This window comes from Ovis canadensis, chromosome 18, assembly GCF_042477335.2.
Source record: "Ovis canadensis isolate MfBH-ARS-UI-01 breed Bighorn chromosome 18, ARS-UI_OviCan_v2, whole genome shotgun sequence".
Lineage (NCBI taxonomy): Eukaryota > Metazoa > Chordata > Mammalia > Artiodactyla > Bovidae > Ovis > Ovis canadensis.
Genome location: NC_091262.1, coordinates 81,147,032 through 81,254,720, shown reverse-complemented (window position 1 = coordinate 81,254,720; position 107,689 = coordinate 81,147,032). Strand labels below are relative to the sequence as shown.

The window sequence follows — 107,689 nt, the reverse complement described above, 5'->3', positions numbered from 1 at the left end:
TTTGCACATTTTTTTCTGATAATCCCTTCATGCCCCACTCCCCTGCTGGGGCGGGACATTTTAGCTAAGCTTTGGGCCACCATTCACCTACCTCTCTCATTTTCCCAATCTCTCCCCTTGCCCCTACTCTTCCTTTGCTCCCCTGAGGCTCCAATTGTCAACCCTACCATCTGGGACACTGAAATTCCTCTGGTAGCAACCCATCACACCCCCATCCTGATTAAACTACGTGATCCTTCCCACTTCCCAAGCTGCCCTCAATTCCCCATCTCTCAGACTCACCTATGCGGTCTTAAACCAATCATAGACCGTCTCTTAGGCCAGGGCCTCCTAGTCCCCACGGCCTCGCTCTGCAGTACCCTCATTCTCCTGGTACAGAAAGCTGCTGGCAGCTACCAACTGGTCCAGGACCTTCGACTGATAAACAAGGCCATGATCCCTGCCCATCTGATTGTCCCCAATCCCTATACCTTACTTTCTGACATCCCTAGCAAGATGACTCACTTTACTGTCGTAGACCTCAAAGGTGCCTTTTTCACTATTCCCTTACACCCAGACTGCCAATTCCTCTTTGCTTTTACATGGACCGACCCAGAAACCCGACAGTCCTCCCAGCTAACATGGACAGTCCTCCCTCAAGGGTTTAGAGACAGCCTCCATTTTTTTTTTTTTTTTTTTGGCCAGGCTCTGGCCTGGGATCTGGCTATGTGCCCTTTGGCCCCTAGTGTCCTCTTACAGTATGTGGATGGCCTTCTGCTCAGCGGCCCCTCACAAGCTCTCTCTCAGACACATATCACTCTTCTCAACTTCCTCAGCTCTAAAGGACACCGAGCATCTCAACAAAAAGCCCAACTCACCCAGACCTCTGTAACTTACCTAGGTCTAAAGATTACCCCAACAACTAAAGCTCTAACTACTGGCAGACTCAGCCTTCTCTAAGACCTCTGCCCCTCTTCTACTGGGGAACGAATCTTGTCCTTTTGGGGGTTAACAGGATTCTTCTGGCACTGGGTCCCCAACTATGCTTCACTGGCTAAACCCCTCTACACAGCTGCAAAAGACACCCCTACTGGACCGCTCTCTTCAGAAACAGAGGTCCAAAAGTTTTTCTACAACCTCCGCTCAGCTTTGCTGTCCCCTTCCCCACTCTTTCTGCCCAATCCCAACCTCCCCTATCACCTGTATACTGATGAAAATGGGGGCCTAGCCTTTGGAGCCCTCACACAGCCTGCGGGCCCTGAAATGCTGCCAGTGGCATTTATCTCCAAACAGACCCCACCGCCTGGGGATGGTTCCCCTGCCTACGCGCCCTGGCAGCAGCAGCTTCTCTATACGCAGATGCAAAAAAGCTAATTCTAGATCAACCCCTAACTATATTCTCACCACACCGCCTGGCTGACCTCCTGGCTTCCAAATTCCTGTCAGACCTTAGCGACTCTCGGCTCCAGCAGTTCACCATTACTAAGACACCCCTGCCTCACACCAGTGAGTGACACGCCCTGTCCAATGCTTGACTGGCCTCATCCGTTGTGGCTGTTGCCAATCACAACTTTGGCTATACTCTTCGCCACTGGACTGTGTCACGGCCCCCGTAGGACTGGCCGCCCACACTCCGACTTTCACTGGCCCTTACTTACCTTATCATCTGTTCACTACTCCTGGGGTGCTATTCCTTTGGAACGGCCTGACCTGGCCATATGTCTCTAGCCTGCCTTGAGGACTTTATCTTGACCCTTCTACAAGACCTCTGATTGGCTACCCCGATTATTGACTGTGACTCTTTCATCCAGGCAGTTTCTGATCTGCACTTACAGGAGACCTTCCTCCTTTTCACAAAAGCTCAAATTGATTTTTTCTCCTTTATCACTCTCCTCCTAATATCATAGCTAAACATGCTCTTGTCACTATTCCTCCTGGCCGAGATAACACGGATGGGACAACCTACACCCAGCCCCCGGGGCTACACCAAATGAGACCACTAAAAAACTGGGTTCACAGCCTACACTTATGTCCACCGAGACTGCTATGTCTCACCTGCCCAGCCATGCTCCCATGGGGGTAAATGGTATTGGACGGCCAAGAGCCTTGGGACTGCCAAATCAAACTCAGCCTCTAACTGCTATAAAGCTAGAGACAAAGACCTCTGTTTCACCATACAATCCCACTGCTAAATGACAGACGGAAAGGGGGACCAAGATCAAAGACAAAAACAAATCCAACATAAGCTCCAACAGGACTTAATAAAGTTGACAGCTGAAGCCTCTAATCCACAGCATGAGCCCAATAAACTCCTACCCTGGGCTGTGCATACAGCAAGGTGAAAAATGCAGAGTCGACTCAACATCCATCTGTATTAACTTTTATCGATATCAGGTTCCTTCCTGCAAGAGTCTTATTTTTTCTACATTATCTTCTGGCCCGGAGGCCTGTTGATATTTTATGACCCCTTTTTGATAAAGGTTGGTCAGCCAGAACAATAATTTTCCCTTGAAGTGTTTCTTCTTAAATTCCTAGCCTGCATCACCCTTAAAGTACAGAGTTACATTTTTATGGAGCAAAGATTCAGTGGGTTACAGCAAAGAAAGAACTTATTAACTCAAAGTCTAATGTTGCTAATGCTAAAGCTGCTGCTTGTTTTTTCTACATCCCGACTATATGCACTCCCAGGAACACGATGGATAAGGGATGTGAGAACTTGGCAGCAAGCATTGGCTCAACAATGTTGCACGAGTCTGGATAATCCTGCCAAGTAAGCTAGAATGCTAACGGGGGTTTGAAACACTCTTTTCATGCCCAGGAGATTTATCAACTAGAGCCCTAAATTAACTCTTTCCAGAGAAAGGTGGTCAGCAACAGCCCCCTGTTAATGTCTGAAGAGTTGGTGTAAGGCATAAAATAGTAAGACAGACAGATTCTGCTTTTGGGGTAGATGCTCGAGCAGGTCCAGGGGGTCCGTCGAGTCCTGAGGCCTTGCTTATCAGGACTCTTCCTGCATGACCTTGTCATGGGTGGGATCTCCCGTGCTGGCTCCTGGCATCTCCCCCTTTTTAGAGTGGCCACAGCAGCATAGCTAAAAATAGTAGACAAAATGTTTTTTCCTAAAATAAAGTTAGAGAATGTATGGAAAAAAATCACTTGCTACTCCTGCAGCAGCAAAATCTTATCGGGAGTGTTCCATGGGCTCTGTCTTCCCTTGAGACCCTGACTGTTCCTCGCCCAACTGATCCCCAAAAAATAGATAGAGGCCCAAAATCTCACTCAAAATGCCACTGAAGTAACCTGGCCAATGGGGCCCTTGACCACCGAGGTACTGTACCTCCCAGCCAACACCTCTTGTGTTCTGGCCAATGACACCTCATTAACCACAGTGGTTTGTGATGGCTCAAGATGAGACCCCCTATCCCCAAACCCTCCAATATGCGGAAAACCCAGGATATTCTTTCTCTGCAATCAAACCACCTTATTACAATGCTTCCCGCCCAACTGGACTCAGCCTTACACCCCAATCTTCCTTCCTCCCTACCTGACCGTTCTGACACCCCAGGCAATGGAGGACCAAGCCCAGTCAACCTGCCGCCAGAGGGCACTAGCTGCAGCTCCCCTGCTCCTGGGGGGAGGTTTATTCAAGGCCTTAGGATTGGGGGCGGGAGGACTGGGATCAGCCACACACTTCTACTATAAGCTGTCCACAGACATCAGTCAAGACCTGGCCAAGGTGGCAGATTCCCTGATGGCATTACAAACCCCGATAACCTCTCTGGCAGCAGTGGCTCTCCTAAATCAAAGGGCCCTAGACCTGCTAACGGCTGAAAAAGGGGGAACCTGTCAGTTCCTAAGGGAAGACTGTTGCTTTTTTTTTTTCATTAATGCCTCGGGGCTAGTTCAGAACAAGGTCCGAGAGCTGAGAGAGAGCATCAGACTTGGACAGGCCGAGTCAGACGGTTGCGATTTCTCGGGATGGTGGAAGTCTTCTTGGGCAAGATGGCTTCTCCCACTTCTCGGACCCCTCGCAGCCTTCTCATCCTGTTGATAAGACCTTGTGGTTTTCAGATCATCCTCCGGAGGTTCAGGGAGCTGACCCAGACGGCTACTGGACAGATGTTGATGGTAGCCGCATACTCCAAGCTCCCGTCCAGAGACCCTGAGGCCCCCTAAAGGTCACTGGGATCCAGCCACAACTGTCAGCCCCAGTGACGCCCCAGTTCAGCAGGAAGTAGCCAGAAGCGATAATGGCGCCCCTTATCCTATCAAAAGGGTCAGAATGTAAGGCCGGACCCCAGGGGCCACAATGGGCCTCCCCTCCTCTCCCTCCCGCTGGCGGGGGAAGTCCCTAATGGAGGGAGCCCCCCAGATCCCGGGGACCAATGACAGCACACCTCGCCAGCTAAAGCCGCCCCACCCCAGCCATGTAGAAGGACTTGTCAGCCCGCGACGCCTTGGCCTGGCGACCTATCCGAACCCCCGTCCATCTAACCTGACCATCCCTCGCAACGAACGTATAAAAACCAGCCCCAACACGGTCCAGGCGCAGACTTCCTCGACCTGCCTCGTGCGGGTCCGGGAACCCCGCCCAGGAGCACTTCGCCATTAAAAAGCCTGTTACACACTCTTTTCGAGGTCCTGGTCGTCCTTACCTAACACTTTGCCAAGGAGGCCCCGGCGTCTCCACCTCCTTACTGAAGGCCGCTGTCACAGGCTTCAAGCCGCCGTCCCAGCGGTGAATGTTGACTGTGTCCTTGCCAGGCACTGAACTGGAGTCCCGGTTCAGTGACTCCGTGTGAGTCACTCATTTCTATCCATCTGTAAATGTCCCCTGCCCCTCCCCTGACAGTCTCATTACCCTCAAGCTCTGTTCCCAGAGTCCTCTTCCTGCAGTTCGGGTGCCTCAGCCCCTTTGGTCAGGAAGCAATTTGCTCCCAGAGACGACATTTCCCTGCTGGGCTGCTTTCAGAGCTGACCCTGTTTATCTGGGTTTCCCTGGTGGCTCAGACGGTAAAGAAACTGCCTCCAGTGCAGGAGACACAGGTTCAATCCGTGGGTCAGGAAGATCCCCTGGAGAAGGGCATGGTGACCCGCTCCAGTGTTCTTGCCTGGAGGATTCCGTGGGCAGAGGAGCCTGGAGGGCTACAGCCCATGGGGTCACACAGAGTGGGACACGTCTGTGCGTGGGTGCACGCGTACACTAGGTTTGTCCAGTTGATCTGCTTGGAGGTAACGAGGCACGACAGGGACAGGCCTGTAGAGAGACCTGTGACCTCCCTTTCCTTAGAGTATTTGCTCTAGAAGTCTTGTCATTGTACACCCTTTCTCTGCCCCCTTGAAATGTCTGAAGCTTAGTCACGTTGAGGAAGACGCTCAGGTTATCTCGGCCACCGGGTGCCAGGGCAGGGGGTGGGCGGCCATCCAAGCTCGGCTCCTGGGGACCAGGGAGCCACCCGTGCGAGGATGAGCTGCCCGCAGGGGAACCTGCAAACATCACATTGGCCAGGATTCTGTTCCTCAGCAATTTCACCTACTGGTTTTAGCATTCTTCACATCTTTGGTAGACCACTGTACTCAGGACTGTCCCCAGGGGATGGTCAGTGGTGAGGTGAAGTTCTCCCAGCAGGGCTGGAGGGGAGAGGGAGAGGTCTGTGGTAAGGATATGCTGATTCCTGGGCGGTGGTGAATGGCTGGCTGTTGGTCTGGGATAAGAAAGGGGCGAGACTGGAAGACTAGTGATGAGGTCTGGGGAAGAGGCATATGAGTGTGAGGGGGCTGGGCACAAAGCAGGTAGATCTTTTGCCACCTGAGCCCACCCGAGACCCCTCCCCTCTTTTAAGGAAGTACTTGACCACGTGGTAGACAAGATGGCTTGTCCAGTAGATGACAGGGGCCTGCTTCCTCAGCCACACCAGGGTTTACACAGGGGGCCATGACCAGGGACAATGAGGGCCAGGCTGGAGGCTGGGTGGGGGCTTCCTCTCCTTGAGACTCAGCTCACTGATGACCCCTCTAAAGGCCGCCCTGTCATCATAAGAGCTGTTGGTCCTCAGTGTGACACCGTCCCTACAGAAGACAAGCCCCTCACTTGGCCAGTTGATTACATGAGACCTCTTCGAAGCAGGAGATGGAGAAATGCTTCCTCAACAGGGCAATGCCTACTCTGGTTATAGACTTTCTATGTGCCCACAGTTGCTCTGCCAGGTTACCTGATGTCTGGTTGGTCTTTCGTAGCATCACCTCTGAGCCAGAAGAGCTATGACAGCGGGCTGTGACTGCAGGCTCTTCTGTTCTGATGCAGATCATGTCGCTGAAGCAGCCGGGCAGAGAGATCAGGATTCCCTTCAGCTAAGACGCGGGCTGGGGACGTCACCTTGCGGGGCTGAGGCTCTGTCCCCCAGTGTGTGGAGTATGCCCTGAACCGATGGCCCATATATGATACTACATCCAAGTAGCTAGAGGCACTGTGGGGAGGTGGGAACAGCTGCTCTCATCACTCCTGGAAACCCAAGGGAAGCACTTTTTCTTCTGGTCCCTGAACATTTAGGTCCCATTACATTGTTATCCAGGGGATGAAGTCTTGCCCCAGGAACAGTGTTCCTGTGAACTTAAACCTGTGAACCCCATCTGGTCACGTTGAGCTCTGTATTCTGATGGACCGGCAAACAAAGGAGTTACTTTCCTGGTGGGGGTAATCGGCCCTGGTTATCCTGAGAAGTGGCGGTGCTGCTATTCAGTGACGACAGAGAGGAACATATCTGAACCCAGGGCATTCTCTGGGGCGTCTCTGGGTGCTTATATCCTAAGGGAAAATGGAGAATGGCTAACTGTAGCAACCATCTTAACAAGAGAAAGGCGACTCCGACTCCTCAAGTCTGACAGTCCTGGTCACCCTACCAAGCGAGCGACCTGAGCCAATAGAAATGAACGTTGAGGGAGAGGAAAATCCCGCGAGAGGCGGAGGAGGAAGACGACTCTCAGCTGCATCTCTAGTCCAGGTGCTCCAGTGACTCGGCCTCACCCCTGATTTTTGTGCAGTTAGGCCCTTCTGGAGATTGAAAGAAACTGAAGAAACAGACTTCAAATGTGCCGTGAGAGGGTCTGAGTGGTGCAAGAGGCTGACCGTACATAGCTGACACCTCTGATGCCCTGTGTCCCACACCATCAGCCCCCTCTGTACAGAAATCCAAGTCTATGCCCCAATCAGTAACACTGAAGAAGCTGAAATTCAACGGTTCGATGAAGACCTACAAGACCTTTTAGAACTAACACCAAAAAAGATGTCCTTTTCATTATAGAGGACTGGAATGCAAAAGTAGGAAGTCAAGAAACACCTGGAGTAACAGGCAAATTTAGCCTTGGAATGCGGAATGAAGCAGGGCAAAGACTAATAGAGTTTTGCAAAGAAAATGCACTGGTCATAGGAAACACCCTCTTCCAACAGCACAAGAGAAGACTCTACACGTGGACATCACTAGATGGTCAACACCGAAATCAGACTGATTATATTCTTTGCAGCCAAAGATGGAGAAGCTCTATACTGTCAGCAAAAACAAGACCAGGAGCTGACTGTGGCTCAGATCATGAACTCCTTATTGCCAAATTCAGACTTAAATTCAAGAAAGTAGGGAAAACCACTAGACCATTCAGGCATGACCTCAATCAAATCCCTTCTGATTATACAGTGGAAGTGAGAAATAGATTTAAGGGCCTAAATCTGTTAGATAGAATGCCTGATGAACTATGGAATGAGGTTCGTGACATTGTACAGGAGACAGGGATCAAGACCATCCCCATGGAAAAGAAATGCAAAAAAGCAAAATGGCTGTCTGGGGAGGCCTTACGAATAGCTGTGAAAAGAAGAGAGGCGAAAAGCAAAGGAGAAAAGGAAAGATATAAGCATCTGAATGCAGAGTTCCAAAGAATAGCAAGAAGAGACAAGGAAGCCTTCCTCAGCGATCAATGCAAAGAAATAGAGGAAAACAACAGAATGGGAAAGACTGGACATCTCTTCAAGAAAATTAGAGATACCAAGGGAACATTTCATGCAAAGATGGGCTCGATAAAGGACAGAAATGATATGGACCTAACAGAAGCAGAAGATATTAAGAAGAGGTGGCAAGAATACATGGAAGAACTGTACAAAAAAGATCTTCATGACCCGGATAATCACAATGGTGTGATCACTCATCGAGAGCCAGACATCCTGGAATGTGAAGTCCAGTGGGCCTTAGAAAGCATCACTACGAACAAAGCTAGTGGAGATGATGGAATTCCAGTTGAGCTATTTCAAATCCTGAAAGATGATGCTGTGAAAGTGATGCACTCAATATGCCAGCAAATGTGGAAAACTCAGCAGTGGCCACAGGACTGGAAAAGGTCAGTTTTCATTCCAATCCCAAAGAAAGGTAATGCCAAAGAATGTTCAAACTATCACACAATTGCACTCATCTCACATGCTAGTAAAGTAATGCTCAAAATTCTCCCAGCCAGTCTTCAGCAATATGTAAACCATGAACTTCCTGATGTTCAAGCTGGTTTTAGAAAAGGAAGAGGAACTAGAGATCAAATTGCCAACATCCACTGGATCATGGAAAAAGCAAGAGAGTTCCAGAAGAACATCTATTTCTGCTTTATTGACTATGCCAAAGCCTTTGACTGTGTGGATCACAATAAACTGTGCAAAATTCTGAGAGAGATGGGAATACCAGACCACCTGACCTGCCTCTTGAGAAATCTGTATGCAGGTCAGGAAGCAACAGTTAGAACTGGACATGGAACAACAGACTAGTTCCAAATAGGAAAAGGAGTACGTCAAGGCTGTATATTGTCACTCTGCTTATTTAACTTCTATGCAGAGTACATCATGAGAAACGCTGGACTGGAAGACGCACAAGCTGGAATGACGATTGCTGGGAGAAATATCAATAACCTCAGATATGCAGATGACACCACCCTTATGGCAGAAAGTGAAGAGGAACTAAAAAGCCTCTTGATGAAAGTGAAAGAGAAGAGTGAAAAAGTTGGCTTAAAGCTCAACATTCAGAAAACGAAGATCATGGTGTCTGGTCCCATCACTTCATGGGAAATAGATGAGGAAACAGTTGAAACAGTGTCAGACTTTATATTTGGGGGCTCCAAAATCACTGCAGATGGTGACTGCAGCCATGAAATTAAAATACGCTTACTCCTTGGAAGAAAAGTTATGACCAGCCTAGACAGCATATTCAAAAGCAGAGACATTACTTTGCCGACAAAGGTCCGTCTAGTCAAGGCTATGGTTTTTCCAGTAGTCATGTATGGATGTGAGAGTTGGACTGTGAAGAAGGCTGAGAGCTGAAGAATTGATGCTTTTGAACTATGGTGTTGGAGAAGACTCTTGAGAGTCCCTTGGACTGCAAGGAGATCCAACCAGTCCATTCTGAAGATCAGCCCTGGGATTTCTTTGGAAGGAATGATGCTAAAGCTGAAGCTTCAGTACTTTGGCCACCTCATGCGAAGAGTTGACTCATTGGAAAAGACTCTGCTGCTGGGAAGGATGGGGGCAGGAGGAGAAGGGGACGACAGAGGATGAGATGGCTGGATGGCATCACCGACTCAACGGACGTGAGTCTGAGTGAACTCCGGGAGTTGGTGATGGACAGGGAGGCCTGGCGTGCTGGGATTCATGGGGTTGCAAAGAGTCAGACACGACTGAGCAACTGAACTGAACTGAACTGAATCAATCTGTTAAGTTCACTGATTACAAAATAAATGTCTGTACAAAACTCTTAGATTAACACTTTGTGCCCAGGACCTTATAAGAGAATTTTTATAGGGAAAGGTCTGATTCACAATATTGGCTAAAACCATGAAAAGCCTAGTAACAAGTTTGAACAGAATTGTTTAAGACCTATATGACAGCAACTCAGTAGAGAATGCTTTAAACTAAAAATCAAGGAGGAGGACCAGAATTCACAGGTAGAGTGAAAGGGGCTGCCTGCGGTGGTGAGGGTGGCAGGGGCAGAGACCTGACTTTTTAATTATGAGCTTAGAACTGTTCTTTGATTTTTTTGAACAATAGTTGCCTTGCTGTCCTGGTAAAAATATAAATTTAAACTTAAAAATTTCACAGGACACAACAAATTTGGTGAGGAGTTTCAAGATAATTTTGAAACCTTGGAATACATTTTTAAAAGTATTCAAATGTCCTTGAGAAATTTTGTGCTAAGTTACAGTCACACCAATCGTGGGTGCATGTCTTAATTCCCAACAATTTTTTCATGTAACCCTGGGAGTGAGTGTCATCTAAGGAGTGAGGCACCTAGGGCACCAATTTCATGTGCAGGCTTGGTTTGCGTGATCCTGAGATGAGCACCTCTTTAAATTTTGTGTCCTGGTGCTTCACTGTTTGATCCTGGTCCTACCCGTGATTGTGTCCCTGGGCAACTGCAAAGATTACTGCCACCATGAAGACTTGTAAGAAGCAGGAATGGGAATGCCTATTACGTTCCCACACACCTGACTAGCCAGCTTAGCCTGTGCAGATGTTGGATGGATCTGGGAGAAGGACTCTGGACTGTGAGAAATGGAATCAGGCGGTGACTCCACTTGTACCTGCTGTCCCAGATGTAGCAGGTTTACTGGGGCAAATCACAACGGCCCTGGCACTCGGCATGTGACTATTAGACTCGTCATTGTCTTCTTCTCTGTACTGATTATCAGGGACCATCAGAAACAGTTTGCTTTTACCTGGCAGGACCAGCAGTATACCTTAACAATGTTGCCTCTAAACTCTGTAAATTCTCCTGCTCTCTGCCACAGTATATTCCACAGAGATCTCTACTATCTTTCTTACTATTTGTAACCGGTGCTTTTTCAAAAGCTGAGGAAAACTTTTAATTTGCATATGAGTCACCTAGGAATTCTTCCTTTATGAATTCTAATCCAGAAAGTCTAAGGCAGGCATTCTGCATTTCTAAAAATGTTCAGGGGAATGCCATGTTGCCAATCTTTTGTCTACTCTTGATAGTATCAAGGTCTTAACACACTGACTTTTTAAAATACAGTCACACAAAAACACAAAAATTTTGTTTTAATCTATGCTTAGCTTACTTTTTGCAGAAAGAAATTCTTTTTTACATTGTGGTAATATATGCATAACATAAAACTTCCTGTTTTAACCGATTTTAAGTATACAGTTTAGGAGCACTGAGTACATTTATGCTGTTATGCAACCATCACCACCAACTATCTTGAGAATTTTTTTCTTCTTGCAAAACTGAAACTCAGTTCCCATTAAATAATAACTCCCCATTCCCTCCTCATCCTAGCCCCTCACAACCACTATTGTATTTTTCATCTCTATGAATTGATCTTATTCAACTGATCATTACAACTGGTCGACCCATTGATGACATCATGCTGATTAGATCTGATAAACAGGAAATAGGAAGGACTTCAGATACATTAATAAGATACATGTGAACTATAGGATGCGTGATAACCACTCCCCCACCAAAAAAATTTAGGGGCCTGTGATTTTAAATTTCTGGGAGTTATTTGGTATGGAGAGTTTTAAAACATCCCCTCTAAGATGAAAGGGAAATTGCGGCATGTTTTACCAGCTACCATGAAAAAAGGGCTTCCCTTTTGGCTCACCTAGTAAAGAATCTGCCTGCAATGTGGACCACTGGGTTTGATCCCTGGGCTGGCAAGATCCCCTGGAGAAGGGAAAGGCCACCCAGTCCAGTATTCTGGCCTAGAGAATTCCATGGACTGTATAGTCCATGCTGTTGCAAAGAGTTGAACACGACTGAATGACGTTCACTTTCATGAAAAAAAAAAGAGGCAAATTCTTGGTAGGTCTTTTTAGACTTTGGAAGCAACACATCTTGGTGTGCTGTGAGATGACCCATCTGCAGAGTTCCCTGTTGGTAGACAGTTTCAAGCAGAGACCAGAGCCCACACTCAGAGCTCAGCCTGGGGTGGCCTGTCCCGACCTCCCCTGGGTGCTAGCCACGATCAGTGGGTCCATCCCACCCGCATTTCATCCCAAAGGGCCTTCCCTCTGGCTCTAGCCGCTGATGTCCAGGCTTCTCCAGCTGGACCCCAGACTCCGTCCGCCCACTATCATCCGTCCTCCGGCCGTCCCACCCCCCAGCTGTCTGGAATGAGTTCACCAAGGTTCCCCTTTGCCTCCCAGGGACTCTGCCCTTCTCTAAATCCTGGGCCAGGATGGGGTGTGGAGGAGAGCTGGGCCAGCTGTGATCACAGCTGGGCCCTTCAAGGTCAGTTCCAGGAATACAAGAGCCAGTTCCCGCTGGGCCCGAAACACAGAGCTGAAATGTCGCTGTCCCCCTCTTCTGTAAAGGACTGTGGGGGAAGTCAGACAGGTTCGTGATCACCACCTCCAGGTGAGGAAACTGAAGGGTGGAGTGAGGGGCCTTGGCCCACAGCAGACCCTCCCAAAGGTCACGCTCACAGTGAGTGGTGGGCAGGAGGCGCTTGGGGACAGAGTCTGCCAGACCCCAAGAGGCTGAGAAAGCCTTTCCCAAGAGAAATCACTCCACAGTCACTTTTGAAATCAGCTTTATATTAAGCTATGAAAACCAAGAGTTTGTTCTTAAAAAAACATACAAAAGCATACTATCAAAAAATAATAATAACCTCAAACCTGCAAACTTCTACAAATGTACAAAGGCCTTCCTGAACCATTTACACGGGCCAATTTCTGGCCACAGTACCTGGAAAAAGGGGGACAAGTCCAGGAGAGCCGGCTACAAACCCAGTCACAGAGGGGCGTTCCCGCAGGCACAGGCGGGGTGGGTCACGCCTGCATCTCAACTGCCCCAGGCAGAGGAGGGTGAGTGAACCTTTGCTTTCCTGGGGAGGATAAGGCATTTCACAGGGTGAAGGCTGTGGTGGGCAAAATAATGTCCACCCCATAAAGATGCTCACATCCTAATCCCTGGGCCGCTGACTATGTTAGTTTCCACAGCAGAGGAATTGAGGCTGTCAGGTGGAATTAATAATCAGCTGATCTTAACATCAGAAGAGGATCCTGGAGTGCCTGGGTAGGTCAAAGGTCATTGTCTGGTGGGTTAAAGGTCACCACCAGGGGCGAGTAGGAGAGCAGTGCTGAGATGCAAAAGGGATTTGACAGGCCGTTGCTGGTTTTGGAAATGGAAGGGGCCCACAAACCAAGAAACTTGGGAGGCTGGCCTCTAAAAACGAAAAAGCAAGGAACTTCCTCGCCAGAGTTTCCAGAGGAACCGCCTGGCTCAGCCCACCAGACCCACGTCAGATTGCTGACCTTCACAACTGAAAACAAGTTCTTGTTTTAGGCTCCCAAGCTGTGGAAGTTTGTTAGATTGGCAACAGGGAACTGAACCAGAGGCCAAGGGGTCAGAGGTCAAGATGGTCCTGCCCTGACCTCAGCCTGACCTCCAGGGACGACCCACAGATGCATCCCTGGGTCGGCCCCTTGTCGGGGGAGGCAGAGCCCGAGAAAACCCAGCAGGTCCTGGCCATCCCAGGCCCATCCTCAGGGGACACCGAGGGGAATGAGAGGGGTCGGGGGCTTGGACACTGGCTTTGCCCCACTTGCCCTGTCATCCCACAGGCCCTTTTCCAGTCCCCCCCCACCTTCCCAGACAGGAGCTCATCTTCCCCTTTCTCCTCCAGCTCTTCCTTCTGCTGTACTCACAGGCTGAGGCCAGCTCGACGCAACCCTGGACCAGAGCAGGCAGGAGGGGTGAGGCTCGGGCCTGCTCAGGAGCTGGGGAGGCCGGAGACCCAGCCTGAGCAGGGCGGTCCTCAGGCAGGTGTGGCAGGACCTCGCGGACAGGCGGTGATCCCGGAGCTGGGTCCCCGAGCCACACACCCTCCTGACCCCTCCTTCAGGGCATGCAAGCTCCACTCTCATCCACAGAGGTTCCCCTCACGGCTCCTGCCCCACAGGAGGGGGGTCAACACATCATGGCTTGTCCAGTTCCAGCGGCCCAGGGGCCCACACCTCGGCCAGGCCTGGGCAGAAGCAGCAGCAGAACTCAGGACTCCCAGAGGGGCTGCCTGGGGCTGTGACGCTGGTGCTGGTCTGATGGCCCCCAAACGGAGTGGTATCCCATGCTCGCCAGGCGCTCCTAAGGAGGTCAGGCCGCAGAAAAAGCTAACCAACCTTTATAAGCGAAAATAGAGCCTTGGAGGGCTCGTGCGGCCCCGTGTTGATGTCTAGAATGCTCCGGATGCTCTTGGCGTCACTGCTGGACAGGTTCCCTTTGATGGCCAGGATGGCACTCAGGTGGCCCTTGCTGGTAAAGACAGGGTCCCGTCAGTCTGGCCCGCTCACCAACACCCCTGCTCATACCCCTTCCCAGCTCCCCAGACTCCTGGCTGGAGCCACAGGGCCCAGCAGCCAACCCCCTGCCCACGAGTGTGCCCTGCTCTGCTTAACCCACTGCGCTTGGGCGGCACGGGCCACAGTGCCTCCAACGGTGCCAAGCTCCTGCCCGGTCCAGCCTTTGCACTGGCTGTTCCTCCCAGAATGCTCGTCCCCAGGTCCTTCCTTCTCATCCCTTAGCACGTAGCTAACATGTTACCTCCCCGTCAAGAAGCCACCTGCCAGTGCAGGAGACACGGGTTCGACCCCGGATCTGGGAATATCCCAAATACCACCAAGCAGCTAAGCCCATGGACCAGAGCTATTGAGGCTGTGCTCATGAGCCCTCAAGCCCGCGCTCCGCAATGAGAGAAGTTACTACCATGAGAAGCCCGGGCACTGCAACTCGAGAGCAGTCCCCACTTGCTGCAACTAGAGAAAAGCTCACGCAGCAGCAAACACCCAGCACAGCCAAAAGTAAACAGTAAAACTTAGAACAAGCCACCTCCCCAGAGAGGATTTTCCAGCTCTAAAGTCAGCACCTCCCACCACTCACAACCTTGGTTAAACAATCTTTAAAACTTGCTAATAGTACTCCTTCGCCGGATGACCTCATCATTGCTAACCCTCATCTGACTGTCAGAAGGCCTGGTGTGCCTTGTACCTCCTTGCATCCTGGTGCCTAAACAGAGCCGGTAGCTAGTAGGAGACCACTTGATAACTGTTCATGGGCTGGGTGGATACAAGGATCCGTGAATGGATAGATGATAGGGGGGCAGGTGGATGACTAGATGGGTGGATGGATGGATAGATGGAAGGACGGACAGATGGGTAGATGAGTGCCTGACCAGATGGCTGGATAGCTAGATGGGCGTCCAGATGGGTAAGCAGGGGCCTGTATGATGGGTAGATGGACGGGTGAGTCTGTAACTGGATGGGTGGCTGAACAGGTGGACCAGATCAGCCAGCAGCTGGACCAGGCTATGCTGGGACAGGCCGACCACACCAGAGGCCTCAACCCACAGAGACCGCTGCCCTGGCTCACCAGATCCTCAGGCAGTCAGGGATTGAGCCTCCACTCTAGAACAGAGGCCCCAGGACACATCTCAAGCCTCGGAGGACCCCTAGGCTGACCGGCGGACCCCAGCTTCACTACGGACGTGCCACGGCCTCCAGCAGGTCCCTGGTCCCTCTGGTCTCGGATCCCTCTCTGAAGGAAAGGCTCATGCGGTATGGAGCCAGATGCCTGGCTTTGTTATCTCGGCTCTACGACTGACCAGCCACGTTACCCTGGACACATTCCTCACACCCCCCAGGTCCCATCTGGACGATGGAGGTGAAGAATGTCAGCTCTAGCAGGCGGCAGCGAGGACCGAGTGAACAGCCGCTGTAAAGATCTGGGCACAGTGGCCAGTATCTATCTGCGCTCTGTCCATCCTCAGGGAGTCACTCTGCACCCCCCTCAAGGCTCCAACTGCAGCGGGGAACCACGGGACCACGCTGCCTTCCCCGGGTCCTGGAGGCCCCAGCTCTCACCTGAAGTCAGGGTACAAGGCGGCGTACGTGGCCACCTCGATCTTGATGGCACTGGGGTCTTGCAGGCGAATGATCTCGGCAAGCGTGGGGAGGGCGTGGTGCAGCCAGGTAGCCCGGGAGCCCTGCGGGCACAGGCTTGTTGAGAGAGGCTGGCCCTGCCCGGAAGCGCGCCCGGGGGCCCAGAGAGGCTCAGGTCAGACCTCATCAGGTTTGGAGAGGCCCAGAGGGGCGGTCCTAACCCGTGAAGAGCTTGGAGCAGGAGGGCAGCCCACCGCCACGGGAGGGTGGGGGGTGGGCAGGGGCTTACGCTCTGGGTGCAGAACTGCTGGATGTGCTGGGCGTTGGCCTGGACGAGCCCCGCCAGCTGCTGCTGCTGCTCCGCTGTCTTGAGGACCAGGCGCCGCTTGCAGAGGCGGGTGACGTACTCCTTCACCAGGTGCAGGTGGACCGCCTCCAGCAGCTCCTGGGTGGGCGAGCGGGCAGGGCCATGGGAACCCACCACCTCCCTGAAGGCCAGGTCCAGGGAGGGGCGGACGCCAGAGCGAAAAAGCGCATCCGGGTGTGCCCACACACACGCCTGCCTGCGTGTCCCCCCACCAGCAGCCCAGCACCCCCTCACCTCTCGGAAGCAGTCCTGCAGCTCTGAGAACTCAGGCATCCTCTCGGCCACGGCAGAGATGATTTCCTCCAGGATCTGCTGGGGGGCAGCCCAGCGGGTCTGCGTGAACCTCTTGAACAGCGGCTGCAAGAGAGGGTCAGGCTGTGTGGCCACACCCGGCAGAGGAAGGGCCTGCCCAGTAGACACGCACGCACAGACACACACGGGGCCGGGACAGGGGTCAGGTTATATTAAAGACTCCTCGGGCACTCCAGCAGGAAGTGGAGGCCGGGTTTGCGTCCCCTTCTCCAAGGCTGACCAGCCAGGACTGCCATCTGCCTGCCCTGAGGCCTTCTCCACCATCTCCCTCCTTAAATAAATAAATTCCTGCATAAACACAGCCCTGTGCTTGGCTGGGCCTATGATGATGATGACCCTGCCAAGTCATCCAGGGTCACCGCCTGGCCACCCGCAGCCGCAGGGCACTGGGGTGAAGGGGGGCTCCCCTGGATGGCAGGCAGGAGTGCCCCCTCTCCCTCCCCTAGGACCCCCGCCTCCTCCTGGGGTACAGGCACTAAGGGTCTTTGGGGATGCCCTGGCCCCCGCAGATGTGGCGGGAGCCGCCAGAGGCTCTGAGTGTCCTGGCTGGGAGGCAGGGTCTGGCAGGAGGGTCTGGGGGCGTCAGGGGAAACTACAGGCAAGCTTGAGGACTAGGTGGAGTCCTCAAACAGGGAGGGGCTCTGAGGCTTCTTGTTCGCACCCCAGGGCAATCCCGAGGCTGAAGGAGGGGGTGACTTCAACATCACGGGGGCCACCAGCCTCCTTGTATCTGCCCAATGCTGACTTCCTCCAGCCAGGTCTTCATTTCTGCTGCCCAATGCCCCACCCCACCCTCCCAGGCCCTCCCTCAGCCCCCCATCACTAGACTCAGCATGTGCCACCGACCCCTCCTCCCCAGGCCCTCCCCAGCAACCCCACCACTAGACTCAGCACGTGCTGCTGACCACCCCCTAGGCCCTCTCCCAGTGAACCCAGCACTAGACTTAGCAAATGCCGCGGGGCAGGAGGCTGGACTACCTTCAGGTCCCCAAACAGGTTCTGGAGCAGAGTATCAAAGCCGTGGCTTTTTAGCTCATTCAGGGGCCTCAGCAGGGAGCTCCGGAGGTCTGGTGGTGTCTGCCACCTCTGCTCCACAGACGTTCTGGAAGCACAGGAGGCAGGGAGGTCATGCCAGCCCCGCCCAGCCTGCAGCCCTAAATCCAGACAGCCCGGGAGCCCCAGGCGAATCTCCCTAAACCATCGCTCTAGAACCCTCCCTGGCTCCTCTGTCCCAGCAGAAGCAAGACCAAGGCACTCCATCCAGGCTCCCTAGGCGGGACCCAGCCTTCCCACCTAACACCCGCCTAACACCACATCCTGTTCTAACTGAGGACAAGTGGCTCAGCCTCTCCATAGCTCAGGGTGCTCACGGTTCAATGGACACAGTCAGTGTATCTACTTAACAAGGTTGCTGACAGGATAAATGAAACCCTGTGTGAGAGCGCCTGACCCGCCAGCACTAGACAAATGCTTGCTGTTGCCCTGTAAGCCCGGGCATTTCCTCTCTACCTTGCTCATTTTAATTCAGCATCGCTGCTTAGGCTGCTCCTCCTCCCCCATCCCAGGAACCTGCCCCCAGTCCGCCCCTCTGCACCCCCACCCCCTCCCGCCCTCCCCACCACCCGCCGGCGTCCCCCCGCCCCCTCACCAACACAGGCAGGCAGCCACAGTGACTCCCCCCACTGCCCAGCGCACTTACCGGAAAGGGAGGCAGTTGTTGATGTTAGCTATGACATTGGCCCTGTAATTTCGCAGCTGTCTGCATCGCTCCAGAAACTCATCAAAGGCGCGCTGGTAGCTGGTGGAAGGGAAAGGGCACACGTAGGAGCAGCAGAAACACTGGGACAAGGGAAGCCTCGCCGCCGCCCGGCCAGCCTCCCGCTCCACACAAGGGCCCCCAGGACACAAGCATCCCGGAACTAGCTTCACAAGCTCAGCCCGGCGCGGCCAGGGCCCCTGCAGAGCTCCTGGAGAGGGCGCTACAGAGCCCCCAGGCCCCTCTAGAGCTGCAGGCAGAAGGGGGGAGGCGGTTACCCAAGAGAACTCGGGCGCGGACTGGGGGCATCACCTGAAGGGGGGCCAGGGCCTCAGTCCCTTGCAGGGCATCTTTGCAGTTGGAGGCTGCTCTTCCCAGGGCTTTGCTGAGCGGGGTCGGGGGCGGGTGGGGGTCAGATGACCCGAGGCTCTCAGCGCCCAGGTGGGTGGTACAAGGGGGACAAGGACTCCCGCTCATAATAACAGACACCCTAGTGGCCGGGAGGGGGCGCTGGTCTAGCTAACATCCCCACCTGGGGCCCAAGGGAGGGACTGGAACTCTGAGAAAGGGGGCGGCAGGGACCCCTCAGCCCCCAGCCCTGCTCTGGGCATGTATGCTCATCACCCACCTCCTGAGGAACCTGGCCAGCTCTTCCAACAGCAAGGGCTTTATCTGCGTGCCCAGGTCCAGAGTGATGCTCTCGGCCTTGTCCTGGCCCTGGGAAATGATCTGCAGGGGTGGGGGTGGGGGGTGAAACTGAGCAGAAGCCCACCTGCTCTAGGGCTGGGGCAGGGGTGGTCATGGGTAAGACATGGAGCAAGGGGGTGTGTGCTCAGTGGCAGGCGCGTCTGCCCACAGGGATGAGGCCAGTGCGGGCAGGGCAGTGGGCGCTACCTGGATGATGTCGATGGCCAGCTCACTGTGGCAGCGGTCGTCCAGCCTCTGTGGGGCCTCATCCTTGGTCCAGCGCTCCGACTCCAGCTCCAGAGCTCGGGCTGTCAGCTCCCTTATGCTGGCCTGGAGGGGAGGAAGGGCCCTCTCAGGGTAGGGCGAAATCCACGGGGGCGTCCTTGCCAGGCTCCCTGCTCGCCCCCCTCAGCCCCGCCCGGCACTGGCCCTGGACTCACCACCTCGTTGGAGAGGAACGTGGCCTCTAGCTGCCGGATCTGGGTCTGAGGCAGGAGGGTCCCCAGTCTGACTCCCTGCAGCTCGGGCGACAGCTTGGGGCTGTTGAGGATGTCGCTGTGGGCAGAGCGGCTGGCGTGAGGAAAACCAGAGCTGTCCCCCTGTCCTGGCCAGAGCCCTGCACAGCTCAGTTGCCTTCCCTCCAGTGCCTCCCACCCCTGCCTCTCCATCTCAGTTCGATCCAGGCCCCGAACCCCGGATCACCATGCCTCCGTTCACTCTCTCCTGCGTCCACTCTTACTCCAGGTTATGCTCCCGAAACCCATCAGCCTCGAGCCACCCGGCCAGAGGCACCCCACGGCCCAGCCCCCATCTCCTGCCTGGCACACCGAAGGACCCTCCTCCCGGGCTCCCTGCCTTGCCTCCAGCAGTCCCCCCTCCCCCTGCTGCAGCAGAACCACATTTCCAGTCTGCTGGCCCTGCTCCGAGGGCTCCCCCTCCCCTTCTCACCCTCTGTCTCCTTCCCACCATCCCCCACCGTGCTCCCACTGCATCCCACCAGCCCTGCCCTGCCTTCCCCTCAGACAGGCTCTGCTGCCCCCAGAGGAGGGCCAGTCCCAGCAGGAACGGCTGTCTGCCCTTCCCCGACCTCATCCTGGATGGAGGCATATCCACCCATCCTTGTGGCGCTTCCACTGGGTCCCAGAGCCCCCTGGGGACTGCCCAGCCCTGGCACTTCCTTAGGGCCTTTGTCTGCCCGGAGGCTCAAGAATAGCCCTTTCTGCCACCCGCATCCCTCGGCCCACCAGCCTGGATGCACTGTGTCCCTTTGCTCCCCAGACTTCTGGCCACACGGACCTCCACGGAGCCACCCTGGTCTCCTCCTCTCAGGGCTCAGCGTCAGGCTGCACTGACCCCACGGGGCCCCGGGTTAAAGCCCCAGAGGTCACCGGGACAGGAAGGTGGAGCGGCAGACGGGACAGGCCCGGCACTTCCTGGTGAGTCAGGACCAACAAGAAGGAACCCGCTCGGCTGGTGGGACTCTCTGGCATCCCCTGCCCCGGGCCAGCTTCCCTGCTCTCCTTGACTCCTTACTCATCACCCCCACCTGGTCCTCATCGGGCCCCTGCTGGAGGCTGACCCACCAGCACCAACCGAGACCACTAACGTCCCTGAGAGCCTCAGACATCGCTCACACGGTCTACACCTCCAGGCTTCCTGCAGGCTTTATGCTACAAGCGGGGCCAGCCCCGAGCCGATCCACATTGCAGGTTGTCTCTCCCCACCCAGGTTGATCAAATGAGGGACATGCTTGTTGCAGGAAAATAAGGGAAAAAACAGGTGTCATGCTGTTTTTTTCCTCCAGTTCTTTACCTGTTCCTGATCTGCCGTCTGTAACTAAGTTTCTTTATCAAAAGATTAAACCTCATTTGAGAATTACATGCTGCACCTATAGTCCCCTCAAAACATTCTATATCCAGGGCTCACCTTCACAGCACCCTCTCTGCAAACCACTTCTTCGAGTTTTTCTCTCCTCTGCATTATAGAAAGAAAGTCTCACTACAGTCCACAAAAGACAATGGACCCAACAGCTGGGCCAGCAGACTGCCAGACCCAAATTACTGGGCTACCCAACGCCAGCCTGCTGACTATTTTTGAAACAGCTGAGGAAAAGCACACAGGATCCTTACGCCTCTGTTCATCTCCAACCACACACTGCGAGCCCCCAGCTATAGGATCCCCTAGGTTCCTCATGGAGCCAAGGACACAGTTCTGGAGGCAGGAGCCTGCTGTGTTCTTGCCTATGTCTCCGGATTTTCTTATCCAGCTTCGGTGGGCAGAGAAAGCCAAGATACTGGCAGCAACATGCTCAGGGATGCATGGGGTCTGGGTGCATCAGGGGATGCCCGGATCTGAATCCAGTTGGTACTGGGGATTCTCCATGGCAGCACCAGGCGCCTCCCAAACTGAGAGCTCCAGGCCTCGGTGGCCAGAACTCAGCTCTGCCACTGGGGGACACCCTGCACAGTGGGGATTTCCCCAACAGGCCCAATGCTCCCCATCCTGCCTGGGAGTGCTCCCTCGGCCTGCTTTGAACCACACTGCTCCCAGAAGGCCTCCCAGCTCAGCCTTGGGCCATGCAGGGCTGCTCCCTTTACAGGGAACACCACCCCGCCTCTCCCTCTCCCGGCCTGTCCTCGCTCCCCTCTGCCTCACTCCCTTACTTCTGTTAGACTGTCAGTGGCCCCAGAGCAGAGCCCCTGCCTCCTGCGGCATGCAGGCCAGGTCAGGGCCCCTGCTCCTGGCCACAGCCCTTCCTGACTCTTGATCAGAGGCGGCTTCACCCCCTAACTCAGACTGGAAACTCAGGAATGAAAGATGAGGTCCTTGCCCCCATTCTCTGTGCCTCAGTTTCCCCAACTGTGGGATGCAGCTAAGGCCGGAGAGACTAAGGATTCCCGGGGCAAAGCCCCTGGAGGCCCTGCCCCTTTGATTCTAGACCCGCCTGGGCCGTTTTCCCAGCGGACTCCCTGCACTTGGTGACACCCAGGCCCTGCCCGCCTGGGGAACGCCTGCCTGGCACCCCGCGCCCGAGCTCACTTGGGGTAGAGGTTCTGCACCCAGAGCAGCAGCATGTAGGTGTCTCGCGGGCACAGCTCGAACTGCGTCAGGGCCGCCAGCTGGGCCGCGAATTCCGCGTGGTAGCTCTCGGCGTAGGCGGCCACCACGCGGAAGTCGGCGGGGGAGAGCGGCTTGAGGCGCTCCACCACGGCCTCCAGGTCCTCCTTCATGGTGCGGCCCATGTGCAGGAAGGCGCGCTCGGCCTCCGTGCGGCCCTCGGCGTCCGCGGCCGGCCGCCGGCTCAGGCGCTCCGCGGCCGCCTGCGCCACGCCGTCCCGCCACAGCTGCAGCCAGCCTCGGGGCCGCGTGGCCGCCAGCCCCGGGCTCCCCGGGGGCCCGGCCGCCGCCGCCGCCGCCGCGCGGTCCTGGCGCTCCTGCTCGGCCAGCACGGCCAGCGCCTGGCGCAGCCGCTCGGGCGCCGCTTCCAGCGGCCGGCGCAGCAGCCCTAGCACCTGGTCGCGCAGCAGCGCATACAGCGCCTCCACCTTGCTCTGGCGCCGCACCAGCTCCTCCTCGCTCGCGAGGCCCGCCGCCGCGGCCTCCTGCAGCTCCAGCTCCAGCGCCAGCAGCGGCCCCGCCGCCTCCAGCCGCCCGCGCTCCAGGTCGGCCTTGAGCTCCTCCACTGCGGCCAGAACACGGCGTTAGCGCGGCCTGGGGTTCTGAGACCCGCTCCCCGCCCCGGTCACCTCCCAGGGGCCGAGACCCCCAAAACATGCGGGGTGTCCCAGCCCGGGCAGGGGACACCAGGCTCAGATCCTGAGATCAGAGGGCAGCAGATGAAAGCAGGGACGGGAGGCCCTTCGACGCCCACGTGCCCTGCCCCCTCTGTCCCGGCTGAGCCGGGCCTCCACTCCAATGAGCCTCCATCCTGCCCAGACCCTGCCTGCCTGGGGAGGAGGCTCCCGCCTACCTGTGGGCAGCTGGGCAGGCGGCCGCGGACTGGACTCAGGCTCACCCTCAGTCTCTGCTAAGCTGGGCTGACCTTTCTTCTTCCTCCCTTTGGTGAAGACGCTGAACATGGTGGCCAGGCCTTTCGACTTCTTCTTCTTCTTGCCGGCCTCTTCTTCATCCCTGTCCGCGGCCATCTCAACCTCCAGGGATGGCACTAGGTCCTCGGAGGAGGCCTCCGACATGGAGGCCTCAGACTCTGCCTCTGAGGTAGAGGGCAACTTCTGGGCACTTCTGGGGAAGTCAGGGGCCCTGGACACAGGCTGCTGGCCTGGGAGTCCTTGGAATAAGGTCAGCATCTTCAGCATCACCCCGACTCAGGCCTGCAGGTTGACCAGCGGAGGGAATGAGAGGCTCAGTGGTTGCGGGGGACTGGCCCCTGGCGCCCCAGCCCAGGCGTGCGGCCAGGTTGATCTGTTTTCACCTGTATGACCGCCAGGGCTCTGGCTGTCTCCTGGCCCAGATGGGTACCAGCAACTCAACCTTCCCCCTGGACGCGACTTCCGCAGAACCCGCAGGCCCTCCCTGAAGCTCCAGACAGAAGGGGACTTCGTTTTGGCAAATCCTTCCTTGTCAGCCCATCCTCTGGGCAGGGAGGGGGACCACAGGCTCACTGGGACTCTGGGGGAGGGGGCAGAGCTCGGCTGCTGGCCCATTGCACAGAGCGAGAACCGAGGTCCAGAACAGTCACAGGGCGCTAGAGGCTGGGCAGAGGCAGGAATCCCACCCCAGCCCCATCCTCTGATCTGCTCAGTTCTCCTTTTGACTCGTGTGGCTTGGGGTCCCAGAGGAACGCGGTGAGCAGAAACAGGGCTGCTCCCGCTGGGATTACGAGGCAGGCAGGGCCAGACACCGATTATGACCCTGGGGCTCAGGTCTACAGAAACCACAGTGCCCCCTCAAGCCCTTTCCCAGGTCGGAGGGACAAGCGCAGGCCTGTCTGAGGTCACACAGCAGCTCAGACAGGAAACTCCAGCTTCCCAGCTCCACCGCACCCTGCCTGTTCCCCAACTTGGGTGACGACACCATCGCAGAAGCTTCCATTTCCTGGGCCCTTCCTGAGTGCCCATCCCATCACTTCCCCACTGCCTTCCAGGAGGGGTGCTATTTTCCTCATCTCAAGTAACTAGCTCAGAGAGGTTTAAAACGCCCCCATGGTCAACAGCCTGGAACTCAGCTCACCAGGCACTGGGCACCGCCACCATCCAGAGAGGCAGCACCCGCCCTGGTGCCTTGACCGTGGGGGAAGCCAGGCCCGGACGGGTGGAGGGGAACGCGGCTGACCCTAAGGAAGGGAACGGGGCAGGGCTGGGAAAGGGGAGCAGAGGGGAAGGGGCCTCCTTGGTACCTGGGGTGACCCATAACAGGGCCTGCCCCACCACCCAAGAGTAAATATACCAAGTTGTGACTCATACAGCACGGCTTCAACTCGCCCTGCAGCAGCCCTGCGAGGCACACAGGGTGATCCACCCCTGCAGAAAGGGAAACTGAGGTGGCAGGAGGTGGGGTAGGGGGTGGGATTAGGCCTGTCAGACTTTCCACATCCCCTGCTGCCTTCCCACCCGCCCAGCCACCTCCACCCATCCTCCCAGGAACGCTTCCCAAAGCCCCAAGCTTGACCAGAGCCACTCAGTGGCCAGGAAGCCGGGCTTTCTCTCCTCCCACAGCCTCACCAGATACTGGGGGCAGAGTCCTACACTGCTGGGTCTCAGCTGCCAGCCGGTGCCATTTGGACTGCGAGTTCCCCTCCAGAACCAAGCTGAGGGTCCTCCTGGGAGCCCCAAAGCCAGGGTCCCCAGGTGCAAGGCCACTAGGCACTTCTGCCCTGCCCATCCCTTCCCCCAGCATCCCTCCCAGTCCATGTCGCTTTCATGCCAGGCACCCACAGGAGCTGGTCCGGCTGGTTGGCAAGGGCCACTCAGCCTCACCCTGGGCCCAGGCCCCACCTCTCCCCGCACACACAGCCCCTCCCCCCGCTGCCAGGGGAGGAGCAGGGCCCTCCTGGGTGGCTGCGGACCCACCGGCCTCACTTCTGCCTCACTGCCCCGCCTCCTCCGTCCCTAGGCCAGCCAGGCTCCCGCCAGCCTCCAGACCTGGTTCCTGCAGGTCCCTGCAGGGCATCACCACCTCCTCCTCGCCTCTGGGGCACAAAATCTCCTCCCGCGCCAAGGTCCGCAGCAGCCCCTTTGGCCCCCGCCCAGGCCTTCACTCTGAGGCCGCTGGTGCAGCAGAGAGACCACTGTGGGCTTGGCTGTACCATCCACTAGGGTGTAGACCAGACACCACCCTGCCTTCACAGACCTCAGTCTTCCCATCTGTGCAATGGGGAGGAGAAGCTCTCCTCACAGTGCTGCTGAAAGGAGGCTGTGAGGGGAGCACACAGCCGCATATGCTGGCCCCTGGCCAGGCCTCAGTAAGGGTCTGAGTCTTGTGTCCCAGGGTCTGTCAGGCTAACCCTGGTGGCCGGACACAGCATAAGAGGGCAGGAGAGGCATTCCTTTCAGCCGAGGCCAGTGGCTGGGCACACTCAGACAGGAAGGGGTATGCTCCGAGTCACACCGTGTGGCCACAGCCTGGGGCACCTCCCTGGTCCGCCCAGCTCCCCCAGTTTCTATGCGGGCACACACTCTCACTCTCCTCCCCCGGGTCAGGGCTGAGGTCCAGGCCAGCCTCCCTGGTCCCTGCACGTGAGGACATTCAAGCTCGGCAGGTGAAGTGACTCGGCCTCTGTCATACAGCCAGGCGCCCCCACCCCGCCCTGGGCCACCCCCGCCCCTCCGACTGCAAAGGAAGGGACACTAGGGCCCCTTCCCACAGCCCCCTCCTCCCGGCTTTCCCAGGACAGAGCCCTCCACCGGGAGCATCTAACTCGACCCTCTGCACCCTGACGCAGCAGCTGAGCCCTAAGGCTTCAGTTTCCCTAGAAGGGCGGGCTGAGGAAGACCTGGGGTTCTCCGCGCGGGGTTCCCTCCATCGCGCCAGCCGCTCCCTACCGGGATTGGGCCGGAGACGCGAGTCGCGTCGGGGCGGGTGGGCAGCCGCGCGGAGAGTTTGGGGCGGACGCACCGGACGCACCGCGAGCGCAGGTCACTTACTGTGTCCGGGCCGAGCCTGTCGCCTCAGAGCCGGGCGCCGCCTGAAATAGACGCAGGCTCCACCCCCGTCGGGCCGGCCTGCCCCGCCCGCCGTCCCCGCGGAAAACCCCCGGGCGGAGGCCAAAGCCCAGAGAGTGTGATGGGGGGCTGCCCGGGTCCCCGCGCCCGGGGCCGCGCGTGCGCCCCCTGAGCGAGGCGAAGCCTGCCAAGCTGGGGTGTCCGGGAAGGGCTCACTCTCTCCCACCAGCCTGGGCGGGGTGTCGGGGCTGGCTGTCGCCAAGCCTGAGTGGGGCCCCAGACCCGCACCCCCCAGCGGACAGTATGGGTTCGGTGCTGACCCATTGTCCGACAACAGCTGCTGATTGGCTGACTGGAAGGGGCTCTGCACTCAGAACCACTTTCAAGCGTCACAGAGCCAGCACCTCGGGCAGCTCAGAGGACCTCCTAGCAACCCAGCTCACCCCCAGCTGTGGGGAGTCCGCTTCCTCCCGCGGGGTACTGGGGACTGTCCCACCTGACTCTGAGGCTGACCGCTCGGAGGGTCACCCCTTCCAGAAATAGTGTTCACACCCTGAGGGTCACTGTGGCCACACATATCCTTGGGGAGGGGGCTCCCTAAGGGACCGGGTGCTGGCCAGCCTTTGACAGAGCACCCGCGCTGGTGCCTGGCATACACTCTCATTGCCCAGGCTTCCTTAAAAAGGGGAAATGGCTCACAAAAGTGAGTGACTTGCCCGAGGTCACACAGGCAGTAAATGGGGGTCCGAACCCACACCCAGGCCTGCAGGACTCCCACTGAAGCGCTTTCCCTTTCTGGGACCCAAGCTGGGTCAGACCATGCTCCTAAAGGCACCAGCTGGGGGTCCCAACAGCTCAGGCTTGAGTCTCACTCAGCCTGGCTTCCTCCTCACTTGGTATGGCCTTCAGCAGGTCACATTGCTTTCTGGGCCTCAGTTTCCCATCTGAGGCCTGTTTCTCTGGGTCAGTCAAGGGGCCGGAGGGGAGCTGGGGAAGAGGACCTCTTCCTTGTTTCACATCCTAGAAATTCCTGCCCTCTGAAAACGACCTTGCAGCTCAGGAATTTCCCGTCTGGGCACTGACTTCCTTTTTGCTCCTTAACAGAGCTTCTGCTCCTCCCTCCCTTTTGTGTGCCCCCATCCCCCCTCCCCTCTGGTTCCCTGCTCCCCCTGGAAACTGGGCTCAAAGCTCTGCAGCCTGGGAGGCACGGCCAAGTGGGCAAGGCAGGGGGGAGATGGGAGTGCCCCTTGGAACTGAGAACTTCCTCTTCCTCCTTGGGAAAGGCGGCCGGGGGCCAGTTTGGGGCTTGGACATCGATCCTGTCCCTGGACAGTGTAGGAGGGGGTTGGGGGGGGTTGTTGTGGGAAGAGGGGGCTTCAGGAGGCTGGAGTAAGCCAGACTCTAGCCCCTTCTCGCCTGTGGCCTCAGGGGCGACATTTTTTAGATCTGAAACAACAGTCACAGGGGGTCATTCCAGCTGCTCCCAGTGCGTTGAGGGGAAGACTGAAGGACTGCCCGCAACCACAGCAAGTCCATCCAGCCAGAGAGGGTAATGAGGCCACGACCCAAGGGGTCCTGGCCCACTGCCTCCGTGGCTGTCTGCCGTGGCCTCATTGGGCAATCCCCAGTCCTCCCTGCCAGCCTCCTTTTCTAACCCCAGATTGGGAAATCGCTGGAGAATCCAAAGTGCTCTGGGTCACGGACGAGGGGACAGCGTCAGGCTCACAGACCCACCACCCCCTCAGAGCTCCAGACCCTGATGGGCAGGGGCAGGAAGAACACGCCCGGGCAGGCTAGGCACCCCCTTACCCAGCTGCCATGATGCCCTCACTCCCTCCCTGGGGCCTCACCCGAGCTCCAGGCTGCAACCAGGGCATGGGAGACACTGCCTCGCCCTCCTGTGGCAGTCACTTCCCCTTTCCCTGAGTTCTGGCATGAGGGTCAAGGGTCACGTCCTGTGAAGCCCCCAGCTCAAGGGCAACCCTCTAACAATAGGGCTGCGTGGAGAGCCAAGGGGTGTGACCGTCAGTGGGGCCCAGGGGGCAGGAGCTATTCTTACTCCCTCTTGACAGATGAGGAAACAGTCCTCAGGAGACCAGACACTTCCAGAAGGAGCCAAAGGCCAGCCAAGAATTCCACCCTCAGCAGGAAATGAGCATCAGATGGGAGTTGGGAGTGTCCCTGGTCAGCTGCTGTTCCATTACCCTCCTCCCCAGGGGGCTGGGGCTCAGGCTGCAGGCCGGTTCCACCTGGCAGGAGGCCAGCAGGCAGGGGTGGACTGGCAGCAGACCCCCCCAAGTCCAGCCCAGACGTCAAGTGCCCCTACACCTGGCCCAGAGCTATGGTCCGCTCTTTGCATGCAACCCAGGACTTGGGAGGCCCCGGACACCACATGCCTTCCGTCTGCTTGGAAATGACAGGTGACTTTTCTTACTGTTGTAGAATCCACGTTACCTAATGCCCCATTTGGACCATTGTAAGTTCACAGTGCAGTGGCAGTGAGTCACACGCTGTTAGGCAGCCGTCACCACCATCCAGCTCCAGGGCTCTTTTCACTTTGCAACACTGAAACGCCACACTCATTAAACACGACCTCCCCTTTCTCAGCCTCCCTCCAGCCTGGCATCCGTCAGTCTACTTCCCATCTCTCTAAACCTGACCACTCAAAGTAGCTCATACAAGTGGAATCCAACGGACAGCGTTTGTCCTTTCGTGGCCGGCTTACATAACTTCGCATAAGATCCTCAAGGGTCATCCGTGCTGCGGCATGTGTCAGAATGTCCTTCCTTTTAAAGCTTGAATAGCGTTTCACTGTTTATCTTTTCATCTGTCCCCAGACACCTGGGTTGCTGCCACCTCTTGGCTGTTGTGAATAATGCTGCTGTGAGCCTGGGAACTCAACCAGCCGTGCCAGACCCTGCTTGGGGTTCTTTTGATTAGACAGCTGACTTGTGTCCCCCTCCACAGGCATCAGGCTCTTTCCTAAGTGCTTTGTATGCGTTAACTGGTTGCATCAGACAATCTGATGAAATGGGTGCTCCTTAATTATCTCCTTTCCACAGACGAAGAAATCAAGGCACAGATAGGTCCAGTCACGTGACGTTCATTGGTGGAGCTGCGAGCCCGCACTAAACATATTGTTGTGATTCGGTCGTTCATGCGTCTTCCACGGTTTGCAACCCCACGGCAACCCTGCAGCACACCAGGCTTCCCTGTCCTTCACTATCCTGGAATTTGCTCCAACTCATGTCCATTGAGTCAATAAAGCCATCCAACCATCTCATCCTGTCACCCTTTTCTGCCCTCCATCTTTCTCAGCATCAGGGTCTTTTCCAATGAGTGTGCTGCTGCTTAGCCCCCTAATGTCGATCAGAGCTTCCCAGGTGGCTCAGGGGTAAAGAACCCACCTGCTAATGCAGGAGACTCAGGAGACATGGATTCGCTCCCTGAGTCAGGACAATCCTCTGGAGGAGGAAATGACAACCCACTCCAGGATTCTTGCCTGGAGAATCCCGTGGACAGAGAAGCCTGGCGGGCTCCAGTCCATTGGGTTACAAAGAGTCAGATAGGGCTGAGTACGCGCGCACACACAGATCAACTGAAATACAGCTTGATGCATTTAAGTCAGATGCAAGGAAGGACTGTCTGCCGGGCAAGGAAGCTCAGATGCAGAAATGGAAGGCTTTTTTTTTTTTTTTTCTGCCCTCTACTCCTTTTTCATCTTTGAAAAAAAGAAGTATTTCCCAATCTGTTTCATGACCTCGTGTGGTCGGTTAATTTGAGTCTCCGCCCTCAGCCTGCGCGGCAGCAGGAGGGGCTGACAGGGGCCAGAGAATATAACGCGGGTGGTGTGTGCTGATCGTCCTCCCTCGATTCCCCCTCCCGCAGCTCCCAGGGCGAGGGGGAGGGGAAGGCAGAAGGGCGCGCATCCTGCCACAGGGCTCGGCAGGTGCAAGAAAGCCCGGTGCGTGCGGGATGGGACTGGAACACACCGGGCCTGTGGGTCGCTGGGTCTGGCCGCCCCTGGACCACCGGGCGGGAGGGCAGGGCCGAGGGCGGGGCTCCTACACGGCCCCGCCCACTTCCCTTCCGGCGATGACTTTGCGCTTCCCAGGCCCCAGCTCCGCTGGCGCGCTGCTTCTCTCCTGGACCCTTGCTGGGGCCTCTAGTTTCTTGGGGCTGTCCCCGCTCGCTCCCGAAGTGCACTGGGCAGAGCCATGGGATCCTCTGTTGACAGGTGAGGAAACCGAGCCTTGGACGCAACAAGTGGACGCAAAAAGCGGAGGCCTTGAGGCTGGGATCTCTGCTGCCACCCAGCCTCCCCCAAAGGGGAAGTCACTTGCTCAGGGTCATTGGCAGCTGCACCTGACCTTGGCCCGAGTCTCCTGACCACCCGAGGACCACGGGATGGTCAGGTCAGCTGACCAGGAGCCACCCTCCCAGGACCGCCCCTCCCAGGAGAGCCCCCATCGGGGCAGGTGCATGCAGACAGGCAGTGTCCTCCCAGGTCCCCTCGAAGCTGTCTGCTTGTTAACAGCCCACCCTTCCTCCAGAGAGGAAGCCAGGCCCTGCACTCCTTTCTGTGTTTGCCTGATGGGGAAAATGAGGCCTGAGGAGAAAGAGCTGGAGGTGCTAGAGGTGGGTGGGGCCACATGGGACAAAGCAGGGCCCGCTGGGCATAAGGACCCCAATCCCAGTGGCCTGCTAAGGATGGCACCACCTCCAGGGCACCAGGGAATCTCCACACTGGCCCCAGTGGCCTGGGCTCTTTCCTAAAAGGCCCTGGCTTTCCACAGCAGTTTTTGGCGGTGATGCAAATTGACCTACTTCAGACCCGGGGCTGCCCGGGCTCTTCTCCTCCACGGCACAGTTTCCGGGAAAACAGCCTTGCTCCACAAACAGTCCCACCAGGGACAGAGCGGGTCATGTGGCAGGCGCTCTGGGAATCCCAGTGCTGCGCAGGGCGGCCAAGGCCGAGGGCGGAGGGAACCTGCCCCAAACCACCACCGGGCCTTCCCCTTCCTCCAGTCTGGGTGCTAGAACACCTCTCATCAGGGAGCTCTGCCCTTTCCTCTTTGGAGAGGGGGGCACGATGGTGGGGGCTCAGGCACGGAGACCATTTGGGCCCTGGGGCATCCCACCACCTCCATCTATGGTTCCTGATTTTGGCTGAACTGAGCAGTTTGTGGGGGCTCAGTTCCCCTGAGGAGGGATGGAACCCAAGCCCTTGGCAGTGAAAGTGCAGAGTCTTAACCACTGGACCGCCGGGAAGTCCCCCATCTGGGGCTTCAGACACATTGCTTCACCCCTTTGGCCTCAATCCTTTCTAGAAACAGAGCAGACACTCACTTAGGGGGCTGCCAGACAGGGCTTCAAGGAACGGGTGCATCTAAATAGCAATAACTGCCATCCTGAGGGAGTGCAGACAGGCAGGCTGGGCCTTGTCCCACACATTTGCACTTTCTCCCGTAATGCTCCCCACATTATACCAGGAGCTGGGGCCCAGAGAGGTGGAGTAAGCTGCCCAACGTCACACAGCTAGCAAGGTGCAGAGCTGGGCTCCCAGCCCAGAGGGGTCTGAATCCACAGCCTAATCCTTTTTTAAAAAAATTTAAATACAGTTGATTTACAATTGATCTGCAATCAACTAATCTATATTAATTTTGATCGCCCTGCCCAGTACAAGGGCACAGGCCAGCCACCCAGCGCTCCACACTGGGAGACGGCTGGGGAAGCACCATCTAGTTCAGGGCTGCCTAGTCCCAGCTCCTCCCCCCGGGCCAATGGATGGTGGGCAGACATTGACCTTGGTGGGAGGGGGACCCTCTGACCTGCTGGAGGTCCCTAAAGGACTCTGAGGTAGTAAAGGAGGAGGTGAGAGATGGGACAGCTGGCCCTGGGGACCCCCTCCCCCCCTGGGGCAGCTATGGGGGCTCTGTGAGGACTGCATCCTGGCCGCCGAGGGGGCCGCCCACGTGTCCAGGGGCCCCATGAAGTCCAGGAAGGAAGGGGCCAGGGTCAGCAGACCAGGGAGGAGGACAGAGAGGCTGCACAGGCACGGAGGTGGCAGGCCGACTGCCCCCCCTTGCGCCCCAGCTGCAGGGTCTCTGGCCGATCCCACCTACCCTTGACCTCCACTCCTGCTGGGCACAGCCTCCCAGCATCTCCTGTGTCACAGAGGAGGGGACCCAGCCTCAGAGAGGACTGGGCCGGCTCACCTGCTGCAGGAGACAGCAGCTGAGACCCGAACACCCTTGAGCAGGGCTGGCCCCAGGCTGGGCGGAGGGCCACAGAGGGAACACACCCAGGTGGAGTGAGGGGGACACCAGGTCCCTCCTGTCGCCCAGGCTGTCTTGGGTCAGCAGATTGGTTTCCTGTCCTTGAAGCTGAGCGTCCTGCCTTGGGCAGGCTGGCCCCCGCACCCTCTCACCCCCAGCCTCATCAAGGAGCCACAGGCTCAGGGCCAGAGACAACCCTCCACCCACAAAGGAGCCCCAGGAAATGTGGGCAATGGTGAAGCCAAGCTGAGCCCAAGGGGGAAGAGCAGGGGGCCGCGCAGGGGGAAGGTAGTGGCCAGGCTAGGTGGGGCCTGGGACCCACGCTCTGGGGGCACGCAGGATGTCCTGCTGCACAGAGGAACAGACACTGGGCAAGCCCCCCCCTCCCACCATCCCTGGGCACTGACAGGGGCTGGCACATTGCAGGAACACACACATCTGTGAACACACACACACATGCACACACGCTTCCTTATCACCCAGACAACCTGGTCCTCAAGTCCGGAAGCAGCTCGGAGAGCCAGCCCTCTCCCCCCAGTGCTTGGCCTGGACAATAGAATGGCCAGGGAAACACTCGGCTCTTCGTGAGGCCTCCTGGGACCTGGTGGTGGGCAGGGTCCTGAGCACAGCCTCCCAGCCCGGGACAGGATGGCCAATAGCCAGGGCCCTGCACCCGAGCCAGCCGGGGTGCCCTGGCCTCGGTCCTGCCTGCAGTCCCCGGCCTCCCTGGCTGCACCCCTCATAGGAGCTGCCGTCTAGCCTCCTATTCACCCCAACTCAGCCTTGGGAAGCGGACCCCAGCCCCTCACGCTCTGCTGGCCTCACAGGAACACAGCCGGGGCACACAGAGCCACCTCGGCATGGAGGGTCCTGCCAGGAAAACCCTGCCTTTCTGGCTCTGGGCCTGGGTCTCCGCCTACAGCCTTCCCGCTGCCACTCACAGGCTGCTTAGCCCCCGCTTCCCCCGCCTCCCCGGGGGTGTTCCCCACTCACGGGCCCCACCCACCTCAGGACTCACTGACAGAGCCCCCTAGCCCTGCACCCAGGGTCTTTTCTGCTTCTTCGTGCCAGGCCCATGGGAACATGGGCTCACGGGTCCCAGACCTGGCTTTATGGCAGGCCCTTGCTTCACTCCTCCTGGCCTGGGAGGCACAGGCAGCACCCCCATTTCGCAGCTGGAAAACACAGGTGCAGAGAGCTGACGAAACCTGCCTACAGCCTCTGACTGGAAAGCAAGTGGCAGAACAAGGACTACGCCTGGCTCAGAAACCAGCCCGGGACCCTCTGCCTGCAGCCCAGGGGCTCAGGCAGGGCCAGGCCCGTTGGTCAGGGCCGGGGCCGGGGCTGCAGGAGGGGTCTCCTTGAGGGGCCGGGAACGCAAAGCTGTCTGGGGTGGCAGGGGCTCCCCGTGGAGAAGCTGGCCAGGACCAGACCAGGGCAAGCCTTCCTGTAGCACGGCCCCTACGCGACCTCTGCTGGCCACCGGGCTGACTCGTGGGGTCAGGCTGGCCTGTCAGTCTCCTGCCGCTCCCGAGGGAAAGAGGTGCCCCTTGGATACCTGCCCGCCCCCCAGCGGCTATAGGACCTCAGGCCACCCGTGCTGGGGCCTGGGGTGAAGCAGCGCAGATCCCCATCCTGTGCTGGCCTCAGTTTCCCCAATGAGACTAGGGCTACCTGCCAGCGTCAGCACTCACACGCCCCGCCCCCACCCCACAACTGTTCCCAGGGCCTGGAACACCAACCTCTCCTCTTCCTCCTTCTGGCCCTGCCTCTGGCCAGGCTGTGCCTGGCACTTGCTCCTGATCCCCCAGGAAACCAGCAGGGGGTGCAGCTTCCATCAGCTCCTCCCTGTCAATCTCCCATCTCAGCACCCCGCTTTCTTGGAGAGCCCCAGGTTGCCAATGCAAACGGGGTTTCCTAGCAGCCTTGCTTGCAGGCTAGAGCCAAATTTCAGTGCCACGGGTTCGAGAGAGAAAGATGAAGAGGGAGGTTTGTAGGGGTCAGGCTTGAGTATGCTCCTTGCAGCCTCATGTCTAGAGCCAGGACTGGCAGGGTCCACCCCTCCACACACTCACTCCAGGCTGACACTTGCCCTGTGGTAGCACACAACTTTCGCTGCTGGGAAGTCCCTCGCACATCTAACCCAAACACCTCAAGCTGTAGAACAAGCTTTGGCCTTTCCTTATCTGCCAGGGTGCAGGCTGTGGGGCAATGCTCACTTGGCACGTGAGGCCAGGGGCCTCAGGGAAACCAGGGTCAAAGTTTGCTTTGCTCTGTAACCACGGCGGTGGGCTTTCCCAGTTCAGACTTGCCTCAGTCTCCCTGTTGGTACAGTGGGCAGGAAAAGGCAGTCAGCACAGAACCTCTGGCCAGCCCCTGGGTGCGTGGGGAGACAGACCTTCTGTCTGCAGTCAACTTGGCCCCGCCTCTCCTTAGACAGATACCATTTTATTTCATGTTTATATTAAAAATAAATACTCTGTTCTTCATTTTCACATTGGGGTGGTGCCGGACAGTTAGGAACGGAGGCCTTCCCGGGTGGGCAGTACCAAAGGGAACTTCTGCACCAAACCCTCCTCCAAATGCCTGGAATGCCTCTCAGGCTTGCTGGCATGCCTGGCATGACCTCCCCTGGCCATCAGGAGGAGGAGGAGGATGGACGGTCCCCCATGGGGGGCTTCAGGCCTGGGGCTGCGCTGGGGCTGCCTCCCAGTCCCCGGCTTGGGGCTCGGTCCCTAGGGGCAGGTGGCCGCCTCTCCGTCCCCCGGGGCCGCCCCCTTTCAGGCCAGCAGCGCTAGATGCAGGTGACCAGCACGTCCATGCAGGTGCCCAACTTGATCTCCTGGAGGAGCACGCGGCCCCCGGCGGCCCCGGAGCCCCCGGCCTTGGCGGCAGCCCTCAGCACAGCCTGGGCGTGGCGCAGGAAGTGCTGGTTCCGACGGCGGCCCAGTCGGCGCAGTGCCAGGATGGCCAGCACGTGGTCCCGCCTGCAGAGACACGCGGGCCCCCGCTGCAGACGCGACAGCTCCAGTGACACCCCGGACCCCAGGGCGAGGGGGACCCCAGGGCTCGGACTGGAAGCACTAGGGCACCCAGCATTCCTGGGGGTGCCTGGGTCTTGAAGGGTGCAAAGCCCGGCGGAGACGGGAAGAGGCAAGCCTGATGGGAACGGCCTCTGAGCCCCAGGCAGAGGTTCCGGAAACCTAGTGGACTTAGGGAGGCAGCAGGGCGCCGCGATACCCCGATGCCAGGAGCGGGGCAGGCACGGGAGTCAGAGCCTCTTCCCCTGAGAACCGTGCTGGGGAGCCCCGGCCCCCAGCAAGCAGAAAGGCACGTGGGGTGGGAGACTTGGCCCAGTGTGCCGCCCCTCCCGCCCCGAGCACCCCAAAGAGCTGGAAGCACTGTCTCCCGCAGCCAGGGAGGGCCGGCCAGCCTGCGCAGGAAAACCCCAAGGGGCCAAAAGGGGAACCTTCTGCCTATTCGCAGTTACTCTGAATCAAGGCCAAACAGATGCAGAGGGCTGGGATCAGAGGATTCTCTGGTGGGGCGGAGCGGGGCAGGGGACCAGGAAGAGGCTAGGCCTGGGCTTTCTGTAGCCTCCCCATCCTGGAATCTCCAAGGCCATGGAGAGATTCAGCTGGGATTTCCACGTGCTGATGACTCAGCACCCCCCCCAACACACACCCTAGGATCAAAGCCTTCTTCCTGCTGGCAGGTCTCGGGGCTTCCAGAAAGGGCTTTCTCCTGGAGCTGGGGGCCTGTGCCTCCCCCTAAGACTCGCTGGAGGAGGGGCTCTGGCTCCCTTCAGACTCCAGGGACCACAAGACTGAATGAGGACGGTGAGATTAGAACACCGGGGAAGGGCAGAGACTATCCCACCAAGTCCCCCACAGCCTGAGGGTCCGGGGCCCGCAGGTCGCGCTGCTGGCACCTGTGCACGGAGGCCGGTGCTAGTCCGAGCCCCGCCCCGAGGCCCCTCCCCGTCTGCCGTCCCCAGAACCAGCTCCGGGGTAGGAACCTGATGTCCGGGTAGCTTCTGATGAGCGTCTCCAGGTGCCGCCTGATGTCGCCTTTGTAAGTCTTGCCCAGTATGTCAGCCACGTATGGGATAGCTTGGCCCAGCCACGTGGCCTGGGAGCCCTGCGGAGACGCGGCGCGGTGGGCTACCCCCGCCCCCGCCTGCACCCCCTCGGTGAGTGTCCGGTTTAGCCCTCCTGCAGCCACCACTGTGGCCCCACAGGGACTGCCTCCCGCCCCCGCGGAAGGGGACGCCCCCGGCTCAGGGTTCCTCTTCCCTCCCCACCACAGGGCGCAGAGGAGGCTTTTCCTGTCTGCTCAGGCGGGTGAGCCCAGGCCCCGCGGGGAAGTCCAGCCTGGCATCAGACGGGGAGTCGGGGACCAGCGGCCCAGATGAGGGGTGTCTGTGTGGGGAGGATATGCCTGAGCTCGCTCTACTGGGGGTGGGGTGGAGGAGAGGTCCCACACAGTCCCCGCCCCTCAGACAGGGCTGCGACCCTCATCCCTTCCCTACACCCCCCACAAAGTACATGCAAATCAATGCAATAATATGCAACGTGTCTCCCCACCTGGCCCGGCCCCAGCACTTGGAGAGTGCCTCGAATCCTTTGCCAAAGCCCATACACCGGGGGGTCTCTAACAGCGGGGAGCTGAAATCAGACTGAGGGGTGCGCTGTTGGAGGGTCCTCGGGCTGGAGAACCCCCAAGAAGGCCAGCGCCCCAGGGCAGTCGGGTGATGCTCCTACCAAGCCCTGGAAGGTGCTGCTGATGGCCTGCACCTCGAGGCCCATCTTCTGGGAGCCGCTCCGGCGGTCCACACCCCGGAGCCGCTCGCGGGGTCGCAGCGGCTGCGCCAGGTACTCGCGGACAACATAGCGGTGCACCTGCTGCAGAGTCTCCTGGGGGTAGAGGTCAAGGTCACCGGGAGGAGTCCTGGGCACGCCCCCACCAGCGCCTGCCCCCACCCCCGGATACCTGGGCCAGGGGTGGGGCCATGTGCTCGAGGAGGCCCGAGAAGGCCACCACCTTGTCCATGAGGGGCTGCAGCAGGTCCTGGGTCAGCCAGGCCTTGGTGCACAGGGCCCTGAACAGCAGCTGGGGGCAGAGCGGTGGGAGTTTGCTGAGGGCTGACCCCCAGCACCCACTAGACCCTCCCCTGGGCACCCAGGGCATTGCTCTGGACAGGGGCGATTCAGGACAAAGGGCGAGCTGGCATCAGGAAGAAAGTCTGGGGAGCTGACCCCCTTCTCTACGGTACCTTCGGGACAGCCCCTCTCCTTGCTCTAGACCTTTCCCTGATGAGAAAACTCTGAGACTGCCTCCTCCAGGCCGGCAGGCCCCGTGGGCATGGTTGGAGTTTGAGCCTCTAGCCAGCCCTTGCCTTGGGAGTCCTGGCAGCGCTTTGAGGGGCTGGATGAGGCACCATTCCCTGGATGCACCCGCCTTGTGGAGAGGGTCCTCAGAGAGTCTCAGAGTTCGTCTCTGAGAGGAGAGTGAAAGGGTTAGTCGCTTAGTCGTGTCCGACTCTTTGTGTCCGCATGGACTGTACCTCCGTCCATGGGATTCTCCAGGCAAGTGTACTAGACTGGGTTGCCATTCCCTTCTCCAGGGGATCCTCCTCACCCAGGGGTGGAACCTGGGTGTCCTGCAGTTATAGGCGGATTCTTCACCAGCTGAGCCACCAGAGAAGCCCAGGGCATGAAGGAAGAAGGGAATTGTTCCCAACTGTTCTTGCTCAGCTGGGAACCTGTCTGGGTTCCCTGCCTGCCCCCGAAACACCACCCCAACACGCCCCTATGGTAAATGAGTGCTGTGACTTGGGCCCCCGGGCTCCAGGACACAGGGTGCACCTGCTGGGCAAGGAAAGTGGGGAGAGAAGGGCCCACCCCCTCACCTGCACAGCGCCCTGCAAGCCCTGGAGCAGCTGCTTCTGAAAGGCTCGGGCGGCAGCCCCCAGGGCTTTCTCCAGCCCTCCAAAGCTTTCTGGGAACTTGGCCAGAAGGTGAGTCCTGGGGAGGGGGAGGGGTAGGGGCCAGGATTGGGGAAAGTGGGCAAGGGCTCACGGCCTGGCATACAGTCGTGAAGGCTGGGTGCCACCCCAGCTCCAATCACTCAGACTATAGTGTGAAGGGCAGCCCCCTGGGGCGCCACAGTGGAAAAGCCCTGGGAACGGTCACGTGAGGGGGCGGCAGTGCGCCCGGGAGCCAAGCACGGAGGGGTGGGCCAGGGGAGTGTCGAGGTCCCACCGCATGGCAGGGCCCCTGTGGCAGGGCTGAGCCAGACCTCATCCCTCCTGGCGACAGAACAGTGCAGCACAGCCCCTCCTGGCACAGAGGCCCTCCTCAGACGCTCGGGAGAGTCTCTCAGTCGAGCCCGACTCTGTGACCCCATGGACTGCAGCTCGCCAGGCTCCTCCATCCATGGGATTTTCCTGGCCAGAGTACTGGAGTGGGTTGCCATTTCCTTCTCCAGAAAGGCAGGGACACAGAAAGGCAGGCTAAATTTCTACCAGGGCTTGACCAGAGATGGCCTACACCAGAGTCCCCTGTGCCCAGGACCAGCCTGGCACAGTCTAGGGACAGAAGAGTGTTAGTGAGCCAGCGCCTTATCACGGTCGTGCTTTGGGTTCCCAGATCCAACAAGTACTGCCTGCGTGACTGTCGACCAGCAGCAATGCCTTTCTGAGCCCCCACACTGCATTCCCGTCTGTCTGTGGGGACATCACACCATCAGCAGTAGCTGATGCGTCTTCAGTTGGGGGACACTATGGCTTGGCCTGGGGCTGAAGGCTCTGGCAGCCCACAGGGGAGGGCCACTGTCCCCTGGAGGTAGAGGAACCCAGGCTCCGGCACCAGCAAGGCCCTGGGGTTTGGGGAAGGGGCGGGGGGAGTGTCAGGGCAGGCTTCCAAGAAGAGAGAGGGTCCTTCAAAGTAAGAAGGCTGAGCGGGATGAAGGGAACCCTCGGTGGCAGGGATGAGCTGGGCAAGGATGCTTGGAACCTTGGCCTCTGCTCAGCCTTGAAGCTCCCCGCGTCCCTGCGAGGGCCTCAGCTCTGCGGGGCCAAGAGAGGACCCCACGGAGTGGGGACGGGGCGGGGCCGAGCACGGAGACGGAGTCCCCTCCGGAGGCCTCCGGGCAAGGCCACCAAGCGGCCGCAGGGGCGCTGTCTGCGTCGTGGTTCCCAGGGCTCGCGCGCCCCCTGCCGGTCGCGCCTGGCACCGCGGAACAAACCCACCTGAGCTCCTCGCAGGCATTGATGCTGGCGCACACGTGAGGCTCGCTCACCGCCCCGGACTCCAGAAAAGCCTTTTCGAACCTGGGGGGCGGGGTACGCAGGGGCCTTGGAGATTCTCCCCGGCTGCTGAAACCCCGAGCCCGCCCTCCAGGCTTCTCCCTCCCAGTTGTCTGGAATCTCGGATTCCAAGGTAACGGGATGGGTGGGTCCTCCCCAGGGACAACCAGCGTCCACACCCTGGCTACCCCGCCCACCACATCCCGGCCCAGGATTCGTCGGCACCTGTGCAGGAAGAGCCCCAGCGCCCGCGCGCAGATCCCCAACATGGTGGCCTCCAGTTCTGCGGAGATGGCGCCGGCCGCCTTCACGTGCTCCGCCACGAGCTGCGAGCGAACACGTCTGAGTACTGGATGCCTATGGCCCCAGCGCCCACCTCGTGGCGCAGGGACGTCTCCACACTCCCCGCTCTGCCTCCAAGTGTCGGCTCCGACTTCCAGGGGCCCCGATTTCCAGAGGGTCAGCCCTCCCAGCTCCGCACATCCACAGGGTCCCTCCCCCAAGCCCGCTCAGCTGGGAGCCGTGGCCTGGCTCTCCCAGCCTGGTCATGAGACCCGAGGACTTCTGCCCGCGCCCCACGTGGGGCCTCAGGCTCCCGTTCGATGGGGAGAGGCGGTTGTGACTGTGCCTTATAAGAGAGTCTCCACCGCCAGAGGCTCAAACCCACGGCCTTCCCTCCGGCGCACCATGCAGACGTCGAAGGACAGCGGCGTGTGCAGAGGCCCCGCAGCTCTTCGGGGGCCTCCGCAGCCGCCCAGCGACTCTGCTCCAGCTGCAGGATGCCATCGAAGCAGCTCGCGATCTTGGTCTGTGCGGTCCAGGGAAGGGGCAGCGGTGAGACCCTCCCAGGAGGGAGACCCCCTACCTCCAAGCCCTAGGGCACGCCCTTGGCGACAGGGCACCCCTGTCGGGGCACAGGCCCAGGCCCGAGGCCGCAGAGCTGAGAGGCTCGGACCGTGTGCACTGCGCCTCCTTACCCCGCTGGCATTGACCACCCTCTACCTGGACCCCGCCCACTTCGCCCGGCCCCGCTCCGGACTCACCTCCAGGAAGCTGGTGTAGTCGTCTTCCAGTCGGGCCCAGACGTCCGGTGCCAGGAGTGGGGGCAGCGGCTCCGAGGGCAGAGCCTGGTCCTGGGAGCCCAGGAAATCAGGACTGGAAGGCAGGGCGGGGCCTGAAGGTCTGGGCGGGACTCTGATGTGGCCGCGGCTGTCCCCACTGCCCTCTGCCTTGGCTCAAAGCCTAATGCCATCGCTGTGAGGCCCGGAATCTGGGCTTCCATTCACATGCCCAGCACCCCAGCCCGCCCTCCGGGATTCCGTGCCAAATGCCCATCCACTCGGTTTCCCACCTCAGGATTTCCTGGCTAAGCAGTCGGCAGAGCGTGCCCCGAAAGCATAAAGGCAGTCCGGATGGACCTCGCCCAGCTTGCTTCGGGAGTGACCTCCACCCTCTCGCTCGGGGTTCACCCAAATTGAGCTCTAAACGCCCCCAGGACCTTGCAGTTCAGGGTCCAGCTAGGATCCAGCCCACACCGGGGCGGGCGCCTGTCTGCAGCCACGCAGAATATTAAGGAGCCCAGCACTTTGGCGCCCCTCCAACTGCCCCCCTACCTGGGGAGCTGGGGAGCGCTCAGGGGCACGGGGGACTCACCCCATCACGTTCTGCAGAGCCCTGCAGAGCCGAGGTGTCCATCCAAAGCAAGACTGGGGGTGAAAGCCAGCCCTCAAGAGCGCGGTGAGCCGCGGTTGTGTCCAGCCTGGAGGGGGCGCCCTTGGCCAGTTCGCTAAAGGCCCCGCGTGGACTAGGGGGTACTCCCTGGGCTCGCCGCCATGGAAGCAACCCCGCCCATAGCTCTTTCCAGCTTCTGAACCGAGAGGGAGAGCACCAGGGTCTGGGAGGGGGAGGAGAGAATATCAGAGGGCTCCCGGATCTGGGATCTTGGGTGCCTAACAGCCAGCACTCTCCCGGGGAGGAAAAGGAGGAGAAAGGTGCCCTGTGCCCTTCAGAGCAGGTTCCGGAAGGCCTTGCGGGCGGGCAGTGCCAGCCCCTCCTCGCCCTCGCCCCACCCCCCGGCCGCCGGCCCGGGCCTCACCTGCTGTAGACGTTGGCGGCCCAGTCCAGCAGCACGTAGAGCTGCTCGCAGCCGCGGGCGTCGTGCGCGAGCTCCTGGAGGCGCCCGGCCACCGCGCCGTGGAAGGCACGCAGGTAGGCCTCCCACGCCGGGAAGCCGGCGGCCGCGTAAGCGGGGTGCACCTCCCGCTGCACCTTCTGCAGGTCGCGGCGAACCAAAGCGCCGAGCTCGGCCAGGAGCCGCGCCAAACGGGGGCAGCGTCAGCTGCCCCTGGGCCTCCCTGGCGCCCTCCTGCCGCAGGGCTTCCTCCCAGTACTGGCGCTTCTGCTCAAAGCGGAGCTCAACGGCCCCCGAGGAGGACGTCCACCCCTTTCCCTGGATGTCCCAGCACTGGACGGGGGTGGGGTCAGGCTGCAAGGGGCTGGCCCAGGCCACCGGGGGCTTATCGAGGCCTTGCAGCCCACAGGGAAGGCTGTGGGAGGGGCCTTGGTTCTATATTTAACCAGGGGCTGGAGGCTCCTAAATCCAATTCTCACCCATCGATCTTCTCCCCACTCCCCCTCCTAGAGGACTGGGAGGGGGTCTCCAGGGCGTGGGGGCTTGGGCGCAGGGCCCTCAACACCCCCAGGCTCCCTCAGGTTCTGCTCACTCCCCACCCCCTTTCAGCCCCTCCTGCTGTTGGGGAAAAAGAAGAGAAACTTCTTGGCCTGCTGGGACCTCCCACCCTCCCCACTGTGTAAAGACAAGTTCAAGGTGGTGGGGGGCCAGCAAGTTCTCACTTCAGCCCAGGGAACTAGGGCCCAAAGGTGGGCAGGACCTGCTGAAGTCACTGACCAACCAGAGGCTGAGCCACCCCCCCTTTCCCCGGCCACCCCTGTAGGGAACAAGGTATAAAGAAGGTTGAGAAGTGCTTGCAAACGAGACTCTCAACCAGGGCTGAACATTCTTGCAAACGAGATGTTCAGCTAAGAATCCTGTTTGTTCCCATGGGAAAAGAACATTGCTTGCACACAAGGATGTTTCTCTGATTCCTTGAAAGGAACAGACCCTGGGACAAAACGGATTCTAAGTTGATAAGGAAGTTCCCCAAAACAAAGTCTTAGCTGCAGTAAATAAGTCAAGGTAAAGGTTATCTCGCCCTGCGCCTGCGCACCGTATAGTCTCTGAATCGTAGTGCTTGGCAGCTTGCCCTGTAGGGGGTTGTGCCAGGGATATAAAATAAAGCAGCTGTAGGAAGCAAGTGTTAAATGTAAAGATTCAAACCACTCTGCAGTGTTGGTGTTCCATTCCGTCGCCAGCACACCCCCCTTTCCCCGGCCACCCCACCACGGGGACAAAGGCCAGGTTGGAGCCAGCACCTGACCCTTGGGTGATATTGGGCCCGAGCGGCCTCTCTGCAGGCCTCAGTGTGCCTGGGGTGATTGACACCAGGATGGGCAGGGCCCAGCCCCTAACTCACCCCCCTCCCCACACCTGCCAACAAGATGTCCCTCCAGGGGACAGACATGCAGGGGGTTGCCGAGGCCTATCTTCCTCTCCCGGAGGCAGCTCAGCAGCTGGAAGGAGGCTGTCCCGAGGGAGGGGCCGGCCCAGGTGCTCGATGCAAGCCTTATCAGCCCTGCCCTGGCCACAGGTCGTGGTTCCCCCAGGTGCCAGGACTCAGGGACCATGCCCTCAGGTCAGCCCCGGCACAGCAGGGAGCATTGTGCCAGCGGCCCTCTGACCCCGCCGCCCCCCACCTCCCACAGTGCCCCACAGGGCCCAGCAGGGGCAGGAGTGGTGATGAAGGAGCCATTTAAGCGGGGCCCAGCCTGCCCTGCTCTGGACTCTGTCTCCAGGGAGTGTGGGGGTAGGACAAGCCAGCCTACCTTGGTTGGCAAGAGCTCACACCTAGTAAGCACCTACTGTATGCTCGGTCCATGCCTGGCACTGTCAGATCCCCATGACAACAAAGTGACAGGGTGTCATTCTCCCCACTTTATAGATAAGGAAACAGGCTCAGAGAGGGGCAGGGTCTTGCCTTAAGCCACACAGCTCAGGGGTGGGGAGTCAGGACCAGCCCAGGTCTGGCTAGGAACCTGGGAGCAGAGGCTGAACCCTGTCTCCCTGTACCAGCAGCCCAGCGTTGCTGCCCAGGGAACCCTTTCTTCTGGCAGAGGGTCTGAAGATGGGCAGGCTGCCAGATGCCAGGAGTGGCTTCAGACTTGAAGTTCTCCAGGAAGCCTAGGGGAAAAATCTGGGGGAAAAGGGGCAGCTGGCAGCTGGGTCTCATGGGAGGTAACAGAGGCAGACACTTGAAACCCAGCCACCCTGCCTGACCACCTCGTCCCAAAGCCCATCGAGGCCCCCTGGTGTTCCCTCTGCCCGTGCTCCCTGAATCCTGCTTCAGCAGCTTCCCAAGTCATTCTTGACCTTCAGGAGGCACCAGTCAATCAGGTCACTCTCCTGCTTTAAACCCTTCCGTGGCTCCCCACAGCCTGGCATTAGAAGCCGCCCTCGCCCCCCATCAAGGTCTGAACTTCCTCCAGCCTCACGCCCGGGCCTCCTGGGCCTGCACCCAGCCCGGCTCCCGGCTTCTGCTCAGGCAGCTCCTCCTCCCAGCCTCTCCCTCTGCTCCCCAGCGCTGACCTGGATTTCAGAAGCTGGGGTGCAGTCGCCTCCACCTCCCAGCAGTCCGTGGGCTGCGCTGTGCCGCCTGCCTGCTCATCAGGCCTAGACTGGCTCCCTGGAGATGGGGCCTCCTCACTGGCCTGGGAACCTCTGTCCATCCACCCCTCCTTACTGCCCAGAGGCAGCCTGCGGTGGCAGTGAGCCTTCAGTGTGAGGATCACCCCTGCCTGTGCGGGCCCTCTCGGGTATCAGGCTGGTGTCTTCTGGGCTGCAGAGTCCCTGCTGACTCTGCCATGGCCCCGTCCCAGGCCTGCCTCCCCAGCCATGGGGCCTCTTCCTGGCTCTCTCTCTCTCTGTTCTGTTGCCCTGAGTGTTCAGAGGCCCTGGCCCCTGCACCTTGGCCTCAGCTGAGCTTCAGGAGCCAGGAGATGCAGGCCTGGGCTGCGCCCTGAGGCCCATGTTCTCCAGGTCAGGGTATCGCGCCCACTGCAGGGCCAGTAACAGGGGTGGGAACACCACCCAGAAGCCATGCTTACTGGAAGCTCCCACCTGAGGCCACCCTATCTGTGACCAAGTCACGTCTGGGCTCCCCTCACCACTGGGTATCTCCACCCTAGCTTCTACCCGCTTTCCCCAGGCCTGCCCTCCTATAGCAGCTCTTCCCAGGTATCCCATCGCAGTCCCAATCTTTCCACCTCCCCAGGGCCTGGACCATCACCCCATCCTTCAAAGCTCCAAAGTAGCCACCTGGGGCAGAGGACTGCGTCTCCCTCGTACCTCCCACCGGTCATCCCCCCATTGCCTGGTCACAGGTCCTACCTGTACTCTTTCCTAGACCCCCTGGATTCCATCTCCTTAGAGGGGTCGGGGGTCTTGCCAAAATATAACCCTCCCTTAAAGCCCTTCTCTGCGGGTAAGATTCTTCTGAAATAAGGAAGAAGACAAGCATGTGTGTTCTCAGCATTCAACATTTGCCTAGAAGATCTAATTAAGTCAACAAGGCAAGAAAAATGAATAAGAGGTATAAATATTGGGAAGGACCTGATAAAAATGTCAGTATTTGGAGGGGATGGATTACCTGCTTAGAAATAGCTTTCTTAAACTCCAGAAAAGCCTATTTTTAAAAAGTTTTCCCTACTTTCTTCATTTGAAGTCTGGATTTGGCAATAAGGAGTTCATTATCTGAGCCACAGTCAGCTCCTGGTTTTGTTTTTGTTGACTGTATAGAGGTTCTCCATCTTTGGCTGCAAAGAATATAATCAATCTGATTTCAGTGTTGACCATCTGGTGATGTCCATGTGTAGAGTATTCTCTTGTGTTGTTGGAAGAGGGTGTTTGCTATGACCAGTGCATTTTCTTGGCAAAACTCTATTAGTCTTTGCCCTGCTTCATTCCGCATTCCAAGGCCAAATTTGCCTGTTACTCCAGGTGTTTCTTGACTTCCTACTTTTGCATTCCAGTCCCCTAGAATGAAAAGGACATCTTTTTTAGGTGTTAGTTCTAAAAGGTCATGTAGGTCTTCATAGAACTGTTCAACTTCAGCTTCTTCAGCGTTACTGGTCTCGGCATAGACTTGGATTACCATGATATTGAATGGTTTGCCTTGGAAACGAACAGAGATCATTCTGTCGTTTTTGAGATTGCATCCTAGTACTGCATTTCAGACTCTTTTGTTGACCATGATGGCTACTCCATTTCTTCTGAGGGATTCCTGCCTGCAGTGGTAGATATAATGGTCATCTGAGTTAAATTCACCCATTCCAGTCCATTTTAGTTCGCTGATTCCTAGAATGTCGACGTTCACCCTTGCCATCTCTTGTTTGACCACTTCCAATTTGCCTTGATTCATGGACCTGACATTCCAGGTTCCTATGCAATATTGCTCTTTACAACATCAGACCTTGCTTCTATCACCAGTCACATCCACAGCTGGGTATTGTTTTTGCTTTGGCTCCATCCCTTCATTCTTTCTGGAGTTATTTCTCCACCGATCTCCAGTAGCATACTGGGCACCTACTGACCTGGGGAGTTCCTCTTTTGGTATCCTATCATTTTGTCTTTTCATGCTATTCATGGGGTTCTCAAAGCAAGAATACTGAAGTGGTTTGCCATTCCCTTCTCCAGTGGACCACATTCTGTCAGACCTCTCCACCATGACCCACCCGTCTTGGGTTGCCCGGCGGCCATGGCTTAGTTTCATTGAGTTAGACAAGGCTGTGGTCCTAGCGTGATTAGATTGACTAGTTTTCTGTGAGTATGGTTTCAGCGTGTCTGCCCTCTGATGCCCTCTTGCAACACCTACCATCTTACTTGGGTTTCTCTTACCTTGGGTGTGGTGTATCTCTTCACGGCTGCTCCAGCAAAGCGCAGCCGCTGCTCCTTACTTTGGATGAGGGGTATCTCCTCAATGCCACCCTTCCTGACCTTCAACGTGGGATAGCTCCTCTAGGCCCTCCTGCACTGGTGCAGCCACTGCTCCTTGGACGTTTGGTTGTTCCTCCCAACCACTGTCCCTGGCATTGGGCGCAGGGTGGCTCCTCTTGGCCGTCGCCCTTCGGGCATGGGATCCTCCCGGCTTTTACCCCTGACCTTGTACATGGGGTAGCTCCTCTCCGCCACGCTTCGTGCACCGGCCGCAGCCGCCTGCGCTAGGTGTCATTAAAGGAAAAGAAATAGAAACAGTAGAAGTAACAGCATCAGTTCAGTCACTCAGTCGTGTCCGAATCTTTGCAACCCCATGAATCACAGCACGCCAGGCCTCCCTGTCCATCACCAACTCCCGGAGTTCACTCAGATTCACGTCCATCGAGTCAGCACTTAGGTCACCAAAGTGAGCTGACAACCTACATCCAGACTTAACAGCGCTGGGAAGTCCCTCCTTAACAGCAATCTATAGTCCCAGCTGGGAGAGGGTCCTGGGTGGTGTGCCCACCCCACGGGTGAAACTTCCAGTCGCCATGGTGGGGGCTCCTGCTTATATTCTCAGGCCACAAATGGATATCATCATCAGTTTGCAGGGCAAAAATGCAGCTCTGGTGTTTTCTTTAACTTTTACAATGCTCTTTGTTTTACCTAGTGAGTCATAGGCCTTCTTAGACCCCGGGGGCTGGCCAGGCCCTCAGGAACTGAAGAGATTCTGAGACCCGCTTCCTTTCTCACCTAAAGTGCCTCTTGGCTTGCTGGTAACAAGCGGCGTGCTTGCAGATGGACATGCAGTCCAGGCAGGGTCCAGGCAAGGTCTGAAGTGGGTAGAGGCCTGCTTCCCTACATGGTTGTTTTTGTTTTTTTTTTTTTTTTTTACTATTTATTTGTTTATTCTTACTTTTAAATTTGTTTTGCTTCATCGAGTCTTAGTCACAGCATGTGGGGTGTAGTTCCCAGACCAGGGATCAAACCCAGGCAACCTGCATTGGGAGCGCAGAGTCTTAGCCACTGGACCATGAGGGAAGTTCCTCTCCTGCTGAGATCCAGCCCTTGCAGGATCCAGGGGTACCCTCAGGATGAACAGTGTCGGTGAATGAATGAATGAATGAATGAATGAGAGAGGAAAGAATACAAGCTGATATTCCTTGTTTTACACAGAAAGGCAATAAAGCCCCAGACAAGGGACTTGCTCTGTTCACGGAGGCCACAGGTACCCTCTCGCCAGAGTGAAGACGCAGAGCGCCTTCTAGCGGGAAAGAAGATGCAGAGTGCCTTCTCGATTGGGTCTTCGAAGCCCAGGCAGGAAAGTGAATGCAGAGAGCCTCTATGCTCCAAGGGATCAGCCTGAAGAAGAGGGAGGGAGAGAGAGAGAAAGAATGACATGGGGTGACCAAGCTTCAGTGAGCAAGGCCCATAACTTTATTTTCAAAAGGAACTTTTATACCTTGACTTGTACATAGAGGGAAATGAAAGATGCAAAGTCATGCAGAGTCAGCCCAAACATTACATCTGTTTTGTCTTTATCAAAACCGGGATTTTTTTCTGCATACCTTTCCCATAAACAATGTTGTATACATTATCTTCTGGCCTTGGAGGCCTGTGAACATTTTATGGCCCTCTTTTGATAAAGGCTGCCCAACCAGAAAACTTACTTTTCCTTGAAATGTTTTTTCTTTTTATTTCTAATCTATTTTAGCCTCAGAAAGTATTAAACAGAGTTACATTCTCACGGAGTAAAGGTGCAGTGAGTTACAACAAAGAAAGAACCAATTAGCTCAAAGGTCCGATGTGGTTAATTCCAAGGTTACTGCTTGTTTTTCTTAAATTCCAACTACATTAACTGTTGCACTCCCAAGTGCACAGTGGATAAGAGATATGGGATCTTAGCAGTAAGCATTGGCTCAACACTGAGATCCTACACCAGCACTATTCTAAAAGCTTTTAACTCTTTGAAAGGCTCTATATTTTTAGAATGTTTAGCTTCCCATGCCTCTCACAGTTGGGAGGCTGTGAACAATCACATGCATAGCTGCAAGAGTCTGGATAAACCTGTCAGGCAAGCTATAAAGCCATCAGCAGGGTTTGATTTGAAATACTCCTTTCATATCCAGGAGACTTATTCGCAAGAGCCCTAAATTGATTTTCTCCAGAAAAAAGGTGGTCGGGGATAGCCCCCTGTTAATGTCAGAAGAGTTGATGAAAGGCACACAATAGACAGATTCTGGTTTGGGGGTAGATGCTTGAGCAGATCCAGGGGGGGCCCTCCAGTCCTGATCTACCTTGCCTATCAGGTCTCCTCCGCGTGACCTTGTCATGGGTGGGATGTCCTGTGCTGGCTCCCAGCATCCTCCCTCTTCTGAAGCCTAAACAAGACTTACCTCCATTTTAATTTCCCTAACAGTTTGTCATTACATAGATTTTGCCCTTCCTCTGCACAGAATTCTTGGAGAGAAGTTAAAAAGTAAACGTGCTAACAATTTGCTAACACAGCCTTAAAATAAAATTCATTCAGACAAATGTAAAACACTTTATTTGTGCTCAGTTTACTGACGCAAGTGTCTCCTGAGACTAAAAATTACAAAACTGGCAGACAGAGCTCAGTTCTTGGGTCTGGGTACACAATTAATACCCAAGCAATGCAGGAGCCTTCTCCAGGCATTCCTACAGAGATCATAACTGTATCTGGAGCGATACAGGAAGGGCCACAGCTGCAGTTCAGGGCTGCAAACAAGCTTTCAAATATGCGGAACTTCAGTGAAAACATGAACTAGAACTCTCAGAGCATGCTCTGCATATTATCTCATCTATGCAGCCGTGTCCTACGGTGCCTCCTCCACCAGGAAGCAAAGTGTCAAAGCATGAGTATGCCAGACAGGGAGGAAGTTTGCAGAGAAGTAACCACTAGTTTGAGGCTCAATTAGTCTCCCTTTTTATTCTCTTTGTGTGTTAGTCCCTCAGTCGTGTCCAACTCTCTGCAACACCATGGACAGTAGCTGGCCAGGCTTCTCTGTCCATGAGATTCCCCAGGCAAGAATACTGGAGTAGGTTGTCATTCTCTTATCCAGGGGATATTCCCAACCCAGGGATCGAACCTGGGTCTCCAGTATTGCAGGTAGATTCTTTACCACCTGAGCCACTAGGTTAAAGGCATTAATCTGGTAATTCTGAGCTCAAAAATTTACTCATTACAAATACAGAATGTGATTAAGAAAATCATTTATATTTTTAAACACTATCCCTTGCATTTGGGCCATTATGATAATCTGAGAAAGCTAACAGGCTGATTGATAGGGACCAGATTTCACACTGGTGGGAACAAATGAGCACCCCTGTTCTCTGCCCATGATCTTGGAGGCCAAGGCATTGGCACAGGCCAGCCCTCTACCCAGCCAGTACCAAGGCCCCCATCTGGGGACATTCGAGGTGGCAAGGACCTCACTGTAGCTTCCAGTGCAGGCTAGTCTCCACTGGATCTGAGTGCACACCTGGTCCACCTGGGCCTCGCTCTCTGCTGTGACCTCCAGGCCTCAGCAGTGGCCCTAGCAGGCCAGTGTGTGCCCTGCAGTCAGCCCCTCAACTCCCCTGCTGAGGCCTCCACTATCACCCACTGTGCTTGCCAAGGTCCACTGGCCCTCCAAGGCATGAAGGGCTCATGGAACTCTATACTCTGTTAAACTACCATTCAAAAATGAAAATATTTTCAGAGAAACAAAAATGGAAAGTGTCAGTAACAGACTGACTGAAGCGTGCACTTCAGGAAAACGAGACTGGACCCGGAATGAAGATTTAAGAAGAATGATGACCAAAACAGATGAGGCAAGACTCAAAGAAGTCAGTGGAGGAGTGAGTCTGGATGACTCATTATTTCAGCCTAATAGACAACAGCATATGCAGATGACACCACCCCAATTGCAGAAAGTGAAAGGGAACTAAAGAACCTCTTGATGAGGGTAAAAGAGGAGAGTGAAAAAGCTGGCTTAAAACTCAACATTCAAAAACCTAAGATCGTGGCATCCAGTCCCATCACCTCATAGCAAATAGATAATGGAAACAGTGGCAGACTTTGTTTTCTTGGGCTCCAAAATCACTGCAGACTGTAGCTACAGCCATGAAACGAAGAAGCTTGCTCCTTGTAAGGAAAGCTATGACAAACCTAGACAGCACATTAAAAAGCAGAGACATCACTTTGCCGACAATGTTTAATCTAGTCAAAGCTATGGTTTTTCCAGTAGTCATGTATGGATGTGAGAGTTGGACCATAAAGAAAGCTGAGTGCCCAAGAATTGCTGCTTCTGAACTGTGGTGCTGGAGAAGACTCTTGAGAGTCCCTGTGAGAGCAAGGAGATCAAACCAGTCAATCAATCCTAAGGGCAATCAACCCTGAATGTTCTTTGGAAGGACTGATGCTGAAGCTGAAGCTCCAAATACTTTGGCCACCTGATGCAGGCTCCAATACTTTGGCCACCTTTTCCAGCTGACTCTTTGGAAAAGACCCTGATGCTAGGAAAGATTGAGAAGAGGATAAGGGGGCAACAGAAGATGAGAAGGTTGGATGGCATCATTGACTCAGTGGACATGAGTCTGAGCAAACTCTGGGAGACAGTGAAGGACACGGAAGCTGGCATGCTGCAGTCCATGGGGTGGCAGAGAGTTGGACATGACTTAGTGACTGAACAACAACAAAGAGAAATGGATTTTAAAATGATTGCCTTCATGAAACAAAAACAAGATGTTATAAAAAGGAATACTAGGGACAAAAACACTTAGAAATGAAAGATATGATGATGGCAGAAATAAAACTGCAATGTAAGGCCTAGAAGATAAAGTTGAAGATCTCTCCCAGGAAAATAAGGATAAAAGGTCAATAACTAGAAAAAAGTAGGAGAAAGGAAATTAACAGAAAACTCCAGAAGATCCAACATGTGAATAACAGGCGACCAAAAAGGCTAGAATAAAGAAATCAGAGCTCATAAAGAAATAATACAGGAAAGCTTTGGAGAGCTGAAGGACCCAAGTGCACCCCCCCAGAAAGACCCCCAAGGAACACTAAGGATGAACAAATTTCACTAAGGCGTGGGGATCACAATGGTCTCAGGCTCCCCCTGGTAACAAGAGCCAGCAGACATCCGAGTCAGGCCTTCAAAGTTCTGCAGGAAAATGACTTTTAACCTAGAATTCAATACCCAGGTAAACTGCCATTCAAACACAAAGGAAGAAAAGGCATCTTCAGGCAGTTTAGTTTAGTTTAGTTTAGTTCTCAAAAAAGTTTCTCTCTGATGGACTGTTTCCAGGGAAGCCACCAGAGCATAAGACATTCAGTTCAGTTCAGTTTAGTTCAGTTCAGTCGCTCAGTCTTGTCCGACTCTTTGCGACCCCATGAATTACAGCATGGGGGAATTTGCTTTAGGATCAGCAAAGTCCTAAAGCAAATTCTGTCAGAATTCCCTGTCCATCACCAACTCCCGGAGTTCACACAATCCCACGTCCATCCTCTGTCGTCCCCTTTTCCTCCTAACATAAGACATGGGGTCCCGGAATTCCCATTCAACAGAGGAGAGGCACAGAAAGAAGTCCCATGAGGAATGAAGAGAAACCCCAGGATGGCAGCGAAGCAGCAGGCCGAGAGAAGACACAGCCTCAAGTGGAACAGGGAGATGCAAGGCTCTACAAGGGCTGAGTCATTGCAGACGGTGACTGCAGTCAGGAAATTAAAGACACTTGCTCCTTAGAAGAAAAGCTATGACAAACCTAGACAGCATTTGAAAAAGCAGAGCCCTTTTGCTGACAAAGGTCCGTCTAGTCAAAGCTATGGTTTTTCCAGTAGTCATGTATGCGTGTAAGAGTTGGACCATAAAGAAGGCTGAGCACTGAAGAATGATGCTTTGGATCTGTGGTGTTGGAGAAGACTCTTGAGGGTCTGTTGGACTGCAAGGTGATCCTAAAGCAAATCAGTCCTGAATGTTCATTGGAAGGACTGAAGCTGAAGCTGAAGCCCAATACTATGGCTACCTGATGTGATGAGTTGACTCATTGGAAAAGACCCTGATGTTGGGAAAGATTGAAGGCAGGAGGAGAAGGGGACCACAGAGGATGAGATGGTTGGATGGCATCATGGAGTCAATGGACAGGAGTTTGAGCAAACTCTGGGAGATGGTGAAGGACAGGGAAGCCTGGCGTGCTGCAGACCATGGGGTCACAAAGAGTTGGACACAGTTTAGCGACTGAACAACAACAAAGATATGGGGGAAAGACGTGAGCTTCCATGCTCTCTCCCAGACCCCTGGGCAGCTTTGGGAGTGGTCTCAAAGGTCCAGTGCCTCAGGATTGCATGGATCACTGGTGACGTGGAGCTGTAGCCCGTGGCTTTGCTCTCTTAGGTTAGCTGGTCCTCCCCAGAGTTGGAGAAACATTTTCTATAGCGTAGTTTTAACCTTATTTCACTCTACTCGAGAATGTAATAGTTCCTTAGTCATTTTATGAATTCCACATCTAAGTGGTTTCCAATATTTTGCCTTCTTTAGCAGTTTAAAATAACTGCCGTGTTTTTATCAGGAGTCCATGAGCATTCCAGGGACTAATTCCTCAAAGATGATGTGATATGTGTGATATATGTATATATCATATCTTCTTTGGAATCTAAAAAAAAAGTGATACAAATGAACTTATTTGCAAAACATAAGTAGACCCACACACATAGAAAACAGACTTATGGTTACCAAAGTGGAAAGGTGCACGGGAGGGATAAATTAGGAGCTTAGGATTAGCAGACACACACTACTGTATATATAAAACAGATCAACAACAAGGTCCTGCCATACAGCTCAGGGATCTATATTCAACATTTTGCAATAACCTATAATGGAAAGGAATCTAAATATATATTAAATCTATACATCTGAATATCTATATATGCGAATCACTGCTGTACACCTGAAAATAACACAACTTTGTAGATGAACTATACTCAATGAAAACCAGCTTCGTTAATTAAATAAAAGAGGTCACCAGGTAGACCAAGGCTGACTGAAGCCTTGTTTTCCAGTGATTTGATGAATAACAGTTCTGAGTTGACTTTTAGGATCTGCACCAGATGTCCCCACAAAGCAAGGTGGGAGTGATGGGAGCTTTTAAAAGAGGAGACGTCCCAGCTGTTGGTGGTGGCTGGCGTTTTTCTCCCTGTTGTCAGCCCCAAGCACTTAGCAATTCCTTCTGCTGGGGTCTCGCATGCTGGAGGCTATTCCAGAGGAAACAGGGTCTTCAGCTGAACAAGCTGTGCTTCAGTCCTTAACAGCATCCAACGACGGGACAGTTTGTAAGGAAAGCCATACCCTACAGATGTTAAGTTAGATTTTATTAGTAAGCAGAAGCATGATGTATATATAAGATGCATCGAAATCCTAAATGTCCAGCTGGAAACAGTTTTATGAAGTCAGCTCCTCCTGTAATCAGGACCCCAGAAGCCCATATCAGGACTGCTCACACCTCTGCTGGATCTTCAGCTTGAGCTTTTAAGACAAGGCACGTGGCTTCAACTTGAATCACAAGCCGACTAGAAGGCTGGCCCTGGGTGCGAGTTACAGAGGAGACTTTCTAAGCATTCAGGGCTCAGGCCAGGACAAATGTCTTCCATGCCACCCTGAGATGGAGCTCTCCGCCTCAGCCCACCCTCCCACCGAGAGTCCAGTCCTTCCTGGTTGGAGTCTCAGTGCTAACCTCGCCCAGGTCCCTCCCGGCCTGCTTTCCCATCTCTCGTGGCCATTGCAATGGAAAAGTTTTGGTGCCCTGGACGAGCAAACAGCCCCAGGGCCTGTGGCATCAGTGCTACCCAGCACGCTGGTTGTCAGAGTCTTTTTCATTTTTGGCCAATGGACTTTTCTCTTTAATGGGATCCCAATTAAGGATTAAAGGACTTTTGTTACAGTTCATCCAAAATTTCTAAATTTTTCCTCAGGAGACTTCTTAGGGACCCCATTCCCCTGGACTCTGGGGTGGCCTGTGGCACGGGTCTTGCAGTGGCACCTGTATGCTGTGTCTGGATGATGGCCGTTCGGCAGAGGAGCCTGGGGGTGGGGGGCCTGTGCATGGCCACTGAAGCCCCCCAGCCCCAAACCTGCCCTTTCTCTGCAAATGCCAGCAGCCCAGAGTCCACGCTCCACTGCTTGTGAGTCTGCAGAATTTCACGAATGCACTTAAAGCCTTGTCCGCTGATTGCGCTAGCACAGCCCCAGCTGGATGAGATCTGGAGACCCTCCCCCACAATTCCCCAGCAAGCCAGGAGCCCAGGTTTCAGGCCTTGGGAACACAGGAGTCAACAAGGTCTTTGGATGAAGCTGTAGTTGGAGAAGCTCACAGCAGCGCAGGAGGCAGGCCCAAGGGAGCAGCCTGTGAGGAGGCCTGTTTCGAGACCTGGCATCAGGGACTTATCCTCCTAGGCCACGTGAGTCGTCAGAATCCCCAGGGCAGGGCCAGGGTGCAAACTGGCCTCAGCCTCACCTGCAGGCTCTTCCGACTCAGTGGCTGGCTAGACCTAGTTCTGGGCTCTGGAGGAGCCCCTGGGCTTCTGGAACACGGCCCAGCACTGGGCCCCCACAGCAACGAGCAGCCCCAGGGTGTTTCCAGGGGCAGAGGGTGAACACAAAACCACTGAGTCATTTCTTCAGGTCCCCCATACTCCTGGCACCCAGGGGGAAGGCAGAGAGCCTGACTTTAGGCAGAAGTTGCCATTGCAAATCTCCAGGCAGTGGCCACACACCTGTGCCATTGCCAAGTGGTGGAATTCAGTTGGTGGTGAACTGCAGAGTTCCACCTCTTAGTGTCTGGTATGTTGGGTTTTTTTTAGCTCTCAAAACTTGAAAAACTGGTTGGAAAGAAAACTTTTCACTGTCTCATCTTCCTTTTGAAGCAGAAGTTATCAGTAATTTCTGCCAGTTACGAGTTGAACAGAGTCAATTCAAATTTTAAAGGACAGGTCCCCAATACCTTTAAAAATTGCACCAAAGACAAAGAAAATTAGGGAAAAACCTGACCAAGGAGGTGGAAGACTTATATGCTGAGAACTCTAATCTATTAATAAAGGAAACAGAAGATGATTCAAAGAATGGAAAGATAGCCCATGCTCTTGGATTGGAAGAATGAATATAGTTAAAATGGCCATGCTACCCAAAACAATATATAGATTTATTGTGATTCTTATCAAATTACCCATGACAGTTTTTACAGAACTAATAGAAATAATCCTAGAATCTATATGGAATCATAAAAGACCCAGAATTGCCAAAGCAATCCTGACGAAAAAGAACAAAGTAGGAGGCATAACTCTTCTAGACTTCAGAGGATACTACAAAGCTACAGTAATCAAAATGGCATGGTATTGGCACAAAAGCAGACATAAGGATAAATGGAAGAGAATATAGGGCCCAGAAATAAATCCAGACACTTCTGATCAATTGATCTTCAACTAGGGAGGCAAAAATATACAATGCAGAAAGACTGTCCCTTTAGCAGGTGGTTCTGGGAAAGTTGGACAGTTGCATAAAAACCAATGAAGTTAGAATACTCCCTCATAGTATACAAAAAATAAAATGGCTTAAAGACTTAAACATGAGGCAAAACACCATAAAAGTCCTAGAAAACAACATAGGCAAAACTTTCTCTGACATAAATTGTAAAATGTTTTCTTAGGTCAGTCTTAAAACCAATAGAAAAGCAAAAATAAACAAATGGAACCTAAGAAATTTGCAAGCTTTTGCACAGCAGAGGAAACCATACACAAAACAAAAAGACAGTCTACAGACTGGGAGAAAATATTTGAAAATGACGGAACCAACAAGGGCTTAATTTCCAAAATACAGAAACAGCTCATACAACTCAACAATGACAAAACCCAAAGAATCCAATTGAAAAATGGGCAGAACAAAATAAACATTTCCGCACAGAAGACATACAGATGTTCAACATTGCTAGCTATTAGAGAAAAGCAAATCAAAACTACAATGAAGTAGCTTCTCACTCCAGTTAAATTGGCCACCATTAAAAAGTCTACAAATGACAGATGGTAGGGAGAAAAGGGTGGAGAAAGGGGAACCCTTGTACAAAAACTCAGCAGTGGCCACAGGACTGGCAAAGGCCAGTTTTAAGATGGTAGGCGCTGAGAGAGGGCATCAGAGGGCAGACAGACTGAAACCGGGTGGGCAAAATATTGGAGCTTCAGCTTCAGCATCAGTCCTTCCCGGGAATATTCAGGGCTGATTCCCTTTAGGATTGATTGGGTTGATCTGCTCACTGTCCAAGGGACTCTCAAGAGTCTTCTCCTACACACACGCACGTGGTGTGTGTATCTGAATCACCTTCCTGTATAGCAGAAATTAACACAACGTTGTAAGTGACCTTGAATTTAAAAAAAATATGATAGGCTCCCAGACTGTATTTAAAAACAGGCTGTCTTCTCTGGTGATGCGGTAGTTAAGAATTCACCTGCCAATGTGGGCCACACAGGTTCCATCCCTGTTCTGGGAAGATCCCCCACACCTCGGAACAATTAAGCCCGTGCACCACAACTCCCGAGCCCACTCTCTAGAATCCACGAGCCTCACGACTGATCCCACAGCCACTGCAGCCCGAGTGCCCAGAGCCCCTGCTCTGCAACAAGAGAACCACTGCGATGAGAAGCCTGAGCACTGCAGCTGGAGAGGAGCCGCCGCAACTCGAGAAAGCCCGGCCGGCAACGGAGATCCAGAGGCGCCAAATGAAAAAATCAGTAAAGCCAGCAAAGAAATCTTTCAGAGAAAAACAGGCAAGAGGACATCTGGTCTTATTTAAGATGGAAGAGCAAGGACCAGGTTTATCCTCTGACCTAATCAACTGAAAACCTCAGCAAAGCTAGCGGACAACAGCTTTTAAGACACTGGGCATCAGGCCGTGAAGACAACAGACAACTAGGGAGTGCGCCCTCTGCTGTGCACGCGAGCACCAGCTGGAGTATTTCCAGGACAAGAAGCAAGGCCGAGACCCGGTGTCTCCTGAGTGGAGTCCAGGACTAGATGCAAGCCCAGGACCCGGCGTCTCCAGAGCGGAGTCCAGGAACCACGCGCCGGAGCCCACAGGGCGGAGTGCTGAAGAGGAGAGAGACACAGAGAGTTCTGGAGGCCTGCAGAGGCTGCCCTGCAGTGTCGGCTGAGCCCCAGTGAGCACGAGCCGGGTCAGGATGGGGTGGGGGGCCGGTGATCTACCCGAGGCTGGGAGAGAACCACCATGAGGACAGGAAACAGCAGCAGCTGGCGCTCACACAAGGTGGAGGGTAGTCGTTTGTACCATCAGCCAGGGTAGGCATGTCTCAGCTCAGGAGCAGGGAAATTACCCTGGACCAAATGCTTCTTGGACCCCACCTGTGAAAAGTGAAAATGTTAGTCACTCAGTCAGGTCCGACTCTTTGCGGCCCCTGGCCTGTAGCCTGAGAGGCTCCTCTGTCCATGGGATTTCCCAGGCAAGAATACTGGAGTGGGGTGCCGTTCCCTTCTCCAGGGGATCTTCCTGACTCAATGATTGAATCGGTGGCTCCTGCATTGCAGGTGGATTCTTTACCATCAGAGCCACCAGGGAAGCCCTGGACCCCACCTAACAGAGCTTAAATGCAAATCCCAAAAGGATAGGACTGTTTCCAAGTAACTCAACTGCAACCAGAACAAATACCAAGAATATTTGCAGGATGTAGAAATATCCAGCACCAAACGGTAAAATTCACACGGTCTGATTTCCCATCAGAAAGTATCAGGCATGCAAGAAATAGGAAAATAGAAGCACAAGGAGGACAAAAAGCAGCCATCAAGATGGACCCATAAATAATACAGTTGAAAGAATTAGTCGGTAAGGATGTTGTCACACAAAACTCAGTTGTCAAAGATATACGCCCCCCAACCACCAGTGTTCACTGCAGCGTTATTTACAACACTCAGGACACGGGCGCGGGAGGCGAAGGGGAAGCCAGAGGCTGAAATGGCTGGATGGCAGCACTGACGCCATGGACATGAGTTTGAGCAAGCTCTGGGAGATACTGAAGCACAGGGAAGCCTGGCGTGCTGCGGTCCACGGGGTCCCAAAGAGTTGAACACAACTTAGTGACCGAACACCAAGAAAATTAAACAATGAAACAATTTAAACACTGAAAAAACCCAAAAAGTTGACAACAATAAGAGCCTACTGTAAAGCACAGGGAACTCTATTCAGTGCTCAGTGGTGACCTAGAAGGGAAGGGAATCCAAAACACAGGGAATATCTGTGTATCTGTGGCCGAGTTCACTTTGCTGTACAGGAGACATTGATGTAGCTATGTCAAGCAACTGTATACTCTTTTGAAAAAACCCAATGGTCTGCACTCCTGTATAAAAGGTAGAAATTGTGGAATTGGTTTAGAAAAACAAGACCCAACACTATGCTACCTACAAGAAACCCAGTTTAAATGTAAAGACACAGCAGCTTAAAAATAAGAGGAGGGAGAGAGATACGCCACATCAAATCAAAAGACAACCGGTGTGACTCTTACAACATTGGGCAAGATAGATTTCAGAGAAAAGAATATTATCAGAGACAGAGGACAAAGGAGTCTATTAAAGAATGATGATTCTGGGCATACATGCACCTGTCAGCGAGCTGCAAAATATCCCATAATGAAGCCAAAACTGATGGAGCTACTGAGAGAGAGAGATGAACTCACACTTAGAGCAGGACGTCCCAGCACCCCTCTTTCAATACAGGGACACAGAAATCGGGAAGGAAATAGAAGACACGACTAACACTATCAACAAAGTTGACATTCATAGAACATTCCTACCAACAACAGCAGAATACACCTTATTGGCAAAGGCACACAGAACATTTGCCAGGAGAGATCTATTTTGGGCCATAAAACAAGTGTCAAAAAATTTTAAAGTCATGCAAATATTTAAGTCATACAAAGTATGTTTTCTAACCAGAGTGGAATTAAATTAATAAGCAATAACAGGAAGATTTCTAGAAAAAACAATCCTCAAATATTTGGTAATGAAAGTCATGCTTCTGGGACTTTCCTGGCGGTCCAGGGAATTCTGAGTAACTAGTAAACATACGCTATAATGTTACCCTAGGTGCCACCGTGATCAGAATTCTGCTTGTAAACAGGATACAGTGTTCCCAGCATAAATAAGGCATAAGGACTGACCCATCTTGAGGCAGTGGGCAGCCTGGGAGAAGGACACACACAGACAGACCTCCAGCACTGGGTGCTGCTGGGACCTCAAACGAAGCTTTTAAAATGACACCTATTCCCTTTGATATCTGGGAAGGTGTCCTGGGAAGGTGTGCCTTGAGCAGGGAAAGGGGCACGTTCAAACCTCCCTCGACGGCTCCAGCCTGTCAACTACAAAGTGGCATTTGCCAAGGCGGGTCAGTCGGCGGCAGAGAATCCACCTGCAACGCAGCAGAGCTGGGTTCCATCCCTGGTCAGAAAGATGCCCCGGGAAGTAAAAAACCGACTCCAGTATTCTTGCCTGGAGAATCCCATGGACAGAGGATCCTGGCAGGCTAAAGTCTGTGGGGTCACAAAGAGTTGCATGCAACTTGGCAACTAAACCGCCACCGTCGGCCTCTCCAAGGATTAAGTCATGCCCTGCTGAACCTGCTGACCTTCAACACCCCCTGAAGGCGTTCAGGGTGCAGAGCGGAAATGTGCGCCCTCTGCTGGGGTGGGGGGAACTGCCGGGACAGGTCTTCACATAGATATTTTCCGGAGCCGATTTTACGAGCCCAGTTCTTGTATCTCCCCGTATCTGGAAAAGCACTAAAGTCCCCCATGGTGACCCCTGTTCCACGTGACATGCAAGGCTTCACGAGACCAGCGGAGACTTTCCGGGAAAATATGCGCACCCTGGCGTGTATCCCCCCTCACCAGAATCACATGGATCCTGACCGTCCCCCTTTCTCTTTGGAGCAGTCCCTCGGAGCTCTCTGAGGGGCTGGCTCCCAGGCTGCAGCCCTCATTTTGCCCCAGATAAAACTTCACTCGCAACTTTCAAGCTGTGTGTTTCTTAGTGACAAGCGCTAGGGGCTCCTACTGCTCTGGGCACGATGGGCCCAGGGCAAGCGTATGTCCGGCACCGGGGAAATGGCCCATCAGCCTCTCAGGAGCGGGTGCAGGCCCGTGCTCCAGAGCCCCCTGGAGCTGGCATTGTGGTGGCATTTCCTCCAGAACTGAGCAGCAGGACAAGCTCTGGACGCCCCTGTCCTCAAAGTCAGGACCTGCCCCCTCCCCCAGCCCTCAGGAGGACTGCTTACTGTATACGCTGGGCAGAGAGCCCCAGGGCCCTTGCTCAAAGGCCACGGATATGCGTGTACCTGCCGCCTTTGGACCTGAGAACTGTCCTACATCCGGAGCTTGCGAGGGACCGTGATTTTTCCACGGACGAGCCAGTTACCATCAGCCTTCTGCTTGCCGGCTCCGGAAGCTGTTAGTGTCCAAAATGCCACCTCATCGCGCACACGACCCTCTCCTGGCCATCACTGAGGGCCCCACTGTGCCCTGACTGCCGCTGCGGCTGGCTCTTCATCTCAGCAATCATGTCCATCCTGGCTCCAACGGTGAACCCGGGGCAGCCTCTCCTGCCAGGCGTGGTCTGCAGACGGCAGCCATCCCCCAGGCTCTAACAGGTGCCGAAGCCCGTCCAGTTCACTGCCTGACACAGAGCCTTCTCCAGGACACCGGGTCTGGTGGAAGCTCTCCAGCCTCACCTTGCAGCCCATCCCGCAGGGCCTTCAGCTCCGCTCCCTCAGTCCTCTGCCAAGGAGGCCCCGGCGTCTCCACCTCCTTACTGAAGGCTGCTGTCACAGGCTTCAAGCCGCCGTCCCAGCGGTGAATGTTGCCTGCGTCCTTGCCAGGCACTGAACTGGAGTCCCGGTTCAGTGACTCCATGTGAGTCATTCATTTCTGTCCATCTGTAAATGTCCCCTGCCCCACCCCTGACAGTCTCATTACCCTCAAGCTCCGTTCCCAGAGTCCTCTTCCTGTAGTTCGGGTGCCTTGGCCCCTTTGGTCAGGAAGCAATTTGCTCCCAGAGACGACGTTTCCCTGCTGGGCTGCTTTCAGAGCTGACCCTGTTTATCTGGGTTTCCCTGGTGGCTCAGACGGTAAAGAACCTGCCTCCAGTGCAGGAGACACAGGTTCGATCCCTGGATCGGGAAGATCCCCTGGAGAAGGGCATGGTGACCCGCTCCAGTGTTCTTGCCTGGAGGATTCCGTGGGCAGAGGAGCCTGGAGGGCTACAGCCCATGGGGTCGCACAGAGTGGGACACGACTGCGCGTGGGTGCACCCATACACTAGATTTGTCCAGTTGATCTGCTTGGAGGTAACGAGGCACGACCGGGACAGGCCTGTAGAGAGACCTGTGACCTCCCTTTCCTTAGAGTATTTGCTCTAGAAGTCTTGTCATTGTACACCCTTTCTCTGCCCCCTTGAAATGTCTGAAGCTTAGTCACGTTGAGGAAGATGCTCAGGTTATCTCGGCCACCGGGTGCCAGGGCAGGGGGTGGGCGGCCATCCAAGCTCGGCTCCTGGGGACCAGGGAGCCACCCGTGCGAGGATGAGCTGCCCGCAGGGGAACCTGCAAACATCACATTGGCCAGGATTCTGTTCCTCAGCAATTTCACCTACTGGTTTTAGCATTCTTCACATCTTTGGTAGACCACTGTACTCAGGACTGTCCCCAGGGGACGGTCAGTGGTGAGGTGAAGTTCTCCCAGCAGGGCTGGAGGGGAGAGGGAGAGGTCTGTGGTAAGGATATGCTGATTCCTGGGCGGTGGTGAATGGCTGGCTGTTGGTCTGGGATAAGAAAGGGGCGAGACTGGAAGACTAGTGATGAGGAGGTCTGGGGAAGAGGCATATGAGTGTGAGGGGGCTGGGCGCAAAGCAGGTAGATCTTTTGCCACCCGAGCCCACCCGAGACCCCTCCCCTCTTTTAAGGAAGTACTTGACCACGTGGTAGACAAGATGGCTTGTCCAGTAGATGACAGGGGCCTGCTTCCTCAGCCACACCAGGGTTTACACAGGGGGCCATGACCAGGGACAATGGGGGCCAGGCTGGAGGCTGGGTGGGGGCTTCCTCTCCCTGAGACTCAGCTCACTGATGACCCCTCCAAAGGCCGCCGTGTCATCATAAGAGCTGTGGGCCCTCAGTGTGACACCGTCCCTACAGAAGACAAGCCCCTCACTTGGCCAGTTGATTACATGAGACCTCTTCGAAGCAGGAGATGGAGAAATGCTTCCTCAACAGGGCAATGCCTACTCTGGATATAGACTTTCTCTGTGCCCACAGCTGCTCTGCCAGGTTACCTGATGTCTGGTTGGTCTTTCGTAGCATCACCTCCGAGCCAGAAGAGCTGTGACAGCGGGCTGTGACTGCAGGCTCCTCTGTTCTGACGCAGATCATGTCGCTGAAGCAGCCGGGCAGAGAGATCAGGATTCCCTTCAGCTAAGACGCGAGCTGGGGACGTCACCCTGCGGGGCTGAGGCTCTGTCCCCCAGCGTGCGGGGAACGCCCTGAACCGATGGCCCATATATACTACATCCAAGTAGCTAGAGGCACTGTGGGGAGGTGGGAACAGCCGCTCTCATCACTCCCGGAAACCCAAGGGAAGCACTTTTTCTTCTGGTCCCCGAACGTTTAGATCCCATTACATTGTTATCCAGGGGATGAAGTCTTGCCCCAGGAACAGTGTTCCTGTGAACTTAAACCTGTGAACCCCATCTGGTCACGTTGAGCTCTGTATTCTGATGGACCGGCAAACAAAGGAGTTACTTTCCTGGTGGGGGTAGTCGGCCCTGGTTATCCTGAGAAGTGGCGGTGCTGCTATTCAGTGACGACAGAGAGGAACATATCCGAACCCAGGGCTTTCTCTGGGGCGTCTCTGGGTGCTTATATCCTAAGGGAAAATGGAGAATGGCTAACTGTAGCAACCATCTTAACAAGAGAAAGGCGACTCCGACTCCTCAAGTCTGACAGTCCTGGTCACCCTACCAAGCGAGCGACCTGAGCCAATAGAAATGAACGTTGAGGGAGAGGAAAATCCCGCGAGAGGCGGAGGAGGAAGACGACTCTCAGCTGCATCTCTAGTCCAGGTGCTCCAGTGACTCGGCCTCACCCCTGATTTTTGTGCAGTTAGGCCCTTCTGGAGATTGAAAGAATCTGAAGAAAAAGACTTCAAATGTGCCGTGAGAGGGTCTGAGTGGTGCAAGAGGTGGACCGTACGTAGCTGTCACCTCGGATGCCCTGTGTCCCACACCATCAGCCCCCTCTGTCTGCAGCTGGAAGTGTAACAGGCAGTTCCATGCAACCTCGGGTTGATAGCATCCCAAGTCAAGTGGGCACCATGCAACTTATCCACTTCTTAAAGCAATGCTGTGCGTGCTAAGTCGCCTCAGCCGTATCCGACTCTCTGCAGCCCCCCGGACTATAGCCCTCCAGGCTCCTCTGTCCATGGGATTCTCCAGGTAAGACTACGGAGTGGGTTGCCATGCCCTTCTCCAGGGCATCTTCCTGACCCAGGGATAGAACCCGCGTCTCCTGTGGCTCCTGCCTTGCAGGCGGATTCTTTACTACTGAGCTAGAGGGGAAGTCTTTTTTAAAAGCACTTTATTTTATTTTTGGCCATGCCCTGCGGCATGTGTGGTCTTAGTTCCCCAACCAGGGATCAAACCTGTGCCCCCTGCACTGGAAGTGCAGAGTCCCAACCACCTGGGGCACCAGGAAGTCCTGCAGGAGTTGCTGTTGAGTTTTTTTCTTTTTTTTTTTTAATGACCTCAAAGTCTTTCATGCTCCTCTTTTCAAAAAGTGGCATCTCTCTGTTCCTTGTTTTCAGGTTTGGACATGTGACTTGCTTTGGCCGAAGGTAATGTTAGCCAACATATCACCAATAAAGGCCTGAAAACTCCTTGTTTGTTGTGATTTATCTTTTCAATAATTTTGTAACCTATGGTGTATAGGTTGCTGAAGCTGAAACTCCAATACTTTGGCCCCTGATGTGAAGAACGAACTCAAGGGAAAAGACCCTGATGCTGGGAAAGACTGAAGGCAGGAGGAGAAGGGGACGAGAGGATGAGATGGTTGGATGGCATCACTGGCTCGATAGATGTGAGTTTGAGTAACCTCCGGGAGTTGGTGATGAACAGGGAAGCCTGGCGTGCTGCTATCCATGGGGTCGCAAAGAGTTGGACACGACTGAGTGACTGAACTGATGGTTTATAGTCCAATATGGTCGGAAGAGTCAAATAAAAGCATCATCACCAAAAACTTAAAAGATGCGTGGATGGTGGTCTCTCCAAAACATTCATTTGATTCACCTGTCTGGCATGTACAGGACGCGTAGCCTAGATGAATCACGGCTGATGCTGATGGGCTAATGTGAACTTAGGTGTAGTTCCAATTGTAGCTGATGTGCTGGGCATGGTTAGTTTTTAGCTGAAGCAGACTGACCAACCCTCTGGAATGTGATATGCAGCTGTTGATTCAGTGAGTAGTTTAGTCTCAATACTTATGCAGACAGAGAAGCAAAAGCAACTCAACTCTATGCACCAAGGAGAGCAATACCCCTCCTCATCTCGCCTCAGCTCCGAGTTATTAATAACTCTGCTGCCCTCTGTCCATGGTCAGGAGAGCTCTAATCCTCTTGATATTGTGCATGATGTCATGCTAGTTCCTGGAGGAGGAAATGGCAACCCATTCCAGTATTCTTGCCTGGAAAATCCCATGGACAGAGGAGCCTGGCAGGCTACAGTCCATGGGGTCACAAAGAGTTGGACACAACTCAGCAACTGAGCGTGCACGCATATGCTAATTCACTAGTACGTTGATGACACTGTGCTAATGGGATCTGTTAAAGAGGAAGACGCAGCTACTTTGGATATTCTAGTGGGTCTTCGATGTGCCAGATAAGGGAAAGTAAAGATTACTCCGTGGACTGGCACAGCAGCAAGTTGGTCAGGTCCAGGGGTCTGAGCATGCCGAAACGCCCTCTAAGGGAAGAGAAGGGGTGGAAAGAGTGCTGCCTCTTGTGTCTCTACCGCCGCGGAAGAGGTGCAGCTGGGTCAGGGGCTCTTGGTATATTGGAGGCTGCAGATAGTGGTGTCACAAAACTGCATCATTAAACGTTGTTGTGTCTGTCCCAGGCTGTTAACGGGGTGCTCTTGGCTGGGAGTACCTGAGGCACTGGCTGCGGCTGTCACAGTGAACACCACAGGCTTCCGCCACCAGGACCAGTACTGTGACTGGGCTGGCCTCGAGTTTCTCATTACGATTGCAGACACACGTCAGCAAAAACCCCTCAGGGAACTTTGAGGAACGAGCTTTATTACTCACAGGTCCTGGAGGGTGCACAGCACACTGAGGACCACACAGGTTGTGGGAGAGAAAGAGAGAGAGAATGTGGGGGCTTGCCCTTGTCGTGGTCCAAGGATGGAGTCTGGGGTTGCATGGGTCACTCGTCATTGAAGCACGAGAGCAGGAGTTAGGGTTTAGTTTTCCTCCACGTTGTCAGTTTTCTAGGTTTCCCACGGTGTTCCGAAAGGGGAGCTTCTTGAGTGTGGGAGCCACAGAGTTCTTTCCGAGTCACAATCACAGCAAACGGCCTCTCCAAAGCCCCTAGTGCTCCCCCCTTTACAGTGAGTGAGCGGAGTGAGTGGACCCCAACGCCCAGCCCCAACCAAGGCCCCCTCGGCGCCAGCCTGCCGCTTCGGGGGGGCTCGCTTGACTCCCCACTCCCGGCCAACCCTGCCTTGAGCTCTTTCTTTCCCTAACCCGAGCCCTTCCCCGGTCCTAGGCTGTTTCCCTTCGCGCACTGCCCCTCCCCACTCTGCGCACATGCGTGTGCCCCCTCCAAAAGCCCCCGCCCCCCAGTGAGTACCCCCGTGGCCACAGCGGGACTGCCCCACCCCAAACCCGCTGCATCACCCCACGCCATCTGCCCCGCACTTGAACCTGGACTGTTTATTAACTTGCTCCCTGTTCCTTGCGGGCCTCCAGGGATGTGAGCCCTTCAGGGAGAGCCTGGACCCGCCCTCCCCACTGCCCCCCTGCAGGGACGGGGTGAGGTTGGAGGGTCCCATCCACGCTTGTCACACCGCTGACCATGGCCTCCCTCCCAGCTCACAGGAGCCTGGATGGGGCCGGGAGGACCAGCCCTCTGTCCCCTCTGCCCAGCGACCCACTCCTCGCCTCTGGGGCGAATCTTTCCCTTAAAGGAATTTTCCTTCTGTGACCAGGAAGTTACTGATGCAGAGCCCTTGGTGGAGGGGCCTGAGCTGGTGACCCCGCGGGACCTTAACGGCTCTCCCCCTCCTACAGGGACAGCATGGATGGCGCCCCCCACAGCGCCAGCACGGAGTCCACCTGGCCCGCTCCCCGACCCCAGGGCCCCGCCTCTGACTGCATCTGTTCTCCTTGGACCCTGGCCCACCCTGCTGCAGGGAGGCTGGCGGGGGGGGGGGGGGGTGCATCTCAGCACCCTCTGCATTTTGGGGCCCAAATCCATTCTCTTTGGTCCATGAATATCTGCCTGGATGAGAAAATTTCCATCTGGTCCTCAGCTTCCATGAGCTCCCCCTTCACTCCTGCCCCCTCCTCCCATGCTCCACACGGGGAACTCGGCAGAAACCCACCGGCCATCCCCATACTCCAAGGCTCCAACCTGCCCAGGGCCCACACTCGGAGCTCAGCCTGGGGTGGCCTGTCCCTACCCCTCCTCTGGGTGCTCCCCACGATCAGTGGGTCCATCCTACCCGAATCTCATCCCAAACGGCCTTCCCTCAGGCTCCAGCCGCTGATGTCCAGGCCTTTCCAGCTGGACCCCAGACTCCGCCTACTGTCGGCTTAGTCATCCCTCCCCCGCCCCGACCCCTACACACCTCCAGCTCTCTGGAATGAGTTCACCAAGGTTCCCCTTTGCCTCCCAGGGACTCTACCCTTCTCCAAATTCTGGGCCAGGATGGGGGTGTGGTGGAGAGCTGGGGCCACAGCTGGATCCTTCGAGGTCAGTTCCAGGAATACCAGAGCCAGTTGCCACTGGGCCCGACACACAGAGCTGAAATGTCACCTTCCCCCTCTTCTGTAAAGGACTGTGGGGGAAGTCAGACAGGTTCGTGATCACCACCTCCAGGTGAGGAAACTGAAGGGTGGAGTGAGGGGCCTTGGCCCACAGCAGACCCTCCCAAACGTCACCCTCACAGTGAGTGGTGGGCAGGAGGCGCTTGGGGACAGAGTCTGCCAGACCCCAAGAGGCTGAGAAAGCCTCTCCCAAGAGAAACCACTCCACAGCCACTTTTGAAATCAGCTTTATATTAAGCTATAAAAACCAAGAGTTTGTTCTTAAAAAAACATACAAAAGCATACTATCAAAAAATAATAATAACCTCAAACCTGCAAACTTCTACAAATGTACAAAGGCCTTTGTGAACCATTTACACAGGCCAATTTCTGGCCACAGTACCTGGAAAGAGGAGGACAAGTCCAGGAGAGCCGGCTACAAACTCAGTCACAGAGGGGCGTTCCCGCAGGCACAGGCCGGGTGGGTCACGCCTGCGTCTCAACTGCCCCAGGCCGAGGAGGGTGAGTGAACCTCTGCTTTCCTGGGGAGGATAAGGCACTCCACAGGGCAGGGGATGGGTGAAGGCTGTGGTAGGCAAAATAATGTCCAGCCCACAAAGATGCTCATATCCTAATCCTTGGGCCTCTGACTGTTAGTTTCCAAGGCAGAGGAAATAAGGTTGTCAGGTGGAATTAATAATTAGCTGACCTCAACATCAGAAGACAATCCTGGAGTGCCTGGGTAGGTCAAAGGTCATTGTCTGGTGGGTTAAAGGTCACCACCAGAGGCCTTAAACCGGAAGAGAGAGTTAGGAGGGGAGTGCTGAGATGCAAAAAGGATTTGAGAGGCCGTTGCAGGTTTTGGAAATGGAAGGGGGCCACCAGCCAAAAAATATGGGAGGCTGGCCTCTAAAAACTGGAAAAAGCAAGGAACTTCGCCGCCAGAGCTTCCAGAGGAACCGTCTGGCTCAGCCCACCAGACCCACGTCAGACTGCTGACCTCCAGAACTGAAAGCAAGTTCTCGTTTTAGGCTCCCAGGCTGTGGAAGTTTGTTAGATTGGCAACAGGGAACTGACCCAGAGGCCAAGGGGTCAGAGGTCAAGATGGCCCTGCTCCGACCTCAGCCTGACCTCCAGGGACGACCCACAGATGCATCCCTGGGTCGGCCCCTTGTCGAGGGAGGCAGAGCCCAAGAAAACCCAGCAGGTCCTGGCCCTCCCAGGCCAATCCTCAGGGGACACCGAGGGGTATGAGAGAGGGGTCAGGGCCTCGGACACTGGCTTTGCCCCACTTGCCCTGTCCTCCCAGAGGCCCTTTTCCAGTCCCCCCCGCCTTCCCAGACAGGAGCTCATCTTCCCCTTTCTCCTCCTCCAGCTCTTCCTTCTGCTCCATTCACAGGCTGAGGCGGCTCGACGCAGCCCTGGACCAGAGCAGGCAGGAGGGGTGAGGCTCGGGCCTGCTCAGGAGCTGGGGAGGCTGGAGACCCAGCCTGAGCAGGGCGGTCCTCAGGCAGGTGGGGCAGGATCTCGTGGACAGGCAGTGATCCCGGAGCTGGGTCCCAGAGCCACACACCCTCCTGACCCCTCCTTCAGGGCATGCAAGCTCCACTCTCATTCACAGAGCTTCCCCCAACGGCTCCTGCCCCACAGGAGGGGTCATCAGGACACAGCTGTTCCAGTTCCAGTGGCTCAGGGGCCCACTCCTCGGCCAGGCCTGGGCAGCAGCAGCAGCAGAACGCACGACACCCAGAGGGGCTGCATGGGGCTCTAACGCTGGTGCCTGTCTGACGGCCCCCAAACGGAGTGGTGTCCCGTGCTCGCCAGGTGCTCCTAAGGAGGTCAGTCCATGGGAAAAGATAATCAACCTTTATAAGCGAAAATAGAGCCTTGGAGGGCTCGTGTGCCCCCGTGTTGATGTCTAGAATGCTCCGGATGCTCTTGGCGTCGCTGCTGGACAGGTTCCCTTTGATGGCCAGGATGGCACTCAGGTGGCCCTTGCTGGTAAAGACAGGGTCCCGTCAGTCTGGCCCGCTCACCAACACCCCTGCTCACACCCCTTCCCAGCTCCCCAGACTCCTGGCCGGAGCCACAGGGCCCAGCAGCCAACCCCTGCCCACGAGGGCGCCTCGTTCTGCTTAGACCACTGTGCTCGGACAGCACCTGCCGCAGTGGCGCCAGAGGGTGCCAAGCTCCTGCCCAGTCCGGCCTTTGCACTGGCTGTTCCTCCCAGAATGCTCGTCCCCAGGCCCTTGAGGTAACCAGCTCCTTCTCACCCCTTAGCAATTAGCTAACATGTTACCTCCCCGTCAAGAAGCCGCCTGCCAGTGCAGGAGACATGGGTTCCACCCCTGATCTGGGAATATCCCAAATACCACCGAGCAGCTAAGCCCATGGACCAGAGCTATTGAGCCTGTGCTCATGAGCCCTCAAGCTCTCAAGCCCCCGCTCCGCAATGAGAGAAGTTACTACCATGAGAAGCCCGGGCACTGCAACTTGAGAGCAGTCCCCACTTGCTGCAACTAGAGAAAAGCTCACGCAGCAGCAAACACCCAGCACAGCCAAAAGTAAACAGTAAAATTTAGAACAAGTCACCTCCCCAGAGAGGATTTTCCAGCTCTAAAGTCAGCACCTCCCGCCATTCACAACCTTGGTTAAACAATCTTTAAAACTTGCTAATAGTACTCCTTTGCCGGATGACCTCATCATTGCTAACCCTCATCTGACTGTCTGTCAGAAGGCCTGGTGTGCCTTGTACCTCCTTGCATCCTGGTGCCTAAACAGAGCCGGTAGCTAGTAGGAGACCACTTGATAACTGTTGGCAGGCTGGGTGGATACAAGGATCCGTGAATGGATAGATGGATAGGGGGGCAGGTGGATGACTAGATGGGTGGATGGATGGATAGATGGAAGGACAGACAGATGGGTAGATGAGTGCCTGACCAGATGGCTGGATAGCTAGATGGGCATCCAGATGGGTAAGCAAGGGCCTGTATGATGGGTAGATGGACGGGTGAGTCTGTAACTGGATGGGCGGCTGAACAGGTGGACCAGATCAGCCAGCAGCTGGACCAGGCTATGCTGGGACAGGCCGACCACACCAGAGGCCTCAACCCACAGAGACCGCTGCCCTGGCTCACCAGATCCTCAGACAGTCAGGGACTGAGTCTCCACTCTAGAACAGAGGCCCCAGGACACATCTCAAGCCTCGGAGGACCCCTAGGCTGACCGGCAGACTGCAGCTTCACTACGGACATGCCACGGCCTCCAGCAGGTCTCTGGTCCCTCTGGTCTTGGATCCCCCTCTGAAGGAAAGGCTCATGCGGTGTGGAGCTGGATGCCTGGCTTTGATGTCTCGGCTCTACGACTGACCAGAGCGTTACCCTGGAAACATTCCTCACATCCCCCAGGTCTCATCTGGACGACGGGGATGAAGAGTGTGAGCCCCAGCAGGCGGCAGCGAAGACCGAGTGAACAGCCGCTGTAACGATCTGGGCACAGTGGCCAGTAATCTTCTGCGCTCTGTCCACCCTCAGGGATTCACTCTGCACCCCCCTCAAGGCTCCGACCGCAGCGGGGAACCACAGGACCACGCTGCCTTCCCTGGGTCCTGGAGGCCCCGGCTCTCACCTGAAGTCAGGGTACAAGGCGGCGTACGTGGCCACCTCGATCTTGATGGCACTGGGGTCTTGCAGGCGAATGATCTCGGCAAGCGTGGGGAGGGCGTGGTGCAGCCAGGTGGCTCGGGAGCCCTGCGGGCACAGGCTTGTTGAGAGAGGCTGGCCTTGCCCGGAAGCGCGCCCGGGGGCCCAGAGAGGCTCAGGTCAGACCTCATCAGGTTTGGAGAGGCCCAGAGGGGCTGTTCTAGCCTGTGAAGAGCTTGGAGCAGGAGGGCAGCCCACCGCCATGGGAGGGTTGGGGGGGTGGATGGGGGCTTACGCTCTGGGTGCAGAACTGCTGGATGTGCTGGGCGTTGGCCTGGATGAGCCTTGCGAGCTGCTGCTGCTGCTCCGCCGTCTTGAGGACCAGGCACCGCTTGCAGAGGCGGGTGATGTACTCCTTCACCAGGTGCAGGTGGACCGCCTCCAGCAGCTCCTGGGTGGGCGAGCGGGCAGGGCCATGGGAACCCACCACCTCCCTGAAGGCCGGGGTCCAGGGAGGGGCGGATGCCAGAGCGAAAAAGCGCATCCGGGTGTGCCCACACACACGCCTGCCTGCGTGTCCTCCCACCTGCAGCCCAGCACCCCCTCACCTCTCGGAAGCAGTCCTGCAGCTCTGAGAACTCAGGCATCCTCTCGGCCACGGCGGAGATGATTTCCTCCAGGGTCTGCTTGGTGGCAGCCCAGCGGGTCTGCGTGAACCTCTTGAACAGCGGCTGCGAGAGAGGGTCAGGCTGTGTGGCCACACCCGGCAGAGGAAGGGCCTGCCCAGTAGACTCGCACGCACAGACACACACGGGGCCGGGACAGGGGTCGGTTATATTAAAGACTCCCCGGGCGCTCCAGCAGGAAGTGGAGGCCAGGTCTTCTTGCATCTGTAAGGCCGACCCACAGGGACTGCCATCTGCCTGCCCTGAGGCCTTCTCCACCACCTCCCTCCTTAAATAAATAAATTCCTGCATAAACACAGCCCAGTGCTTGGCTGGGCCTATGATGATGATGACCCTGCCAAGTCATCCAGGGTCACCGCCTGGCCTTTCGCAGCTGTGGGGCACTGGGGTGAAGGGGGCCTCCACCGGAGCGGGGCAGGCAGGGAGTGCCCCCTCTCCCTCCCCTAGGAACCCCGCTTCCTCCTGCGGTACAGGCACTAGGGTCTCTGGCAATGCCCTGGCCCCTGCAGATGTGGTGGGAGCCGCCAGAGGCTCTGAGTGTCCTGGCTGGGAGGCAGGGTCCTGCAGGAGGACCTAGGGCCATCAGGGGAAACTACAGGCAAACTTGAGGACTAGGTGGAGTCCAAACAGGGAGGGGCACTGAGGCTTCTCGTCCGCACCCCAGGGCCCTAAGCGGCCCTCTGAGGCCAAGCCCGAGGATGAAGAGGGGAGTCAAGTCAAGGGCAAGTCATGTCCCCATCACGGGGGCCAACAGCCTCCCTGCAGCTGCCCCATGCCGAGCCTCCTCGAGCCAGGTCTTCGTTACTGCCAACCACCCCTGACCCAACACTTCCTGGCCCTCCCCCATTGCCCCCAGCATTAGACTCAACACGTGCCAGGGGGCAGGAGGCTGGACTACCTTCAGGTCCCTAAACAGGCTCTGGAGCAGGGTATCAAAGCCTCGGCCCTTTAGCTCATTCAGGGGGCTCAGCAGGGAGCTCTGGAGATCAGGTGGTGTCTGCCACCTCTGCTCCACAGACGTCCTGGAAGCACAGGAGGCAGGGAGGTCACGACAGCCACGCCCAGCCTGCAGCCCTCAACCAAGAGATCCCAGGAGCCCCAGGAAAATCTCCCTAAACCATCGCTCTAGAACCTTCCCTGGCTCCCCTGTCTCAGTGGGAGCAAGGACCAAGGCACTCCATCCAGGCTCCCAGGTGGGACCCAGCCTTCCCACCTAACACCCGCCTAACACCACATCCTGTTCTAACTGAGGACAAGTGGCTCAGCCTCTCCATAGTCAGGGTGCTCACGGTTCAATGGACACAGTCAGTGTATCTACTTAACAAGGTTGCTGACAGGATAAATGAAACCCTGTGCGAGAGCGCCTGACCCGCCAGCACTAGACAAATGCTTGCTGTTGCCCTGTAAGCCCGGGCATTTCCTCTCCACCCTGCTCATTTTAATTCAGCATCCCTGCTTAGGCTGCTCCTCCTCCCCCATCCCAGGCACCTCCCCCCGGCCCGGCCCTCCCCACCCGCCGGCTTCCTGGCCCCTTCCCCCCACCCCCCCCCCCCCCCCCGCCGCCGCCCCCAACCAACACAGGCAGGCAGCCACAGTGACTCCCCCCACTGCCCAGCGCCCTTACCGGAAAGGGAGGCAGTTGTTGATGTTAGCGATGACATTGGCCCTGTAATTTCGCAGCTGTCTGCATCGCTCCAGAAACTCATCAAAGGCGCGCTGGTAGCTGGTGGAAGGGAAAGGGCACACGTAGGAGCAGCACAAACACTGGGACAAGGGCAGCCTCGCCGCTGCCCGGCCAGCCTCCCGCTCCACACGCGGGCCCCCGCGGCACATTGCGGGCGCAGTAGGCATCCCGGAACTGGCTTCACACCTTCAGCCCGGCGGGGCCAGGGCCCCTGCAGAACTCCTGGAGAGGGCGCTGCAGAGCTCCAGGCCCCTCTAGAGCTGCAGGCAGAAGTGGGCAGGCGGGCAGCCAAGAGAACTCGGGGCGCTGACCGGGGGCATCACCTGAAGGGGGGCCAGGGCCTCGGTCCCTTGGGGGGCATCTTTGCAGTTGGAGGCTGCACTTCCGGGGCTTTGCTGAGCGGGGTTGGGGGGGGGTGTCATATGACCTGAGGCTCTCAGTGCCCTGGTGGGTGGTGCAGGGGGACAAGGACTCCTGCTCATAATAACAGACACCCTAGTGGCCAGGAGAGGGCGCTGGTCTAGCTAAGACCCCCACCTGGGGCCCAAGGGAGGGGCTGGGGCTCTGAGAGAGGGGGTGGCAGGGACCCCTCAGCCCCTAGCCCCACGCTGGGGATGCATGCCCATCACTTACCTCCTGAGGAACCTGGCCAGCTCTTCCAACAGCAAAGGCTTTATCTGCGTGCCCAGGTCCAGGGTGATGTTCTCGGCCTTGGCCTGTGTCTGGGAGATGATCTGCAGGGGTCGGGGTCGGGGGTGAAACTGAGCAGAAGCCCACCTGCTCTAGGGCTGGGGCAGGGGTGGGCACTGGTAAGACATGGAGCAAGGGGGTGTGTGCTCAGTGGTACGCACAACTGCACACACGGATGAGGCCAGTGCGGGCAGGGCAGCAGGTGCTACCTGGATGATGTCGATGGCCAGCTCACTGTGGCAGCAGCCGTCCAGCCTCTGTGGGGCCTCATCCTTGGTCCAGCGCTCCAACTCCAGCTCCAGAGCTCGGGCCATCAGCTCCCTCACACTGGCCTGGCGGGGAGGATGGGCCCACTCAGGGTAGCGCAAAGCCCACGGGGGCATCCCTGCCAGGCTCCCTGCCCACCCATACTGTCTGCCCGCGCCCCCTCAGCCCCGCTCAGCACCGGCCCTGGACTCACCACCTCGCTGGAGAGGAACGTGTCCTCTAGCAGTCGGATCTGGGTCTTGGGCAGGAGGGTCCCCAGTCTGACTCCCTGCAGCTCAGGCGACAGCTTGGGGCTATTGAGGATGTCGCTGTGGGCAGAGGGGCTGGCGTGAGGAAAACCAGCGCCGTGCCACCCCCACCCCGGCCAGAGCCCTGCACAGGTTCAGTTGCCTTCCCTCCAGTGCCTCCCACCCCTGCCTCTCCATCTCAGTTAGATCCAGGCCCCGAACCCCGGATCACCCTGCCTCCGTTCACTCTCTCCCGCATCCACTCTTACTCCAGGTTATGCTCCCGAAACCCATCAGCCTCGAGCCTCCCGGCCAGAGGCACCCCGTGGCCCAGCCCCCATCTCCTGCCTGGCACACCGAAGGACCCTCCTCCCGGGCTCCCTGCCTTGCCTCCAGCAGTCCCCCCTCCCCCTGCTGCAGCAGAACCACATTTCCAGTCTGCTGGCCCTGCTCCGAGGGCTCCCCCTCCCCTTCTCACCCTCTGTCTCCTTCCCACCATCCCCCACCGTGCTCCCACTGCATCCCACCAGCCCTGCCCTGCCTTCCCCTCAGACAGGCTCTGCTGCCCCCAGAGGAGGGCCAGTCCCAGCAGGAGGGGCTGTCTTCCCCTCCCTGACCTCACCCTGGACGGAGGCATATCCACCCATCCTTGTGGCGCTTCCACTGGGTCCCAGAGCCCCCAGGGGACTGCCCAGCCCTGGCACTTCCTTAGGGCCTTTGTCTGCCCGGAGGCTCAAGAATAGCCTTTTCTGCCCCCCGCCACCACCCCCTCTCCACCCAGGCTGGATGCGCTGTGTCCCTTTGCTCCCCAGACTTCTGGCGACACAGGCCTCCACGGACCCACCCTGGTCTCCCCCTCTCAGGGCTCAGCATCAGGCTGCACTGACCCCAGGGGGCCCCAGGTTAAAGCCCCAGAGGTCACCGGGACAGGAAGGTGGAGGGGCAGAGGGGACAGGCCCGGCACTTCCTGGTGAGTCAGGACCAACAAGAAGGAACCCGCTCTGGTATCCCCTGCCCTGGGCCAGCTTCCCTGCCCTCCTTGACTCCTCACCCACCACCCTCACCTGGTCCCTCCTTGGGCCCCTGCTGGAGGCTGATCCACCAGCACCAACCGAGACCACTGACATCCCTGAGAGCCTCAGACATCGCTCACACGGTCTACATCTCCAGGCTTCCTGCAGGCTTTATGCTACAGGCCGGGGCCAGCCCCTACCAGAACCCCTGAATCGATCCACACTGCAGTTTAAGTCTCTCCCCACCCAGCTTGTACGAATGACAGACATGCTCGTTGCAGTAAAATAAGGGAAAAAAGAAGAAAAAAGAGGTGTCGTGCTGTTTTTTTCCTCCAGTTCTTTACCTGTTCCTGATCTGCCATCTGTAACTAAGTTTCTTTATCAAAAGATTAAACCTCATTTGAGAATTACATGCTGCACCTATAGTCCCCTCAAAACATGCTGTATCCGGGGCTCAACTTCACAGCACCCTCTCTGCAAACCACTTCTTCGAGTTTTTCTCTCCTCTGCATTATAGAAAGAACGTCTCACTACAGCCCACAAAAGACAACGGACCCAACGACTGGGCTAGCAGACTACCAGACCCAAATTACCGGGCTACCCAATGCCAGCCTGATGATTGTTTCTGAAAAAGCGTGAGGAGAAGCACGCAGGATCCTTACGCCTCTGTTCATCTCCAACCACACACTGCGAGCCCCCAGCTATAGGATCCCCTAGGTTCCTCATGGAGCCAGGGACAGAGTTCTGGAGGCAGGAGCCTGCTGTGTTCTTGCCTCTGTCTCCGGATTTTCTTATGCAGCTTCGGTGGGCAGAGAAAGCCAAGATACTGGCAGCAACATGCTCAGGGATGCATGGGGTCTGGGTATATCAGGGGATGCCCGGATCTGAATCCAGTTGGTACCGGGGATTCTCCACGGCACCAACAGGCATCGTCCAAACTGGGAGCTCCAGGCCTCGGTGGCCAGAACTCAGCTCTGCCACTGGGGGACACCCTGCACAGTGGGGATTTCCCCAACAGGCCCAGTGCTCCCCATCCCGCCTGGGAGTGCTCCCTCGGCCTGCTTTGAACCACACTGCTCCCAGAAGGCCTCCCAGCTCAGCCTTGGGCCATGCAGGGCTGCTCCCTTTGCTGGGAACACCACCCCGCCTCTCCCTCTCCCGGCCTGTCCTTCCCAACCCCACCCCCCGCTAAATCCCTTACTTCTGTTAGACTGTCAGCGGCCCCGGACCAGGGCCAATGCCTCCTGCGGCAGGTAGAATCCTGAACCTTCTCCTCCGAGCTCGCTTCCTGGGCTGACTTAGGCAAGGTCAGGGCTCCTGCTCCTGGCCACAGCCCTTCCTGACTCTTGATCACAGGCGGCTTCACCCCCTAACCCAGACTGGAGACTCAGGAAAGAAAGATGAGGTCCTAGCCCCCATTCTCTGTGCCTCAGTTTCCCCAACTGTGGGATGCAGCTAAGGCCAGAGAGACTAAGGATTCCCGGGGCAAAGCAGACCCAGCGGAGGCCCTGCCCCTTTGATTCCAGGCCCGCCTGGGCCGTTCTCCCAGCGGACTCCCTGCACTTGGTGACACCCAGGCCCTGCCCGCCTGGGGAACGCCTGCCTGGCACCCCGCGCCCGAGCTCACTTGGGGTAGAGGTTCTGCACCCAGAGCAGCAGCATGGAGGTGTCTCGCGGGCACAGCTCCAACTGCGTCAGGGCCGCCAGCTGGGCCGCGAATTCCGCGTGGTAGCTCTCGGCGTAGGCGGCCACCACGCGGAAGTCGGCGGGGGAGAGCGGCTTGAGGCGCTCCACCACGGCCTCCAGGTCCTCCTTCATGGTGCGGCCCATGTGCAGGAAGGCGCGCTCGGCCTCCGTGCGGCCCTCGGCGTCCGCGGCCGGCCGCCGGCTCAGGCGCTCCGCGGCCGCCTGCGCCACGCCGTCCCGCCACAGCTGCAGCCAGCCTCGGGGCCGCGTGGCCGCCAGCCCCGGGCTCCCCGGGGGCCCCGCCGCCGCCGCCGCCGCGCGGTCCTGGCGCTCCTGCTCGGCCAGCACGGCCAGCGCCTGGCGCAGCCGCTCGGGCGCCGCTTCCAGCGGCCGGCGCAGCAGCCCTAGCACCTGGTCGCGCAGCAGCGCGTACAGCGCCTCCACCTCGCTCTGGCGCCGCACCAGCTCCTCCTCGCTCGCGAGGCCCGCCGCCGCGGCCTCCTGCAGCTCCAGCTCCAGCGCCAGCAGCGGCCCCGCCGCCTCCAGCCGCCCGCGCTCCAGGTCGGCCTTGAGCTCCTCCACTGCGGCCAGAACACGGCGTTAGCGCGGCCTGGGGTTCTGAGACCCGCTCCCCGCCCGGGTCACCTCCCAGGGGCCGAGACCCCCAAAACATGCAGGGTGTCCCAGCCCGGGCAGGGGACACCAGGCTCAGATCCTGAGCTCAGGGGGCAGCAGATGAAAGCAGGAACGGGAGGCCCTTCGACGCCCACTTGCCCTGCCCCCTCTGTCCGGGCTGATTGGGGCATCCACTCCAGTGAGCCCCCATCCTACATAGATCCTGCCCGCCTGGGGAAGGGGCTCCCGCCTACCTGTGGGCAGCTGGGCAGGCGGCCGCGGACTGGACTCAGGCTCACCCTCAGTCTCTGCTAAGCTGGGCTGACCCTTCTTCTTCCTCCCTTTGGTGAAGAAGTTGGTGACCCGGTCTTTCCAATTCTGCTTCTTCCTGCCGGCCTCTTTGTTCCTGTCTGGGGCCACCTCCCCGGGGACCCTGAGGGTGGGGGCAGAGCTCGGCTGCTGGTCCATTGCACAGAGTGAGAACCGAGGTCCAGAACAGTCACAGGGCGCTAGGGGCTAGGCTGAGGCAGGAATCCGCCCCAGCCCCATCCTCCGTTCTGCTCGGCTCTTCTCTCGACTCCTGAGGCTTGGGGTCCCAGAGGAACGCGATGAGCAGAAACAGGGCTACTCCCACTGGGACCACGAGGCAGGCAAGGCCAGACACCAATTATGACCTTGGGGGGCTCAGGTCTACAGAAACCACAGTGCCCCCTCAAGCCCTTCCCAGGTTGGAGGGACAAGTGGCCCAAGGAGGCACAAGCCTATCTGAGGTCACACAGCAGCTCAGACAGGAAACTTGAGCTTTGAAGCTCCACCGCACACTTCCTGCTCCCCAAGTGGGGTGAGGCCAGCACCACAGAAGCTTCCATTTCCTGGGCCCTTCCTGAGTGCCCATCCCATCACTTCCGCACTGCCTTCCAGGAGGGGTGTTATTTTCCTCATCTCACGTAACTAGCTCAGAGAGGCTTAAAACACCCCCGTGGTCAACAGTTTGGAACTCAGCTCACCAGTCACTGGGCACCACCACCATCCAGAGAGGCAGCACCCGCCCGGGCGCCTTGACAGTGGGGGAAGCCAGGTGAGGACCGGTGGAGGGGAACGCGGCTGACCCTAAGGAAGGGAGCGGGGCAGGGCTGGGAAAGGGGAGCAGAGGGGAACGGGCCTCCTTGGTAACTGGGGTGACCCATAACAGGGCCTGCCCCACCACCCAAGAGTAGATACACCAAGTCGTGACTCACACAGCACGGCTTCAACTCGCCCCTGCAGCAGCCCTGCAAGGCACACAGGGTGATCCACCCCTGCAGAAAGGGAAACTGAGGCGGCAGGAGGTGGGGTAGGGGGTGGGATTAGGCCACTAAGACTTTCCACAGCAGTTTTTGGCAGCAGTTTCTGGCAGCAGTTTTTGGTGGTGATGCAAGATGAACTGCTTCAGACCCGGGACTTTCCCGACCTGGAAACCCGGGCTCTTCTCCTCCACAGCACAGTTTCCCGGAAAACAGCCTTGTTCCACATACAGTCCCATCAGGGACAGAGCGGGTCATGTGGAAAGAATTGTGGGAATTCCAGGGCTGTGCAGGGCCGGCCAAGGCCGAGGGCGGAGGGAACCTGCCCCAAACCAGTACCGGGCCTTCCCCTTCCTCCAGTCTGGGTGCTGGAACACCTTCTCATCCAGGGAGCTCTGCCCTCTGCACTTTGGAGAAGGAGGGCACGATGGTGGGGGCTCGGGCACGGAGACCACTTGGGCCCTGGGGCATCCCACCACCTCCATCTATGGTTCCTGTTTTTGGCTGAACTGAGCAGCTTGTGCAGGCTCAGTTCCCCTGAGGAGGGATGGAACCCGAGCCCTTGGCAGTGAAAGTGCAGAGTCCTAACCACTGGACTGCCGGGAAGTCCCCCATCTGGGGCTTTAGACACATTGCTTCACCCCTTTGGCCTCAATCCTTTCTAGAAACAGAGCAGACACTCACTTAGGGGGCTGCCAGACAGGGCTTCAAGGAGCGGGTGCATCTAAATAGCAATAACTGCCATCCTGAAGGGGTGCAGACAGGCAGGCTGGGCCTCGTCCTGCACATTTGCACTTTCTCCCGTAATGCTCCCCACATTAGACCAGGAGCTGGGGCCCAGAGAGGTGGAGTAAGCTGCCCAACGTCACACAGCTAGCAAGGTGCAGAGCTGGGCTCCCAGCCCAGAGGTGTCTGAATCCAGAGCCTAATCCTTTTTAAAAAAAATTTTTAATACAGTTAATTTACAATTGATCTGCAATCAACTAATCTATATTAATTTTGATCGCCCTGCCCAGTACAAGGGCACAGGCCAGCCATCCAGCGCTCTAACTGGGAGATGGCTGGGGAAGCACCATCTAGTCCAGGGCTGCCTAGTCCCAGCTCCTCCCCCCGGGCCAATGGACGGTGGGCAGACATTGACCTCGGTGGGAGGGGGACCCTCTGACCTGCTGGAGGTCCCTAAAGGACTCTGAGGTAGTAAAGGAGGAGGTGAGAGATGGGACAGCGTGGCCCTGGGGACCCTGCAGCCCCCTCTCCCCTGGGGCAGCGATGGAGGCTCTGTGAGGACTGCATCCCGGCCGCCGAGGGGGCCGCCCACGTGTCCAGGGGCCCCATGAAGTCCAGGAAGGAAGGGGCCAGGGTCAGCAGACCAGGGAAGAGGAGGGAGAGGATGCGCAGGCACGGAGGTGGCAGGCTGGCTGCCCCTCCCGGCGCCCCAGCTGCAGGGTCTCTGGCAGATCCCACCTATCCCTGAGCTCCGCTCCTGCTGGGCACAGCCTCCCAGCATCTCCTGTGTCACAGAGGAGGGGACCCAGCCTCAGAGAGGACCGCGCCGGCTCACCTGCTGCAGGAGACAGCAGCTGAGACCTGAACACCATTGAGCAGGGCTGGCCCCAGGCTGGGCGGAGGGCCACAGAGGGAACACACCCAGGTGGAGTGAGGGGGACACCAGGTCCCTCCTGTCGCCCAGGCTGTCTTGGGTCAGCAAATTGGGTTTCCTGTCCTTGAAGCAGAGCGTCCTGCCTTGGGCAGGCTGGCCCCGGCACCCTCTCACCCCCAGCCTCAACAAGGAGCCACAGGCTCAGGGCCAGAGACAACCCTCCACCAACAAAGGAGCCCCAGGAAATGTGGGCAATGGTGAAGCCAAGCTGAGCCCAAGGGGGAAGAGCAGGGGGCTGCGCAGGGGGAAGTGGGTGGCCAGGCTAGGTGGGGCCTGGGACCCGTGCTCTGGGGGCACGCAGGATGTCCTGCTGCACAGAGGAACAGACACTGGGCAAGCCCCCCCCTCCCACCATCCCTGGGCACTGACAGGGGCTGGCACATTCCAGAAACACACACATACATGAACACACACACACATGCACACACGCTTCCTTATCAGCCAGACAACCTGGTCCTCAAGTCTGGAAGCAGCTCGGAGAGCCAGCCCTCTCCCCCCAGTGCTTAGCCCGGACAATAGAATGGCCAGGGAAACACTCGGCTCTTCGTGAGGCCTCCTGGGACCTGGTGGTGGGCAGGGTCCTGAGCACAGCCCCCCAGCCCGGGACAGGATGGCCAATGGCCAGGGCCCTGGACCCGAGCCAGCTGGTGTGCCCTGGCCCCGGTCCTGCCTGCAGTCCCTGGCCTCCCTGGCTGCACCCCTCATAGGAGCTGCCGTCTAGCCTCCTATTGACCCCAACTCAGCCTTGGGAAGCGGACCCCAGCCCCTCACGCTCTGCTGGGCTCACAGGAACACAGCCGGGGCACACAGAGCCACCTGGGCATGGAGGGTCCTGCCAGGAAAACCCTGCCTTTCTGGCTCTGGGCCTGGGTCTCCGCCTACAGCCTTCCCGCTGCCACTCACAGGCTGCTTAGCCCCCGCTTCCCCCGCCTCCCCATAGGGGTGTTCCCCACTCACGGCCCCGCCCACCTCAGGACTCACTGACAGAGCCCCCTAGCCCTGCACCCAGGGTCTTTTCTGCTTCTTTGTGCCAGGCCCATGGGAACATGGGATCACGGGGCCCCAGACCTGGCTTTATGGCAGGCCCTTGCTTCACTCCTCCTGGCCTGGGAGGCACAGGCAGCACCCCCATTTCGCAGCTGGAAAACACAGGTGCAGAGAGCTGACGAAACCTGCCTACAGCCTCTGACTGGAGAGCAAGTGGCAGAACTACGCCTGGCTCAGAAACCAGCCCGGGACCCTCTGCCTGCAGCCCAGGGGCTCAGGCAGCGCCAGGCCTGTCAGTCAGAGCCGGGGCCGGGGCTGCAGGAGGGGTCTCCTTGAGGGGCCGGGAACGCAAAGCTGTCTGGGGTGGCAGGGGCTCCCTGTGGAGAAGCTGGCCAGGACCAGACCAGGGCAAGGCTTCCTGTAGCACAACCCCTAGGTGACCTCTGCCAGCCACCGGGCTAACTCGTGGGGTCAGGCTGGCTTGTCAGTCCCCTGCTGCTCCTGAGGGAAAGAGGTGCCCCTTGTATACCTGCCCACCCCGCCGCTGGCTGTAGGACCTCAGGCCACCCGTGCTGGGGCCTGGTGTGAGGCAGCACAGACCCCCATCCCGTGCTGGCCTCAGTTTCCCCAATGAGACTAGGGCTGCCGGCCAGAGTCAGCACTCACACGCCCCTTCCCCCCATCCCTTGTTCGTGGGGCCAGAACCCCAACCTCTCCTTTTCCTCGTTCTGGCCCTGCTCCCGGCCAGGCTGTGCCTGGCACTTGCTCCTGACCCCCCAGGAAACCAGCAGGGGGAGGGTGGGGGAGAGGCAGCTGGTGGGGCCTCCATCAGCGCCTCCCTGTCAATCTCCCATCTCAGCACTCCCTTTCTTGGAGAGCCCCAGGTTGCCAATACAAACGGGGTTTCCTAGCAGCCTTGCTTGCAGGCTGGAGCCAAATTTCAGTGCCACGGGTTCGAGAGAGAAAGATGAAGAGGGAGGTTTGCAGGGGTCAGGCCTGAGTATGCTCCTTGCAGCCTCAGGTCCACAGCCAGGACTGGCAGGGTCCACCCCTCCACACACTCACTCCAGGCTGACACTTGCCCTGTGGCAGCACACAACTTTCACTGCTGGGAAGTCCCTCGCACATCTAACCCAAATACCTCAAGCTGTAGAACAAGCTTTGGCCTTTCCTTATCTGCCAGGGTGCAGGATTGCTTAGAACATGACAGAGCAGTGCCCACCCCTGTGGGACGAGGCTCACTGGGCACGTGAGGCCAGGGGCCTCGGGAAACCAGGGTTGAAGTTTGTTTTGCTCTGTAACCACGGCAGTGGGCTTTCCCAGTTCAGACTTGCCTCAGTCTCCCTGTTGGTACAGTGGGCAGGAAAAGGCAGTCAGCACAGAACCTCTGGCCGGCCCCTGGGTGTGTGGGGACACGGACCTTCTGTCTACAGTCAACTTGGCCCCGCCTCTCCTTAGACAGATACCATTTTATTTCATGTTTAGTTTAAAAATAAATACTCTGTTCTTCATTTTCACATTGGGGGTGGTGCGGGACAGTTATACAGGAGGCCTTCCCGGGTGGGCAGTACCAAAGGGAACTTCTGCACCAAACCCTCCTCCAAATGCCTGGAATGCCTCTCAGGCTTGCTGGCATGCCTGGCATGACCTCCCCTGGCCATCAGGAGGAGGAGGATGGACGGTCCCCCACGGGGGGCTTCAGGCCTGGGGCTGCGCTGGGGCTGCCTCCCAGTCCCCGGCTTGGGGCTCGGTCCCTAGGGGCAGGTGGCCGCCCCTCCGTCCCCCGGGGCCGCCCCCTTTCAGGCCAGCAGCGCTAGATGCAGGTGACCAGCACGTCCACGCCGGTGCCCAACTCGATCTCCTCGAAGAGCACGCGGCCCCCGGCGGCCCCGGAGCCCCCGGCCTTGGCGGCAGCCCTCAGCACAGCCTGGGCGTGGCGCAGGAAGTGCTGGTTCCGACGGCGGCCCAGTCGGCGCAGTGCCAGGATGGCCAGCACGTGGTCCCGCCTGCAGAGACACGCGGGCCCCCGCTGCAGACGCGACAGCTCCAGTGACACCCCGGACCCCAGGGCGAGGGGGACCCCGCGGCTCAGACTGGAAGCGCTAGGGCACCCAGCATTCCTGGGGGTGCCTGGGTCTTGAAGGGTGCAAAGCCCGGCGGAGACGGGAAGAGGCAAGCCTGATGGGAATGGCCTCTGAGCCCCAGGCCGAGGTTCCGGAAACCTAGTGGACCTAGGGAGGCAGCAGGGCGCCGCCATGCCCTGATGCCAGGAGTGTGGCAGGCAGGGGAGTCAGAGCCTCTTCCCCTGAGAACCCTGCTGGGGAGCCCCGGCACAGCGGCAAGCAGAGAGGCACGTGGGGTGGGAAGCTTGGCCCAGTGTGCTGCCCCTCCCGCCCCGAGCACCCCAAAGAGCTGGAAGCACTGTCTCCCGCAGCCAGGGAGGGCCGGCCAGCCTGCGCAGGAAAACCCCGAGGGGCCAAAAGGGAAACCTTCTGCCTATTCGCAGTTACTCTGAATCAAGGCCAAACAGATGCAGAGGGCTGGGATCAGAGGATTCTCTGGTGGGGCGGAGCGGGGCAGGGGACCAGGAAGAGGCTAGGCCTGGGCTTTCTGTCGCCTCCCCATCCTGGAATCTCCAAGGCCTGAGGAGATTCAGCTGGGATTTCCCGGTGCGTGATGACTCACCACCCCCCAACACACACCCTAGGATCAAAGCCTTCTTCCTGCTGGCAGGTCTCGGGGCTTCCAGAAAGGGCTTTCTCCCGGAGCTGGGGGCCTGTGCCTCCCCCTAAGACTCGCTGGAGGAAGGGCTCTGGCTCCCTTCAGACTCCAGGGACCACAAGACTGAATGAGGACGGTGAGATTAGAACACCAGGGAAGGGCAGCGACGATCCCACCAAGGCCCCCACAGCCTGAGGGTCCGGGGCCCACAGGTCGCGCTGCTGGCACCTGTGCACGGAGGCCGGTGCTAGTCCGAGCCCCGCCCCGAGGCCCCCTCCCTGTCTCCCGTCCCAGAACCAGCTCCGGGGTAGGAACCTGATGTCAGGGTAGCTTCTGATGAGCGTCTCCAGGTGCCGCCTGATGTCGTCTTTGTAAGTCTCACCCAGTATGTCAGCCACGCATGGGATAGCTTGGCCCAGCCATGTGGCCTGGGAGCCCTGCAGAGACGCAGCGCGGTGGGCCACCCCCACCCCTGACTGCAGCCCCTCGGTGAGTGCCCGGTTTAGCCCTCCTGCAGCCACCACTGTGGCCCCACCGGGACTGCCTCCCGCCGCGCGGAAGGGGTCGCGCCCTGGCTCAGGGTTCCTCTTCCCTCCCCACCACACAGCACAGAAGAGGCTTTCTGTGTCTACTCAGGCAGGTGAGCCCAGGCCCCGCGGGGAAGGCCTGCCTGGCATCAGACGGGGAGTCGGGGACCAGCGGCCCAGATCAGGGGTGTCTGTGTGGGGAGGATATGCCTGAGCTCTCTTTGCTGGGGGTGGGGTGGAGGAGAGGTCCCACACAGTCCCCGCCCATCAGACGGGGCTGCGACCCTCATCCCTCCCCTACATCCCCCACAAAGTACATGCAAATCAACGCAAACATATGCTGCGTGTCCTCCCCACCTGGCCCGGCCCCAGCACTTGGAGAGTGCCTCGAATCCTTTGCCAAAGCCCGCCCACCGGGGGTCTCTTACAGGGGGCGAGCTGAAATCAGACTGAGCGGGGCGCTTTTGGAGGGTTCGTGGGCTGGAGAACCCCCAAGAAGGCCAGCGCCCGGGGGCAGTCGGGTGATGCTCCTACCAAGCACTGGAAGGTATTGCCGATGGCCTGCGCCTCGAGGACCATCTTCTGGGAGCCGTTCCGGCGGTCCACACCCCGGAGCCGCTCGCGGGGTCGCAGCGCCTGCGCCAGGTACTCGCGGACAACGTAGCGGTGCACCTGCTGCAAAGTCTCCTGGGGGTAGAGGTCAGGGTCACCGGGAGGAGCCCAGGGCATGTGCCCACCAGCGCCTGCCCCCACCCCCGGATACCTGGGCCAGGGGTGGGGCCATGTGCTCGAGGAGGCCCGAGAAGGCCACCACCTTGTCCATGAGGGGCTGCAGCAGGTCCTGGGTCAGCCAGGCCTTGGTGCACAGGACCCTGAAGAGCGGCTAGGGGCAGAGCGGTGGGCAGTCGGCCGAGGGCTGACCCCCAGCACCCACTAGAGCCTCCCCTGGGGTCCGGGCGTCCTCCCCTCATGGCTCCGGACAGGGGCGATTCAGGACAAAGGGCGAGCTGGCATCAGGAAGAAAGTCTGGGGAGCTGACCCCCTTCTCTACGGTACCTTGGAGACAGCCCCTCTCCTGGCTCTAGACCTTTCCCTGATGAGAAATCTCTGAGACTGCCTCCTCCAGGCCGGCAGGCCCCGTGGGCATGGTTGGAGTTTGAGCCTCTAGCCAGCCCTTGCCTCGGGAGTCCTGGCGGCGCTTTGAGGGGCTGGATGAGGCGCCATTCCCTAGATGCACCCGCTCTGTGGAGAGGGTCCTCAGAGAGTCTCAGAGTTGTCTCTGAGAGGAGAGTGAAAGGGTTAGTCGCTTAGTCGTGTCCGACTCTTTGTGACCGCATGGACTGTACCTCCGTCCATGGGATTCTCCAGGCAAGTGTACTAGACTGGGTTGCCATTCCCTTCTCCAGGGGATCCTCCTCACCCAGGGGTGGAACCTGGGTGTCCTGCAGTTATAGGCGGATTCTTCACCAGCTGAGCCACCAGAGAAGCCCAGGGCGTGAAGGAAGAAGGCAATTGTTCCCAACTGTTCTTGCTCAGCTGGGAACCTGTCTGGGTTCCCTGCCTGCCCCTGAAACACCACCCCAACACGCCCCTACGGTAAATGAGTGCTGTGACTTGGGCCCCCGGGATCCAGGACACAGGGTGCACCTGCTGGGCAAGGAAAGTGGGGAGAGAAGGGCCCACCCCCTCACCTGCACAGCGCCCTGCAAGCCCTGGAGCAGCCGCTTCTGAAAGGTTCGGGCGGCAGCCCCCAGGGCCTTCTCCAGCTCTCCAAAGCTTTCTGGGAACTTGGCCAGAAGATGAGTCCTGGGCAGGGGGAGGGGCCAGGATTGGGGAAAGTGGGCAAGGGCTCACGGCCTGGCATACAGTCGTGAAGGCTGGGTGCCACCCCAGCTCCAATCACTCAGACTATAGTGTGAAGGGCAGCCCCCTGGGGCGGCACAGTGAGAAGCCCTGGGAATGGTCACGTGAGGGGGCGGCAGTGCGCCCGGGAGCCGAGCACGGAGGGGTGGGCCAGGGGAGTGTCGAGGTCCCACCGCATGGCAGGGCCCCTGTGGCAGGGCTGAGCCAGACCTCATCCCTCCTGGCGACAGAACAGTGCAGCACAGCCCCTCCTGGCACAGAGGCCCTCCTCAGACGCTCGGGATAGTCGCTCAGTCGAGTCTGACTCTGTGACCCCATGGACTGCAGCCCGCCAGGCTCCTCTGTCCATGGGATTCTCCAGGCCAGAATACTGGAGTGGGTTTCCATTCCCTTCTCCAGAGGATCTTCCCAACCCGGGGATTGAACCCAGGTCTTCTACATTGCAGGTGGATTCTTTATCCTCTGAGCTCCCAGGGAAGCCCTCTGAGCCTCATAACTGCCTCTCCAAATATCACAATGTCCCCATTTCACCATTGAGGAGACAGGGCTAGGCTCTCCCAGTTTGCAGCCCAGGGACACAGAAAGTGAAGTCTCTCAGTTGAGTCCAACTCTGTGACCCCATGGACTGTAGCTCGCCAGGCTCCTCCATCCATGGGATTTTCCTGACAAGAGTACTGGAGTGGGTTGCCATTTCCTTCTCCAGAAAGGCAGGGACACAGAAAGGCAGGCTAAATTTCTATCAGGGCTTGACCAGAGATGGCCTACACCAGAGTCCCCTGTGCCCAGGACCAGCCTGGCACAGTCTAGGGACAGAAGAGTGTTAGCGAGCCAGCGCTTTACCACGGTCGTGCTTTGGGTTCCCAGATCCAACAAGTACTGCCTGCGTGACTGTCGACCAGCAGCAATGCCTTTCTGAGCCCCTACACTGCATTCCCGTCTGTCCTTGGGGACGTCAGGCCATCAGCAGTAGCTGATGCGTCTTCAGTTGGGGGACACTATGGCTTGGCCTGGGGCTGAAGGCTCTGGCAGCCCACAGGGGAGGGCCACTGTCCCCTGGAGGTAGAGGAACCCAGGCTCCGGCACCAGCAAGGCCCTGAGGGTTGGGGTCGGGAGGGAGGCAGGCTTCCAAGAAGAGACAGGGTCCCTAAAAGTAAGAAGGCTGAGTGGGATGAGGGAGGAGAGATGGAGCCCTGGGTGGCAGGGATGAGCTGGGCAAGGGTGGTTGGAACCTCGGCCTCTGCTCAGCCCTGAAGCTCCCTGCGTCCCTCCCAGGGCCTCAGCTCTGCGGGGCCAAGAGAGGACCCCATGGCGGGGACAGGGGCGGGGCCGAGCACAGAGAGAGGGTCCCCTTCAGAAGGCCTCTGGGGATGGCCGCTTTGGGGCCGCAGGGCCAGCGTCTGCGTGGCGGTTCCCAGGGCTCGCGCGCCCCCTGCCGGTCCCGCCTGGCACCGCGGGACAAACCCACCTGAGCTCCTCGCAGGCATTGATGCTGGCGCACAGGTTAGGCTCGGTCACCGCCCCGGACTCCAGAAAAGCCTTTTCGAACCTGGGGGGCGGGGTACGCAGGGGCCTTGGAGACTCTCCCTGGCTGCTAAGACCCCGAGTCCGCCCTCCAGGTTTCTCCCTCCCAGTTGTCCAGAATCTCGTATTCCGAGGTAACGGGATGAATGGGTCCCCCCAGGGACAACCAGCTTCCACACCCTGGCCACCCCGCCCACCACATCCCGGCCCAGGATTCGCCCGCACCTGTGCAGGAAGAGCCCCAGCGCCCGCGCGCAGATCCCCAACGTGGTGGCCTCCAGTTCTCTGGAGATGGCGCCGGCCGCCTTCACGTGCTCCGCGACAAGCTGCGAGCGAGCGCCTCTGAGCCCTCTGTCCCGATGGCCCCAGCGACCAATCGTGGCGCAGGGACGTCTCCACCCTCCCCGCTCTGCCTCCCAGTCTCGGCTCCGACTTCCAGGGGCCCCGATTTCCAGGGGGTCAGCCCTCCCAGCTCCGCACATCCACAGGGTCCATCCCCCTACCCCGCTCAGCTGGGAGCTGTGGCCTCGCTCTCCCAGCCTGGTCATGAGACCCGAGGACTTCTGCCCGCTCCCCACGTGGGGCCTCAGGCTCCCGTTCGATGGGGAGAGGCTGTTGTGACTGTGTCTTATAAGAGAGTCTCCACCGCCAGAGGCCCAAACCCACGGCCTTCCCTCCGGCGCACCATGCAGACGTCGAAGGACAGCGGCGTGTGGTAGAGGCCCTGCAGCTCTTCGGGGGCCTCCGCAGCCGCCCAGCGACTCTGCTCCAGCTGCAGGATGCCATCGAAGCAGCTCGCGATCTTGGTCTGTGCGGGCCAGGGAAGGGGCCGCGGTGAGACCCTCCCAGGAGGGAGACCCCCTACCTCCAAGCCCTAGGGCACGCCCTTGGCGACAAGGGCACCCCTGCTGGGGCACAGGCCCATGCCCAAGGCCGCAGAGCCGAGAGGCTCTGACCCTGGGCACTGCGCCTCCTTACCCCGCTGGCATTGACCACCCTCTACCTGGACCCCGCCCACTTCGCCCGGCCCCGCTCCGGACTCACCTCCAGGAAGCTGGTGTAGTCGTCTTCCAGTCGGGCCCAGACGTCCGGTGCCAGGAGTGGGGGCAGCGGCTCCGAGGGCAGAGCCTGGTCCTGGGAGCCCAGGAAATCAGGACTGGAAGGCAGGGCGGGGCCTGAAGGTCTGGGCGGGACTCTGATGTGGCCGCGGCTGTCCCCACTGCCCTCTGCCTTGGCTCAAAGCCTAATGCCATCGCTGTGAGGCCCGGAATCTGGGCTTCCATTCACATGCCCAGCACCCCAGCCCGCCCTCCGGGATTCCGTGCCAAATGCCCATCCACTCGGTTTCCCACCTCAGGATTTCCTGGCTAAGCAGTCGGCAGAGCGTGCCCCGAAAGCATAAAGGCAGTCCGGATGGACCTCGACCAGCTTGCTTCGGGAGTGACCTCCACCCTCTCGCTCGGGGTTCACCCAAATTGAGCTCTAAACGCCCCCAGGACCTTGCAGTTCAGGGTCCAGCTAGGATCCAGCCCACACCGGGGCGGGCGCCTGTCTGCAGCCACGCAGAATATTAAGGAGCCCAGCACTTTGGCGCCCCTCCAACTGCCCGCCTGCCTGGGGAGCTGGGGAGCTGGGGAGCGCTCAGGGGCACGGGGGACCCACCCCATCACGTTCTGCAGAGCCCTGCAGAGCCGAGGTGTCCATCCAAAGCAAGACTGGGGGTGAAAGCCAGCCCTCAAGAGCGCGGTGAGCCGTGGTTGTGTCCAGCCTGGAGGGGGCGCCCTTGGCCAGTTCACTCAAAGGCCCCGTGTGGACTAGGGGGGACTCCCTGGGCTCGCCGCCTCGGAAGCAACCCCGCCAATAGCGCTCCAGCTTCGGGAACCCGAAAGGGAGAGCACCAGGGTCTGGGAGGGGGAGGAGAGGATGTCAAAGGGCTCCCGGATCTCGGATCTTGGGTGCCTAACAGCCAGCACTCTCCCGGGGAGGAAAAGGAGGAGAAAGGTGCCCTGTGCCCTTCAGAGCAGGTTCCCGAAGGCCTTGCGGGCGGGCAGTGCCAGCCCCTCCTCGCCCTCGCCCCACCCCCCGGCCGCCGGCCCGGGCCTCACCTGCTGTAGACGTTGGCGGCCCAGTCCAGCAGCACGTAGAGCTGCTCGCAGCCGCGGGCGTCGTGCGCGAGCTCCTGGAGGCGCCCGGCCACCGCGCCGTGGAAGGCACGCAGGTAGGCCTCCCACGCCGGGAAGCCGGCGGCCGCGTAAGCGGGGTGCACCTCCCGCTGCACCTTCTGCAGGTCGCGGCGAACCAAAGCGCCGAGCTCGGCCAGGAGCCGCGCCAAGTCGGGAGCAGCGTCGGCCGCCCCCGGGGCCTCCCCCGCGCCCGCCTGCCGCACGCGCTCCTCTGCGCTCCGCCGCACGGCGTCCTCCCAGTACTGGCGCCAGCGGCGCGGCGTGCGCAGAAAGTCGCCGTCTGCGGGGGGCTCCGGGTGGGCCTCCTCTTCCGCGCGCACCACTCGGGCCAGCTCCGCGAGCGCGGCCGCGTCCACGCCATCCGGGCCCAGCGTCTCGCGCACGATGGCGCCGATCTCCGCGGCCAGCCCGTCGTAGTGCAGGCACACGTCCATGGCGCGCCGCGCAAAGCCCGTGGGGTCCTGCTGGAAGGCGCACGAGGCTTTCTCGGTCACTAGCCCCGTCTCCAGGTGCCGCAGCCGCTCGAAGGCGGCTAGGAGTTGCCGCTCGGAGATGAGGTCTGCCACGGACGTGCCTTTTGCAAGGTCGGGCGAGAAGAGGGCCAGTGAAGGGGGCGCTCCAGGTAAGCTGGTCGGCCCCGACCCTACACCCCGGGCTGGCTGCCTGGCCCCAGAGCGCTACGGAAGGCCTGCACCAGGAGCAAGGGACCCGACTGCTCTAGGTCCTTCGGAATTGCCTTTGAAGAGGCAGATCCCAGGTCCCAAGCCTCGTTCAGATCATGCCTGGGATGGGTCCTGCCTCCCCTTGCCTTCAGCCCCTACATCGGCCGCTGCTCCCTGCATGGAGCTGGACCTGGTGGCCTCCAGTGCAGTCCTGACTCAGGTCCAGTGGGGCCAGAGCTCAGTCTGGGCGTGCCCTTGGATGCCCAGGTTCCTGCCCGCGGTGTCCAGCTTCAGCCTTTCTTGTTCCCCGCTATTCCCCGCTCTGGGCCAGCCTCCACCCCCAGGAGCCCTCCACTTTCTCCTGCACGCCCTCTTCAGGGCTCATCTCCTGGGTGGCCCCCTAATCTCGCCTAGAGGTGGTCTTGGCTCCCAGGCACCCTCCGTGATCCTGTGATCTGACTGGGCCAGTGCCTTGTCCACCAGTCCGGTTTGGCCAGGAGCCAGGCTGTGGAAGCCCGTGGAGTTCTGGGGCCCTGCAGATCTGGGTTCAAATCTCATTTTTCCACTTCCCAGCTGTGAGACGTGAGGCAAGTCACTTAACCTCTCTGAGCCCCACTTTTCTCAGCTGCCCTTGTTGAAACGCTGGAAGAATTTTACCGTGCAGTTGTGCCGGGGAAGGGGTTTGGGGTGGCTGGGGAGGGTAACCCATCAAGAAGCCTGGGCCCCGCCCCCTCCCCACCCCACCCCCTCCCCCCGCCTTGGTTTCCTCCCCTGCTCAGTGGGGGCGGGGCAGCCCTCACCTTTGACTTCCTCAGGCCCCGCCCCCGTGGACAACCGCCGGCCAACATCTTCCTTGGCCTTGGAGGACCCCTTCCTGCCGCAGGCTGGCCCTGGCTCCGAGGTCACCCCGGTCTGGTCCACGGCAGGGCAGTTGTCTGGAGTGCGCCGCAAAGACCCGAACAGGAAGCGGCCGCTGAGCCTGAGCAGCCCTGCGTCTCCCTGGGAGGCTCGAACCGAGGCCCGCTGGCTCGCCCTCGAGAGGGCCCGCCGCAAGGTGCCCAGGCCAGGCCTGAAGCCCTCGTGCTGGGCGCCGGGCGCGTCCTCGCTGCTCGCCCGCCGGGCGCCCTGGGCTGGGGTGTGGGGCTCCACCGGCTCCTGGGGGCGGTGCAGCTCCAGCCCAGAGGCCTGTGTCTGTGGCAACGGCATCTTGGCAGCAGCGGAGCTGAGGGTGAAAGGGAAGCTCAGGAACTCGGGGTGGGGTGGTGGTGGGGCGACCAGTCCCCGGGAGCAGACACCAAAACCCCATGAGATCCGCAGGGGGCGTGTGGGGGCCCAGGCGCTGGTCGGGGAAGCTTCCCACCACCACCAGAGGTGACCCCAAAGCTGTCAAAAGGAACTGTTGCCAGGCAGCTCCCGTGGCCTGAGCCGTCCTTATGCCAGGATGCAGCTGCTTCTGCAGACACGGACAGATACTTCTATCAGGAAGCCTCCCCTGGCACCATGTTCCATGACGGTCTCCCCTGAGTACCCACCCGCGCTGGGTCTGCCAAGCCAGACCCTCCCACCAGAGCTGGAGAGGGAAACGAAGGTGCAGATCCCAGGGCTTAGCCCAGCCCGCAGCCCACAGTCCCCAGAGTGGGCTCAGCAACCACGGCCAGAGCTTCCTGAACCTCGAGTCCTGAGGCCTAGCGTGTCTACCCCCTCCACAGCGCCTTCACTGCCCCCTCACCCCTCAGCTCACCCCCTTTCAGCCATCACACTCACTGCTTCTGCTCAAAGCGGAGCTCAACAGCCCCCTGTGGAAGACGGCCACCCCTTTCCCTGGATGTCCCAGCACTGGACGGGGGTGGGGTCAGGTTGGAGGGGGCTGGCCCAGGCCACCCAGGGCTTATCGAGGCCTTGCAGCCTGCAGGGAAGGCTGTGGGAGGGGCCTTGGTTCTATATTTAACCAGGGGCTGAAGGCTCCTAACTCTGATTCTCACCCATGATCTCCTCCCCACTGGCCCCCGTAGAGGACGGGGAGGGGGTCTCCAGGGCATGGAGGCCTGAGCACAGGGCCCTCACCACCTCCAGGCTCCCCCAGTCTCTGCTCATCCCCACCCCCTTTCAGCCTCGCCTGGCTGTTGGGGAAAAAGAAGAGAAACTTCTTGGCCTGCTGGGACCTCCCACACACCGCACTGTGTAAAGACAATTTGAAGTTGGTGGGGGCCAGCAAGTTTTCACTTCAGCCCAAGGAACTAGGGCCCAAAAGAGGGCAGGACCGGCTGAAGTCACTGACCAACCAGAGGCTGAGCTACCCCCCATCCCCCAGCAACCCCCCACCACGGGGACAAAGGCCAGGCTGGAGCCAGCACCTGTCCCCTGGGTGATATTGGGCCGGAGCGGCCTCTCTGCAGGCCTCAGTGTGCCTGGGGTGATTGACACCAGGATGGGCAGGGCCCAGCCCCTAACCCACCCCCTTCCCCGCACCTGCCAGCAAGATGTCCGTCTAGGGGCAGACATGCAGGGGGTTGCTGAGGCCTACCTTCCTCTCCCAGAGGCAGCTGAGCAGCTGGAAGGAGGCTGTCCCGAGGGAGGGGCCGGCCCAGGTGCTTCATGGGAGCCTTATCAGCCCCGCCCTGGCCACAGGTCATGGTTCCCCCAGGTGCCAGGACTCAGGGACCATGCCCTCAGGTCAGCCCCAACACAGCAGGGAGCATCGTGCCAGCGGCCATCTGACCCTGCCGCTCCCCAGCCCCCGCAGTGCCCCCCGGTGCCCAGCAGGGGCAGGAGTGGGGAAGGAGCCATTCCAGCGGGGCCCAGCCTGCCCTGCTCTGGACTCTGTCTCCAGGGAGTGTGGGGGTAGGACAAGCCAGCCTACCTTGGTTGGCAAGAGCTCACACCTAGTAAGCACCTACTGTATGCTCAGTCCAATGCCTGGCACTGTCAGATCCCCATGACAACAAAGTGACAGGGTGTCATTCTCCCCACTTTATAGATAAGGAAACAGGCTCAGAGAGGGGCAGGGTCTTGCCTTAAGCCACACAGCTCAGGGATAGGGAGTCAGGACCAGCCCAGGTCTGGCTAGGAACCTGGGAGCAGAGGCTGAACCCTGTCTCCCTGTACCAGCAGCCCAGCGTTGCTGCCCAGGGAACCCTTTCTTCTGGCAGAGGGTCTGAAGATGGGCAGGCTGCCAGATGCCAGGAGTGGCATCAGACTTGAAGTTCTCCAGGAAGCCTAGGGGAAAATTCTGGGGGAAGAGGGGCAGCTGGCGGCTGGGTCTCACGGGAGGTAACAGAGGCAGACGCTTGAAACCCAGCCACCCTGCCTGACCACCTCGTCCCAAAGCCCATCGAGGCCCCCTGGTGTTCCCTCTGCCCGCTGCCCCCTGAATCCTGCTTCAGCAGCTTCCCAAGTCATTCTTGACCTTCAGGAGGCACCAATCAATCAGGTCACTCTCCTGCTTTAAACCCTTCCGTGGCTCCCCACAGCCTGGCATTAGAAGCCGCCCTCGCCCCCCATCAAGGTCTGAACTTCCTCCAGCCTCACGCCCGGGCCTCCTGGGCCTGCACCCAGCCCGGCTCCCGGCTTCTGCTCAGGCAGCTCCTCCTCCCAGCCTCTCCCTCTGCTCCCCAGCGCTGACCTGGATTTCAGAAGCTGGGGTGCAGTCGCCTCCACCTCCCAGCAGTCCGTGGGCTGTGCTGTGCCACCTGCCTGCTCATCAGGCCTGGACTGGCTCCCTGGAGATGGGGCCTCCTCACTGGCCTGGGAACCTCTGTCCATCCACCCCTCCTTACTGCCCAGAGGCAGCCTGCGGGGGCAGTGAGCCTTCAGTGTGAGGATCACCCCTGCCTGTGCGGGCCCTCTCGGGTATCAGGCTGGTGTCTTCTGGGCTGCAGAGTCCCTGCTGACTCTGCCATGGCCCCGTCCCAGGCCTGCCTCCCCAGCCATGGGGCCTCTTCCTGGCTCTCTCTCTCTCTGTTCTGTTGCCCTGAGTGTTCAGAGGCCCTGGCCCCTGCACCTTGGCCTCAGCTGAGCTTCAGGAGCCAGGAGATGCAGGCCTGGGCTGTGCCCTGAGGCCCATGTTCTCCAGGTCAGGGTATCGCGCCCACTGCAGGGCCAGTAACAGGGGTGGGAACACCACCCAGAAGCCATGCTTACTGGAAGCTCCCACCTGAGGCCACCCTATCTGTGACCAAGTCACGTCTGGGCTCCCCTCACCACTGGGTATCTCCACCCTAGCTTCTACCCGCTTTTCCCAGGCTTGCCCTCCTATAGCAGCTCTTCCCAGGTATCCCATCGCAGTCCCAATCTTTCCACCTCCCCAGGGCCTGGGCCATCACCCCATCCTTCAAAGCTCCAAAGTAGCCACCTGGGGCAGAGGACTGCGTCTCCCTCGTACCTCCCACCGGTCATCCCCCCATTGCCTGGTCACAGGTCCTACCTGTACTCCTTCCTAGACCCCCTGGAATCCATCTCCTTAGAGGGGTCGGGGGTCTTGCCAAAATATAACCCTCCCTTAAAGCCCTTCTCTGCGGGTAAGATTCTTCTGAAATAAGGAAGAAGACAAGCATGTGTGCTCTCAGCATTCAACATTTGCCTGGAAGATCTAATTAAGTCAACAAGGCAAGAAAAATGAATAAGAGGTATCAATATTGGGAAAGACCTGATAAAAATGTCAGTATTTGGAGGGGATGGATTACCTGCTTAGAAATAGCTTTCTTAAACTCCAGAAAAGCCTATTTTTAAAAGGTTATTAACCGGACATGGAACAATGGACTGATTCAAAATTGGGAAAGGAGTACGTCAAGGCTGTATATTGTCACCCTGCTTATTTAATGTCTAAGCAGAGTCCATCGTGTGAAATGCTGGGCTGGATGAAGCACAACTGGAATCAAGACTGTCGGGAGAAATATCAATAAACTCAGCTACGCAGATGACATCACCCTTATGGCAGAAAGTGAAGAGGAACTAAAGAGTGTCTTGATGAAGGTGAAAGAGAGTGGAAAAACTGGCTTAAAATTCAGCCTTCAAAAAACGAAGGTCAAGCCATCCAGTTCCATCACTCCATGGCAAATAGACAGGGAGAATGGAAACAGCGACAGACTATTTTCTTGGGCTCCAAAATCACTGCAGATGGTGACTGTAGCCGTGAAATTAAAAAACGCTTGGTCCTTGGAAGAAAGGCTATGACAAAGCTAGACAGCATATTAAAACGCAGAGACGTTATTTGCTGACAAATGTCTGTAGACTCAAACCTATGACTTTCTCAGTAGTCATGTATGGATGTGAGAGTTGGACCACAAAAAAGGCTGAGTGGCGAAGAATCGATGCTTTTGAACTGTGGTGTTGGAGAAGACTCTTGAGTCCCTTGGACTGTAAGGAGATCAAAACCAGTCAATCCTAAAGGAAATCAATCCTGAATAACTATTGGAAGGATTGATGCTGAAGGCGAAGCTCCAATACTTTGGCCACCTGATGCAAAGAGTTAAAAAAGACCCTGGTGCTGGGAAAGACTGAAGGCAGGAGGAGAAGGGCATGACAGAGGATGAGATAGTTGGATGGCATTGCCGACTCAACGGACATAAATCTGAGCAAACCCCAGGCGATGGTGAAGGACGGGGAGGCCTGGCGTGTTGCATCCATGGGGTCGCAGAGTCGGACACGACTGAGCGACTGAACAACAACAACAAAAAGGCACTTAAAGCCTCCCTTCTTGAGGCTTCCTGGTGGCTCAGTGGGAAAGAATCCACCTGCCAATGCAAGAGAGGTGGGTTCGATCCCTGACCCGGCAAGATCCCATCTGCTGCGGGGCAACTAAGCCCTTGCACCCCAACTATCGAGCCTGTGCTCCAGAGCCCTGAACTGCAGCTACTGAAGCCCGCGTGCCTAGACCCTGTGCTCCACAGCAAAAGAAACCACTGAAATGAGAGAGGCCTGCCCTCCACAACAGAGCGCAGCCCACACTGGCCAGAGCTAGAGAAAAGCCCCGCAGCAATGAAGACCCAGCATAGCCAAAAATAAATAAATACCAATTTTAAAAAGGCTTCCCTTAATTCAGCAACAAAATATAACACTTGTCCCCACCCCGCGCTGCCGTCACCCTCAGGAGAAACACACCCTCCTGCTCAGCGCGGCATTCAAGGAAGCACCTGGCCCCTGCAGGTTCCTCTCCTACCCTCTCTCTCTCACTCACTCGCTCACCCACTCTGGTCACTCGGATGCACTCACGTGTCCTCCACACCTTGTACAGACTGTTCTCTCTGCCAACAGTGACCTCACTCTCACCTTCTCCAGCTCCTTCACGGCTCAGCACAGGCGGCTCCTCCTGCAAGAAGCCTTCCCTGACCACCTGAGCCCCAGACCACAGTCAAGACCTCCTGCTCCACGCCTGGTTCCTGACCTGTGCATGACTTCTCCCATGACTGAGGGGCACTTCCAGAGTCTGGGGTATCTTCCCCTTGACCAGGAGCCCCCCAAGCAGGGAGTGGGCCTGACCCAGCGTCCAACCATGGCAGGTGCCAAGGAAAACAGATAAGCAGTTTCATGTAGGCGCATCAGCCCATGGGTGTGCAGCCACTTTTGTGACTGTGGTGTCCCCTGGTGTGTGTGTGCCTCAGAGGGTCTGTGAGTGGCTCTGTCCATGAGTCTCCATCTGTCTGCATGTCTTCATGTCCCTGTCTGTCTGCTTCCTATCTGTGTGTGTGTGTGTGGTCATTGTGACTTGAGCTGGCATACTGCTCTGGGCTCTAAGCTGAAGCCGATAGCCTGGAAGGCCACTGGCAGAACCGGAATTGTCCTCAAGCCCTCGAATCCCCGCCTCCTGCCCACAACACCCCAGAGGCCCTCCTCCTCTACCTGCGTGGACATACCTGCCGGGTGAGTAGACGCTGGGCCCCAGGCAGAGCAGGGCCACCAGGGGAAGCCGGCGGGGCCGGGCCCTCAGAGCAGGACCCGGGCGATGAGGCCCCTGAAGCAACCAGAGGGATTGAGCCACGGCTGGGGCTTTCCAGCTGCAGTCAAGCGGGCCGGCCCCAGCCCCACCCCAAGCCCCACCCTCCACCAGGAGCCCTGCTTTCACTTTGAGATGGCCTCCCCCCGCCCCCCCGCCCTGCTCAGAGGCAATCACGCCAACCTTTGATCCTGCAGCAGTGTGGAGCCCAGCCCAGGCTCAGGTCAGGGGCCTTGGTGGCTGTCGGCTTAAAAAGTACTCACAGCCTAAAAGTTGAGAGTTGCATTCCATTTGGTGGGCAGTTTTAGGACTTCAAGCCTGGGAAGCAGCACCTCAAGTACTCTGAGAGAACTGCTCTGAGAAGGGGAGCAGGGGACTGGTTATATTGAAGTTTTGCAATGAAAGGTAGTCTTGTTAAAGAAAACCAGATATCCCAAGTCACGAACTTCGGCACTTTTCTGTGTGGGAAGAAGCAAGAGGCTGTCACTGAAATCATTGCTTTCATTGGACCTCAGCTGTCAGGGCCGGTCATCTGCTCTTCACATCCTGAGCTTCCTTCCTTTTCTCAGGCCTCACTGTCGGGGGTGGCTGTAGTCTGATGGTTGCTAGATAGCAGGTATTCTTGTGTCCCCTTAGGGCTCACAGGTTCACACTGGAGGGCTGCAATTGCGGTCAACTGTGACACCCTTGTTTACTGATACGACAGGAAATATTCCATTGCTCCTTCCCAGGTGGCTCAGTGGTAAAGTTGCCAATGCAGGTGACCCGGGTTCGATCCCTGGGTCTGAAAGATCCCCTGGAGAAGGAAATGGCAACTCGCTCCAGCATTCTTGCCTGGGAAACCCCATGGACAGAGGAGGCTGGCAGGCTATAGTCCCTGAGGTTGCAAAAGGGTTGGACACAGCTTAGCGACTAAACAACAATTTCTCAGGGTGAAGGAGAGGATGAGGGGTAGCACTCTGGGGTCTGTAGGGAGCTGGCCTTGCTGGGGACGGCTGGGACAGCCCGTCCCTCGTGGTCAGACTGAGGCTCAAAGGAGCAGGAGCCAACCGGCTGGAAGTGGGCACCCAGCCCACGGTGTCCAAGCCCAGAAGGACCCTTCCCTCCAGGGCAGAGTCGCCAGCACCAGCCCTGTGCCCTGCCAAGCTCATCGTGAGAGCCCCTGTGCCCTGCCTGGTGCTAAGAGCCCTGAGGGCAGACATGGGGGACCGAGAGCAGGGAGGGACACGGAGACAACACAAGGAACATTGTAAGCCACGCTTCAGCAGCTGGGAGGAGGACAGATCGGCTCGCACTCAGGGACGGGGATGGATGGCAGGGGTCAGCCCTGAGGGACGGCGCAGAGGTGGGCCTGAGGCTGATCAGCCACGAGTACGCAGCCTAGTTCCCCACGGTGACTCCAGCCAAAGACACTTAGTGGGACGGGTCACTGAAACTTCCCAGAAGAGGCAGGCCCCACACCTTCCTGGGGGGATTCCGCTGCTGGCGTCCTAGGGAAAAAAAACTTAGGGAAAATCCAGGGAGGACAGATCCAGGCCTGTTCACTCGGGCTGGAGCCACAGGGCCATGGCGCAGAGCAGCGGAGGTGCTCCAGATAGCATCCTGGAGAGAGCAGACGCAAGCCTGTGGACCATCCCAAGCCTGCCAACGCAGACATTCATTTTCTCGAAGTTCTGGGGGCTGCAAGGTTCCAGATCAAGGTGCTGGCAGGGCTGGCTTCTCCCGAGGCCTCTCTCCTGGGCTGCGGACGGCCATCTTCTCCCTGTGTCTTCACATGGTTATCATCTGTGGGTCTGTGTCCTGACCGCCCCTTCCCATAAGGCCATGTTGGACTAGGACCCACTAAAATGGGCTTGTTTTAACTTGTTGTGGTTGTTCAGTCCCTAAGTCGGGTCCAACTCTCTGGGACCCCGTGGCTCTTTAAAGACCCATCTCCAAATACAAACCCACTCTGAGGTCCTGGGAGTTAAAACTTCAACAGAAGGAAGTTTGCAGGACAAAGTCCAGCCCACAGTAGACTGGAAGGCACCCACGGTGCTGCGGCGCCTTGCTGTCGTCTGCAGACAGACCATGCTGTACCTGGAGCAGCAACCTCCTCCAGGAAGCCCTCTAGTTTCCTCTTGAGTCATTAGATCCTAGAGCCCTGGGTTCCCCTCTGTGAGGTAATCAGAGTCCCAGCTCAAGCCTGTGAGGCACCAGCTACTTGGGTGAACCGTCCGCCAGCTCAGGCTAGCCTGCCTGCCGGCTTCCTGTCCCATGCATCTCTCCAACGGTAGGAAGCTAACAGATCAGAGGGCCAAGCACAACTCTTGACAGAAGGAGGGGTCCTCGAGGAGACCAACCAGGGCTCTTTGGTGGGAGCCCTGGGACTTTGTGGGGTAGCTGGTCCCCACCCATGCTGCACTGGGTCACCAGCTCGGAAAGGCACAGGAACCTGCTACATGGCAGGCAAGTCCAGGTCTCTGCCTCTGAAGACTGGGTCTTCCCATGGGGCCACGCGTGGGCACTGGAAGGTCCTCAGTCCACCCCTCCTGTTCTCCAGCTCAACGAGGCTCATCTGGGTGCTGGAACCTCCCGTTGTGGGTCACCTCCACTTCAGAGCCCAGGATGGGGGAGTTTCTCCCAGAGCTCCCAGCTCCCAGCTGCACCCCACCCCTGCCCAAACCTGTGCCCACTTTTCAGCACGAGGCTGGGATGTTTCTTTTGTCCTATTTCTAGGTGGTTTTCCCCAACTTTCTCAGTAAAATCCTGTCAGCAAAGTCCCAGCCTTGTCTCAGAGGAGCCCTGGGCACAGGGCTGGTCTGGCCTGAGCCAGGAGAAGGCTGGGCCGAGGGGCAGTTGGAAAGGGGCACACAGCTGGGGACCCAACGAGAAGAACAGACCCTGCTGCCTCATGCTGGACTGCACCCCCTTCAGAGAGGCAACCCTGCGTCTGCCTCAGGTAGTTGTTGTTGTTCAGTTGCTAAGCCCTTTCTGACTCTTTTGCGACCGACCCCATGGACTGTAGCCCACCAGACTCCTCTGTCCATGGGGATTCTCCAAGGCAAGAATACTGGAGTCAGTTGCCACGCCTTCTCCCAGGGGATCTTCCTAACACAGGGACGAACCCAGGTCTCCCGCGTGGCAGGCAGATTCTTTACCGGCTGGGCCACCAGGGAAGCCCAAGAATACTGGAGCGGGTGGCCTATCCCTTCTCCAGGGGATCTTCCCCACCCAGGACTCGAACTGGGGTCTCCTGCATTGCAGGCGGATTCACCAGCTGAGCTACCAGGGAAGCACCCAGCCTCAGGTTATTTCTCCATAAAACGAGGTTGCTGTTGGGATCCAGTAGGTTCACCTCGGCAGAGCACCTGGCGCCCAGAACTGGAAGGGGAGGGACAAGGACCACACCACCAGAGGCCTGCCCGCGCCCTAGAGGCTCCTGGGGAGGAGCCAGGCTACCGCACGCTGAATATAGGGGCCCAAAGTGCCTGAATTCCAGCTTCACTGCTGCGGGGCCCAGGACAGAGCTTTGCCTGGGAACAGGACACAGAAGCTCCGGTCTCTGCCCCTCACCGGCTATTGGCCTGCACGAGGGACAGTGTCTGTCTCCAAGCCTGGATCTCTCAAGCCGGACGCTGCGTTGCTTAGGTGTCCCTGGCCCGGCCTGCTGGTGGGCGGGGCCATGAAGACGGGGCGGGGCGTCCGGTGGGCGGGGTATACTCCTGGCACCGCCCCCTGCACCTATCTCTGCTTCTCGCGGGTCGGTCGCCTTGCGTGTGGACTCAGCCCGCTCTGGTCGCTACAGGGCAGGCCCATAGGGTAAGGCTACTCTGCCCCGCCCCACCGGGCTTCCTCCCTGGGGCTGACTCCCCCGTTCCCCTGCTCCCGGGGCACGACGGGGTCCCGAGACCCCCAGTTGAGGCGGCGTCTCTTCCCCAGATCTGCCTTGATCGGTGGTGAGCTCGAGGGTGGCGTTGTGGGCACTCTGGCGCTTAGGTCCCAGGCGCACCGGGAATTCTGCCTCAGCCCGGCTCTTTATCAGCCGCGGGACCTCTAGAAAGTCGCTGTGACACCCTGCCCAGGAGGGGCGAGAATGAAATCTCAGCACCATCCCCCGCCACACACACACATTCCGCACCCGGAAACCCCTGCCTGGGAAGGACTCCCGGCTTGCTCGAGCCCTGGACCCAAATCCCCCGTGTCCGCAAGCCCTGGCAAGGCTTTCTGTGAAATGTCTGTCCCCTGCCCCCTTGTGGAGGCGACAGGAAGGGCCGGAGGAGGACGGGAGGGACCTTGAAGGACAGCCCAATCCCCCCAATCCCCCACCCTAAGAGGAGCCAGCCTGGGCCCTGTATACTGGCCACAGGTTTAAAATTAAAGCTGGCTGCCAGGCAAACTTCTGCACCTCCGCCTTCCACCTCTCCTGCATTTGGGGGGTGGGCTATTTTTAGAAGGCAGGCGGGTTGGAAAGTGCTTTATTCATCCTGGAGGTTAGCGAGGCCTGCAGGAGAGAACAGAGGGGCCTGTGTCTCCCTCTGCCTCCTCCATGCTGACTCTGACCTTGCACCACCCACTGGGCCTGTGGATTTACTGAGCTAACATTTACTCAGGGCTCGCCTTGCCCGGCCCTGAGCTTCCTCAGGCCTGGATCAGGCCTGGGGTGATGGGAGAGAGGGTGGCACACCTGGACAGTGAACCCAGGCAGTGATCAGGTTTCCGCGCCCCAGGTCCACCCTGACCAGTCAGCAGAGCCAAGAAGCCATGTCGCTGGACCCCTTGGAGGGATAGGCCCCTCACGTGGCTCAGGAAGAGGTGCTACCCAGTCTCCTGCATGGACTGTCTATCTGGCTGGGTGGGTGGCTTCCCAACTTCAGGAGTCCTGTGCCAGTTGAGGCCAGCACTAGCCTCGGGCACCTCAGTTTCCCCATCTGTACAATGGGACTATGCAAGATTCAAGCTGGGACAGGGCACCCCACCCAGGTACCATTCCTGTGTCCTACTGCACTCAGAGTCGGTAAGGGGTGACAGGAGGAGTCCTGCCCTCAGGGGCCAGCCAGGACTGGAGGCCCCAAGCAGAGGTGGGGAGGCCACCTGGAGGACGCTGGTCTCAGCCTCAGCTGAAGTGGGGCAGAGGGTCTCGGCAGGGCGCCACAGGAGCAGACACGACAGCTGCACCAGCCACCCCCACGTCCAGTGTGGGACAGCCAGTGGTCACTCTGGTCTGGCAGCCTGAGCTCTGAGCAGAAACCCTCGCCTGGAAGGTCACTGGCAGGACCCAAATTGTCCTCAGCCCCTGGAGTCCCCACCCAGTGTGCCCAGTGACCGCCAGGAAGAGCCTTTATTTGTGCTTCCCTCCAGAGAAGTAGGAGGGGTGTGATCCAAACCCTGGGCTGCGGCTGGGAGGGGGCGGGGGAGGGCGGTACTGGTGGACCTGGTGAGGCAGGAGGGGTGGTGGTCAGCTGTGCCCACTGGGTGCCCGGGCAGGCCCAGGCCTCTCAAAGCGTCAGCCCAGCCCCTCCGAGGCAGAGGCCCCCTCTCAGCTGTCAGAGCCCGGGGACAGCAGGATCCGGCCGGTCCTTGTCCTACGGCCGGGAGCAGGGGGCCTGGCCCGTGGAGCTGGCATGCTTGCCGTCAGGAGCCTCCCCCGGTGATTCTCCTGGCGGACGTGGTGAGGGGGCTGAGGAAACACGCAGGCCTCTGTGTCGGCGGGACACGCATTTCTGACAGGTCTGCCAGGAGAGGTGTGAGGGTGGGCAGGCCACAAGCTCCCCGCCGGTGAGGGGGCGGGGGGTCACTGGGTGCACTGTTCCCGGTGCAAGGGTGGGCAAGGCCAGGCTCCAGGAGCAGGAGAACCTTGGCCCCCGGCAAGGCCACCAGTTCGAGGGTGGCCGACTGGGCGGAGACCCAGGGTCCTCCCCAGAGCCCAGGTCTCAGTGGTTACCCAAGGGGCAGGCCCCGGGCAGACCTGTCGGAGGTTGAGGGGACTTTCGGGAGAGGTGGCAGACAAGGTCCTCTGGGCCCAAGCTCTGGGAGCGGCGGACCACAGGGGCTGCAGGGCTGGGCCAGGGGCCGATGGCGGAGGAGAAGAGGGCAGGCAGGGAAGAGCAGCCCCATCTGAGGCCAAATCCCCCAGGACTGACCCCTCGGGGGCTCAGGGGACAAAGCCGCCCAGGGCACGGCTCACCCCTCGAGCACCCTTCCTGGGGGCCTGGCCAGCTGTTTCTCCTACGCAGCAGACTGGCTCCTGGCTGAGCCCTCTCCTGCCCACACATCCTCCTCCTAGAAACTTCCCTGGCCCTGGCAGCCCTTCGGCCTTTAACCAGGGCACCCACACCAGGACAGAAGCCTGCCACCAGCTTCTGCACCCCCACCCACCCTGCCTTGCACCCATACCCTTACCCCTTCCAGGCCTTAGTGGGCAATGCACACTTGTCCCAAAGGTGATGAATCGTGAGAGCAAGGGGAGAGGGGCCGGGACCGGGTGTTGAGAGGTGAGAGCAAGGGTGTACCTGTATGCCAGGCCTGGGGCCACATCTGGACGGGGGAATCGCCTGTGAAGATGGTGGGGAGGGTGGCAGGGAAGGCCAGGCCAGGCGGTGCCCAGGCGACAGAAGCTCACGGGGCGGGCAGATAGGTGGGGTGCAGGCTGGCTGGAGGGGTGGAGGACCAGGCATCTGACCTCTCCTGGGACCCCTTCAGGCCGCCCCTCACTCACCAGCAGCAGCCTGGCTCTGGGCAGACGCCCTCTGGGCGCCCTCTGGAGGCCAACGCAGCTCCCCGCTCTCTACCGCACCCAGCTCGCTGGGCTCCACCACGATCGAGGGCAGCCGCTGGCCCAGCCGAGGGCCCTTCTCCCGGGCACCCACCACAGCCTGCAAGGGGGGTGGGCAGGGGGTCAAAGCAATGGCAGGCCTGAGCTCCCCACGGCCTGCCACTCCTGTCCTGCATTGTCCACGGGGAGAATGGGCGTCCCTAACCTGCCCAGTCTCCAGGGCCAGGTGAGCTCTTGTGCGTGCATGCACATCCCCCATAGGGTCGCGGCCCTCCCCCTCCCACCCCTGGAACTGGGGCACTCAGCGCCTGGGCCACACAGATCCCACCTGGGCTCGGCCCTCAGGCCCGTTTCACAGAAGGGCCTGTTATTCGAAAGGCCAAGGTCACACAGTGAGTGAGCTCAGGGTGTTTGCGCCTCCCAGGCAGGCAGCCTCCTGCATCCCACTGGGCCCCTTCTTGGGGTCTCTCTTATGGGCCCTTGGCCTCCTCCCAGCTCAGGGGAGCTGGGAAGCTGTTGCTATGGCAACCTGAGCAACTTCTCTGGGCTCATTGTTCAGTGCTCACAAGAGCCTGCGGGGGCTGCCTCCCCAAGCCCTCCTGGAGCCCTCAGCATCTCCGCCTCCCATTCAAGGCCTTCCAAGGTAGAGGCCCCAAGACGCCCCGTGCTGTGCGCAGACCTGCAGCCCTAACTCTCCTGTGCCAACCCACCTCCATGCCTTTGCTCCGGTTGGTTGGGCTTGTCCCCAACCTCTTACCCAGAAGGCTGGCTGCTTGGGCGCTCTGCCTTCCCCAAAGGCATGTCTAGGTGGGGAAGAGCAGGCACACAGCTGGCAGGACTTTGCTAAATGGCCCTCGCACCTCCCCGCCCCCGCCCAGGGGAACCATCTGAACATGTGTTTCAGTGCACTGTCTGATCAGCCTTTGAACAAAGTACCGCAGAGATCCTGAAATGTGTCACTAGGCTGGGACTTCCATGGGATCAGAGGGACAAGACCAGCGACCCCACCATGGCCCAGTGACTGGATCTCCTGGGCCTCCCTGCTGGCCTTGCCTGTCCAGGGGCTCCTCCCTGCCCAACCCCCCTGAACCCCTCTCCCCCTCACCCTGCCAGTCTCCTTCCCGCCCTCCTCCCGGAAGCCCTGCTGGGCCCCACCCAGGGCCGCTCCTCTGCCCAGATGGTGCAGGAAGATCTGGGCCAGTCGAGTTTGGTGTCCAGCCTCTCCATCCGCCCCCCACCCCCTGCCAGGAGGGCAACCCCAGGCTCCAGACTGGCCCTTGGGCTGGACCCCCTCAGGGGCCCGCTGGCCCCGACAAGAAGAGCCCAACTCCAGACTCAGAGCGGCAGGCCTGGGCCTCTTGGGCAAGAACCTCCCTTGTTAGCTCCATCAGCATCTCCTGCAGGAGCTGAGGTGGGAGCAGGAGGCCCTGGCACGGCCTCACCCAGCAGAGACGAGACTGACCTGGGCGCAGGCCCTGGGCCCCCAGGGCTGGCTGGGGAGCTCCCTGAGTCAGGAGAGCTGGGCCTTCAGCGACTGTGCACATCATACTCCTGCGGAGGGGCAACCGCCTCCCCCACCCAGATGGGTAAACCGAGGCACGCGCTGCCACAGGCCAGGGCTAGAGAGCGGCAGACGGCCGGTCCCCAACCGCACACATACCTCTGCCGGGCCTCCGGCCTGCTTGTCTGAGCCCAGCTTGGGCGCGGCAGCGGGCTGGGGGCCACTCATGCTGCAGCTGCTGTCCAGCTGCACAAAAACAAGGAGCAGAAGCGGGGTGCATGTTAGGGCCCAGCTGCAGTGCCCCGTCCACTCCCGGAAGCCCCACACTGCCCCAGCCCGCACCCACCCCGCCCCAGGCCCGCAGCCACTGCCCAGGCTGGGCCTCCACCATCAGGGAGGCGCTGGACAGGCCCCACGCTGGGGGCCCTAGGCTGTGGCAGGAGGACCCACTCCTCCCTGAGAACAGACGCCCCACGCACACACCCGAGGCCCCGCCCTCAACCCCCGCAGCTGAAGGGAGACTGACCCTCTGCCTGCCTGTGGCCACTTCCCCTCAGGCCAGGCCCAAGCGCCAGGGAGTCCGGCTAGAGACCACACAGTGAGGGCGCTGGGAAGAGGGGCCCTGCCAGGACTGCTGGGCACCAGATTCAGATGC

General features: G+C 58.1%; 5 protein-coding genes across 20 annotated transcripts; all 5 read right to left on the bottom strand.

Annotated features, from left to right (window-relative positions):
• Positions 1 to 12,535: 12,535 nt before the first annotated feature.
• LOC138423591 (tumor necrosis factor alpha-induced protein 2-like) lies at positions 12,536 to 26,467 on the bottom strand. 2 transcript variants are annotated; one of them, XM_069559669.1, is made up of 12 exons: positions 26,121 to 26,467; positions 22,988 to 23,348; positions 22,057 to 22,699; positions 19,458 to 19,572; positions 19,225 to 19,347; positions 18,959 to 19,059; positions 18,274 to 18,372; positions 17,553 to 17,676; positions 16,497 to 16,619; positions 16,185 to 16,340; positions 15,878 to 15,999; positions 12,536 to 14,273 (listed from the first exon to the last, which is right to left on the bottom strand). In XM_069559669.1, the coding sequence occupies exons 2-12, from the start codon at positions 23,331 to 23,333 to the stop codon at positions 14,132 to 14,134; spliced, it is 2,094 nt and encodes a 697-aa protein (XP_069415770.1). In that variant the 5' UTR covers positions 23,334 to 23,348; positions 26,121 to 26,467; the 3' UTR covers positions 12,536 to 14,131. The 2 variants fall into 2 exon arrangements, with proteins under 2 accessions (XP_069415770.1, XP_069415771.1); XM_069559670.1 differs by having other exon boundaries at positions 26,019 to 26,138.
• An 8,378-nt stretch (positions 26,468 to 34,845) lies between these two features.
• On the bottom strand, positions 34,846 to 61,771 carry LOC138423429 (exocyst complex component 3-like protein 4). The gene is given in 14 exon segments (XM_069559315.1): positions 34,846 to 35,403; positions 36,435 to 36,556; positions 37,180 to 37,332; positions 37,409 to 37,528; positions 38,328 to 38,442; positions 39,669 to 39,749; positions 39,951 to 40,051; positions 40,412 to 40,443; positions 40,446 to 40,533; positions 40,769 to 40,880; positions 41,821 to 42,049; positions 42,052 to 42,123; positions 43,912 to 44,022; positions 61,591 to 61,771. Coding segments are annotated over 14 exon segments (1,710 nt in total). The 3' UTR covers positions 34,846 to 35,210.
• A 6,396-nt stretch (positions 61,772 to 68,167) lies between these two features.
• LOC138423590 (tumor necrosis factor alpha-induced protein 2-like) lies at positions 68,168 to 79,007 on the bottom strand. The gene is made up of 11 exons (XM_069559668.2): positions 78,696 to 79,007; positions 77,768 to 78,407; positions 75,094 to 75,208; positions 74,843 to 74,965; positions 74,577 to 74,677; positions 73,884 to 73,982; positions 73,158 to 73,281; positions 72,182 to 72,304; positions 71,869 to 72,024; positions 71,560 to 71,681; positions 68,168 to 69,930 (listed from the first exon to the last, which is right to left on the bottom strand). Exons 1-11 carry the CDS (start codon positions 78,907 to 78,909, stop codon positions 69,522 to 69,524), a joined length of 2,226 nt encoding a protein of 741 aa, XP_069415769.1. The 5' UTR covers positions 78,910 to 79,007; the 3' UTR covers positions 68,168 to 69,521.
• A 4,815-nt stretch (positions 79,008 to 83,822) lies between these two features.
• Positions 83,823 to 98,874, bottom strand: LOC138423587 (exocyst complex component 3-like protein 4). 15 transcript variants are annotated; one of them, XM_069559656.1, is made up of 14 exons: positions 98,700 to 98,764; positions 98,116 to 98,155; positions 92,649 to 93,070; positions 91,109 to 91,760; positions 90,666 to 90,771; positions 90,048 to 90,137; positions 89,689 to 89,811; positions 89,229 to 89,329; positions 88,948 to 89,028; positions 87,311 to 87,425; positions 86,383 to 86,502; positions 86,154 to 86,306; positions 85,408 to 85,529; positions 83,823 to 84,377 (listed from the first exon to the last, which is right to left on the bottom strand). In XM_069559656.1, exons 3-14 carry the CDS (start codon positions 93,052 to 93,054, stop codon positions 84,185 to 84,187), a joined length of 2,262 nt encoding a protein of 753 aa, XP_069415757.1. In that variant the 5' UTR covers positions 93,055 to 93,070; positions 98,116 to 98,155; positions 98,700 to 98,764; the 3' UTR covers positions 83,823 to 84,184. The 15 variants fall into 15 exon arrangements, 13 of the variants coding, with proteins under 13 accessions (XP_069415757.1, XP_069415763.1, XP_069415766.1 ...); XM_069559662.1 differs by lacking the exon at positions 90,666 to 90,771 and having other exon boundaries at positions 90,048 to 90,159; positions 98,700 to 98,872; XM_069559665.1 differs by lacking the exon at positions 98,116 to 98,155 and having other exon boundaries at positions 90,666 to 90,907; positions 98,700 to 98,863.
• Positions 98,875 to 104,343: 5,469 nt separating this feature from the next.
• Positions 104,344 to 107,262, bottom strand: LBHD2 (LBH domain containing 2). The gene is made up of 3 exons (XM_069559314.1): positions 107,194 to 107,262; positions 105,477 to 105,633; positions 104,344 to 104,438 (listed from the first exon to the last, which is right to left on the bottom strand). The coding sequence occupies exons 1-3, from the start codon at positions 107,260 to 107,262 to the stop codon at positions 104,344 to 104,346; spliced, it is 321 nt and encodes a 106-aa protein (XP_069415415.1).
• Between the last annotated feature and the right edge of the window lie 427 nt (positions 107,263 to 107,689).

Coding starts and splice junctions, on each gene's coding strand:
- LOC138423591 (XM_069559669.1), bottom strand. CDS start 23,333: ATGCTGAAGATGCTGACCTTATTCCAAGGACTCCCAGGCCAGCAGCCT. Junction 19,060..19,224: donor TGGCCATCGACATCATCCAG/GTAGCGCCCACT, acceptor CCACCCCTGCAG/ATCATTTCCCAGGGCCAGGA. Junction 17,677..18,273: donor AACAACTGCCTCCCTTTCCG/GTAAGTGCGCTG, acceptor CTGTGCTTCCAG/AACGTCTGTGGAGCAGAGGT.
- LOC138423590 (XM_069559668.2), bottom strand. CDS start 78,909: ATGGACCAGCAGCCGAGCTCTGCCCCCACCCTCAGGGTCCCCGGGGAG. Junction 74,678..74,842: donor TGGCCATCGACATCATCCAG/GTAGCACCTGCT, acceptor CGACCCCTGCAG/ATCATCTCCCAGACACAGGC. Junction 73,282..73,883: donor AACAACTGCCTCCCTTTCCG/GTAAGGGCGCTG, acceptor CTGTGCTTCCAG/GACGTCTGTGGAGCAGAGGT.
- LOC138423587 (XM_069559652.1), bottom strand. CDS start 95,610: ATGGACAGAGGTTCCCAGGCCAGTGAGGAGGCCCCATCTCCAGGGAGC. Junction 90,138..90,665: donor GCTCTGCAGAACGTGATGGG/GTGGGTCCCCCG, acceptor CTGGGCTCCCAG/GACCAGGCTCTGCCCTCGGA. Junction 89,330..89,688: donor TGTCCTTCGACGTCTGCATG/GTGCGCCGGAGG, acceptor GCTCGCTCGCAG/CTTGTCGCGGAGCACGTGAA.
- LBHD2 (XM_069559314.1), bottom strand. CDS start 107,262: ATGAGTGGCCCCCAGCCCGCTGCCGCGCCCAAGCTGGGCTCAGACAAG. Junction 105,634..107,193: donor AGGCCGGAGGCCCGGCAGAG/GTATGTGTGCGG, acceptor CCCCCCTTGCAG/GCTGTGGTGGGTGCCCGGGA. Junction 104,439..105,476: donor CCAGAGCCAGGCTGCTGCTG/GTGAGTGAGGGG, acceptor GTGTTTCCTCAG/CCCCCTCACCACGTCCGCCA.